This window comes from Ailuropoda melanoleuca, chromosome 12 (genome assembly GCF_002007445.2).
Source record: "Ailuropoda melanoleuca isolate Jingjing chromosome 12, ASM200744v2, whole genome shotgun sequence".
Lineage (NCBI taxonomy): Eukaryota > Metazoa > Chordata > Mammalia > Carnivora > Ursidae > Ailuropoda > Ailuropoda melanoleuca.
Genome location: NC_048229.1, coordinates 56,076,195 through 56,220,373, shown reverse-complemented (window position 1 = coordinate 56,220,373; position 144,179 = coordinate 56,076,195). Strand labels below are relative to the sequence as shown.

Here is a 144,179-nt window from a genome sequence, read left to right as displayed (position 1 = left end):
GCACCTGAAAATAATATACAATTAACCCTTAAGCAACACAAGTTTGAACTGCATGAATCCACTTAAATGTGGATTTTTTTCCAATAAATATAGTATAGCACTGTAAAAAAAAAATGCAGGAGGGTTGTTTAAAAGTGAATTTCGGATAAATTAGAAAAAATGTTTCAGTATAACTAGGCCCAAAATATTGCCTGGGACATACGCACACTAAAAAATTACCTGTTGTTTCTCTGAAATTCAAAGTTAACTGAGTATCCTATCTTTCACCTGACAACCCTGCTTCATATCCCACCTTGGTCATTTGATGGGAGAAATACGCTGAGGTCATGGTGATGGTGATGATGGTGATAGCATCTGATTTTTCTAAAAGGTTTATTAGAGGCCAAAAATAGTGAGCTCCTCTGATTGTATAATTTGGTACGATTTGCTTGAATTAATCAAAGTGAAACATTAATCTATTTTGTGTTTAAGTGTCTGAAAATTCATGTATTCATTATTAATTTGAGGTCCTACATTTGCCAAACTCTTATCAAGCACTGGGGAAATGGTAGAGAAGGAAACAGAGTGAAGTCTTCCTCCAGGAGCCCAAGCTAGTAGGAAAAAGACATCCAATACTACTCTCACAAATGCATAACAAATGGAGAGGAGATTCAATGCAGAAAAATAACGTGTCATGCGAGAGTAATCAAGGGGATCCTCTATCTAGGAGTGTAGTTTGGTGCAGAGAAGCCAGAGAAGGCCTCTCTGATTCTGAAACATAGAGTCTCAAAAGGCAATGGAGGAAGAGTAGAGAAACCTGACACGTTCAACAGACTGGAGAAGGCCAGTGTGTGTAGGACATGCGAGCAGGGTGACAGGGCAGGGAATGGCTCTGTAGAAAGAGACAGAGGCCAGACCATGCGGGGTCTTCTGAATCATGTTAAAGATCCGGGATTTTGTTTTAATGGTGTGAAGAAACCCTTGGAGGCTTTTCAGGAGTGTGGCGACATGATCAAAACTGCCCATTAAAATGCTCTATCCAGCTGCTGTGCGGAAAATGATACAGAAGGGAGAAATAGCACAGTTGAGAAGAACAGGCCATTGAAGCAGAGGAGGCATGAAATGAGTCTTTAACAGGGTGGTGACAGGGCGGTGCAGGAATAGTTTGGAACTAGAAATGCCAGCATTTGTCACTGGATAGACATAAGGGATGAAAAAAACAGTTGTCAAGGATGACTTGTTAGAGTAGGCCAGTGGGGAGGGGGGGAGGAGCAGTCTTTGTTTGGCCCTGTTGAATTTGAAATGCTTACATCGCATTTACCCCCATACCTAGGCCCAGCCCCCTGTATCACCATCAATATGAATCTGAAATAAGGAGACTAGAGTCATGAAAACTTGCCTGTGGATAAAGAGCTTCTGCACAGCCAAGGAAACAGTCAAAAAAACTAAGAGACAGCCCACGGAATGGGAGAATATATTTGCAAAGGACACCACAGATAAAGGACTGGTATCCAAGATCTACAAAGAACTTCTCAAACTCAATACACGAGAAACAAATAAACAAATCATAAAATGGGCAGAAGATATGAACAGACACTTTTCCAATGAAGACATACAAATGGCTAACAGACACATGAAAAAATGTTCAAAATCATTAGCCATCAGGGAAATTCAAATCAAAACCACACTGAGATACCACCTTACGCCAGTTAGAATGGCAAAGATAGACAAGGCAAGAAACAACAATTGTTGGAGAGGATGTGGAGAAAGGGGATCCCTCCTACATTGTTGGTGGGAATGCAAGTTGGTACAGCCACTCTGGAAAACAGTGTGGAGGTCCCTTAAAAAGTTAAAAATTGAACTACCCTATGACCCAGCCATTGCACTACTGGGTGTTTACCCCAAAGATACAGACGTAGTAAAGAGAAGGGCCATATGCACCCCAATGTTCATAGCTGCATTGTCCACAATAGCCAAATCATGGAAGGAGCCGAGATGCCCTTCAACAGATGACTGGATTAAGAAGCTGTGGTCCATATATACAATGGAATATTACTCAGCTATCAGAAAGAACGAATTCTCAACATTTGCTGCAACATGGACGGCACTGGAGGAGATAATGCTAAGTGAAATAAGTCAAGCAGAGAAAGACAATTATCATATGATTTCTCTCATCTATGGAACATAAGAACTAGGAGGATCGGTAGGGGAAGAAAGGGATAAAGAAAAGGGGGGTAATCAGAAGGGGGAATGAAACATGAGAGACTATGGACTATGAGAAACAAACTGAAGACTTCAGAGGGGAGGGGGTGGGGGAATGGGATAGACTGGTGATGGGTAGTAAGGAGGGCACGTATTGCATGGTGCACTGGGTGTTATACGCAACTAATGAAGCATCAAACTTTACATCGGAATCTGGGGATGTACTGTATGGTGATTAACATAATATAATAAAATAAAATTTAAAAAAAAAAAAAGAAAACTTGCCTGTGGGACTGAAGTATTCCACATTCAGAAATGTTTTACTTCATAGTCCAAACACAAGAGAAGAGGAAATGTTACTTATCCAGGACAGAACGTAAAGAGTTTGGAACTCTTAGGAACCGGTGAAGCACTGAGATTTGAAAGAAGGTACAGCAGCAGTGCTCATAAAATGCCAACAAACTATCATTGAAGAGATGTGTCTCCACTAAATGGAGACAAAGATTCAGTTAAAGGAATTCTTCATAGTTATGGACTTTCTTCTTGACAATTTGACAAGACAAGACACAAAGAGTTTGCTTTCATAGCTAACTCCATTTTAAGAACAGCAACCAACAATCTGGCCGACTGACTAAAACTACTAGTTAAACATCCTCATTGAGTTTTCCACCTCATCCTCAGCACTTCCTGTCAAATTAACTGTGTGAACATTCACGTATCTTGTTCAGTATTTGTGACCTCGTTTTAGTCTACGTCGGAAAGTTTGAGAAAGAAAAGTGAGTTAAATTCTCCTATATTTTTCCCTTCACATATATCCTGAGACAGAATGATAACCCCATCTAGAGTTCATCACGGGAAATTTTTCAACAAGGAGAGGAGTATATGAAAATGAGCTTTAGAGAGAAATGGTTGAAAAACAGGACTAGGATACATTTACGGGATTTCCACACGTGTTGTTGGTGCTATGCAGTGTGGTATAAAAAGACCTTACTGATAGATACTTATGTGCTTGAATATACATGTGGTTATCTGGGCAGAGCTTGGTGAAAATGTGTCCATTATGAAATGAACAAAATGTATCTCTCTTCTTAGTATTCTTAAACAGCCCATTAAGGCATGCAGTGCTTTTTTTAACATAACTGTCCCACATGGAAACATGTAAAAACCCTAATAGTACATCTGTTAATGTCTTCGTAGACAGCAGCATGTTCAGTCTATTCTTTGAAATGAAAAGTGTCAACCATCACTCCAATTCTTAGAACTCAGATTTTAAAAGTCTATAATGTCAAGGATGGGCTCATTGTGGGCTGCTGATAGGACAGACTCCTACAAATGTTCCATTGTACTTCTGAGCCATGCTAATAATCCGTGCCTAATGGATCATGAAGAGCATTTTGAAGCCACCTTTTCCCTGAACATCAACTCACAATACCTTGTCAAAAAGCACCAGTGGTTGTCACAATGATATCCCCCAAATGTGCCTTTCCCAATGCAACCATCAAATGCATTTGAAGGCTTTGAGAAACAGGCAGCAAAATTCCAGGGGAGTTCAACAGTGCATATCTGAGCTTTAAAAAAAATTAAACCTAAAATAATATTTGAGAAATGGGCTTTTCACACTGGAAAAACTTAGCTATTATGATGTGGGAATTCTATTTTTATACAGTTGGGATAAAAATAATAGCAACTACTTACAGAGCACTTTTTAAGTTATATGTTTCACATGTGTCCCCTTATTTACTATTACAACTTTCCTATAAGTACCATTATCATTCTCATTAATAGATAACCCTCACTAATTCTCTAGAGACATTCTTCATTCAATAAATGGTAAAACGGTGATTCAAACCCAGGCCTCTCTGTTCCAGAGTATGAACTTGTAAGCACCCTCCAAGGTCCCCAGTCCTGTGCCTGATATGGAAATCTTAGAACTCAGCAAATTTTCCAAAAGCCCAGTAGAAATCATACATTTATTCATAAGGAGACTCCCAGGTTTACTCAACTTTCTCAGGGAGAGGAGCCTTTAAGGTAGAATTAAGAGAAGAGAAAGCTTGAAGTTGAAAAAATCGGGTTCATATCCCAGCTCTGTCATCTGTGCCCCACATGACATTGAACAAGTTATTAAACATGACAGTGTTTCTATGAGAAACTCAGTGGGCGGTGAATATATGATGTCATACCCATTTTTCAGATGAACATACTGACTATATTCAACCATGAATATGACTATACCTAAAGATTGTTGAAATGTCTTTAGAGAGAGTGAAAAAAAAGTGTGGTATCAAATTGCATTCAGTCTGATTTAGATCACAAAGTTGAATAAGCCAGACTCTGGAGACTATACTGATAGGAGTTTATTATATAATTGCCTTGGGAGGATCTCAGGTCCAGATCACACCCCCATAGGTGAGAGTAGGGTTTTTGTAAAGGGAAATGATATCAGCCATCCTGGAAAGAGATCTTTTGGGGGCAATAAAAAAGACCCAGGAAAGGCCCATGAGAGAGGGCAAACTATTTCTCTTTCATTCCGTCTTAAGGCCCCAGGTGAGTTCATCTGGTGTTTGGCCACACTGACACAGTTCTAGAAAAAAGCAAGCCAATCTGATGATCTGGGGCTGTGTAATTGCTGTAAATTACTGCATGTTGTACTTCTCTTTCCTTATTATCAAACTTCAGTAAAATATCTGCTATGATTAAGACAAAGGTCCACAAACATTTTCTGTAAAGGGCCAGCGAGTAAACATTTTAGGCTTTGTGGGCCATGCTGTCTCGTCGCGACCACTTAACTCGGATATTCTAGCACACGAGCAGCCACAGCCACAAATACGTAAACAAATAAGCATGGCCGTGTTCCAATAAAGCTTTATTTATGTGCACCAAAATTCTAATTTAATAGAATTTTCACATGTAAGGAAATATTCTTCTTTTTTTCAACCATGTAAATATCCATTCTTAGCTCACGGTCCATACAAAATAACAGGCAGCTGCCCAGATGTGAACCATGGGTCGGAGTTTGCCCTCTGCTCTAAAAAATTAAAGAGGATGGCCCTTCCTTCTGGGAAGTAAGGCAGTCAAAAAGAAAGAAGTGTGCTGGAAGCTAGCGCAACAGTCATTGTTAGAAGACAGCCATACTCCATGGAAAGCTGAAGTTCCTCCCACTTAACTAAGCCCACAGTCACTGAATTTTAGGATGTCAATAGAAAGGCAACACTGTCCTCTAAACTGCTGGAAATTGGTTATTATAGATAAAAATCACCAATGATGTGGCTGGTGCACAGAACATACTTTGACAATACTTGATTCCTTCCCTCCTTCCTTCCTTTCTTTTGCTAATATTAACTTTGGTGTAAACATATGTTTAATTCATACCTAAACTGTTGAGGTTTTTTTTTTTCTAATTATGATAGAAAAATACGAAAGTCACATCCTTATTATTTAAAACATACAGTTATTATTAAATTTGGTGTTATTTTTTGAGAGATTAAATTGTTCAAGACCTGTAGACAAGGGACAAAAATTAAATATGACCATATACAAAAGATTCTTTGATGGTGGTCCCTGCCATTTCCCACCGTATAAAAATCGCATCATGTGTGTCTTTTTCTCCACATTCCACCTATGTCTCTGTGTGTGCATTCACACACTCACATATATTTGTGCCCTTCTCCAAACTTCACATGTATGCATACTTTCAAATAAAAATTTTAATTAAAACCATTCATGTTTTGGATAGAAGAGCCTTGTAGACATTAATCTAGCATAGAAAATCAACACATCACAATTAGCAAAAGGCAATTGGAAAGCCTCCTGGCATTTTTTTTTTTTTACCTCACACACATTCAGTTTGTTTGAACATAGAATAGTTTTGCTATTCATTCCATCAGCCAGAATTCTTGAAACAATGAAGCCAATGGATACTAATGAAAAGGCATATTTCATGTCCATTACATTTGACTCAACACCAGCTTGCTTAATGAATTACATTTGGGTTTCACCTTAGAGTTAATTAAATATTTAACATTTGGAGCAAAAATATAGCTACATTTGGTAGGTTAAGGGTGAGCCACAAAATGGCTTCTAACAACCATTCTACAAGAAGCGTGTTATAGGAAAACACTACTAAAAATTATCTAACCTAATAAACCAATATTTTAGGCTAGAAAAGTGAGGCCCAAGAGATCAAGTGGCATGCCTAAGATCATCCAGCTAGACTGTGATCTGGCACTCCTTTTAACTGAACATTAGGCTCATTTGGAAAAGTGGAAAATGGGACTATTTCCATTTAGGATGGTCAAATTCTAGTTTTCACACGTTGGCCCTCTTCTTGAACAGGTGTAGACTGCACCTGACTTCAGGGGACACGTGATTCTGACAATCCCAATGAAGTTTCTGCTCTACGGGAAAGATCTGGATTTTAGCTGCCACCCGCAGGTGGTGCAGGGTTAAGTGCCAATATGTTTGAGTGCAGGATTTATTCTTGAAGTTGCCAGCTTCAGCTAATTGCAGATGTAAAAGATAAGACACCAATTTCGAAAAGGACAATTCATTGCAACAAGACCATAAAATGTATTTATTGTGTGCCTTTCCTATCTAAAGACAATGACCACACTAGAAAAAGCCGACTGATAAAATTTAATGGCCTTTTCAAAAAAAAAAAAAAAGGTTCTAATTTAAATGTAATTTAGGAAAATTAATACTTGGTTCTGATTTAGAAGTTGTTTGGGGTAGCTAAATTGTAAAGCTCCTGTCGGAGAAAGAGCTATTTCAATTCAATGAATAAACTAATTTTTATAGTATTATGAGGTATAACTGATACAATAAACTGCACATATATATTTAACAGGTACAACTTGACCAGTGTTGACATATGCATACATTCATGCAACCATCATCACAATCAATATAATAAACACCTCCATATTGCCCAATTCCTAGGCATGCTTGTAATCCATTCTCCAAGTCTGTTCCTAGCCAATCACTATTTTTTTTGCATGCTTTTGTTTGGGTGGCAGGGGAATTTGTTGGGGGGAGGATTTTTTTTTTACTGATGTTCAAATGATCCTTTATTGAAATATTTTCCTTTGTGATTCTTTTTTTTTCTATTTTTGCAAGAGAGAGTGGGGGAAGGGCAGAGGGAGAGGAAAAGAGAGAATCTCAAGCAGACTCTGCGCTGACCGTGGAGCCCCACAGGGGGCTCAATCCAACGACCCTGAGATCATGACCTAAGCCAAAACCAAGAGTTGGAGGCCCAATGAACTGAGCCACCCAGGCACCCCTCCTTTGTGGTTCCTAATAGCTGGGCATTCCCCTGCAGCACTGCTGATGTTATCTATGACATCATGATGTTGGCAGCCATCAACGTTTGCAGCCCACAGACTGGGCAGTCCCCACAACTTCTCTAATGGCTCCAGAAAGTTCTCTGGCTAAAGATCATCTCCACATCTTGGGCGATGATGATCATCTCATTGACGGTGTTATTTCCACTGTGCTGATGTTTTTCTCATTCTTTTCTGTCTCTGGGTGGTTCCTTGAAAGCTTGGATGTTCCAGGCAAAGGCATAAGTTACCACCTCAGTCTGGGACTGACTGTTTTGAATGGTCAGGTCATCTGCAATCTTTAGATCTGTGCAATTACCCACTGCCTTGGCAATGTCCCCACCAAACTTTTTTTGGACACATTTTGGTGGTTAGGGCAGATGTGGCACCAATTTCCCCTCTGAGGCACCTCAGGTACACAACTCTGATCTTGTTGGGTTTGAACTCGAACAATATATTAAAAGCAGCTGGTATCATATGAACCTAGATACCAGAAGACCAAAGAAAGTTGCAACTTGGCCTCCTCTGAAACAGAAACTGAGCACTGCTATTTTAGTATTTTATATTGTTACTATAGATTTGTTTGCATTTTCTAGAATCTTCTAGAAATGAGATCATAGAGTAGGTACTCTTTTTTGTCTGAGTTACATAATTCAACATAGATGATTCTGAGATTCAACCATGTTGTTGCACGTATCAGTAGTTTGTTCCTTTTTTCCTGAGTTTAAGAATATAGAAAATTTAACTTGAATTGGACCATAGGCCTAAATATTAACCTGTAAAACTTTTTTTTTTAAGATTTTATTTATTTATTTGACAGAGATAGAGGCAGCCAGTGAGAGAGGGAACACAAGCAGGGGCAGTGGGAGAGGAAGAAGCAGGCTCATAGTGGAGGAGCCTGATGTGGGGCTCGATCCCACAATGCTGGGATCACTCCCTGAGCCGAAGGCAGATGCTTAACCGCTGTGCCACCCAGGCGCCCCTAACCTATAAAACTTCTAAAAGCAAATAGAAAAAAAATCGTAGTGGCCTTGGGTTTTAATATCTAATATAGGACAACAAAAGTATGAACCATTTTTAAAAATCAATAAATTAAACTTGCATTGGATTTTCCTGTCCCCTATGTCTTTTTCCACAGTCCCTCATTCCTGCTTCCTCATGTCACATCTCAAGTAAACTAGTCACCCAAGTGCATGTCTGAGCCTCTGTTGGGAGAATTTGAGCTAAAGCATGGCCCCTGCCAAATGCCAGGCTCGGTTCCAAGAAACAACATGTATTTTCAAAAGACAATGTCATGTGTGTCACCCATATTAATTCAGTTGAAATGCTGATTAGGTCAAAAAGGGATTCATGGCTTTATACGATGGCTCTGGAGAAGAATTTAAAGGAGAAAGCATGAACAGGGAGAACTAGGATTTTTATTTCTGTATTTAATAAACTTTACTAGACACCATCTCAGTTCTTGAAAAGTTGGCTCTTACCTCTTGATTCAGCACTCATAAAAAGTTTTAGTTCTTGTCCTGGAAGACGGGGTTGCTGTGTTCCAACTGTAATAACAGTGTGCCTTTATGACCCTCTGGCATTTAAACTTGAGAATTTCCTGGGAAAACAGTCCTTGTAAACCCTGTAGGGCCTACTATTTGGGAGTGTTGATTTATTCAATTTGCTGATTTATGCTGTATCCAGAATTAGAATGAGATATTCACAGATATTCTGCATTTTGTTTTTATTTTGTTTTATTTCTAACACATTTATGCCTTTGCTCATTTCAGGATTTGTAGAAAATTAAATGCCCTTCTTTCTTCTTTCTGCAGCAGGAGCTCAGAAGAAAACAGAACATCACGAAGGTCTTAATACCCTGGATTCCTGAGGACATGTTACCTCCTTTTCATTCACATTTTAGCAAGATGGGGAAAGGTCTTTGAAGGGGTAGGAGACACAGATCTAGACATAGAAATCTATCCACTTTCCAAGGTTCCACGCAGACACTGCCCCCATGTACAAACCTTCTTAGATCTCCCCTTGACAATCTCAGCACTCTTTTCTCACTTTTAGAACCAGCTCTTTCACTACCAAAAAAAGAGCAAGGCCAAGCCTGGTAGAAGAGAGTTTTGATTTCACTGCTTCCTGCAATCTCAGCTTATAATAACCTTTTCCATGAGCTTGGGAGATATTTTTAAGCAGAAATCTTACTTTCTGAGATTCAGGCACCTGAGTTCCAGATCTGTCTCTGGCATTAACTTAAAGTGTGACTTTTCCTCCTCTGGGTGTGTTTTCCAGATGTTTTAGTCCATGTCCACGATTCTGAGGGTAACATGGCCTTTCACCACACTAGCACATCACAGGGCATATATTCAAATAACGGGTTTGAGATTCATAATCAGTACACTTTAACAAAATATTTGCTAAGTAGTCCCTGGAGCAAGACACCAACAGTCTCTCTGTCTCAGTGTCTCTCTATAAAGCAGACATAACAGAACATGATGAAGTTGAAATGTGAACAGCATTTCTCCGAATGAACCAGCTACCCAGTGATGTCAAATTATCTTCACCAACAGTTTGAAGAAATTTCTAAGAAGTCAATTAAGGCAATGTTCAGAGACAGAAATACTAAAAATAGTGACATTTTTGCTAGAGAGGATATCTTTAGCAAAAAAAAAAAAAATGGGGAACGCTTGTCACATCTGTGAATGTTGGTGTGTATTTTAAACTGTTGCATATTTAGTCATTTTTTAGGGTTACTGCAGTTGTAGATTATTAGAAGGACTGTAAGCGCTTAAGCAAGGGGCAAAACGATGTCAGCATTATATTCTACAATTGCTAAAAGTTGTAGTATTTTGGAGGACCTTTAAAAGGAGCACTGGAGAGTTACTTATGACTGCCCCTAGGCCTGTTCTATTTTTCAACAACACTCCTAAATGGAAGACACTCTCTCACTTATTATAATCCAAGGAGTCACAGTGAGTACAGAGATAAAGCCGAAATTTACGTCTCAGACTTTGATCACTAACTAAATTTTTCATCATTCAATTCTCTGTTAAATATTGTACCACTAATTACATTCTGAAGTGTCACAGCTCACTGGGTTTTTGGGGGGGTTTTTTGTTTTGTTTTGTTTTGTTTTTTGAGGGGCAGGAGAAACTCCTATATTTGAAAAGAAGAAAAGGAAAGAAATCTTTATGCGTGTATGAGTATGAATCTGAATTTTATTCTTTGTACTCTAAATGCCTGGGATCACCTGAGAATATTCCAGATGCTGTTATAAGTCCAGAAGAGTTAAAACGATCCAGGTTCAATCACAGAAACACACACACACACACACACATACACACGTGCGTGCCCTTAATATATCTAAACCAATGAGGCAAATGGACGAAAAGGAGGGAGGATAGACTTTTAAATGGAGCAGACTGGATACCTGGGTGGCTCAGTGAGTTAAGCATATGTCTTCGGCTCAAGTCATGATCCCAGGATCCTGGGATCAAGCCCCGCGTAGGGCTCCTTTCTCAGCGGGGAGTCTGCTTCTCCCTCTGCCTGAAGCTCCCCTGCTTGTACTCTTTCTCTCACTCTCTCTCTCTCTCTCACTCTCTTTATGTATCAAATAAATAAACAAAATCTTAAAAAATAACATAATAAAATAAAATAAAATAAAATAGAGCAGAACTTAACTGGAATTCTGACCTGCCACCCACTTAGCATGGTTGAAAATCCTATTTCTAGCATTCTGCTTGCTAGGTTTAAATCCTTATTCTGCTATTAGAAACCTGTATGACTTTGGACAAATTACTCTACCTCTTTCTGCCTCCAGTACCCCATTGTAAAATGCAAGCCAAAATAGTGCCTATCTCATAAGGCTGTTCTGAAACTCAAGATAAAACACATGTAAAGAGCTTGCAAGGGAGGGAGTGTTTAGCACATAATTAGAACTCAATTAAATATTAATTCTTATTTTCATTATTATTAACTACTTACATGACCCCATGCAAGTTACTACTCTTCCTATGCCTCAGTTTTCCCCTCTCTAAAATAGGTATAATGATATTATTCTAAGACTGAAGTGAGATAGTCGATGGGGAGTCATTCATCTCAGTGCCTGGATAAGGAGGTCCTAGTTCAGTCATGGGATAGAATGTCAGCCGAGTGTCCCAAGTTTAATGGTCACTAGTCAAGAAATGCCACACACTTTGAAGCAGCCAAAGGTGGGGAGGCCTGGGGTGGTGGCCAGTTTTATTTATTGTCAAGGTCAGCACATTCATCAACTCTCCTCATTAAAATTTGCCAATTAATGAGTAGTGGCATACTCCTTAGCAAAGGTCAGCACCAACCTAAGCAAACTTATCAAAAATTCAAAGAGGTACAGAGTTTGGGAAAAGTTCATTCTTCCCTTAATTAATGGATCTAATTACAATCCTGACATAACAAAATGCAAAATGCGCTCTTCAAAAGACACTGAGTCAAAGGTTTAACAGCCCAGATAACCTTCTCCTTTGGTACAGGCTGACCCAAATGTAGAGGAGGGAGGAGGAGGGAATCTTAGCATGCAGTCAACAGGGTTGGTGAAACGGCTTTTCAAGAAATTAAAGCACATGAGAATCCCAGAGCAACAAAGGCATTGAAGGGAAATAAAAACACTCCCACATCCTGGGATGTGGGTGAACACAGAGTTAAGGTTTTCACTAATCTCTCTTCTTAGCAGACGTCAAAGCATTTATTTGGTGACCTTTCCTGACTAGTTATGAATAGCACTTCAGCATCCTAAAGAGTCTGGGTCTGTAATTGTTGCCTCATTTAGATAAAGCCTAAAGTACAATAAGTCAGAATGGATATGCTGTGCTTATTAAATTGTTTCTGAAATAGCAGATCCAGAATTTTAAACCAGCTACCATTAACCAAAGGCCTAGAGGAAAGGCAGCCTGACCTCCAGCTCACCCACTCGGAGAACCACAATCTTGAGAGGGTAAGCTCGGCTTCTCGCAAGACCTGCAATCAGCTTCACAGGAGACTTCAAAAACTCTGGCAACTTCAACTTGTGATTCTTTACATGAAAATGAACAGATAGGGACCATTAAGTCTTGGTGCTTCTCAACAGTTTCAAGGGTGTTGGAAACTTTCAGATAGCAAGAGAGTTTTCCACCCAGAGTGGCTCAAAAACTTCTTCAGGGACTCCTAAGTGACAAGCACACTCTCAGATTACAATAAACACCTCATAGAATATTATTAATCTGGAAGCAGAAACTGATGTCAAAGAGGAGAAATATGTCAGGGCGCCTGGGTGGCTCAGTCGGTTAAGCACCTGCCTTCGACTCAAGTCATGACGCCGGGGTCCTGGGATCCAGCCCATTGTTGTTGGGCTCCCTGCTCAGCGAGGTGTCTGCTTCTCCCTCTCCCTCTGCCCCTTCCCCTCCTCGTGCTCCCTCTGTCTCTCTCTCTATCTCTCTAAAATAAATAAATTAAATCTTTAAAAAAAAGAGGAGAAATGTGACTTGCCTAAGATCAAACAGAAAGATAAAAATAGAGAACTCTGCAGCCCACCCTTGACAGGGTCAAATATGGAATTTCCGCCCATGTCATCGTTTCTTTATTCAACAAATATTTATTGAGCATCTTTCATGTGCTGGGTCTTGTTTGGTCCCCAGGACGCGGTTGTGTATAAAGCAGACATGACCTTATTCCTCATGAAGCTCGTATTCTAGCGGAGGAAGATCGGCAATAAACCAACAAATAAATAAGAAAAATACTTCACTTCGCAGGAGAGTGACTGGTTGCCTGTTATGGTTGAAATGACCAGAGAGGCTCTCCCTGAGAGGTGACATTTCAGTTGAGACCTGAATGGCACGGAGGGCCATCCATGTGAAGACCAGAAGGAAGAAGATAAAAGGAGAGACTAGTGGGTACAAAGGCCCAAGGCTGCTTAAGGACATCGAGAAGACCAAGGTTTCTAGAACCAAGAGAGGGAGGAGGAGAGTGGTAGGAGCTGACACAGGGGCAACAGGCCTGGGTAGATAATACAGGTGCATGACAGGGTGTGTGAATTTTGTTACAAGTGTGATAGAATCCACCGCAGGGTCTTAAGCAGAGGAAAGCTCTAAATTCCCTTTATAAAAGATCATCCTGGTATACGTGTAGAGAATGGATTAAGGGGGGCAGGGGGCAGTCCAGAGTCCAACAAGAAGCTTGCAGCAGGGGACCAGGTAAGGGATGACAGCGGGTGTATCAGTGGAGATGGAGGTAAGATCAACAGAACTTGCATAAGAATTGGCTAAATGTGGGAAGAGGTGAGACAAGAGAGGACAGGAGAGGAGAGGAGCACTCATTGGTGCGTTTGGGACATGAGCAATTGCGTGAGTGGTGATGGCTATTATTGGCATAAGAAAAATAGGCCATGGGAAAGAAGTAAATGTGGGAATTAGAAATAGTTCTTTTTTGCCAAATTTGAAATGCCTATTAGACACTCACGTGGGATACCAGCTAGATCACTGGATACAAAAATATATAAATTTGGGATTCTGGGAAGATGTTGAGGATTGAGGCATCGTCCTTAGAGATGCTACTGAAAGTCACGAGACTGGCTGAAGTCACCCAGGCAAAAGGGAGGCGTTTGCCAAAGGAGCAGTCCACCCGGCTCCTTTCCAGGAGGAGCCCTGTGCGTTTCCTCTCACACACAGCAGCTCTTTGACAGTACTCGAAAACAACAAAGGAAGGGAGGCAACTCTCAGCGTCCTTGGACGCCCCGGGTTTGGAGTTGGTGCCTCTTCCCTGCAATCAAAAGGCCTTCAGAGGTGAGATACGAAGACGCACACTTCCTGTGATGTGCTGCAGAGTGAACCCTGGTCCCTCACTCAAGTCCTTCATAAAGAAAAAGGAAAAAAAAATCAATCTGCTTCCACAAAACTGTTGAGTTTTACTTACTGTGGCATAAGGAGGAAAAAAGCAGCAGCAGCAGCAGCAGCAGCAGCAGCGATCAAAACCACTCTTCCCTGAGAGCCTGGTGTGAGGCTGCCCCCTCGTGTCCACCAACACTAATGACCCACTCTGCAACCCAAACTCAATTTCTTAAAGCTGCAGCACACATGGCTGCTTTTATCGCCTCTTAACTTTGCTTCTTAAATAAGCACCATGTCCTAGAAATCTATCCCGTGCGTCCGCATTACAGGAACATAGATAAGGAAATGAGAAAGCTCCACGTGAATTTAACTACCGAAAGGTCAAAAGGTAGGCTTTTTAGGGGCACCTGGGGTGGCTCTGTCTGGTTAAGCATCCGACTCGATTTTGGCTCAGGTCACGATCTCAGTGTCATGCAACTGAGCCCTCCATTGGGCTGCACGCTGGGCATGGAGCCTGCTTAAGATGCTCTCTCCCTCTGCCCACCCCCCACCACCCACTCGTGCTCTCTCCCTCTCTTAAAAAATAAAATTAAATTAATAAAATTTTCAAAAGTTGGCTTTTTAAAAACACGGCTTTCCAGGAGCTCCTGGGTGGCTCAGCTGGTTGAGCGTCAGACTCTTGATCTCAACTCAGGTCTTCATCTCAGGGTCATGAGCTCATGAGTTCAAGTTCTACACTGGAGCGTGGAGCCCACTTAAAATAAATAATAATAATAATAATAATAATAATAATAATAATAACACATCTTCCCTATGGTACAAGACATAATTCTGAATCAACGATATTGATGGCTTAACAGATTCAGATACCTGGTGGTCCGTTAACATACCACTTGATGTGATTTGGGGTCTGATTAACTAGTGGCTAGATTTGGGTTCCTCTGAAAGCAGGGTGTGAGACAAAGAGTTGAGTGCAGATGATTTCAGTAGCAGGAATCTGGAAGGGTGAGAATAAAATAGGGAATGAGGGACACAGAGGGATGGGTTATTGAGCTACTTACTTCTGAGTCAACTACAGCTCAATATCACCAGGGAACTTCTCAGAGCCTCTGCAGAAAGTGCCTCAGAATTGTCCACCCAAAGGACAGAAGTCTGGTGCATATTTCAACCAACTCTCACTTCATATTGGTGAAGGACTGCTCTCTTGCATCCCTGGGCTGAGCCTATAAGAACTTGACTATCCCTCTCTGGCTTTAGAAAAAACCCCTAAGGCAGAAAACTAGAAAGAAACCGTAGCATACATGCTTGATGAGGGATGGGGACAGGGACAGGAATCGCCCACCTCAGCTGAGCTGAAAAAGATGAGTTGAGGGAAGAAAACGAAAACACGAATCTGGAAAGATATATATGCACCCCTATGTTTATCTCAACATTATTTATAATAGCTAAGATATAGAAGCAACCCAAGTGTCCACTGATAAGTGAATGGATAAAGGTGTGGTGTGTATATCTACCGTGGAATATTACACAGCCATGAAAAATGAGGTCGCGCCACTTGAGACCACATGGATAGACCTCAAGGGTATTATGCTAAGTGAAATTAAGTCAGACTGAGAAAGACAAATACCATATGATTTCATTCATGTGGAATCTAAAAAAAACAAAATGAACTAACAAAAAGCAGAAAGAGACCCATAAATACAGAGAACAAACTGGTGGTTGCCAGAGGTGAGGTGTATCGGGAGGATGGGCAAAATGGGTGAAGGGGAGTGAGAGGTGCAGGCTTCCAATTATGGAATGAATAAGTCACAGGAATAAAAGGCACAGCCTATGAAACAGTCAATGATACTTAATAGCAACACATGGTAACAGATGGTAGCTACACCTGGGAGCACAGTACAACGTACAGAGCAGTTGAATCCCTAGTTGTACACCTGAAACTAGTGTAACATTGTGTAACGACTACACTCAAATAAAAAATTTTAATGACTTGAGGGGATGTGACCTGGCCATGATAGGCATCTGTGTCGTCTAGGAAGATTCTCATCCTGAACAATTTAGAGAAGCCGTGTTCTATAGATGACAGGGTACCACATTCGCCCTTTGTTAGCTGTGTGAGTTTGGGCAAACTTCTTTTCCCTCCAAACCTTAATTTCTTCATCCATAAAGTAGTTATAATGGTAATAATTAAGTACTCTTCTAAATAATAAATGTGTTAATATATGTGAGGTGCTGGGTGCAAGGAGAAAAACGCATTAAGTGACTATAGCATCATTAATAAACTAATAATTAAAAGAGTGATATCTCATTTGCCTTCTAGGTCTCCAATTTTGGTTCACATTTATTGACCCCTTTCTGGTCTTGCTCTTACTTAGTAGCTTCTGTTTATTCAGACACGTGCTAGTTGCCTCGGCTTGTTTCCTTTCCTCCTTCTTCCTTCCTAGCAAATATTTTTTGAGCCCTAACTGTGCTTTGGACATTATGCTCACCATACCCTATAATTCTGCTTTGCGTCTCAGACTGTATTCAGCATTCTTATCTGAAGTACTGACATTCAGTTTTTATAAATACTGCCTGCAAATAACCCATGTCCCCCACCACACAAATACTCTGAAGTCTTGCCATGCCACACAGGAAACAGAACAAATAGACCAGAGCTCACATATAAATGAGCATTGTTCCTCTTAAAGTAGTTACCTTGCAAAGTCTCACAATTCACCTCTCTCCCTCCTCCACTCTGTGCATGCATTTGGGGAACAATACAGAGTTGGCATATTATTTTTAATGTAGTAGAGGATGAAAAAATAATTTTTGTTTTGTTTGTAGGCATTTGCAACAACACAGAGGAGTACGTAACACTAATGACCACATCTCATTCTGCTTTCACAACCCCACCCGCACCTAACCTAGTAACTTTCCTGTAGTAAGTATATAATAAGTATATAATATTTATTCACCCATTTATCAAATATTTTAAGTGCTCATTATAAGCTAATTGATGTATTAAGAGCCGAGGAAGGACACAAAGGTAATTAAAGTATGATTTATGATGTCCAGACCACTAAGGTCTAACAGAGAAGATAATATTAAATGCCTCTATAAAAGGATCTTAGAAGAGTTTTATGGATGAAGTTGAAACAAAAAGTGGGTAGGAGGGGGTCTAGGTGGCTCAGTCGGTTAAGCATCTGCTTCAGCTCAGGTCATGATCCCGGGGTCCTGGGATGGATCCGAGCATCAGGCTCCCTGCTCAGCGAGGAGTCTGCTTCTCCCTCTCCTTCTCCCTCTGCTCATGTGTGCTCTTTCTCTTGATCATTCTCTCTCTCTCAAATAAATAAATAAAATCTTTTTTAAAGTAGTGGGTAGGATTTCAAGAGACAAAAAATGTGAAAGAACACACTGCTTATATCAGAAAGAACACAAGCTAAGGCACAGAGTCAAGAAATACTTCTGTACATCCTAGGATAAGACTATGAAGTACAGTAAGAATTTATAGTATTTATCAGGGAACAACAGAAGAATAAGCTGGAAAAAATTTTTAGACCAACTAAATAGTTAAATATTATGGGTAAGGATCTGCTTATCATCAAGTACAACCAGTAGGGCACTGCTGGAGGAAGATTTACACTTCATTACTTACCAGAGGAAGGCTGTATTTTGCTTTGTTGTAGAAGGGACATTGTCCAGAACAGTGATTTCTACCATCTAGGTCACAAGTTCATGGAGCGAGCTTTCTAGATAGTACACATAGTATGTGAATCTCTATTCACAAAATGTAGTCCATAGATTAAATGCATAATGTTTTGCACACATTTTTAAACTAATATGAGATTTTATTTTTTTTTAAGATTATATTTATTTAAGAGAGAGAGCACACAAGCAAGGGCAGACAGAAAAGGAGAAGCAGACTCCTTGCTGAGAATGAAGCCCAACTCGGGACTCAATCCCAGGACCCCAGGGTCATGACCTGAGCTGAAGGCAGATGCTTAACTGACTGAGCCACCCAGGGGCCCCTTATATGAGATTTTAATAAACAATTCATTTAAAAGTGTTAATTTTTTCAATCAGTGGAGACATAAATCATACCACCATCTTAGCACTAAAAAGAGACATAGAGATGGCCAAACAGAAGAAAGGATCTCCCCAGACATTAAGATCAAGGGAATTTGGGACAAGGGAATAATGCATCAAAGTTCCTTTTTATTCAACTTTAACAATAACCACTGTCTGTCAGACACTGTTCTTGGAGAATGGATGGAAGGAATATGGACTGAAAGCTGAGGGATCAGTTAGGTGACTATGACAGTCATTTAGGTAAGAGATAATGAATGTCTGAGAATGATACCGGAAAGGGTAAAGAGGAAGCAGATTTGAGAGATTATGCATTAGCAAAATTTTAAAAAGAACTATATGAACAAGATCAATTGAACATTGAAATAAGTTATAAGTAGAGGATATCTCCTAAGTTTCTAATGTGGATGAGTGGGTGAATTGCAATGCCTTTTCCTCCATGTGTTTGCATGCCAGTGTGTACTGAGAGGTGAGAAGTAATGGTAAATGACAGTTCAGTTTTCTTGAATTGAGGAGAATTCAGAACATCCAGAAGAAACTATTTTAGTACAATTGGCCAACAGTATGTCCTACTGACAGCTGTGCTATTTTAGATTCAAGCAGCACTTTTCTAACACTTTTAAGAACAAAGTTTGAATTTTCAGAAAAGGGACAGTTGTTTCCACCATAAATCTGAGTAAAAAGCTCTTACTACATCAATTCATGGAGTTTTACTACTAACTAACTCTCATCTCCTTGAGAGTAGGCACTCTGTCTTACTCATCTCCGTATCTTTACAACCTAGAATTTGTACCTGGCCCGAAGAAGGCATTCAGGAAATATTTGTTGAATTAACTAATTAATTAAGTTTAGATTAAATCTCTGTCCTATTCCCAAGAGTCTACAGGACTACTGGAAAGGAATCCAAACCTATAAATCAAGATCTTGGGAATAGGAAAGAGAAAGGAAGAGCTAGAGAAACTATCTTTTCAATCTCAAAAAAAGCACGTGACTTCTCCAGAAGACAGCCAAATTTCCTCTTACACACATCACCTGCCCACTTTATTTCCCATGGGAAGTCTTAGACCAGAGATGAGCACTTGTTTAGAAAAGGCAGAAGGGGATGAAAGAAAAACCACCATAGCTTCCACTGGCTTTTTAACTTATTAGTTCCAGACATTTATGAGATCTAATTTTATATTCTTTTGCTATTCTTCCACCCTTCTTTGTTTTGATTTAACCATGCTTGAAGAGTATTCACTCCTTGAAACCAAATGGTTATTGATTTAGCACATAGTGGAAGGAAGGAAGGAAGGAAGGAAGGAAGGAAGGAAGGAAGGAAGGAAGGAAGGATGGATCTTTCACAAAGACTAGCTTTCCTGTATGAAACTCTGTAAGCCCAATGAATGTCATTTTTTTCCCCAAAGCAAGTATTCCCAAGTATTCTGTAGAGAAATTCACTTGGTTCCAAACCTGAAGACCAGAAGCAACATTCAAAAAAGTAAAGATGGCCCAAATTTTGGGTTGGTGACACCTGTTCCTAAAAGGTGACCCAGTCATCACTGGGGGATTGAATCTGATATAAGAAAATATAAAGGACATGAGCTGGCTACTCAATCCTAGCCATAGTCTATTAATATTTGGGGGAAATAGAAAAGAAAGATAGTAGCAAGGAAAAACTGAATGCTGAATTAGGTAGATAAGGATTTGAAATAAGCCTGAAGAATGAGTTGATTCTTAAAATCCGTGGAATAGATCACTTGGGACACTCAACTAAGACAACAGTATGACACCAGAGGTATCTCAACATGGGGTTAAAACTCACTTCCCATTTTTACTTCCATTAGTAAAAAAAAGGCAGCTTGAAAATTTGAAAAATATCCATCACCAAAGAAATCTCTGGAGGAGTTGGAAAATCACCTGCCTCCAGCTGGTACTTTGCTCTGTTCATGATTTGTATATATGTGAACAAAAGGTTCAGTGCTCCTATTAATTACCTGAAAAATGATTAATCTCCTTCTCAACTATGGAATTAAGGGATCAAGAGGTAGATCCCCTTAAGCCTTCTCTGTAACACAGATACCAGAAATAAGTATCATTCCTTGGGCACTCACCATGTACTTCCCCAGTTTTTTTCCTGCTACCATTCTGTACGCCCACATAGCACGAGAAGAGATGAAATTCACATTCATCTTGTTTTTGCTCAAATCCTGGAGGTAGAAATGGTGGGCCACAAACTGTCTAAGGCAGGGAACATGTGTAGGTAATCATACCTTTTACTTCACTATCACAATGACCCCTTCTCCCTACCTTGTCCATATTACTCCCTTCATTTGCACTTCATCTGTATTTGCCACAGAATGCTCAAAGTGTCCACAGCGTTTGTTTAAATCCCATCAGGCTATCTATTTTGCCTGTAGTTGGGGTCTTAACTTTCCAGTCTTGCAATTCACTCTTCTGTTTATGACCTCTACTTTAAACTGTAATTTGAATTTTCCCTATTTTCATTGCCCTGTGCAAATATCTCACCAGACAAAACATTGCTCTTGGAGCACTCTATCATAATATTTCAACTGCCAACATGAAGGGCTCTCTGGAGAGTTCACCTCACATTATGTAATGTTACTATAAAACAAATAGGACATTGAATAATATCATTTTTGTTGATCTGAAATTTGTTTATGCAAGTTATTGTGTTCACAACTTGTAACATGCAGCACTTGTAATGACTTAATTGGAGACGTAAAAGATAGGAACTCAACCTTGCAAAGAACGTAAAAATATGGAGAAAAACACTATTGAGTGAAGTACAATAAGCAACTATCTATTAACTATTATTAAGGTGCTTTGCACTTAATTCATACCATTTTATCATAAAACATACCTGTAAAGTGTCTGTGGTTATTATCATAACTGTTTCACAGAAAAACGTATTAGGCCTTTTCATCTCTAAGGCATAGGTGAAAATCCATTACAGTTGAGGGAAGGGAACAGAAAAAAATCTACTCCTGGGGAAGAGGCAGGAACATATGTTGGACAAAGACCACTAGAGATCACCTCTAGCTGTGAAGGAGGGAAGCAGAATTCCTAGAAGACTCCATGCCCAAGACCCAGGACAGAGAATTGATCTAATACTAAGGCTTAAAGAGAACAACAGAAAATACGATGCTTCCTCTGCTCCCACCACCAGCTTAACAAGCACCAGGTGTTAACAGTCATCTATTGCTGGAGAGAGGCAACAGAAAAGACCTAAAGCTGATGGTGGAGCACATATTGAGAAAAACCCTCAGGCAAATCAGCCCCTACCTTAAATGCAAAGAAAAGCTAGAGGAATGTGAAGCTTACGGTGAGGATGTTATAGGTTGAATTGTTTCACTCCCCCAACCCGCCAAAAAAAAAAAAAAAGTCAGAATCGTAAGCCTCAGTACCTCAAAATATATCTTTGTTTGGAGACAGACTTTTCATAGAGCTAGTCAAGTTAAAATCAGGTCCTTAGCATGAGCCCTAATCCAGTCCTTATAAAAGAGGAAATTTGAGCACAGAGACAGGCATTCATTTAAAAAAAAAAAAAAAAGATCATGTGAAGAGGCACACAGAGAAGATGGCCATCTATGAGCCAAGGAGAGAGTCCTGGAATGGAACCTTTCCTCACAGCCCTCAGGAGGAAACAACACTGACAGCAATAGGACTTCTAACGTCCAGAATTGTTAGACAATAAATTTCTGGTTAGAGCCATTCAGTTTGTGGTACTTCATGGTATATCTCGTGCTCACTCTCTCTCTCAAATTAATAAATAAATAAAATCTTTTTTAAGAACCAACAAAAAATTTTAAAACAGAAAATAGAGAAGTACATGAAAACAAATTCTTGTTCTTAAATATCAATAAAACTAACAAACTGTCAGACAGATAAGGAAAAAATTACTAATTACCAATATCAGAATGAGAAAGGTGACAACACAAAAAAATTCTTCATATATTAAAAGGTTAGTAAGGGTTATTAAGAGGATAATAGGGAAATATTATAAGTAACTTCATGCCAATAAATTTGACAATGCAGATGAAATGGACAAATTTCCTGACAGCTACAAACAAAGCTCACTGAAGGAAACATAGATATCCTGAGTGGTCTGGTACCTCTTAGAGAAATTCACTCAGAGTTAAAAGCCTTCACACAAAGAAAACTCCAGGTTTGAATGGCTGGTGAATTCTATCAAACATTTAAGGAAGAAATAATAACACTCTACGCAAAATTTTCCAGAAACTTGAAGAGGAAGGAATACTTAACTCATTCTATAAGTCCAACAGTACTCTGACAGAGACAGAGATGAAAGAGACATTATAAGAAAGCTACAGAACAACAGCATTCATGATCACTGAAGCAAAATCTTCATCAAATATTAGTAAAATCAACAATAAATCAAAAGGATAATACATCATGACAACTGGAATATATCTCAATTCAGAGCTGATTCAACATTTGAAAATCAATATAATTCACATCAACAGACTAAAGAAAAATCATATGATCATCTTGATAGGTGCAAAAAAGGCCTTTGACAAAATTCAAAACCTCTCATAATACAAACTCTCAGTAAACTAGGAATAGAATGGAATTTTCTTAACCTGATAGCATCTAATGTTCTAATGATGAAGGTGGAATGCCTTTCAGATTGGGAACAAGGCAAGAATCCCATTCTTACCACTCCAATTCAACATTGTACTGAAAACCCTAGCCAATGTAATAAGATAAGAAAAATAAATAATAGGAATACAGATTGGAAAGGACAAAATAAAACTCTTCACAGATGACAAAGTTGTTTACATAGGGAAGTCCAAGAATTTGTAAAAAAAAAAAAAATTAATAGAATAAATGAATTTATCAGGGTTACATGATACAAAGTCAACATAAAAATATCAATTGCATCTCTACATTTTAGCAGTATTGAAATTTTAATTTTGCAAAAAAATCATTTAAAACAGCAGAAAAAATACTTAAAGATAAAATGTATTAACTATATATATGCTGAAAAATACAAAACACTGATTAAAGAAATCAAAAAATACCTGCATAAATGGATATACATACCATGTAAATAAACTGGAAGACTCAATATTGTTAAGATGTCATCTTTCCCAAATTGATATATAGATTCAATACAATAAAAATCCAATGAGAAATCTTTATAAAAACTGATTTTTTAAAAATCGTATGTAAATGCAAAGGTACCAGAGTAGCCAAGACGAGTTTTGAAAATAAGAACAAGGTAGGACTCATACTACCTGGCTTCAAGTTCACTGTAAAGTTATCATAGGCAAGACAATGTGATACTGAAGAAAAGAATACATACATAGATCAATGGAAAAGAATAAAAAGTCCAGAAATAGTTTTTGCATATGTAGTCAATTGATTTCAGACAAAGGTGCAAAGGTAAGTCAATGGAGAAATCATACTCTTTCTGACAACTGGTGCTATAAAAAACAGGTATCAATACAAAACAACAAAAAAGAACCTAGATCCATACATTGCTCCCTATACAAAAATTAACTCCAATCGGATCATAGGGGAGCCCATGGGTGGCTCAGCTGGATGAGCATCCAACTCTTGGTTTCAGCTCAGGTCATGATATCATGGGTCATGAGATGGATCCCCGTACTGGGCTCCTCGATCATCAGGGAATCTGTTTGAAGATTCTCTCCCTCTGCCCCTCCCTCCATTCACTCTCTCTCTCTCTCAAATAAATGAATCTTTAATAAAAGAATTGGGGGGCACCCCGATGGCTCAGTTGATTAAGTGTCTGCCTTTGGCTCAGGTCATGATCCCAAGGTCCTCCCCACTCTGCTCATAATCTCAGTCTCTCTCTCTCTCAAATAAATAAAATCTTTTTCATTTTTTTAAGATTTATTTATTTGACAGAGAGAGAGAGGGAGAGAACACAAGCAGGCGGAGCAGCAGGCAGAGGGAGAGAGAGAAGCAGATTCCTATGTGGGGCTCGATTCCTGGACCCTGGGATCATGACCTGAGCCAAAGGTAGACACTTAACTGACTGAGCCATCAGGCGTCCTAAATAAAATCTTTTTTTAAAAAAATTTTTAATTGGATAATAGGCCTGAATATAAAATACAAAACTAGAAAATGTCTAGAACACATAGGAGAAAAATCTTTGTGACCTAGTGTTAGGCAAAGATTTCTTAGATATGATGCCAAACGCACTATCCACAAAAGAACAAGTCAGTACATTTTATTTCATCAAAGCTAAGAACCTCTGCTCTTCAACAATGTTAAGAGAGTGAAAAGACCCATAGGCTGGGAGAAAATATTTTCAAATCACATCTGACAGAAAACTTGTATTCAGAATTCATAAAGAGTTTTCCAAATAAGAAAACAAATAACAGAAGAAAAGAAATGGGCAAAAGATTTGGATACTTCACCAAAGAAAATGCAAAGACCAAACAAAAATCACGTGAAAAGATTCTTAACATTATTGATCATTAGGTAAATCCAAATCAAAACCATAATGAGATACTACCATATACCCATTAGAATGGCTAAAAAGAAAAAACAACTAACAATACGAAGATTTGGTAAGAATGTAGAGCAACTAGAATTCGCATATATTGCTGGCAAAGATGCAAAATGCAAAATGATATTGCCACTTTGGAAAACTGTTTGGCAATTTATTCTTTTTTTTTTAATAAAGATTTTATATATTTGATGGAGAGAGACACAGCAAGAGAAGGAACACAGGCAGGGGGAGTGAGAGAGGGAGAAGCAGGCTTCCCGCTGAGCAGGGAGCCCAATGCAGGGCTTGATCCCAGGACCCTGGGATCATGCCCTGAGCCAAAGACAGATGCTTAATGACTGAGCCACCCCGGCGCCCCGGCAGTTTCTTATAAAGTTCTGTATATACGTTATCAGACAACATAGCAATCCCACTTACAGGTATTTACCCAAGTGAAATGAAAATCTATGTTCACACAAAAACCTGTACACAAACATTTACATCGTTTCCATCATCTTTGCCAAAAACTGGAAACAACGAAATGTCCCTCAACTTGGGAATGGATCAACAAACTCTGGTACTGCACACAGTGATACACTGCTCAGCACTTTTTTTAAAAAGAACTGATACATGCAATAAGGTGGATGAATCTCAAATGCATTATGCTAAGTGAAAGAAGCCAGAGCCAGCATGTTACATACCATAAGATTCCATTTATTTAATATTGTTATAAAAACATTATAGAGGGGTGCCAGGGTGGCTCAGCTGTTTGAGTGTCTGACTCCTGGTTTCAGCTCAGGTCATGATCTCAGGGTCATGGGATCCAGCCCCGCATTGGGCTCCACACTCGGCAGGGAATCTGCTTGTTCCTCTCCGTCCCCCTCTGTCCCTCCCCCTGCTTGTGCTCGCTCTCTCTAAAAATGAATAAATAAAATACTTCTTAAAATTACAGGGGCAGAAAATTGATGGAATGGTTGCCAATAGTTAGAGAAAGGGGTGAACTAAAAAGGAGCACAGGGGAGTTTGAGGAGGGGGGATCTGTTTTATATCTTGATTGTAGTAGTGGTTACAATTATATACAACTGTCCACACAGAACTGTACACTATAAAGGGTGGATTTTACTGTATATAAATGATAACATTTTTTAGAGGGGAGGGGGCAGAGGGACAGGGAGAGAGAGAATCCCAAGCAGGCTCCATGCTGGGCTCAATCTTACAACCTGAGATCGTGACATGAGCCAAAATCAAGAGTTGGACGCTTAACCAACTGAGTCACCCAGGTGCCCCTAAATGATAACATTTTTAATGGAAAATGTTATTGTCATGTAGTAACAAATGAGGGGAACTAACCGCAGAAATTTTTAAACCCTTGAAATTATAAATAAAATATTGACAATACATAGAGCACTTACTAGCTGACAAATGCTCTACAAAATTCTCTCTAATCCTTACAGGAACCCTTCAAATATTTACCATTATCCTTACTATCAGATTAAGACACTGATCTTCAAAAAAATAGGACCTCCTAGTGAATTATGGAGCAAAACCCCAATTCCAAATCTTGGTTTAAAATCCAAAATAAGGGGCCCCCGGTTGGCTCAGTTGTTTAAGCATCTGACTCTTGATTTCGGCTCAGGTCATGATCTCAGGGTTGTGAGATCAAAACCTGAGTCAGGCTCCGGGCTGGGTGGGGAGCCTGCTTAAGATTCTCTCTCTCCCTCTTCCTCTGACCCTTCACCCATAAAAATTAAAACGAGTAAAAATAAAATCCAAAATAATTTATTGCATCCAAAATAAAAAAGTGTCTCCACTTTCACTTTCAAAAGATCGGCTCATATGAACTTGAATTAAGACCTAAAACTTTTAGTTAGCTATAGGCCCATATTGAGCCACCTTTGAGCTATTGGATAGTAAGCTAGATAAATGAAGGAGTCCTATACCAGTCAGGCATCTGGAATACGGTCTCCACATCTGGGGAAGTAGTGTATATCCAAAAATGGTACCCACTGTATAGAAAAGGGTTGAAAAACCAAAACGTTGAACTTGTTGAAATGAAGTATATCACAGATGATAGTCCCTCTGAGTCTTCCTTAGTCTTCTGTAGTTTCAGAAACTGTAATAAGGATAAATGGGAAGTGACGTCAAGATTTTGCCCTCATGTTGCAATTGCATATTTTCTCATAAGCATGCAATGTAGAATGAACTCTGAAAACAGGGTGAGAGTCCCATTTCTTAAGGCATTCAAGAAGAGACTGCATGGCCACAAACCAAGCATACTGGGGATAAGTTAGATGTCTAGGCTTCAGAAAACCGGGAGGCAGATGACCTCAAGTTTATCTTCCAATTGATTTCACTGTTCTTTGTGTGAGTCTTTCTACCAGGTTCTTTTTTTNCCTTCATTCTTCCCTTCCTTCTCCTACCGATCTTCCTGCTATTTCTTATGTTCCATAAATGAGTGAAACCATATGATAATTGTCTTTCTCTGCTTGACTTATTTCGCTTAGCATAATCTTCTCCAGTCCCGTCCACGTTGCTGCAAATGTTGGGTAATCGTTCTTTCTCATGGCTGAGTAATATTCCATTTCTATACCAGGTTCTAATGTGACTGAGTTTGTGGGAAAACATATTACCACTTTTTAGAATTCATTCTAGACATATTTTTCTTTGTAATATTAGAAGATAATTTTTTAATTCTCATTTTTAGAAAAAAAAGACTGTATCTAAACAAATTCAAGCAGGAGCCATGTGTCCATTTGTAATCAATTTCCAAGAAAAGTGAGTCCTACCTTCTCTCAATAATCCCCTCCAGCAGGTTCTAATCATGATGTTCCAAATTTCTTTCCTAAGGTAACCAAAAATTCTTCCTGATATTTCTCATGTACGTGCCTGGGCTAAAACTCAGTGGGCTAAAAGAGATTGAAATAGTAGTTCTGGTAACTAAAGCATGACCCCACAAAAGTTACCCAGGCCTTCTCATCACCAAAGCCGATCAATGTAGAATACAAGAATTGCTATCAGGTCACAGGTCAGGAATCAGACCAATCAAAACAACGTCAGAGCTCAATAAGAAAATCAGAATACTAGGAAAATCTAAGATCAGATCCAGCAGAAGTTGATGGAGAAGTAAGGTACTAGGGGTCTAGGGAGAAAGGAGAGGCAAGAAAGGAAGAGCCTTAGCAGGCACTGTGCTACTATGGGCATTGTTTCTTTAAACCTTAGAACAAGCATATGAAGTAGGTAATCACATCTCTATTTTACAGATGGAACTACTGAGGCCTAAAAGATCAATTAACTATCCTAAAGCCACAGAGCTGATAAACAGTCACATTTTACCAAGGTCTGCCTGATACTAAAGCCCAGACCTTAAGTATGTTAGTAGCTCTCAACTCAGGGTGATTTTGCTCTCCTCTCCCCAACCTGGGGGACATATAACAATATCGGAAGAAATTTTTGGTTGTCACAACTGGCGGCAGAGAAGAGGCACCTGACATCTAGTGCATGGAGGCCCAGGATGTTGCTAAACATCTTACCAGGGGCAGGGTTGCCCCCACAACAGAGAATTATCCAGCAGAGAATGTCAACAGTGCCAAGTTTAAGTAATCCTGCGTTATGCCATGGGGTCCATGGAAGAAAACTTTCAGGATAAGGCACTTCATTGGGACCTGTTTCCATAGTCTTGGTCCTGGTGCCATCCCTTTCCCAATATTACAGACACAGCCTGAGGTCACCACATGTCTGATTTCTGTCCTTTGGGAAATAGGAGGTTGGGGTGATACAGAGGAAACTTTTTAAAAACACAGGTGACTGTTGAATTGAAAGAGGGATTTTGGAAAGTCTGACCCCGGTTCAAGAAGACAATACACAGAGCCCGTACCTGCATGTATCAAGCAGCATGAAGCCCTGAGTCTCTGAGGCAGGGCCAGCATGGGGATGGGAATTATGTTCCCATTATCCACAAAGTGAACATTTTCCTAACAATAATGCAGTGATTTCAGAAGCAATTTTAAAAACAAGAATCTTTCCCCCAAACTCTACCACTTTTCTGATTTTTGTCAGCAACAAAGAATTCAGCTTCCAAAAGCAGGCTGCATCTCTGAATATTAAAACTCCCACCTTGGGAAATTTTTTAAGCCTTCAGACAACCCCTTTTAAAGTTATAAATGAAAGTCACTCAACAGACTATAGTGCTCTTGGGCCCCTTTTATCTCCTGAAGAAAGACAACACAGTGAAAACTTAGGAGCCAGAGACCAAATTACTGACCTTGAATCACCTTCCACACCACATCTGGCCCAACCAAGATAGGGGATTAAAAGCTTTAACTAGGAGCAACAGCAAATGATGTAATTTGATGATATAAAGAAATCCATCAAGGGAGAATAAATGGCTAGATTGTATTATTCACAGAACTCTTAGAGTTTAAAAAGAGGCTAAATTTGCCTTCAGCTAAGTCCTTTCATGCTAAAAATCAACCATTCCACTTTCCCCTCCTGCCCAGAGTACAAGCAATTCCAGGACCAAAGAACTGGTCCACTGGAGCTTGGACTGCCTTAATGGGTTTATTATTTATCTGCTGAGACCTGCATGGGTGAACCCCTACATCACTCCCCCCAACTTTTTTGCTCTGATTTCCCTTTTTTATGATGGTTATTATTATGGCACACTGATATCTATTCATCCACATCTTCAATACGAGTTTCCGTGTTCCTCCACCCCAGCTGCACTTCCTGTGCCTGCCAACTATGAAACTTTCAGAATTGTCATCAAATCCAAGCATCAAGGGTCTAATGCCCAAAACTTTACCATAGCAAAAAGGCACCATAGAACTTGCTTTGTAGCATTTTCCTTGGGACTCACAAATTGCTATCTTTATGCCTAAACCTGCTTCTTGTTGCCTTACTTTCTCCCTAACTCCTGACCATAAGCATGAACTATCCATTCTCAGGCACTCATTATATACCTGGCACTGTACTAGGTGTTTTATGAACACAGTTTTATACTGTCCTTACAGCAAACCTATGAGGTAAGTACCATTACCTCTTTGTTATGGGTGAAAAAACTAAGGCTGGAGAGTTTCAGTAACTTATAAAAGGTAACACAAAAAGTAAGTGGCAGGTTTACTCTTAAGTCTGTCTGACTCCGAAAACCATTTTTACTACACAGCATACAAGATTTAAGGGTGAAAACACTAAAAAAAGTTAATGGTAGTTAAGGTGATGGCTAATTTTATGTCTTTCTTCATTATTGTCTATATTTTTTCAATATTTAAAATTGGGCATACAAAATAGAGTAACAGAGACTGGATTCACTCTTACATCTAAAACAACAAAAAACAGGTGAAATATGTGAAATAAAAGTTTTCAAGACACTGGACATTGGGCAACAAAGGCAGTGATCCCTGACAGATGGGAAACAATTAAGGTTTGCCTCAGTGCACTCTCTTAAGAGAGTGTCCAGACCTCTGCACACAGAGAAGAAACCAGGCAGGACATGGCAGACTCCCTGAGTTGAAAATCTAAGAGTCCAGGGAAACCAAAGTGCCTGGAGTTCATAGCACACAGCACCAGTGAGGAAGGAAGTATACAGAGAAAGAATTCCAGACATCTACAGAGGGTACTCTTCAAGTGTTTAATGAATTCTGATTAATACATGCATGTGAAGAAACAGCCTGGATCAGGGAAAAAACTACCTAAAAAGATAAAATTATCCAGTGTTCAAAGAGGGCTGGGAATAGTACCTATTCCCACCAACCAGACTAAAAAGCCACATGACTCACAGGTCATGGAGTAGAGGACACAGTACAGTCTTATCTCAGTAATGGAAAATAATTAGCCCTGGAGAGTTCTGCTCAAGTCCCACCTAATATTTCCTAAAAGCAATATCCAAAAGCATCAAACTATTCACAAGTAACTAAGTGTGTCCCAGAACAAAACTCAAAAATATTTATAGGGATACAAAAAATATCCAGCCTTCAGTAAGGCAAAAAAAGCAATATCTAACAGCCAATCAGAAAATTAACAGACATGCAAAGAGGTGAACAGATACAATCATAATGAGGAGAAAAATCCATTGAAACTGACTCAGAAATGTTAGCAAGACATTAAAACAGTATACCTGTATTCCATATGTTTAGAATTTGAAGTACAAGCATGAAAGATATAAAAATACCCAAATCAAACTTCTAGAGATAAAAAACATATTGGATGAAAGTAATGGAAGATTAGACATTGCAGAGAAAAAAAATAGTGAAGGTGAAGATACAGCACAGAAATTACTCAAAATATACCACTGAGAGAAAAAAAAGTCCAGCAAAATTAAAAAAGCATCCATGAGATGTGGAACAACTTCAAACAGCCTAGATGAGTAGACAGAGTCCTAAAAGGAAAAGAGAAGGGGGAAAAAAATTGCAGAAAATTTTCCAAATTTGATGAAAAGTATAAACCCACGTATCAAAGATCAAATGAATCCCAAACATAAGAAACATTAAAAAAAAAAAAAAAACTACAGCAAGGTACACCGTAATCAAATTGTTCACATCAGTAGTAAAGAGAAAACCCTAAATTCAGTTGTTGAAAAAAGACATGTTATGTAGAGAAAATCAAAAATAACAATGACAGATTTTTTCGTTGGAAAGAACACAAGGGAGAAAACAGCAGAGCAACATAATAGAATTCTATACCCAGCAAAAATATCTTTCTAAATGAAAGGAAAGCAACATGGATGAAACTTGCAAACATTATGCTAAGTGACAGAAGCCAGTGACAAAAGTCCACGTATATTATTTTATTGTGTGAAAATGTCCAAAATAAGGGCGCCTGGGTGGCTCAGTCAGTTAAGCAAGTGCCTTTAGCTCAGGTCATCATCTCAGTGTCCTGAGATTGAGCCCCATGTCAGGCTCCCTGCTCAGCGGGGAGTCTGCTTCTCTCTCTCTTCCTCTCCCTCTGTCTCTCCCCCCTGCTCATGCTCTCTCTCTCTTTCAGATAAATAAATAAAACCTTTTTTAAAAAGAAAAAGAAAATGTCCAAAATAGGCAAAACTTTACAGACAGTAAATTAGTGGGTACCTAGAGCTGGGGGGTTGGGCAGAAGGGGATTATAAATAAAAGGAAAGGATTTCTTTTTGATGTGATAAAAATGTTCTAAAATTAACTATGATAATGGCTGTACAACCCTGTGAGTAAATCAAAGACCACTAAATTGTATCCTTTAATTGGTGTGTGTATGGTGAACTACATTTCAATAAAGCTGTTTATTATATGAAAGGAGGAATTTTAAATTGTTCAGAAATACAAAAGTCAAAAAAGTCATCACTAGCAGACCCATACTACATGTTAAAAGAAGTTCCTTAGACAGAAGGAAAATGATACTACATGGAAATATGGATCTACAAAAAGGAATATGAAGAACACCAGAAATGGTAACTGCAAAAGTAACTATTTTTTTCTTATTATTTATTTAAATATCTCTAAGGAGGAATTTTAAATTGTTCAGAAATACAAAAGTCAAAAAAGTCATCACTAGCAGACCCATACTACATGTTAAAAGAAGTTCCTTAGACAGAAGGAAAATGATACTACATGGAAATATGGATCTACAAAAAGGAATATGAAGAACACCAGAAATGGTAACTGCAAAAGTAACTATTTTTTTCTTATTATTTATTTAAATATCTCTAAGGAGGAATTTTAAATTGTTCAGAAATACAAAAGTCAAAAAAGTCATCACTAGCAGACCCATACTACATGTTAAAAGAAGTTCCTTAGACAGAAGGAAAATGATACTACATGGAAATATGGATCTACAAAAAGGAATATGAAGAACACCAGAAATGGTAACTGCAAAAGTAACTATTTTTTTCTTATTATTTATTTAAATATCTCTAAGGAGGAATTTTAAATTGTTCAGAAATACAAAAGTCAAAAAAGTCATCACTAGCAGACCCATACTACATGTTAAAAGAAGTTCCTTAGACAGAAGGAAAATGATACTACATGGAAATATGGATCTACAAAAAGGAATATGAAGAACACCAGAAATGGTAACTGCAAAAGTAACTATTTTTTTCTTATTATTTATTTAAATATCTCTAAAAGAGAACTGTTGAAACAAAATTGTTAACAGTGTATTTCAGGTTTATTATACTTATATAAATGTAAAGTGTATGATCATAAAAATATAAATTCTGGGAGGGGAGAATAGAATTGTACTACTGTAAATTCCTGTACTATACCTGAAGTGATAGAATATCATCTGACAGTAGATGTGTTCATTTAAGACGTATACAATAAACAATAAAGCAATCACTAAAATGGCAACACAAAGGGTGGTAGATAATTACCCCAAAAGGAGATAAAATAGAATCATAAAAATTAATCTAGGGGTGCCTGGGTGGCTCAATCGTTAAGCGTCTGCCTTCGGGTCAGGGCGTGATCCCGGCGTTCTGGAATTGAGCCCCACATCAGGCTCCTCCACTGGAAGCCTGCTTCTTCCTCTCCCATTCCCCCTGCTTGTGTTCCCTCTCTCACTGGCTGTCTCTCTCTCTGTCAAATAAATAAAATCTAAAAAAAAATGATAATAATAATAATAATCTAAAGGAAGGCAGAGAAAGAAAAAGAAAACAAAGAACAGATGAGACAAAAAATAATTAGCAAAATGGCAGGCTTAAACCCAATCAGATTGGTAATCACATTAAGTGAAAATGCTTCAAATACACCAATTCAAGGCAAATATTCCCAAATAGAAATAGACAAACAGATCTGTAGAACAGAATAGAGAGCCTTGAGGCAGACCCACAGATGAATGGAAAAATTATTTGATTCTTTTAAAAAAATATTAAGGTGATTCAATGAAGAAAATAGTCTTCCAACAAATGAAGATCAAACTATTATATAACTACATACAAACAGAACAAAAATAATTTCGATATATATCCCATACCATATATAAAAATTAACTCGTTTGGATCCAAATATAAAATTTAAACTTCTAGAAGAGTACATAGGAGAAAATCTTTGTGTGACCTTAGTTTAGACAACGATTTGTTAGATATGATACCAAAAGCACAATCCATAAAAAAACAAATTGATAAACTGAACATCATGAAAACTGAAAACTTCCATTCTTCAAAAGTCACTATTGAGAGAATTAAAAGACAACCCATGGGGCACCTGGGTGGTTCAGTTGGTTAAGCATTTGTCTTCAGATCGGGTCATGATCTTGGGGTCCTGGGATCAAGCCCCTCATTGGGCTCTGCACTCAGCTGGGAGTCTGCTTGTCCCTCACCCACTTCCCCTCCCCCTGCTCTTGCACTCCCTCTCTCTGTCTCTCAAATAAATAAAAACTTAAAAAAAAAAAAAGACAACCCACTAATTTGGGGAAAAATTGAAAAGCATATATCTGATAAAGGACTTGTTTCCAGAATATATTTTTTAAAAACTCTCAAGTGTCAAAAATAAGAGAACAAACAACCCAATTTTTTAAATGGGCAAAAGATTTAAGCAAACACTTCAGCAAAAAAGAAACATGAATGGCAAATAAGCACATGAAAAGATGTTCAACATCACTAGTCACTAAGAAAATACAAATTAAAACCACAATGATACAGCTCTATACACTTTAATTTAATGGCTTAAACTTAAAAGAGTAAACATACCAAGTATTGGCAAGGACTCAGAGGAACTGAAACTCTCAAGAACTGCTGGTGTGAATGTGAAATGGCACAATCACATTGGAAACAGTGTGTGTTATATCCACAAAAGAAAATACTACTTAGCAATAAAAAGAATGGTCTATTGATATACACAACACGAATGAAGCTCAAAGTTATCAGATCGATACAAGAAGGCAGATGAAAAAATTTTTAACTAAAAAGTTTTCTAAAACCAATTGCATACTGTGCAATTCTATCTATATGAATTCCAGATAATGTAAACCAATATAGTGCAAAAAGCAGATCATTCATTGCAGGGGCGGGAGGCAGGGGACAGGATGAAGAGGGACAAGAAGAATTATTAAGAGAAATGAGAAAAACTGGGGTTATGACTGATATGTTCACTCTCTCAATTGTGGTATTGGGTTCACAGGTATATACATATGTCAAATTTTATTAAATTACATACTTTAAACATGTGCCATATATTACTATATGCAACAACATATAATTTAACATATAATGTTAATTAATAATTTATATAATTATGCCTCAATGAAAATGGGCACATGATATTTTATAATGATAAAGCCTTAAAACATATCTTACTAAATCTAAAGAATTATCTAAAGTAGAAGGAATTTCAGGGGCACCTGGCTGGCTCAGGTGGTGGAACATGTGACTCTTGATCTCAAGGTTGCAAGTTCAAGCACCATGCGTAGAGATTATTTTTAAAAAGTAAAATCTTTTAAAAAATAAAAATAAAAAATATGGGGCTCCTGGGTGGTTCAGTCCATTAAGCGACCAACTCGATTTTGGCTCAGGTCATGATCTCAAGGTCATGAGTTCAATCCCCATGTCAGGCTCCATGTTCAAAAGGGGGTCTGCTTGAGATTCTCTCTATCTCCCTCTGCCCCTCCCCCCGAGCTCATGCACGAGCTCTCTCTCCCTAAAATAAATTAAAAATCCTTAAAAAAAAATAAAAATAGAGGGACACCTGGGGGGCTCAGTCGATTAAGCATTTGCCTTTTGCTCAGGTCATGATCCCAGGGTCCTGGGATCAAGTCCCACATTGGGCTCCTTGCTCAGCAAGGAGCCTGCTTCTCCCTCTTCCTGCCACTCCCCCTGCTTGTGCTTGCACTCTCTCCCTCTCTCTCTGGAAAATAAATAAATAAAATCTTCAAAATAAAAATAGAGTAGGGGCCCCTGGGTGGCTCAGTTGTTAAGCGTTTGCCTTCGGCTCAGGTGATGATCCCAGGGTCCTGAGATCAAGCCCCACATGGGGCTCCCTGCTCGGCAGGAAGCCTGCTTCTCCCTCTCCCACTCCCCCTGCTTGTGTTCTCTCACTCGCTGTCTCTCTCTGTCAAATAATTAAATAAAATCTTAAAAATAAATAAATGAATAAATAAATAAATAAAGTAGAAGGAATTTCAGTTGCTATATTAGAGGGAGATATTTTAGGGGAAGTGGAATCTTCAGTTCCTATAAGTCCTAAAAGTCTGGCATGGCTAAAATACCTTATAGGCCAGACCACATCTTGAGGTAATCACTTATTTATCTATCTTATGAGTACTAACAGGAGTAAAACCTAAAATGAAAATCTACAGAATTTCAAGAGGTTTATTTCAAGCATCCACACAAGGACTCTTCTTCTCTTGAGACCATAAAACATAAGACAAGGCTCCTTCAACACTGGCCCACATACCTGAAACAACAACCAAAAAAAAAAAAAAAAAAACTGATTTCAATAGATAATGCCCTGTGCTAATGTTTCTTTTCAATTCCCAAGAGATTCCATCACAATCATGAGGATTCCCTTGAATCATTTCAGTAGTATTGGGGGTCTAATTAAAAGCTGCCATCCCGGGGAAGTCTCCTGTAATCAATTTCATTCACCTTTGAGCACTTCAAAACTGTCTTAGCTCTCTTGTAAGCAAAACCATAACAATTACCAGAGATTTCCATGACTGAATCCCTCTCTGTGGTCAACTAATTGCGCATGCTTGCAAGAGAAACTGTGTGGGATAGTGGGCGTGGATCCATGCAAACCCTCCCCAAGGGCATAGAAAAGAAGCAGACATTTAGAAATTCTATATTCTTGTTTCAAAAGTTGATATTCTCTTTTTTGGGGGGGTAACCAGGGGGGAGAATGGAAGAGAAACAGAAGTAACTGGCTATATTATTGAAATCCCTTGGGAAAAGGGACCAGGTGTGGAGATCAGAAAGGGGGCTTTTACTTTTTACTGTATACCTTATAGCATTTTTTACATTTTCTAACTCTTTATGTTTGTACCTCTTTTCCATCAGCAGGGGTATCTGTGGGATTTAAGATCCTTTCCTATTCATTTTTATAATCCTTTGTATCGTATCTTTTAGTAAGTGTAATTTTTAATAACGTTCATCTTCCATTGTTCCTGGGTCGACCCAGAACCAGAAGAGATCATAGAGATCTCTTAATCCAAGACCAACCATTTTACAGATGGAAATCCTGATGCTCAGAATAGGGAACCAGTCTCCTCCAGTCTCCACCCAGTATCTGTTATGACCAGTTCAGGATCTAAGGCCACCTGACTTACAATACATTCTACCAAATGTCCCTTCTGCACTTACATATTAATATTCCATAATAAACTTCTTAAAACTCGAAGTGCACCAATTTTCTGGAAGCTGCACCTTGAAAGAAAATGTACCAAAGTGGAAAACTCAAAAGAGAAGTAATTGCAGGAATTTAAGAAGGTTAGTTAGGGGAAGTTTTCTTGTGACCCCCGATTTTCTTTAAAGCGACCTTATGAGGAAGGGGTGCGGAACATGTTCTGTGTGGCTCTAGAAGGAAAAGCTAGGTCCCATGAAAGGAAGTCCAAGAGGGCAAATGCCTGTGGTCCAACTATCTGCAACGGAGCATATGTGTGCATGTGTGTGTGCTCGCACACAGTGATTTGGGGACTAACATGCCAGCTATGTTGGAGAAAGAACTAGACATGAGAAGAGGGATAACCTGGATGTACTTCAAAGTCTTTTCCCCTAAGGGCCCAGGCCGGAGTTCTACGCACTGTGGTTGCACCTAGGCAAAGGCCACCTTATTAGATCATTCCTTTCCCTTGCCTCCTTTCATCTGGAAGACACTGCCTCATCCCCTACAGGTCTCCCCATGAAATAAATGAGTTACAGTTGGCTTCAAAGAAATAGAACCTTAAATCGACAGCAACGATTACTGGGCAGGTAAAGCAAAATTAAACAACTGGGACCCTCAAATAGCCAAGGATCAGAAAATTCCCAAAGAGAACTAGGCAATGCTCAGAAAATGGCACGGCCTATTTGGTACATCCCAATCTTTCCATTTCATTACACTATCAGTCTCACTGGGATTTTGTTGTTTTTATTTTTTGTCTGTTTTCGTGGGGGTTTTGCCCTCACTTTAAAGCATCTTGTCAGTTCAAAGAACAGCAAAGCAGCTGAAATGATCTTAGCCAAAGGGCGGTGGGTCTTCAATGCAATGTTAAACAAATACAGCTTCTAAACTTCCTTAGGGCAAGATTCACCCTTCTGTGAGGAATAAAGTAAGAGGTGAGAGTGACCAGAATGACAATTGGGCTGAACACTGAGTATGATCAAAAAAAAATTATTTTAACTCATGGGTAAGTTTTCTTATTAACTTATTTACATATATAATGGTTTTATACACACACACACACACACACACACACACAAACACTCTGTGTGAAAAACGTGAGATTCAGCCAGACAGACAAGGCCTTTGAACTTTGGTAAAGTGACCCTGCCTTCGGAGTCTCAAGTTCACCAAGTGTAAAATGGGAAAAATAATACATTTCTGCTGGTCACCTTCATATTAAGCTGGTTGCAGGTATCCTTACTTAAATAATACAAAAGACCCTCAAGCTCGGCATGTCTAAACCATATTCTCCCTTCTGGGAGCCTATGCAATATTCCGAAGTTCTCTGTTCCTACTGCATCACCACACACATAGCCATAAATCTGAGTCATACGAAATCTGTCACTTTCCTTCTTCCTTACCCACCCACATTGGTCCAGCTACCAAGCCTTGCATTTTAAAAATTTGTATTATAGGGGCACCTGGGTGGCTCCAACAGTTAAGCGTCTGGCTCGTGGTTTCAGCTCAGGTCATGTTTTCAGGGTCATGAGATCAAGCCCCATGTCAGGCTCCGCACTCAGTGTGGAGTCTGCTTGAGATTCTCTCCCTCTCCCTCTGCCCCTCCTCAGGCTCATGCTCTCACACACACCCTCTCTCTCTCTCTCCCCCTCTCTCTTCAATAAATAAATAAAATCTTTTTTAATTAAATAAAAAATAAATAAAAATGAGTATTACAAGGGGTGACAGGCTGGCTCCATCGGTGAAGTGTGTGATTCTTGATCTTAGAGTTGTGGGTTCAAGCCCCATGTTGGGTGTAGAGATCACTTAAAAATAATGTCCTTAAATAAATAAATATTATGCAGTTACTAAAAAATAAGATTGAAAAATATCTAATTCCTTAGGATGATGCTCCAAAAGCATGCATACACACACACACACACACACACACACACACACACACACACACACAAGGAGCAGAAGGGAGGAGAGAGGACAGGAGGGAGGGAGATAGAAACAAACTACAAGCTGTTTTTAGTTATTACCCAAAAAGTGTTGGGAGTTGTTTTTATTTTCCTCTTTTTGCTTATTGGTACCATGTAAATGTTCTATGACTATCAATCAAAGGAGAAAGTTCTGTTTTTAATTATGAGAATTAGCTAAGGAGGAGATCCCTTTGATGGAAATAACAACGACAAATGCTGTTGTTGTTTCAAGACCAAAAGAAGCCCCAGTGGTTAGGACACAGACTCAGAACCACACCTCCTGGCCGGCACTCAGGCCCTGCCACCTCTCATTATGGAATCTCGATGAACAACTTACCCTCTGACTCTCAGTTTCCTCACCTGTAAATGGGGGCAAAATCAATACCAACTGTATAGGGTCAGTGTGACAATTCAATGGATTAGCACGGGGTGCCTGGGTGGCTCAGTTGGTTGAGCGTCTGCTTTCGGCTCAGGTCATGATCCTAGCGTCCTGAGATCAAGCCTTGCGACAGCTCCCTAGACAGCAGGGAGTCTGCCTCTTCCTCTCCCTCTTCCCCTCCCCCCTGCTTGTGCTCTCTCTCTCTAATAAACAAAATCTTTAAAAAAACAATAATAAATGGATTGACACCTGTAAATCCTTTAAACAGAACCTATAATACAGCAAGGATTATTAAAATGTTGCTGCTATCGGTAGCAATAGTAGCACAACTGTCTTCATCACCATCATCCTCCTCCTCCCTATCCGAATTTAGGCCCTTAATTTCTCTCATTTAGACTGTTGCAACAACTTTCAAATTACTCCCCTGCTTCTAATATCGCAACATCATAAATTCATCCCCAATTAGCAGCCAGATTGATCTTGCTAAGGACAACTCTAACCATGTCATATTTTTTTTTAAAGATTCATTCATTTACACCAGAGAGGGAAAGAGAGAGAGCATGAGTGGAAGGGCCAGAGGGAGAGGGAGAGAATCTCAAGCAGACTCCACCCTGAGCGTGGAGCCCAAAACGGGGCTCGATCTCAAGACCCCCGAGATCATTACGTGAGCTGAAATCAAGAGTCGGATGCTTAACTAAATGAGCCACCCAGGAGCCCCTAACCATGTCATATTATTTATAGATTTCATCTTTACCTTAGTGTGATACAGAGTTACTTACTGGTTCTGATCTGGCCCCTATCCACTCTCCTTTCCTCACCTCCAAAATATTATACTTTCTACTCTATGGTGTGATCACTCCAAACTGCTTCCCACAAGCTCTGGTGAATCACCAAATTTCCCACATACCTTCTGGCTTTGCTGATGCTATTTTCTTTATTTGAATTGTGCCATCCTTTTTTTCCCCTTAGATGGTTTTTATTCATTCATTCAGGTTCAACATAGGTGCCATGTCCAAAAGCTTTCCCTAAACCCCAGATATTACTCCCCTTCTTTTTTTTGCATAATATCCAGGGCTTTACTATGAAGTGTTCTGATTGTATGATTATTTTGCACACCAAACTATGGGAATCTCAAGGGCAAGGACTATGCTTATTTCCAATAAATCTTTGTACACTCAAATTCTACCTTTACACAGATACTCAAGTATTTGTTTAACTGAACATATCTGTATAACAACCTTGTAAAATATCACAGAATTAATTGAAATGGCAATACCCCTCTTCTTTTGATTTCCTCCTTCAAAAGAAACCAACAACAAAAACAAAAACACTAAGCACCCACAATGGGCCAACTCTCAACTAGGTGCTGTAGAATTGGTAATGACATCATAATATGAACACTGTGATAAGATCCTTAGAAAATAATTATAGCATGAGGTTACATTTGATAAAGTCCAAAGACAAGACACAAATAGATGGTTGAGGGAATTAGCAAAGGGATAAACTTTGTTAAATGCAGTACACCAAGATCTGTGAGATTGGACCCTTGAGGGCTTAAAGCTCCAAACAGTTTTCTCCCAGAGAGAAGAGCAGCCGCATGAACCATGCTCTGGGTTCTGCCTTCTGCTTGGATTCTTTTATTCCATGAGAGCATCCAGGAGTCTCCTGCTTGCTAAGAATATCACAACAACCACAAGACATGTCCTCTTTGTCTTGAGTAGAGCAGGGATAGGCCAGTAGGTTCAAAATCAATGTCAATAGCCAGTAAAATGGGGAAAAGGTGAAGGAAAGTATAGCAGCAGAAATAGATGGGCAGATACCCAAAGTAAGTACTTGTAAGTATCCAAACATTATCAAAAGCATAAACACACACATAGAGTGTACTTAGAACAGTTATCACAGTGCCTCAGAAAGAGGAAACCTTGGCAATGAGTAGTTATAGCTTCTTCAGAACAAGCCCAGGAGATAGGTGCATTCTACAGACAAGGAAACTGAGGCTCAGAATGTTCAAGAGAACTGCTCAAGGTCACAAGGTCAGTTGTGGAGACAACACTCAAACCTGTGTCTATTAGACTGCAGAGTGTGTGTTCTTTCCATGACACTAAGCTCTCTGCTCAGCCTGCCGAATTCCCCTACACATGCAATAGATTTCTCTCCTGATCAATACTACCTGTTATCTCAAGCTATGCCTGGTCATTATTGATTCAAGTGTAGCTTTAAAATGTTCACCGCCCCCCCACTGGCAGAGGCCTGCCATGCTTCAGAGGGAAAGATGATCTAAAATAAATCCATATGTTCTGTGTTTTGGTCTATTTTGTGTCTCACCCAATTTCCTGCTGCCCAAGCCTGAATTAGTCCCACGAGCATCCTCCCCTGGCTGCTCCAGGACGGTAGTGAAGAAACACAACTGGGAATTGTATAGACAGGTTGCCCACATTCACCAAAATAACCAAAAGAGGGTATGGAAATCGGGAAATTATATTCCGAGGCCTATCCTAGCATTCTCTGTCCCCACCGTATAAGACAGAAAACTGCAATTTCAATGCCCATCACAGAAAACCAAACATCAATGCTGGTGTCTGAACCAGGATTCAAAGCTTTGGAATGGAGAAATCCATGCTCTGATCTGTAAAAGGGGTTGTCACAAGGATTCAAAATAATAAGCATTACTTGCCCAGCCCATTGTAAGGTAGGTCGGAAACTGTTACTATGCTGAATATTACGAGTATGGAGTGGTATTGTTTTAGCACGTGAAAACAGGTGGTAACAGTGATCTGGGAAGTCCTTACTGAGTCGTTTGGGCTCTTGGAAACCAGCTCCTACATGGGTCCTTGCCCTTCAGCACGGGATGTGTGCAGACAACTTAAACAAATAACCAGGGTCTTGACAAAGCACCTGTGGAGAGACGAGGGGCAATCTCCCACTCCTCCTTGAAGGGCTGCCAGTCTTTTGATGAATGATGAGGGTGGGCCTCGGTAATGAGGCAGAGCAGTAGGAGGCGCTCCACATTAAATATTCCAATCCCAGCTGCCGTCCCCAAGGCCCCAGAAACCACACACCCAGATCTGAAGCAAATGAAAAACAAGAGAGCAAGTAATAAGTTAACAACCCACTTCAGAAATGACTGCATTCGTTCCGTTGAGCAGCTACTTAAATCTGGATGGTTCCCGCTCATTTGCCACTGTGTGTAATTCTAATCAGGAAAAGGTCCTTAATCATCACAACGTTACAGAAGCTTCTATCCTGAACCTGTTAGGACTCTTACAAAAGTAAGTATCATGTGTTTGCTGGCCTCTGCAAAGGGGAACTGACTTATCAGCTCACAGCTCTACCGCAGACCTATTCCTGATGCTGCCAGGCCACAGAGCAGTCCACCCATCTCTTCCCTATGCATCTGGTCTACCTGACCATAACTTGACCTTCCACCTACCTGTGCCCTGTGCATAAAGGTCATCAATGTCCTCCCTCCTGCTCTGACTCAGGTCAGCACACAATCCTGACTCTCTGCTGTGCTGGTCATTTAACTGTTCTCCACTTCATTTTTCTTATATGTAAAGAAGTTGGACAAGGCAACTGCCCCATCAGGCACTTAATGCCCTGATACAGGGCAGAGCCTTTTATGAGGTTAACGAGAGAATGTCAGGGGGAAATACATGGACAGGAGATCTACACAGTGAATGGAGCAGGCTATAAAAGGGACTAGTCTCTGTTTGGGTTTGATTGAAAGTAACAAAGAGAAGAGGAGAAAATCATGTTACTGGTTCATGTTACTGATATACAGTATCTTGAAAAATTAATTAAAAATATCATCTTTAATCATTATATTTACTTTTGGGGGCGCCTGGGTGGCTCAGTCGTTAAGCATCTGCCTTCGGCTCAGTGCGTGATCCCAGAGTCCTGGGATCGAGTCCCACATCAGGTTCCTCCACTAGGAGCCTGCTTCTTCTTCTCCCATGCCCCCTGCCTGTGTTCCCTCTCTTGATGGCTGTCTCTCTCTCTGTCAAATAAATAGTCTTTTTTTAAAAAATCATTATATTTATTTTTGTTATTTTTTTTTACATTTTTATTTATTTATTTGAAAGAGTGAGAGAAAGAGCACGAGTTGGGCGAGGGGCAGAGGGAGAAGCAGACTCCCCTCCAAGAAGGGAGCCCGACCCCAGAACTCCAGGATCATGACCTGAGCCAAAGGCAGATGCTTAACGGACTGAGCCACCCAGGTGCCCCTCATGTTTCTCCATTATAAACAACAACTCTCCCCTTTGGATCAATTCATGCAAGTCCACGTTGGCCCGTCATCAGGTCTATAGCACTGTTAGAAGTCAATTCAGTAGCCTAATGTTTAAACAACTATATATTTCCTGAGTCTGCCCCATTTCTGTTCTTGAAGTTACTCTGGCTGGATATTCTATACCATCTTTGACTCCTTCCTCAACCACCAAGACCTTCGATAGCTCTCCTATCCCATACCCCTGCTCCATGCCAACGGTCAGTAAAAAGCTCCAGGCCTACGTCCCCTCTGTGCTAGCTCACTGAGAAAGCACTCAAAGCTTTGTTCATCTTGGTTTCGATATATCAAGTCTACCTCTGTGATTTTTAACCTTTTCAAAATAAAATTTTTATTCCAAAACACTAAGTTTCCCCAGTTTCCACAAAATAAAAGCCCAAATATCTCAGGCAGGTGTTCAAGTATTTTCACAGTCAGACACCAAATGTCCTGCCTCCATCAACTCTTGCTGTCTCCTTCCCTGAATTTCTGGAGTCCACTCAAGCTAAACCGAATGTTGCTGCCAGTGTACGCTCCTGCTTCCACTCCTTGAACATATATGCTCAGAAGATTCCCACCAGGGAGAAATCCTCAATCCACCAATCTGTTCATGTCTAAATCATCCTCAAGCATCCAGGTCCAGTGATCCCTTTCCTGAAGACTTCCCTGAACTCTCAGACAGAAGGGATCTTTCCCCTCTTTCAACCCCACTGTCCTCTCTCATAGCATTTATTACAGTGTGACGACTCCGCACATAGAGCTCTTCACCATTTCACTCAACTTCCTCTCCTAGCACAACAATAAATCAGTCTCTGAATCCTGACTTGGCCATTTATTAGATCTTTGACCTGGAGCTACTTATTTAACCTCTACCAGCTCCATTTGCTTGCTTATAAAATGTGGGAGAGAAAGATTCCTACTTCGCTGGGTTAGTATGAGGATTCAGTGAGGTAATACATGTTAGGTACCTAGCCTATGGTCTGACATGAAAGGGCTCACTACATTTTAGCTATTGTTCTTGTTTATGTGTATGTGTGGAAGATACTCTCCAAACAGGGTTGCCATCAAGTCCTTCCCTCTCTGGAAGGCTGTGCTACTTCACAAACCAAATCCACTACCCCTCCTCCTGGGTCACGGCCGGCAGTGTGACCTCCCTTATCAATGAAACGTAGCAGAAGTGATGCCTTTCCGGTCCTCTCCTTTAAGAAGCCTGGCAGCTTCTGCTTTCTCCCTGGCGAAGTCAGCCACCTTGCTATAAAGAAACTTGGGCTAGACTACTCAATGACGAGACACCATGAAAAAAGAGAAAGGCCACATGAAAGACCACTGGGCCACAAGACATAGGAGTCAGGCAATATTGGACCTCCCAGCCAAGCCCAACAGGCAGCTAAATGCATCTGCCTGAAACACCCTCCACGCAAGACAAGCAGATGAACTTTCCAACTGAGTCCCGGCAAATCCACAGCCCACCCATGTATTTGTGGGAAATTATTATGTAGATAATTAAAACAATACCCATTCATTTTCTCTTCTACTAGACAATGAGCTCCTTAAGGGCAAGGACCATATCAAATTTGTATCTGTATCGCCAGTTCCTAGACAGAAATCTGAATAAATTTGTTTGTCAATATACCAGTAGAGTAGGTATGTAAGCAGCTAAGGCAGGGTGTTTGAACAGAAAGCTGTTGAATGCTTTCCTATCTCTTTATGAGGATACTGTACATGCAGAATCAAAGCCCAGGGTAGGAAAATATTAATACAATCTGACACCGAAGTGACGAAGTGAGGGGGTCCCATCTTTGGAAACCCTACGCTCAACATCTTGGTTAAACAGGACTCTTCCAAAACAGCCTGGCTGCCTATCAACTTCTAAGACAGAGGCAACCTGAGTAAGTAGAAGAGAGGAAGTGGGAAATTTGGATTTATAGCACCAAGTTGAAATTACAGAAGGAAACAGATGGGAGATAAAATGTTCCGTGAAGTTTACATTTTTCTACCCATTCATTCAGTGACTGCTGCTCACCATCTGTCTTCACTTGGGCAAGTTGGGTCTTTAAGCACTGAAAGGGCCTCCTTCTGTGACTACTTTAGAATGACACCAAATGTACCTCTAAAGGATGTACCTAGTCTAGCAGAGCCTGGCTCTGTCCCTTTAAGCCTGGAGGCCCATCCCCACATCAGAAGGCCTAAAATGAATTTATCTCTTTAAAAAAGGAGGGCACAGTTGGTAGAGCATATGACTCTTGGTCTCAAGGTCCTGAGTTCAACCCCATGTTGAAGAGAGAACTCACTTAAAAAAAAAAAGTCATCTCTGGGACCTTTTTCTCTTTCTCAAACTTTGTCCTGAACCATCACCCTCTTGCTTTGTTTTTACACCTTTTTTCTGATACAAAATTTTGCATATGTCTTATGACTCTAAACTATGTATCTGGTTCAGACCCCAGGCTCTCCTCACTAATCATGATATCTTACACTCTCATGAATTTTCCTACTTCTGGGTACTGTGGACAAAGTGAAAATTCTCATTTATGTGGCCCTGCCACAACATCCTGTGTAAGCCTTTGTAATCTCTGTAATCCTTACGCATCCACATGAGCTATCAAATGATGCCCATATACCATCTCTTGGTCAACATTTTACACGGCTCCTTTGGAAATGGGGTCGGAAGGGGGGAGAAAAGATCAAGGATATGCCCATCCTAATTTGAGTCGATGCTAATGAAACCCAGTGTCAGATGTTCTCATCAGCTTTCATTCTTCATTTTTCATTACATAAAAAGTCATGTCTTGGGACACCTGGGTAGCACAGTCATTAGGCGTCTGCCTTCGGCTCAGGGCGTGATCCCGGCATTCCAGGATCGAGTCCCACATCAGGCTCCTCCACTATGAGCCTGCTTCTTCCTCTCCCACTCCCCCTGCTTGTGTTCCCTCTCTCGCTGGCTGTCTATCTCTGTCAAATAAATAAATAAATAATCTTTAAAAAAAAAAGTCATGTCTTCCTCAATAATTTTTATTAATTCCCAAGGTACTCACATTCCCACTGTCATTCCTCCCTGCCATTCCCTGAACCCACTAAATTCTTTTCCTGTTCTCAATTATGCCACATGTTCATTTACTGATCCTCAAATATCTTTTTTACATCATCAAATATTTCTTGAGCACTTTGTATGAGAATGTAACAAAACCCAGTTACTGTTGTCAAGACATAAAGATCAAGTAGGGGTGACAGAAAAATCAATTGGCAATTAAATCCTGTGGTAAGTGCTCCTACAGAAAAAGTAAAATGTGTTCTTTAAGCACCTCATTCTGAGAGTGAGCCAAGAGGTCAGAAAAAGCATCCCAAGCAGGTGAGACCTAGAAGCAAGCGATAACTAAATACTTGCAGTCAAAGTGTAGCCCCTGAAAATAGATAAACCCACAGTTATAGTTAGAGATTTCAGTATCTCCCTCAACAATTGATAGAATGAGTATATAAGAAATCAGCAAGGGTATTTTAGACTTGACCAATTATCATCCAACTTGTAAGACACTTGATCACACAACATCAGAACACACATTTTTCTCAAATGTATAAAGAACAATTACTAAATAAAAAAATAAATAAATACCAACCTTATCCTGGGCCACAAATCAAGCCTCAATTATTTCAAAAGGACTCAATTCATATAAAGTAGGTTCTCTAACCACAAAAAAAAAAATTAGATTGGAAATCAATAACACAAAGTTCTCTGGAAAATCCCAATTTTGGAAACTAAATAATACACATCTAAATAACCCTTGGGTCAGAAAGAAAATCAAAAAGGAAATTGGAAAGTATTTGAACAGGATGAAAATGAAAACACAACATATCAGAATTCATGGGATGCCACTGAGACAGTACTAATAAACAGTACTAATAAAGACATTTATAAAACTAAATGCCTGGATGGTTCAGTCAGTTAAGTGTCCAACTCTCAATATCAGCTCAGGCCATGATCTCAGGGTTGTGAAATTAAGCTGGACATGGAGTCTGCTTAAAATTCTCTCTCTCTCCATCGGTACCTCCCCCCTTTTCAAAAAAAAAAAAAAGCCTAAATGCCTATATTAGAAAAGAAGTCTCAAATCAATAACTTCAGCTTTCACCTTAAAAACTAGAATAAGAAGTAAAACCAAAGTAAGCAGAAAATAAAGGCAATAATAAACACTAAAGTGGAATAAATAAAACGGAAAAGAAAAAGGCAATGGAGAAAAACAATGAAACTAAAAGTGGTTTCAGGAATATTAGTAAAATTAGTAAAACTCTAGCCAGAATGATTAAAAGAGAAAAAACACAAATTACCAATACCATGAATCAAAGAGTTACATCATTTAAGCATCTATAGATATTAAAGGATAAAAAGCAAATATTGAGGTGCCTGGGTAGCTCAGCCAGTTAAGCATCCTATTCTTGATCTCAGCTCACGTCTTGATCTCAAGGTCATGAGTTCAAGCCCCATGTTAGGCTCCATGGGTATAGAGCCTACTTAAAAAAAAAGCAAGTATAATGAACAACTTTATGACAATATATTCAAAAACTTAGCTAAAATAGATAAATTTCTTATGAGACACAAATTAACAAAACTCTTTAAAGAAAACTTAGGTAACCTGAAAAGTACCATCTATGAAAGAAATTTAAATTGTAATTTAAAACACCCCACAAAGAAAACTTCAGGGCCAGATGGCTTCACTGGTGCTTTCTACCAAATATTTAAGGAAGAAATCATGTCGGGACACCTGGGTGGCTCAGTCAATTAAGCATCTGCCTTTGGCTCAGGTCATGATCCCAGCATCCTGGGATCAAGTCCCGCATTGGGCTCCTCGCTCAGCAAGGAGCCTGATTCTCCCTCTGCCTGCTCTGCCTGCCCCTCCCCCTGCTTGTGCTCTGTCTCTCTCTGACAAATAAATAAATAAAAATCTTAAGAAAGAAAGGAAAGAAACCCTTTAAAAAAAGAAGAAGAAGAAGAAGAAGAAGAAGAAGAATTAGAAGAAGAAGAAGAAGAAATCATGTCTATTCCATACAAATTTCTTCAAAAACTAAAGAGAAGAGAAGACTTCCCAACATATTCCAAGGGCCAGCAGTACCCTGACACCAAAATCAGAAAACAACATTACCAGGTAAGTAATAGACAAATATTCCTCTTGAACATAGATGCAAAAATTCAAAACAAATTTCAGCAAATCAAACCAATGGTATGTTAAAAGGATAACATATCAGGACCAAGTGGGATTTGTTCAAGGAATGCAGGGTTAGTTTAACAATTCAAAATTCAATCAATGTAATTTATTAGATTAAGCAACTATGAAAAAAAATGATAATCTTAACAGATGCAGAAAAAGCATTTGCCAAAATCCAACATCCATTTCTGATTTAAAAAAAAAACAAAACTTTCTAGCAAACAAGGAATACAATAGAATTTCTTCAACCTGAAAAAAGCTCCCCACAAAAAAAACCCAAAGTTAATATTATCCATAACAATGAAAGACTTGAATGTTTCCCCCACAGATCAAAGGATGTCCATTCTTATCACTTCTATTCAACATTGTACTAGAAGTTCTGGACAGTGAAGTCAAGCAAGAAAAAGAAATAAAGTTTCCAGATTGCAGAGGAAGAAGAAAATGGTCTTTATGCACAGATAACATAATAACCTATGCAAAAAGAGATGAAATCAACCGAAAAAAATACTAAAATAAGTGAGCATGGCAAGGTTGTAAGATGCAAGATCAATATGCAAAAAATCAGTTATGTTTCTATATACTAGCAAATACTGAAATTGAAATTTTTTAAATATGACTTAAAACAGCACTTAAAATATTAAATACTTAAGGATAAACCAGAAAAAGCTGGTAAAAGATCCATACACTGAAAATAATGAAATATTGCTGAGATAAATGAAAGAAAAATTAAATAAATAAAGAGCTATACCTTGGTCATTGGTCAGAACACTGAAGGTTGTTGAGTTGTAAATTCTCTCCCAAACTCATTTATGTATACAAAGCAATCTCATTCAAAATCCTGGCAGGTTTTTTCTTAGAAATTGATAAGCATTTTCTAGAATTCATATAGAAATGTAAAGAACCTAGAATAACCAAAACAACTTTTAAAAAGAAGAAAAAAGTTGGAGGACTAAGCTACCTGATTTCAAGAATTTTTTTAACATTAGAGTAATCAGAACAGTATGGCATTGCCGTAATAATATACAAATACAATAGAGTCCAGGGGGAATAATTACGCACATAGGAACAGCTGACATTTTACAAAGGTACATAGACAATGTAATAACCTTATCAACAAATAGTGCTATAATGTTGGATATTTATATGCAAAACAAAAAAAAGAGAGAATAGAAAAATAGCTTGGATCCATACCACATACTATACACAAAAATTAACTCAAAATAGATCATAAACCTAAACATAACACCTAAAACTGAAAATCTTTCAGAAGAAACATAAACTCTTTGTGATCATGGATTAGGCAAATATTTTTTTAATATTTTTATTTTTTTAATTAATCTCTACACCCAATGTGGGGCTCAAACTCATGACCCCACAATCAACACTCTACCAACTGAGCCAGCCAGGCAGTCCACATGTACGCATCTTATATAGTAATATACATAGCATGGGCATATATATATAGTAATGTAACCATGTGAGTGACATTCCATAACCTTTAGGCAAAGATTTTTTAGAAATGGCACTAAAAACACAATCCATTAAAATAGCGAATAATAAAATAAACCTCATCAAAATTTAAACCTTTTAGTCCAAAAGACTGGTAAGAAAATAAAAAGAGGTGAAAAAGGGAAAGACGTTTTTGCAAAATACATCACTGAGAAAAGATTATATCTAGAACATATTTTTAAGACTGTCAAAACTCAACAATAAAGCAAACAATTCAGTTTTTTATTGGACAAGTCACTTTCATTTCTGATATAAAAGCTAAAAGACAAAATGTATTTAAAAATAGCTAAAATAACTATAAATAGATACACAATATATAAAATATGTAAATTAAGATCAGTAACATAAAATGTGGGAGGAGAGAAGTTAAAGTGTAGTTTTGGTTAAGTTGATATCAACTTAAAATGGACTGTTATAAGGGTGCCTGGCTGGATCAGTCAGTAGAGCATGTAACTCTTGATTTCAGGATTGTAAGTTCAAGTACCACATTGGGTACAGAGATTACCTAAAAATAAAATCTTTAGGGGCCCCTGGGTGGTTCAGTCAGTTAAGCATCCAACTCTTGATCTCAGCTCAGGTCTTGATCTCAGGGTCATGAGTTCAAGCCCTTCGTTGGGCTCCACCCTGGGCATGGACCCCACTTTTGAAAAATGATTGATTAATTAATTTAAATAAATAAATCATTTTTTAAATTTAAAAAAATTTAATAAGTTAAAATAAAATATATATGTGTGTATATATATATTTTTTTATGTAAGCCTCATGGTAAACACAAATAAAAAACCTGTAATATATACACCAAAGATAAAATGGAAGGAATCAAAATATATTACTACAAAAAAATCATCAGAGCACATCCTGGCCTTCATCTGTCTGTGTCTGGAGGAAAAAAAAAAAATTAAATCACAAAGAAAAAAAGAAACAAAAGTACTACAAGACAGTCAGAAAACAATTAACAAAATGGCAATAGTAAGTCCTTACCTATCAATAATTACTTCAAGTGTAAATGGCTTAAATTCTCCAATCAAAAGACACAGAGTGGCTAAATAAATAAAAAATAAAAGTAAAAAAAATAAGATTCCATAAAATGTTATCTATAAAAGACTCACTTTAGTTTTAAGGACACACATGGGCTGAAAGTGAAGGGATGGGAAAAGATGTAAATGTTAACCAAAAGACAGCAGAGACGGCTATACTTATATCAGACAAAACAGACTTGAAGTTAAAAACTGTCACAAGAGACAAAGGTCACCATGTAACGACAAAGAGGTCAATTCTTCAAGAAGATATAACAATTTTAAATACATATGCACCCAACATTAAGGCACCTAAATATATAAAATAAATATTAACAGACATGAAGGGATAAGTAGACAAAAATACAATGATAGTAGGGGACATGAGTATCCCATTTTCAACAATGGATAGATCATCCAGACAGAAAAGCAGTAAGGAAATAGCAAACTAAAACAACACTAGAGATAAAATGGACCTGGGGTGGGGCGGGGGGAGTATAAAATGGACCTAACAAACATATACAGAACTTTCCATCCAACAGCAACAGAATACATACACATTCTTTTCAAGTACACGTGGAACATTCTCTGGTATAGGTCATACATTAGGTCACAAAACAAGTCTTAACACATTTAAGGAAACTGAAACCATACCGAGTATCTTTTCTAACCACAATGGTATGAAACCGGAAATCAGTAACAGAAGGAAAAGAGGAAAATCCATAAATATATGGAAATTAACACACTCCTGAACAACCAATGGGTCAAAGAAGAAATCGAAAGGGAAATAAAAAAGAAATCTTGAAATAAATGAAAATGGAAACACACCACCAAAACTTATGGGATGCAGCAAAGCAGCTCTAAGAAGGAAGTTTATAACAATAAATGCCTACATTAAGAAAAAAGAAAGATTTCAAATAAACAACCTAAATTTACACCTCAAGGAACTAGAAAAAGAAGAGCAAACTAAACCTAAAGTTAGGAGGAAAGGAAATAATAAAGATCAGAGCAGAAATAAGTCAAATAGAGGCTAGAAAAATAATAGAAAATATTCATGAAACTAAGATCTGGTTTTCTGAAATGAAACAAAACTGAAAAACCATTAGCTAAACTAAGAAAGAGAAGGAAGACTCAAATAAATAAAATTATAAATGAAAGAGGAGACATTACAACTAATATTACAGAAATGCAAAAAATCAGAAGAGACTATTATGAACATGTATACACCAACAAATTGGACAACCTAGAAGAAATTAAATTCCTAGGAACATATAACCTACCAAAACTGAATCATGAAGAAATAGAAAACCTGAATGCACCGATAACAAATGAGATTGAATCAGTAATCAAAAAACCTCTCAACAAAGAAAAGCCCAGGACCTGATGGCTTCACTAGTCAATTCTACCAAACATTTAAAGGAGAATTAACGTCAGGGGTGCCTGGGTGGCTCAGTTGTTAAGCGTCTGCCTTCGGCTCAGGGCGTGGTCCCAGAGTTCTGGGATCAAGCCCCACATGGGGCTCCTCTGCTGGGAGCCTGCTTCTTCCTCTCCCACTCCCCCTGCCTGTGTTCCCTCTCTCCCTGGCTATCTCTCTCTGTCAAATAAATAAATAAAATCTTTAAAAAAAAAAAAAAAAGAATTAACGTCAAGCCGTCTCAAACTCTTCCAAAAAATTGACAGAGGAAACACTTTCAAACTCATATCACAAGGCCAGCACTACCCTGTTACCAAAACTAGACAAGGATACTACAAGAAAAGAAAATTACAAGCCAATATCGCTAATGAACATAGATGCAGAAATCCTCAATAGCACATTAGAAGGATCATACACCATGTCCAAATGGGATTTGTCCCTGGACAGAAGAATGGTTCAATACATGCAAATAAGGAAGTATGATACACCACGTTAACACAAGAAGGATAAAAATCAGGATCATCTCAATAGATGTAGAAAAAGCATTAGACAAAATTCAACATACATACATGATAAAAAGTCAACAAAATGAATACAAAGGGAACATACTTCAACATAATAAAGGCTATGTATGACAAGTCTGCAGCTAACAACACACTTAATATTGAAAAGATAAAAGCTTTTCCTCTATGATCAGGAACAAGACAAGGGTGCTCACTCCCACCACTTGTATTCAAAATAGTACTGGGGGAAAAAAATAGTACTGGATGTCCCAGCCAGAGCAATTGGGCAAGAAAAAAAATAAATAAATAGAAGGTATCCAAATCAGAAAGCAAGAAGAAAAATTGTCTCTATTGGCGGATGACATGGTATTATATGTAGTTGTCCCTTGAACAACATGGGAGTTGGGGGCACCAAGCCCTCACAGAGCCAAAAATCCAAGTATAACTCTTGATTCTCCCAAAACTTAATTACTAATAGCCTACTGTTAATCAGAAGCATTACTGATAACATAAACAGCTGATTAACGCATACTTTGTATATTTTGTATGATACATATATTATATACTGTATTTTTACAATAAAGTAAGCTAGAGAAAAGAAAAGTTAAGAAAATCATAAGGAAGAGAAAATACATTTATGTATTTATTAAAGAAATCCACATATAAAGGGACCCACACAGTCAAAACCTATGTTGTTCAAGGGTCAGCTGTTTAGGAAACCCTAAGGACTGCGCACACACACACACACACACACACACACACACACTGCTAAAACAAATAAACAAATTCAGTAAAGTTGCAGGATACAAAATCATATTCAAAAATCATTGCATTTCTACCCAATGTCTTAAAACCTTTGGGCCACATTTGGGTTGTCAGCAGAAAGAAGGAGAAGAGAGCAAATGAAGCCCAGTAAAATAGGATGGAGAAGATTCGATCCTCTAAAATTCCCAGAAGACCTAGAAGGGGGAGGGGGATTCTAAAGTTGTCTTTAAAGCTCTTGTGTCACGCCCAGCATTTCTAAAATAACTAAATATCTTCCTAGGGAAGTGAAGGGTGATTCCAGCCAGGTGGTAGGACCTGAACACCGGGGGTAAATAGGCCTTGTCACTTTACAGTCGTTTTGGAAGGCAGATGGAGAGAGGGTAGGTTTTGAGAATTTCCTTCCACAGGCTCTCTGTGTGGGCAGCCACGGCAAAAAGACCCCAGTATCCTCAATTCCAGGGTTCTCTAGTTCCCAGTCTCTCATAAACCCAAAAGGAACCAAATTATGTGCCTGAACCATCTAATTGTGACAGAACCCAACTGCCCTCCCCACTGGACACACACACACACACACGTACACACACATCCCTACCTTCCAGTGCTCACCTGCTTTTCTGACCCATCAGCTGCCCTGCTCTGGAAAAGTAATAGTGGTTATTTTGGAATTTTGATCAGAAGTTAAGGTAAACGTACATTCAGGCCACCATCGTTGCCACAAAGATTTACCAGACGGTGAAACGCAACAGAATAATATTTTGAGGTATTTTATCTCTGTGGTATGCTTTCCCAATTTCACTTCCTAGGACACAAGCAAGTAATTGATCATATCACCATTGCCTCCGGAGAAAAACAACCCAAAGCAGAAACCAGAGAGATAGTGCAAATCCTCTCGATATTTTTATCTAAATTCTAAGCCACAGGAAGAAGAGAAATCAGAAGTATGAGCACATTAGGAATACGTAATGGGTAATTTTATGTGTTGATTTCACTGGACTTCAGGATGGCCAGAGAGCTGGTAAAACATTTCTGGGTGTGTCTGTGAGGGGTTTTGGAGGAGACTGGCATTTGAATCGGTAGACTGAGTAAAGCAGATTGTAATCCCCGACGGGGATGGGCATCATCCCATCCACTGAGGTCCTGAAAAGAATAAAAAGGTAGAGGAAGGGCAAATTTGCTTTCTGCTTAGACTGAAGCATTCATCTTCTCCTGCCCTCAGACCCTGGCAATCCTGGTTCCTGGGCCTCTAGTCTTAGGTCAGAGTTTACACAATCAGTCCCCCAGTTCTCACACTAGCTCCCCTCAGACTAGGACTGGGACTTACACCATCGGCTCCCCTGGTCTTCACGCTCGGGCTTGGACTGGATCACCTGCCTTCCTGGGCCTCCAGCTTGCAGATACCAAATTATGGGACTTTTCTGCCTCCCTAATAGTGTGAGCCAATCCCCCATAATAAATCTCTATAGATAGATCCTACTGATTCTGTTTCTCTTAAGAACCCTAATACAGGCTACTTGGTTAGAAGAAGAACAGAAGAGATGCTTCCTCCTAGACTAGAAAAGCTTCCTCTGGACTGGGAAGCAAAGGAAAAAGGGAAAGGAGATAGTCAGTGAGGCTAGACGGAGAGGACAAGGGAGTCGTCCTCTGTTCCGGCAGCGATGCCCCAGAAGTTGGTCCTGGGGGGGAGAGCAGTCTGACACTTCCACCACGAGATGGCAGCATCCGCCCACGGATGCTACAACCAGCCAAGCCCATCTCCACAGTACTCTGGAATATGCTTACAGAACACTAGAGGGAAAGAACCGAGATGCCCTTCAACAGATGACTGGATTAAGAAGTTGTGGTCCATATATACAATGGAATATTACTCAGCTATCAGAAAGAACGAGTTCTCAACATTTGCTGCAACATGGACGGCACTGGAGGAGATAATGCTAAGTGAAATGAGTCAAGCAGAGAAAGTCAATTATCATATGATTTCTCTCATCTATGGAACATAAGAACTAGGAAGATCGGTAGGGGAAGAAAGGGATAAAGAAAGGGGGGTAATCAGAAGGGGGAATGAAGTATGAGAGACTATGGACTCTGAGAAACAAACTGAGGGCTTCAGAGGGGAGGGGGGTGGGGGCATGGGATGGACTGGTGATGGGTAGTAAGGAGGGCACGTGTTGCATGGTGCACTGGGTGTTATACGCAACTAATGAATCATGGAACTTTACATCAGAAACCAGGGATGTACTGTATGGTGACTAACATAATAAAAAAAATTAAAATTAAAAAAAAAAGAACACTAGAGGGTCCTGATCCCTTGCCTCCTGTTAAAAAGTCAGGAGGCTGATTCAGAAAGCATCTCCTGATAGAGGGCAGTCCTCTCCACACTTCCACAGGTGCGCACTGACCCCTGCACTCCTGCACTGTTACCTACACACCGGTGTTGCTATGTTAAACACACACCCACTGCAAAAAATGTCCAAGCTGATAAAAGGCCTTTTAACCACCAAATCTCAAGGTTCAGAGGGAGCTTGCATCTGTTCCTTACTTCCTATTTTAAATATAGAAGTCACTGAAGAGGGACACCTGGGTGGCTCAGTGAGTTAAGCATCTGCCTTTGGCTCAGGTCATGATCCCAGGGTCCTGGGAGCAAGTTCCCCATTGGGCTCCTGCATTTGTCTCCCTGACAAATAAACAAATAAATAAAATTCTTACAAAAATATTTTTTTAAAAAGGAAGTTTATGGGGCACCTGGGTGGCTCAGATGGTAGAGCATGTGACTCTTGATCTCAGGGTTGTGAGTTCAAGCCCCACACTGGGCATAAAGCTCAGTTTTTAAAAATTAAATAAAAAAATAAGAAAAAAAAAGTTTACACGGAAATGAGGCCTTGCAGGTGCTACTGTCATTACAGAGAACTACATTCTATGCAATACCTGTGAGAATTCACGCTGACTGGAATTTCACGTTCCATTCCATTTAAATATGGTTTGTCTTTGCCAAGAAAAATCTGCTTAGTATTTGGCAAGTTTCCTTGTTTAATTCGACTGGATCTTATTTGTAAAAGGGGAAAAAATTGCGAGTGACACTAAATTCTTCTCAGAGAACTGGATATTCTCGTTCTCCCCCCGCCCCCACAGTAGGAAAAGCTGTGACAGTAGAAAGAATGCGGTTTGGAATCAGACAAATTCGGTTTGAATTTCTTTTCTACCACTAGGTAGTGTAGGGCAATGGAGAAGTGGCTAAACTGCACTGAGGATCAGTTTCCTGAAGTAACAAAAGGGAATAAAGTTACCTCACAGTACTTGGCACGGGGAAGTGCTCAATAAACATGAGTGAATCATTTGTTTGTGGGTTTCCTGCAGTCCCTGCATGTGCAAAGTACAATCTCCTGGTTGACCTTGGGGGCTAATGAATCCTGACGCCGAAGCTGTTATTTAATACACTCTATCTCCAGTGACGACTTCTTTTTTTTTTAAAGACTTTATATATTTATTTATTTATTTGTCAGAGAGAAAGCGCGTGCACAAGCAGGGGGAGTGGCAGGCAGAGGGAGAAGCAGGCTCCCTGATGAGCAGGGAGCCGGTTGTGGGACTCCAGCCCAGGACCCTGGGATAATGACCTGAGCCAAAGGCAGACGGCTGAACCGACTGAGCCACCCTGGCGTCCCTAAGCTTTCTTAAGTTATATGAAAACTGCCACATTTGTTCTAAAAAAATGTTAATATATAAAATAAAATAAACTGCATTCTTAGTTTTAGGTGAGATGTTACATAAATCTGGCCCAGAAGTCTTTTTTTATGTACTACTGCTGGCTACAGGACCATTTTAGTCAACAAATCAATATGGGCTTAGATTGCATTAATAAAAGAGTAAAGTTCTAAACAACAGAAATGGTCATCACACTCTGTCTTAGTCAGACCTCTCCTGATGGGGCTACGGTCTTGTTATATTTAGGATGGGTTTTGTTTAACTGAAGAACGGATATTGATGCCAAGTTCTTATTATGCCATAAGATGAGTTTGATTAACCAGAGAAGAAACATCAGGATGGCTGGAGGCTCCAGGCCAGACACCTCCAGGGTCCTCAGCTGTTTCTCCTGCCAGGAGCTGAAGAAGAGAAGATTTAATAAGGGGAACATAGCACCTGTCGTCAAATACGCACAGCATTTCTTTTCTGGCTCCGGTGATGAGATGCACACCTATGAACTGAAGGTACACAGAGCCTGTCTCATTAAAAGGAAGAGCACTGTCACACCAAGTGCTGTCCCACAAATGGAACAGCTGGCCTGATCAGGGCACCAGTAAATATTTGATGAATCAATGAGATCCATTAGCAGAAAATTCTTCCCTATATGTCAAATGCTATGCCAAATTCTAGGTGCACAGTAGTGTTGGAGGTAGGCTCTGGCTCTGCCCTCATGGGGCCCTTGCAGTGAATACAGAGCAGAAAAAAAAAAACACGGAAATGTAACTATAAAGCATGAAATATACTATAATAAAAACATAGTGCAAAGGAACCCCATCCAAGGGGCGCCTGACCCTGACTCTGTAGTCAGAAAAGGATCCTCAGAGAATGGTTACCAAGAAGATGGAAGAGAGGATTTTCCACTGAGAACAATGTTCCTTCCCAAACATAGTTTCTACGACCTTCTTTTCATATGTGACCTTTATAAACACCAAGAAAAATTGTCTATTGTTATCAGTTATCTACTGCTATATAACAAGCCATTCTAATCTTTTGTGGCTTAAAATCACAATCATTTATCTGCTCATGACTGCATCTTGGCTGGGCCATCCACGTGGCTGTAGTCACTGGATAGCTCAGCTAGAAGACACTGACCACACGGCATAGGTCAGGCCACCTAGGCTTTCCTGCTCTAGCCTCCCACCCTCTGGAAGGCGAGAAGGAGCTTCTCCACACTGTGGTGTCCGGGCTGCATTCCAAGAGGGCAAAGGAGGAAACACTCTTCCTTTCCATGAGAGGAGCTGCAAAACACTGTGGCTCTCTGTTTCAGTCTACCACAAGTATGCTGAGAAAACACAAAGTGGGAGAAATTAGGGGAGACTCCAGAGAGGGGCCGGAGCTTGAGTTCATTCTAAAGGATGAGGAAGAGCTTGCTGAGGAAAACAGGAGTGCACAGCCTTACAGTGGCATGGAGGTGTTAGGGAGCACCAGTGACCTGCGTGGGGAAAGACGCAGCAGGAAAAGAACTGTCCCAACGTGCGTTTGGCTGCTTCGGACATGACTGATATATATTGACTGTATCCAGTCAAGGACAAAATCATGAAGGCCTCTATGACAAATGTAGCAGTTCGCCAAGAGAACATTCTTGATCAGGGAAGTTAGGCAAAGACACTTGCCCTTCTCTATCTGAAATACCATTTCACAGACACTGCATGAAATAACATCCAAACTATTTATTCCTGTGGATCCGGTCAAGACTTTAATTATCTGTACTTTCTGTGCCCCTTACATCATCTGTGTGGATTCTGAGTCCTTGTTTTGAGCACATCGATTCACTCAGGTTAGAGGAGAGAGAATATTCTCAGCAAGTACCATGACCCCATCTGACATGATAACAGACACTGAAGCCAGAGGACCAGTATGAAAGCAGATATGAAGGGAAATAGCTAACATCTAAGCCAACACATGGGATCTCCCTCCAGCTGGATTTATACAGTACTTTTTTTCCGTTTGTCCTCAATCAGTTGGAAGAAGACATTTTACTGCTAACAGGCTTGAGAAGGAAGTGAGACAGCAATCCTAGAACTAATCAACTTTGGCAAAGTCAGGATAGAGGTGACTGAGATTGCCCAGGGTCACGTGAACCAAATGATTTAAGCCACTAAGAACACACAAACACTAAAGCCACTAAGAACAGAGTAGACCTTTCCTCATATTTATGGTTGCTTTGTGAGCAGGAACTAATGTGACTCACGATGAAAATGTAGTCACCAAAGATCACATATTATTATTGTATGACTCCATTTATATGGAAGGCCCAGAATAGGCAAATCTGTACAGACAGAAAGCAGATTAGTGGCTGCCTAGTCAGGGTGAGGGAGGGGAGAAATGGAGGGAAGCTGATAAAGCATACAAAATTTCTTTGAGGGGTGATGAAAATGTTCAAAAATTGTAATGACGGTTATACAACTCTGTGAATATATTAAAAACCACTAAATTGTACATTTTGTGTTTTTTTAAGTTTTGGGGTTTTTTTTTTTTTGTAATCTCTACTCCCAATGTAGGGCTCAAACTGCCAACCCCAAAATCAAGAGTCATGCGCTCTTCCAACTGAGCCAGCTAGGCACCCTGAACTGTACACTTGAAAGGGTTAATTATATAGTATGTGAATGATACCTCAATAACGTTGTTCCAAAAAATCAAAGTTGAAAGTTTTCATGCAAATCCTGTCATTTGGAAGCTGTGAACCATTCTCTGATCTAAACTTTGTGCTCAAAAGTCTTTTCAAAATCAAGAGGAGACATAGTCTCAAGGCAAAAACAAGTATAATAAATGCCTTCTGCCTCCTAATTGTGCCCTTTGTTTGTTTAACTCAAAGGAAGCATCTACAGAAATGCAGGCCAAGAATCCAATAACTTTTGATAACTATCAGCTGGAATTTACACTATCCAATTAACCTCAATGCTGCCAAAAACCATCCCTTTGTTCTGTTTTGTGGGGAGAAGTGGAGTCTCTTGGAAGTGGGGAAAATAAAGACCTGTTGATTAGATGTATTTTGCATTAGACTAGCAAGACTGTGAAGACATGTCCCCTGGTCTCAGGTTGACTATGTTTTGCTAAGGTAGGAAGGAATCCCGCAGGGACACACAGGTCTGGGGCTACTTATGCTGCAGAGTGGATTTATCTCTAAGTCATCCTTCTAACAAAGACAAATTACTTCCTATGTTGTATAAGGCCCTAAGGAAATTAGAAAAGTTAGGGGTGCCTGAGCGGGCTCAGTGGGTTAAGCCTCCAACTCTTGATCTCAGCTCAGGTCTTTGATCTTAGGGTCATGAGTTCAAGCCCCACATGGGCTCCATGCTGGGCATGGAGAAAGAAAGAAAAGAAAGAGAAGAAAGAGAAGAAAGAAAGAAAGAAAGAAAGAAAGAAAGAAAGATTAAACAAGTGAATCTAATGTCCAACCAATACTTAACCCAAAAGTTAGCAAGATGGCACCTCCCAGGGGAGACTTGTCTTGAATGACTTGCACAAAAATGAGCAGAGGTAATCATGATGACACATAACGCTTTTGAGGGCTTTCACATACTACAGTCTCACATGATACTCCTCTTAGTCATGGCTAGGAAACAGTTTTAATTACATTTATTTGCACATGAGGAAACAGAGGTTCAGAAACATCAGGATCATATAGTAGACAGGGCTTAGCTTTTGCAGACATGGAGCTCTTAGTTCAAATGACATTAATACAATTTATTAGCCTTCTGACTTTTCGCAACTTTTGAAACTTTTCTGAGGTTCGGTCTCCTCTACTCAGTGACAATGATATCACATCTCTCACAGGCTTGTGTGAAACAGGAGAATTTATTCACAAACACGTGCACATGCACACACACACACAGAACGCCTGGCACTTCAACAGAGTTTAGCAATTGTTTACTAAACTGTGCCCTCTGGAATCAGACTCCTTCAGTTAAAATTGCAGGCCTGCCATGTGTCAAAGCTCACAAATATAAGAAGTATGGCTTCTTATACCGCATTTCCTTACCTACAAAATGGGGACAATAGTAGCAGCTGCCCATAGGTTTGTTGTGAAATTTAAAGACAATAAAGGCATATAAAGTTCATAATAAATAGTCAATAAATTATGGAGATAAAAAGGATAGTGATAATAAAGGCAATGATTGTCTTAATTCTCAAACAATTTGTTCAGGGTCACATAATGGGTAAGGTAAAAGCAGATGACAATTCTAGGTCTTCTTTTTTTTTTTTTTTAAGATTCTATTTATTTATTTGACAGAGAGACAGCCAGCGAGAGAGTGAACACAAGCAGGGGGAGTGGGAGAGGAAGAAGCAGGCTCCCAGTGGAGGAGCCTGATGTGGGGCTGGATCCCAGGACTCCGGGATCACGCCCTGAGCCAAAGGCAGATGCTTAAGGACTAAGCCACCCAGGCACCCCCAATTCTAGGTCTTATGACTTTAAATACTGATGTGTTTCTATTATTAGACAAGATCACAAGGTCAAGAGCAAGGATATGATATTTTCAGATTCCAAGAAGACTTTGGTGGCCAAAAATACTTCAACAACATTGAGGAAACAATAGATACTTATAAAAAAAAAGAGAAAGAGAGAGAAGAGAACACTACCTAACTCATTGAGTAAGACCCATATTGTTGCCCTGATTCCAAAACTAGGTAAAGACATGACAAAAAAAGAAAACTAAAGATCAATCTCTTTTAGGAATATAGACGTAAAAATCCTCAACTAAATACTAGCAAAGTGAACCCAGCAGCACATAAAAATAATTATACACTATGACCAAGTGAGATTTATCCCAGGAATATAAGATCAGTTCAATACAAAAACCAATCAATATAATATACCATATCCACAGAATAAAAACAAAACCACATAACCATCTTAATAGATTCAGAAAAAGCATTTGACAAAATCCAATACCCTTCCATGATAATAAAAAAAAAAAACAAAACACTCAGCAAACCAGGAATAGAAGGAAACTTCCTCAACCTCATTAACAGCATATTTGAAAAATCTGCTTATTGGTGAAAGACTGAAAACTTTCCCCCTAAGATCAAGAACAAGACAAGAATGTCTACTCTTGTCCCTTCTATTCAACACTGTACAAAATAGTACCAGAGAAATTAGGCAAGGAGAAGAAATAAAGACATCCAAATCAGAAAGACATGGCAGGATCTTATACTTTAGAAAACACCAAAGAATCCACTAAAACACTGTAAGAGCTAATAAGCAAACTCAGCAAGTTGCAGGATACAAGATCAATATTAAAAAGTAGCTGTATTTCCAGGGGCGCCTGGGTGGCACAGCGGTTAAGCGTCTGCCTTTGGCTCAGGGCGTGATCCTGGCCTCATGGGATCGAGCCCCACATCAGGCTCTTCTGCTATGAGCCTGCTTCTTCCTCTCCCCCTCCCCCTGCTTGTGTTCCCTCTGTCGCTGGCTGTCTCTCTCTCTGTCGAATAAATAAATAAAATCTTTAAAAAAAAAAAAAGTAGCTGTATTTCTGTACACTAGCAATGAACAACCTAAAGATGAAATTAAGAGAATAATTTTACCTGTAATAGATCAAAAAGAATAAAATACTTAGGAATAAATCTAATCAAACAAGAACAAGGCTTGCATACCAAAAACTACAAAACATTGCTAAAATTAAAGAAGATCTAATAAGTGGGAAGAAATCCCATCTTTGTGAATCAGAAAACTTAATATTGGGGTTTTTTTGGATTTTATTTATTTATTTGACAGAGAGAGAGAGTGAGCGCACAAGCAGGGGAATCAGGAGAGGGAGAAGCAGGCTGAGTAGGAAGCCCGATGCAGGACTCGATCCCAGGACCCTGGGATCAGGATCTGAGGGGAAGGCAGACACTTAACCAACTGAGCCACCAAGGCGCCCCTTTAATCTTTTCAGATGGCAAATCCCACCCCCCAACCTGAATTAACAGAACAGGTTCAATGCAATCCCTACCAAAATCTCAGCTGGCTTCCTTGCAGCAATTAATAAGCTGGTCCTAAAACTCATAAGGAAATTTAAGGGACCTAAAATATCCAAAACGTCATGAAAAAGAAGGTTTGGAGGACTCACATGTCTTATTTTCAAAGCTTACTACAAAGCTACAGAAATAAAGACTGTGTGGTACTGGCACAAAAGCAGACATAGAGATCAAAGGAAGAACATTAAGAGCCCTGAGAGAAGGCCAGACACCTATGAACAACTGTTTTCCCACAACCATGCCAAGACCATTTCATGGGAAAAGAATAGTCTTTTCAACAAACAATGCTGGGACATCTGGAGAGCCACATGCAAAGGAGTGCATTTGGACCCCTACTACACACCTTACACAAAAATTATCTCAAAATGGATCGAACGTAGGGCACCTGGATGGCTCAGTCTGGTGAAGCGTCAGTTTCTTGATTTTGGCTCAGGTCACGATCACAGAGTTGTGGGACAAAGCCCCACGTCGGGCTCCATGCTCAATGTGGAGCCTACTTGTGTGTATGTCTCTCTCTCTTAATAAATAAATAAATAAATAAATAAATAAATAAATAAATAAATAAATAAATAATCTTTTTAAAAATGCGGCACCTCAGTGGCTCAGTCGGTTAAGCATCTGACTTTGGCTCATGTCATAATCTCGGTTGCTCCCTCTGCCTCTCCCCACTGCTCGTGCACGAGCTCTCTCTCTCTCAAATGAATAAACAAAATCTTAAAAGAAAAAAGAATACTTTATATGCTGTGGATACTTGACCTTATCGGATATATGATTTGCAAATATTCTGTGAGTCATCCTTGCACTATCTTGATGGTGTCCTTTGAAGCACAGAAGTTTTAAATTTTGATAAAGTCCAATTTATCTTTTTCTTTTGTTTCTTGTACTTTTGGTGCTGTATTTAAGAAACCATTTTCTAATCCAAGGTCACAGCAATTTATCCCTGTTTTAAGAGTTTTGTGATTTGAGCTCTTACATTTAGGCCTTTGATCCATTTATTTTATTTTATTTATTTATTTGAGAGAGAGATAGAGAGAGCATGAGCTGGGGGAGATGCAGAAGGACAGGGAGAGAGAGAAGCAGACACCCCACTGAGCAGGGAGCCAGACATGGGGCTCAATCCCAGGACCTGGAGATCATGACCTCAGCTGAAGGCAAACGCTCAACTGACTGAGCCACCTAGGCACCCCATGGATTCTTATACTTCAACAATAAAAAGAGAAATAATCAACTTTTTAAGTGGGTAAAATATACTTCCAAAGAAAATACACAAATGGCCAATAAGCACACAAAAACATACTCAACATCATTACCCAGAAAATGCACATCTAAACCGCAATAAGACGCCTCTTTATACCCGCTAAGATGGCCTTCATTTTCTGAAAAAAGAAGTGGGGAGGATGTGGAAAAATTCAAACCTTCACACATTGCTGGTGGGAATATAAATGGCAGGGCCACTGTGGAACACAGCCTGGCAGTTCCTCAAAAAATTAAACATAGAGTAGTCATATGACCCAGCAATTCCACTCCGGGTGTACAACCAGGAGAAATGAGACATGATCATACAAAAACTTAGCTGAATATTTGTAACAGCATTTATTCATAATAGCCAAAAAGTGGAAACAATCCAATGTCCATCAACTGACAGATGGACAAACAAAATGTGGTCTATCCACATAATGGAATATTATTTGGACCCAAAAAGAAATGTGCAGATGTATGCTGCACCATGAATTAATTTCAGAAACATCAGTAAAAGAAGCCAGACACAAAAGACAAGCATCGTATGAGGGGGTGAGGGGGAAGGGAATGGAGATGACTGGTAATGGTTGGGAGTTTCTATCTGGGGTGATGAAAATGTTCTAGAATTAGATACTGGTGACAGTTGTACCATCTTGTGAATATGCTAAAACCAACTGAATTGTACACTTTCAAAAAGTGGCTCATCTAGAGTATGTGAATGGCATGTGAATTATATCTCAATTTTAAAAAGAGAGACAAATGGAAGCTGACATTAAGGCCAGCATGGGAGGGCTTCATCATGGATAGCATGGGACCTCCCAGGCTTTAACCAGGTTTCCAGGGAAGCTATATTGCAAGGCCAGTGTGGTCTATTTTGTGCAAAATAGTCATGCAAAAACTGTGCTGGCCATATGACTGAGTTACAGAGCTCTTGCAACTGGCTGTGAATGTCAGGGAACATCTTGAACTCAGTTCAGATAGGAGGGTTTCTGCCATGATCGCAAGGCACTCGTACACTTTTACACCTCCCTTGTCCCCTATCATTAGGTGGTCATTCACATCTCCAGTGGAAAGTGCGTTGCCTAGGTCATTCACTCATTAATTTATTTATTTTCTTAGTACTTTCACTTGTACACGTCAAAAGTTTATACATTAGGCTTCGATATCCATATCATTGTTGAGAGACAAGTCTCCCTGGAATTCTCACTTTCTGCACGGTCTGGGCCTTTTGAGCTAAAGATGTGTTTGAATAGCAAAGGGCCTTAGAAGCTAGAGGTATGTTCCCTCCTGAGAGATTTGGATTTTACCTCCCCAGAGATGTCCCAGAGTAGTAAAGAGAAGACTTCTCTCTCCCTGGGAGATCTGCTTACATTCCAGGGTAATGAGTAATCTCTCTCTCCAAAAGGGAAGGCGGACAGGTCATCTCTCTCTCTCTCAGACCTTTGTGTTCTCATCACAAAAGCACAATACTGGAAAAGTCAACATTTAAAAGATGCTTTCCTAGAAGCATTAGACTCATGACATTATTCTGTGGGAAAAAAGTGTTCTGTGGACACAGATGTCTGGGAGACTTTGCATCTTTAAGTCTCCCCTGAAAATCTATCACACATAGAGTAAAAAGTCAGAGAGCCCTGCAGAAAAGAAATGTTTGATTTCAATCAAGCCAAAGTTTCCAAAATGTCCTTTGACCACAGGACCCTTTCCTCCTCATGACTGCAAACTATCAGCCCATGGATTGTATTGTAGAAAATGCTGGACCAGGTGATCAAAGAGTCTTTCGAAGGTCAACAACCTTTTTCCTCTCTATCATCATTTGTCCATGTCTGATGTTTCTTTCTGTAGTTTCAAGCTCAGGTGTGAGTGGCAATGATCTTCTTGTGGACAGGAACCACGCCTGTCACTCCTAAATCACACGGCGTAGGCAGCAAACAGGTCCATATTGACATACAGCCACACCAGTCAAACACACACCCATCAGTGAGCGCACAAAGACAGTCATACTGGAAGTTTATAAATGAACTGTTCAACATTCTTACTGTCACCAAACACCCTTTGGTTTTCCACCGTTCTTGGGAAGCCATTTCTTTAGTTATCAGATGGGGGGAAAAAGCATGTGACCATGAAGCTTTTTCCTGCCTTCCAAATAGTTAAATCCAATAAGAATGATGGTCTGGAATCCAGAAGCTTCAGATTCTAATTCTGCCTACACCATAAACGCACTCCTGATTTGAAACGAGTCATCTTCCTTACCAAACCATGCGTTTTTTCCATCTTGGAAGTGAGGGAGTTGAGCTGGGGGTCTCTGTGCTCTCATGCAGTTTGAGATTGTTGCTTCATTCTGAAGATATGGCATTTCTTCTTTTTCCAAGATTTTATTTATTTATTTGTCAGAAAGAGAGCAAGCACAAGTAGGCAGAGCAGCAGGCAGAGGGAGAAGGAGAGAAGCAGGCTCCCCACTGAGCAGAGAGCTCAACGCAGGGCTCAGTCCCAGGACTCTGGGATCATGACCTGAGCTGAAGGCAGACACTTAACTGACTGATCCCGCCAGGGGCCCCGAAATGGCATTTCTTTTGATCCAGTAATTCCACAGTCAGTGCAGCCTTCTGCAGCAGCCTTCTGGTCCCCTGCATATGCATTAGCCTCGGAGCCTCGAACAGGCAAAGCTGGAGATGGGAACAGCTCAAGCCCCTCTGGGCCTTTTCAAAAGGCTGCATCACACCTCTCGTGGTCATTGACCACACTGATGTCACTCTTACTCCATGGGTAATGCTCTCTCCAGTTTGGGAGACAGCCTGTGTCCACTGAATCAATGGCCTGGACTGCTATGATCCTGACATTTTCCTTTCTTTAATATTTTTTTTAAGTGACAAAAACACTCATTTCAGTTGTGTGAAGGAGTTGATTTCAACCTCCAAAAGCAATGAGAGCTACACCTGGGCCTGGAAGTAGGGGCCAGACACATGGTTTAGATTAAGGCAAAAGAACAGTTTCAAGTTTGAAGTTCAAGTCTGTTCTTTTGTGTGGGGGGGGCTCTGTCAGGGCCTTAGCATGATTAAAGCATAGCTTAGTTGGGGGAACTAAATGCTATGAATGTGTACATTGGCTTCCACTTCTCTGAACTGTGCTGAGGACTTCAAATCCCCTTAACCACTGAGCGCGGAGAATCTCTCCCCAGGGTAGCCTCTAGCCTTAGCCTTGAGGTCACTGACTGCACCCTTTCTCTGCCCTCCCTACTGTCAGCTGAGTGAGGCCTGGGGCTTGTCTGAATCCCCTCAGTCGCCCTCTCAGGGCCACAACACTTGCAGAGAGAGGAACGAGGAAGACCTGGTTGGCTCTGACTTCACTGATGCATGACCTCGAACCAGACTTGTGCCCTCTCTGGGACTCAGCCACTTTCTTTCCCTATAAAACGGGCTGATAATCCCGCCATGAAAACCTCATCAGCCTGCTCGTGGGACATCTCTTGCCCCTCTCCAGCTCATGCTGTGATATCTGAGAGCATCTTGACTTTGTCCATCCACCTAGTCCCTGGTATCTTCCAGGCTTGACAAGGGCTGCACCATCATCCTGGTAATGTCCTTCCATTTTTTTTCCTTAATAAACTTTTACTCATTCTTCTAGAATCAGGTCAAGTGTTTCCTCCTCCAAGTGATTTTTCTTCACATCCCAGGCTGATTGTCTCTGCTCTGCATTCCTCCAGCAGTAGCAGCACCTATGTTTACCTTTGCTACTGCACTTAGACAACCCAAAATCAGTTTCCACCTGTAAGATGCTCATAGACAGATGCACTGTATTCTTTTATAATTGGCCTTTTTTGCAATGTCCCCTCGGATGGCTAATACGAGTCTTGGCACATACTGGCTGACTGTTGAGAGTGAAGGCATGTGGCATCGTCTTCAACATGGGAAGAGGCCAGCACCTGCTTCTCTCCATGGTCAGCAGATCCTGCAAGGCCTCTCAAGGGTGATATGGAAGAGACTGGGCTCTATCTCGAGGAGACTCCGAAGAGTTTTAAGCAAGGGAGAGATAGGATTGGCCATATGTTTTAGAAGGATCACACTGGCTACTATACGGAGAATATATAGAAGGAGCAAGACTAGAGTCCCACAGTCCAGTGACTGGCTTTTGATGTGACTCAAGACAGGGCCGATGGTGCTGGTCATGTGGATGGCAAGAGGCAGGTGGCTTTCATTTCCTATAATAAGGAGAAAGCTGGGGCTGAATCCCAGCTCTGCCCTTCCTTGGCTGTGGACTTCAAGTGCCAACTTCACAGCATCGTTGTGAAGAATATGTGAGGGAATAAATATTTTTGTAGTAGTAATAAGTATGCCAGGCGTGCTCTGGAGGTCAACATGTTCTGGAGGTCACCTCTGGGGAATATGGGAGGTGAGGGAGAGCCAGATCAAGGATGACTCTTGGATTTCTGGCTTAAGGAAATAGGCAGAGAAGTCAGAAATGACTCAACTATCAGCATGTCGGGTCTTGGGACAGGTAGGAGCAGGACATACTTGGGATCTGTAGGTGGAATGTTAGGCCCTCCTATCTCAGCCCTGGCTCTGACGCCTGGTCCCCACTCCCATGGGCAGGGCAGGGTGGATGCAGCATAGGCAGCTGGAGAGGTGAAACTGATTGGAAAGAACAATAGGGCAATTATCTGAAAGACTAGGCCCTATCAGAGGTGCTCTGTATGGTCCTGGGTAGGTCACTTCACCGTCTGGGAACTGAGCTCACATGCATGTGAATGGGGGAGACATCTGTGTCCCGCCCTGGTTTCCTAGACACTGAGAGCTGGAAAGGACATATGATGACATTGAAACATCTCTTCATTCGAGGTCCCGCTCATGTGCTACCTGTCCCGGTTCCCCAGCCAGCAGCAACCACTCTTCACTCTGGGCTCCTAAAACCTGCACCCCCTGAGCACTTACAAGGCTCTTTCTGACCCCTGCCAGCCCCACAGTGCTCCTTGCCACATGAGCAGCTCTGCTCCCCCTTGCTGCAAGCGGCCAGCACCAGCCCAGGGAGAGTCTAGAACCCACAGCTCCTGCTGTCATGATCCCAGCAAACAGGGGGCCTGGCTGGTTTTCCTTCTAGTGAAAAGTCTGAATGTGAAGCAGAACCGAGGGAAATCAAGACATACCCATACAAGAGGGCTGTACAATGGGGGAGCCACAGATGGACACCATTAATAAAGTATTTTTAAGTCATTTATTAAAATCCTTAAAGTTATCAGGTGGAGAAGGGTGGATGTACTTTTCCAGAGTAATTTCACATATGCAGAAAAGTGTTTGCAGACACACTGTGAGGCAGCGGGAGAGGTTTCCGGGGGGCCCACGAGTCAGAGACCAGGATACTCTGGGGGGGCTTAGGAAATGCTCTTCCACCCTGAGGAGGGCCACAATCACCAGAAACTACCCCCTCCCGCCTTCTGCTAGAAGGAGGCTGATGGCGGCAGCATGGTCCCTTCCCCCAGACATTCCCAAGCTATTCTCCTGAGGCTTTGCATTTCTCCTGGGACAGGCTGGGCAGAGAGGGCAAGGGTCGTGAGGATACAAAAGACTGTGGTCAGTCCAAAGACAGGGCTACCACTTCAAATGAAAGGGGCCCTCGCAAACAGCACTATCCCTTCTCCACCCAAGACCACCAACGCAGCCCAGCATCCCCTACCCGGGCCCAGCTGGCCTCCTCCATCCTCTTCAGGAACAGGGGGCCACAGAACTTCTTGCCTGATGGGTTTGAAAACTGGCACACAACTACTCCCCACCACTCCCACATACTGAATCCTCGCACGCAAACAGGCACACACGTAGACATCCACAGACACACACCACTCACTTCCACATATGCACACAAATGCCAAACACAAGGTCACACTCAAACACAAACACCCCAAGTGCACATGCGTGCCCTCCATAAACACCAAAGACAGGCATGTGCATATACAGCTACACACACACACACACATACACACACACACACACACGGGCACTTCGAGTATTCTCTCCTTACAGGTTTTATATACACAGTTATGTACCAGATGTTGTAGGGTGCCTCTCAGGTCCCCCAGCCCCTCTTCCCACTGCAGCATTCACTTGCCCAGGCAAGGTCACTCAGCAGGGTGGGTGACAGGGAGTCTGGGAGGGGGAGTCGACACAGAGGTATAAAAGCCAGGTCCCATTGCCCCAGTTCAGGCAACTCTTTGGGGCCGTTAACAGTTTCAGAGCCTTGTTACTGCTGTTGGCACAGCTTCTCCTTCTGCTCAATCCTGCTTCCTTCAACCCCCCAGGTGTTGATCATCACAGGGCTCCCCAAAAGAGCCATGTGTCTGTGCAAAACTCTACCTTTCTTTCAGGGTCTTCAGTCCTCCCGACTGGGGGAGACCAGCTCTTTTCTGCCTGCAGCCTGAAGGCTGACCCACAGCATTTATCCTCCAGCCTGGGCCTGGAGAAGGCCTGAGAGGATTCCTGGACAGGCTACCAGAGGGCTGAGAACAGATCGAGGATCCTCCCAAGTATCTGTAATTGATGCTGAAGCTGGTAAAAGGAATCCACCCTTCACCTGTGCTTTTGACTCTAGTCTCAAACCCCAGCTGACTACGTGACCTTAGGTAATTCTTCCCTCTTCTGGCCTCAGATTTTCCATATATACAGTGGGAAGGAAGCCTGGAGTTGGGGACACAGCTTCCTGGGACATCTATAGAGGGCTGGCAAGGTACGGTTTAGATCTGTGCTACTCCAAATGCGGCCCATTGGCCTCACCTGGGAGCTTATCAGAATAGCGGGACTGCAGGCCCCTCCCACGACCCGCTGCATCAGAACCTGTGTTTGAACAAGATCCCCGGGTGGTGCTGATGAACACTACAGAGTGAGAAGCACTGTCCTAAATGAGCTCAGAAAAGTTTTCAGTTTCTAGAGTTCTATAAGATACAACTTCAACAGGATTGGAGTGGAGAACGTGGGGCTTTTGGTTGAGAGGAGTTACTGATTTGCCAGTGAAGCTTTTTCTTTGTCAATCCCTGGTGACGCAAGATAGCTCCCTGATTTCCACAGCTAGAGCTGAGTCCTCCATCCTGGGCCCTCCCCTGGCTCCCTCTCCTCCATCTGATCTTTACCACGTTCTGTCTCCTCCTCTTAGCTCCTTTAAAAGAGAGAGAGTGTGGGGCACCTGGGTGGCTCCCTCGGTTAAGCTCTGCCTTTAGCTCAGGTCATGATCTCAGGGTCCTGGGATCGAACCCCACATGGGGCTCCTTGCTTAGCAGAGAGCCTGCTTCTCCCTGTCCCTTTCCCTCTTCTCCCTTCCCCCCTTCCCCCGCTCATACTCTTTCTCCCTCTCTCTCTCTCACTTTCGCTCTCTCTCAAATAAACAAAATATTTTTAAAATAAAATAAAATTAATAAATAAAAGATATGAAGTATGAACCCTTTGCACTGTTATCTTTGCACCTTCCTTGAGACTCCTGCCTGGAGTGGAGACATGTCGCTGAAGTTGTTGCTACAACCTAGGAATACTGGGTGAGGGCCACACCTAGGGAGAACCGAGTCACAAGCTGGAAGGACCTGGGTCCCTGAGGACTTTGTGGGCAGAAATGCCGTGCCAGCCCTGGACTACCTATCTCTGGATTTCTATGTCAGAGAAGTAAATTTTATCTCATTCAAGCCAATTGTTTGGGGTCTCTATTACTTGTAGACAACCCCGATTTTAACCGATATACTGGCAATTATTTCAAACCCCTTTTCCACCTCTTCCTGCATCTACTCACCAAACTCTTTTTATCTATGTCCTTGATATATCCCAGATCTGTAATCTTTTTTCCAGCACTGCTACTTCCACCTGAGCTCAGGCAATCAGAATTTCTTGCCTGGATTACTGCATCAGCCTTCTCTCTACCTGCTCTCCGGACCTCATAAGGGTTGTCCCTTCCCATCTCTCTTTCCTACCAGTAACTCAAATTAGCTGTCGTATGAGAAAGTTCAAAATATATTTTACAGAGACCAATATAACAAATACACCCAAAATGATGACCATTGTTAATATTATCTGTAATTTTTTATGAAGCAAATATGACAAAGTTGTGTCATTCCCTCCACAAGGGCAAACACCCTCTTATACCCTCCAGATCCTGTACTGAACGTATCGTTGGTGTATTTTTTCAAACTTATACATATGTTTACGAATGAATATATGAAACGATTTTGCATATGTTAAAATTTTATCTAGGGGCGCCTGGGTGGCTTAGTTGTTAAGTGTCTGCCTTCGGCTCAGGGCGTGATCCTGGCGTTCTGGGATCGAGCCCCACATCGGGCTCCTCCGCTGGGGCCTGCTTCTTCCTCTCTCATTCCTCATGCTTGTGTTCCCTCTCTCGCTGGCTGTCTCTCTCTTTCAAATAAATAAATAAAATCTTTTAAAAAAAAATTTTATCTAAATAGTTCTGCAACTTGCTTTTTTATGTTTTTTGAGGTTTGTCTATGTTGATACCTATAAATTGAGTTCATTTAGGGGCTCCTGGGTGGCTCAGTTGGTTAAGCATCTGCCTTCTGCTCAGGTCATGATCCCAGGGTCCCTGCTCGGCGGGGAGCCTGCTTCTCCCTCTCCCTCTGCTGCTCCCCCTGCTTGTGTGCTCTCTCTCTGTCAAATAAATAAATAAAATCTTTTAAAAAAATGAGCTCCTTTTCATCAGTAGTTCTATAGTGCTCCATTTTGTGACTACAACAGCACATCTATTTAACTATTGATGAGCAACTCAGTTGTTTCCTGTGTTTTTCTTTTTTAAACAATGCTTCACTAACATTGTTTACATTGTGAGGTCTCTAAGGTCTATACTGGGAAGTATAATTGCTGGGTCTTAAAGATAGTGATTGTTATGGGTTGAAATGCATCCCCCCAAAATATAGGTTTAAGTTCCAATCCCAGGTATCTGTGAATGTGACTAATTTGCAATTTGGGTCTTTGCAGATGTAATCAACCTAAGATGAAACCATTAAGGTAGGCCCTGATCCAATATGATTCATGTCCTACAAGTAGAGACCCAGCCATACCCACAGGGAGAGAATACCATGTGAAGACAGAGGCAGAGATTGAGTGATGTATCTACAAGCCAAGTAACTGCTTGGAGCAAGGATTGCTGGCAACTGCCAGAAGCTGGAAGACAGGCAGGGAACAAATTCCCAGCTCAAAGACTCCCGAAGGAATGAAACCCGTTGACACCTCGAATTTGGGCTGCTAGCCTCCACAACTGTAAAAGAATAAGTTTCTGTTGTTGTAAACCATCCAGTTTGTGGTATTTTGTGAGAGCAGCTGTAAGAAGCTAATCCAGTGGTGGAATCAAAAGTCGTAGCCTGTGGGTGCATAGGTTGAGGTCAGGGAGAGAGCAGGTGAGTCTAAGACAGTCAACTGGGGCTGGACTGGGAAGGGCCTTGAATATGACCTTGGATAGGTGTTTGGATTTATTCTTTCAGGCAGTGAGATGCCACTGGAGACAAATTAAATCGGCAAGGGACACAGTACTATTTGGGGTTTAGAGAAGCGTCAGAGAAACAGCCATTCTTTAGAGAGGACTTGTTTGAATCATTCAATTTCTGATATCTCGAATTTGTTCGGTTTTTCCTTTAAAAGTGATTCATTCCTTTCTACACACAACTACAAGGATTTGACAAACACAAGTTTGTCCTTAATAACCACGGGTTATCTTGTGCTACTAAACCAGGCCGTTTTTAGACATAATCGGCTAATCTCCCTTAATCCTCACAAATACCCCCACGAGACGGGCCCGTTATCCACTACAAACAGGGAGGGATAAAGAAACTCAGGAGGAAGGTGAGTGGTTTGCACCTAGGGAAATACCCAGCTAAAGATTGAGGATTGGCTGATGCTTGGTTACTGGCTGTAAAGCAGGAGGCAAATTACTTCGCCTAATCAGCCTACATTTTCCCAGCTTTCAAACTGGCACGATAGCAGCCCTACTGTCCGGTCCGTCGCGATTAAACGAAAGCTTTTCAGGCGCTGCGAACCGCAATGAAAGGCGCCGTCACCATTCTCCGGGACCACGTGCCTGGCGGTGCAGGCTCCCCCGCGAGCCCATACCGCTCCGTGGAGGAGGCCTCGCCGCTGCGCTCCGGCCGCCAGGGTGCGCTGTGACGACGCTCGGGCCAGGGGACGGCCGCTCTAGCCGCCCCGGGGAAGTCGTTGTCCTTACCTTCAGGAGCCCGCGCCTTCCTGTCTGCTCCCGCTGGCCCTACGCTCCGTCCTGCAGCTACCCACTGCCTTCTTGCCGCCCGCCATGGCCCTGCTGCACTCAGGCCGCGTCCTGTCCGGGGCCGCTGCCGCTTTCCACCCGGGCCTCGCTTCTGCGGCTTCCGCCAGAGCCAGGTAAGCAGGGGAGACGGAGACAGAACTGGGGACGACAGGCCTGCCCAGCCCGGCTGCGGACGCCCCAGGACATCGACCCCCGCCCCCCAAGCACAAGCGCCAGCACCACACACACACTTTCTCTCACACTCCCTAGGCCTCACTGGGGGCTGATAATTGAGCGTCGGCGCCTCAAAGTGACCGTCGGGGTCCTACCTCCCTCCCTTCCCTTGCCCCCAGGACCATAGGAGAGCGTGCCAACGCGTTCCCTCGGGGTTAGGAAGTGTGGCCCTCTTCNCTTGCCAGGGGGGCCGTGCTCCACAGGGTTGGGGTCTGCTGGTGGGACAGACAGAAGGCGAGGAGCCCGTGGGGGTGGGGGTGGGGGCGGGGTGGCGAGGGGAGAGCACGCGGGGCTGTGGTGCCGGCCGGCCTGGCGCCGATTGGCTGCGCCGCCAAGACTGCCTCGCGCCGATTGGCTGCAGCGCGGAGGGGCGCGGGTGCCCTTGATGGGTTGCCCTGGGGCGCGGCTGGGCTCACCTGTCATGGCCTCTCTCGGGCATGAGCGGGGTTGGCAGGGCCGCGGCGTGCTGCCGGTCGTGGGCTGGGGGGTAGTAAGTACACGGCAGGAAGGCTCCGGGGCTCTGGCTTTCAGGCCCAGCTTTCGTTTCTGCATCCCCTGACCTTGGTGTATGGCATCCTCCCTCCCTCCCCTCTCCCCCGCCCCCCGTGTTGCTGCCTGAGTCGCGGGTGACCCCTGAGCCGTGTGGCCTTGGCATGGCAAAGGGTCAAGGTGTGGTTCACCTACGTTTTATTTGACTGTAGGGAAGTCGCCGTTCTTCCTCTCCACCTCTCTGCACTCATTTAGTAAATAGCTCGTCACCTCAGTTTCTCAGAGCCAGGTGCCAGACCAAATGTTAAATCTGAGGGAGAGACAGGTGTCACTCAAAAAAATTACAAATATGTAATTTCACACTGTGTGCTAAGTGTTGCAACAAAAAGGTGTGGAGTTTAAAATGAATTAGCCATTCCTGCCTAGTGGAGACCTGAGCCAGGAGATTAATTCACTCAAGAAGGCGATTTGGGACGGTATCCTTTAGTATTGCCTAATGAGGAACCTAGTCTCCAGCCCACCTCCATCCAGATATCGACTACAAGGAGCAAAGCCTTGGCCTGTTTCGCGTGCCTTGATTGTTTGCATGTCCTCTTCAAGCCAGCAGAACAGTTTGTCCTTTACACAGCCTCACACTGTTGGCAGTACAGTTTTGCTTGGGCTTTCACACTTTCTCTTTCCCTGATTTAGCTCCTCCTTGGCCCCCTGTCAAGGTGTGCTCTTTAAACCGGCCTATCTAGTGGACCAGAATTAGGGAGGGGTTATCATTTATGCCGCAAATCTGGAGAAGAGAAAGGAGTGCCTAACATGATGGGCAAGAGAAAGTCTTTCAACATTGTAGTGGCCTTACTACTGTTTTGTAGATTCGGCTAGGTGGCCTAAAGAGTTTAAAGTGCTTGGTGAAAATCCCTATGAGTGTGACCTTTTAGTCATTCTTCGAGTTTGAGTGGCTGACTCATTTTTCTTTTCCGTCTTTTCACAATAAGAATATAAGTTCCGTGAGAGCAGAAACCTTACCGACTTTGTTCACTGATGTGAAGAGTTAAAATATTTGAGCATCTGCAGCAAGAAAGGTGTTGTTCAGGTTTAAACAATGATACATGACTGGGTGATAGACCCAGATGCCATATCTGGCTGTGACTGGTAACTGTTGAGACAACAAGGAAGTGAGGACCTTCGCTGCTGCCGCTGTAGAAGTGATCTTTACCAAAATCCATTTAAAATAAACTCAACTAATTGAAGTTTCTTTGCTTTTCTTTCTTTTCTTTTTCTTTTTTTTTGAACAGCTCATCTTAATACCATTCAGCCTTGGCAGTCAGTATTCTGAAAAACTGAGGATTTATCCTATGAAATACTTAATTGGTATTGGATCATTTAAGTGGCACAATAAGTTCAAATGTTTCATTTAGCTGCATTTTTTAAACAGAAAGCACTCAACATTTAACCTTTTCTTGTTGACTGTGCTGTGAAAACATAGCGACATGAAATCATGCTTCGTCCCAGGTCAATGAAGAAAGGAAAATATGCTAATGTATTTTGATTTATAAGGATCTGTTCTTAATTATTCTGATTATCTAATTTTAGTGAAATAACTGAAGGAGAATCATGAGACCTTTTAGAAAGGCAGTGTGCATGTGCTCTCAAATAAATAAAAATCTTAAAAAGGGGGGGTACCCCTGGGTGGTTCAGTTGGTTGACTCTTGGTTTCAGCTCCGGTCATGATCTCAGGGTCATGGGATTAAGCCCCAAGACAGGCTCTGTGCTCAGTTTAGGGTCTGCTTAAGGATCCTCTGCCCCTCCCTCCGCTCCTGCTTACTTGTGCACACTCCCTTGCTCACTCACTCCCTCGCCCTGTCTCTCAAATAAATAAATAAAAATCTTTAAAACTCCAAAGCACCAGAGAGGTTCCCAGAAAAATTGCAAGGTACTTGAATTAGAAATACTTATCTGAATAGTTTGTACCTAACATCTTTTGGTTTGCTAGTCAACATTGCTCAATGGCTGGGTCTTTGCACCTTACCTCCAAAGTACTTTGGTAGGAACCAGTTTGTAGGCCATAGGTTATCAGCCTCAGTTTTGACCCTAGAGTGCTCTTGTTTGCATTTATTACTATCCCTTGAAAACATCATGGTTCTTACATTGTGGTCATAGAGTCTTTATCCTTTTAAGGAATGGAGGAGTAGTGAAGAGCACGGAGGTTCTGAACATGATTACTAATGTAGAACTAATCTAATTGAGTATCCCTGCTCCTATATTTAGATTGTTCGAGATTCAATATTGTGACTTGCGTTTGGAATTCTTAAAAGATACCACTCTTGATCAGATCCCTGCCAGAAGACTCAAGACAGTGGTTTCTGAGAGAATCTCTGTGCTCCGTAAACTTTTCAAAGAACATGATGAATAAGTGTTTTTCACACCATTTAATGAGAATGGTGCCTTCTGTCCTTGTGGCTTGAGGCAGCAGTCCTGTCATTGTTGATTAAAGGCTGTAGAGACAGATATCTTTTTAAAAATGAAAATTGCTTACTGGAAGTTTTCTATAGTGTGTCCTTGACATCCAGAGTATCCCTTTCACTCATCAGTTAATGACAGTGATGTATAAAGGCAGGTGGCTACATGTCTTCAGGGTCTGAATTGTGGATAGGAAATAAAGGAAGCTTTCTTCAGGCCCAAGTCAGAAGTTGCTTCAAGGTATCTGTTTCTTACTGTTGCTTAGACACTGGAACAACTAAGCAGCCTACAATGAAAAAGAAGAGAGGGATTTTGAGTCCTGGCAATAGAGCTATTGAGGGGAGGGGATGGTAATAATGTCACCCAAGACTGTAGAAAAACTAAGTAGAAATAATGAAAAGCAAGAAGGACCTGTATTTGGTCACAAAGTTAGGACCATATGCTGCTTGAATTATTTACATACTTGCCTCACCAGACACCATACTGGTGGCATGGTAGTTACAAATGAAAGCGTAGAAGTAATGATTCAGTACAATGATACCAGCTAACAGCAAGCACTAAGTTCCGGTCTCTGAGTGTTTTATATGTAATAACTCCTTTCATCCTTATGACAGTCTTATAGCCTAGGGTCTGTTATGCCCTCATTTTACAGATAAAGAAAGCTGAGACTTAGAGCTTAATTGGCTTGCCTGTGAGCACTCCAGCTGGTAGGCAGCTGAGCTGTTATTTGAATCCATGCACTTTGCCCAGTACTGACATTATCTAAGGCAAGCTAATAAAAGAAATAAAAGCCTGGGAAATCCAAAAATGGAATAATCTACCCTTTGATAATAAAATTGTATGTAACAATTACAGCTACTAATACTAAGGCAGTTTTCAACGTGTCAGAAAAACATAAGTTTAACTCTGTAATGCTGTGCTGAGCCATCCAGTGTGCCTCACGGAGTGAGGTGTATGAGTGCTGACTGGCCACTGATGAGTTCGACAAGAGAACCATTTTCAAGAAAGATTCTCGCTGAGCTTTTCAGCATGGTGAGCACAGAGGACTCTCACTGTGCTGTGCTGAAACTTCTGACTGGTTGAGATTGGATGAATGATTAAGAGAATTTGAGCTATTTCACCTGGGTAATTTGGAACCTTGCTTCCCTAGCATCTGCCTGTCACTGCAACACACCCCCCCACACACACTCTTTTTCACCTTTAGCCTTTATTCTTATTCCTCTGCTGGGAATGTCTTTTTCCTCCTGTCATCCTTAGCACTCACCTCATATGTCACCTCCTCCTGGAAGCCTCCCTAAGCCTGTTCTTTCTCCCCCTTCACCAGGTTATTAGGTCCTGTCCTCAAGGCTCTGAAAAATAATATTCTGTGCTCTGAGCCTGTCTTTATCACAGTACATCATCCCCCCACCCCACCTGCATTGTTATAACTCCCAACGGGCCACCCCACTGGGCATATGAGGGGTTGTTTTACTCTTCTTTACATTCCCAGCTCTTAGCACGTAGCACATTCTCAGTGACTGATTTAGGAGATCATACTTTGTATTCTATAATATGGAACTGTAAAAAGCTTTTTGCTTATTTCCCCCAAAGAAAAGGGATAGAATAATCTTTTCCTCAGAAGGTAATTTACCATGAGGTAAAACCTCAGTTTTCATACATTAATGCATCCTGCTGCCAAGAGAGTGTTTATTGGAAACATGGATGATGCTTCTTGGGTGCCCTCTTAGAAATCTCAAGGTAGTTGTAGGTGAAAGATAGCCTGAAAGTTTTATGTTTTCTGTAGTTAGGATTCAATTTGGGAAGGTCAAATCAAAAAAATTGTTAGATATTTGATCAAGATAAGATTGTGAGTGCCTGGAAATTAATCACTGTTTACCTATTTAAAATGACAGAACATTAAAATTAAACATATAACATGACTGTAAAGCCATTTCATGAAGTGTGAAGTGTGTTTTGTGTTTTGTTTTTTCCTTAAATAAGGGCATAGGAGAGTCAACATAAAGCATAGAGAAGTATTCTGCTAAAACAAAGAATCTCCACTATCTAGGCAAGTTACACAGAAGGTAAAAAATACCTTTTGTGTTATAGGTAAAGTCATTAATCATTAAACCAAGGAAGACTGAGCAAGCTTTTTTTTTGTAATTCTTCTCTGTTGGTTGGTTCATCTTGAGTCTACAGGGAGCAAGCTGGCCCCAGACGGAGAATTCTCCAAGTTCACATTTCTTTGCCGCCAATTCTTACGTGTCTAAAGACAGGGAACTACAGACACACCCTTTTAGGAGGGAAGACTGAGCAAACTTTTAAAAATGGTAACACATTTCATAGCTTCTTTTCAAACTCAGTTCTAATGAATCAAGACAAAATTCACTTTCCAAGTTGTGTCCTTATATGCTCTTTCATATTTCGAACAAGCTGATATTTTAACACGGTATAACAGATTTCTCAGTTTTATTTTCTGATACAGTAAATATTGGTAGCTAAACTCCACATAAATAAAAGCTATTTCAGGCCTTCAACAAGTTTTTAAGAATAAAAAGGGATCCAAAGACCGAAATGTTTGAGAACCACTGCTTTAGGACAACACAACTTTTTTTCCTTGAAAAACAAAAGCATATGCAAAGTTGCATTTCTCTGTCACAGTTGATCCTGCTATATTCTCAACCACTCAGTAACTTTAACCAAGTAACTTCCATTTCATAGACAAAACTGAGGGGAGGGCATTGATGTCAGCCCTACTTAAGCATCTTAGCAGACTAGTGGACGCACATAGTTCAGCTTCTATAGCCACACATATATCCCTTATATACTTTCTTTATATATATATATATATTTTTTTTTCTCTTAAAATGCCAACAAAGAACATATTCACTAAAATGACCCAAAGCTCTGGGCTTCTAGTTTCCAGAGCTGTGAGAAAATAAATTTCTGTTGTTTAACCCTCCTCCCCCCCAAAAAATAAAATGACCCAAAGCTTTAGCCTCTCTAGCACATATAAAAATAAATAGGAAATAAAAGTATATAAAAATTATGCTTTATAATCAATGTGTCTGTATCCTGTCTTAGAAATTATCTAGGTATCCAGTAATTAAGTAACCTATTAATTAACTCATCATTATATTAGTCCAAGATTTTAAGTTACTTAAAGATCTTAGAAATTATCTTCAAGCGGACATAATACAAAATAAAATTACTATTCTCCTAACCACCCATCCAGTCTAATGAGAAAAATATCAAAGTCCAGTAGAGGGATATCCTGCAGTATGCCTGACCAGTACTCCCTAAAACTGTCAAAGTGATCAAAAACAAGGATGTCAGAAACTGCTGCCCCCAAGAGCAGCCCAAGGAGACCTGACAAACACAATATGATAGCCTGGGTGGACCTTTAGAATGGAAATAGGACATTGAATGAAAACTAAAGAAATCTGAATAAATTGTGGGTTTAATAATGTGTCAGTATTGGTTCATTAACTGTAACAAGTATTCTCTACTAACATAAAACGTTAGTAATAAGGGGAAACTCTTGGAGGGGCAACTGTTGGGAACTCTGTACTAGCTGCTCAATTTTCTGTAAATCCAAAACTATTCTATGGGATGCCTGGATGGCTCAGTTGGTTAAGCATCTGACTTCAGCTCAGGTCATGATCCCAGGGTCCTGTTATCAAGCCCCACATTGGGCTTTCATCTCAGCAGGGAGTCTGCTTCTCCCTCTCTCTCTTTCTCACTCTGAAATAAATAAAATCTTTTAAAAAATAAAACTTTTAAAAAATGTAACCCACTGGGGTGCCTGATTGACTCAGTCTAAAGTTAAGCCTCCAACTCTTGGTGTCAGCTTGAGATCTCAGGGTCATGAGTTAAGGCCCAGGTTGGGCTCCATGCTGGGGGTGGAGTCTGTGAGTGAATGAATGAATGAATGAATCTACTAAAAGAGAAGAAACAGGGGCACCTGGGTGGCATCTGTCTTTGGCTCAGGTTATGATCTCAGGGTCCTGAGAGTCGGCTTCTCCCTCTCCCTCTGCCCCTCCCCCTACTTGTGCACTCCCTTTCCCTCTCTCTCTCCTCAAATAAAATCTTTTGAGAAAGAGGCGCCTAGGTGGCTCAGTCGGTTAAGTGTCTGCCTTCAGCTCAGGTCATGATCTCAGGGTCTTGGGATGGAGCCCTACATCAGGCTCCCTGCCCATCGAGGAGTCTGTTTCTCTCTCTCTCCCTTTGCTCCTCTCCCCACTCTTGGGTACTCTCTCCCCCTCTCTCTTTCTCTCTCTCAAATAAATAAAATCTTAAAAATAAATACATCTTTTACAAAAGAGAAAAAATATGTAATTACTTTTCATTTTAATTTATTTTCTTAATTCAAGTGTAAATAACAATATTATATTTCAGGTGTACAGTATAGCAATTCATCAATTCTGTACATTACTCAGTGCTCATCAAGATGTGTTGCTCTTATTCCCCTTCACCTGTTTCACTCATCTCCTCCACCACCACCACCCCGGAAACCACCAATTCTCTATATTTAAAGGTCTGGTTTGGGGGGCGCCTGGGTGGCTCAGTTGTTAAGCGTCTGCCTTGGGCTCAGGGCATGATCCCAGAGTTCTGGGATCAAGCCCCGCATCGGGCTCCCTGCTCTGCTGGGAAACCTGCTTCTTCCTCTCCCATTCCCCCTGCTTGTGTTCCCTCTCTCCCTGGCTGTCTCTCTCTCAAATAAATAAATTAAATCTTTAAAAAAATAAAAAATGAAGGTCTGGTTTGTTTGTCTCTTTTCTTCTTTGCTCATTTGTTTCATTTATTTTGCCACATGTGAGTGAGATCTTAATGGTACTTGTCTTTCTCTGATTGACTTATTTCACTTAGTATTATACCTTCTAGATCCATCCATCTTGCAAATGGCAAGATGTCATTTTTTGTGGCTGACTAATATTCCATTGTACCATATTTTTTCTCTGTCTGTTCATCTATGGATGGATACTTGGGCTGTTTCCTTCCATATCTTAGCTATTATAAAGCTGCAGTTCGCATGTGGCATCATATATCTTTTCGAATTTTGTTTTGTTTTGTTTTGTTTTGAGTACATACCCAGTAGTGGAGTTACTGGATCATATGGTGATTCTATTTTTAATCTTTCTTAACTTTCTTTTCTTTTTATTTCTTTTATTTTCTTTTTATTTTATTTTATTTTTAAGTTTTTTTTGTTTTGTTTTGTTTTGTTTTTTTTGACAGAGACAGCTAGCGAGAAAGAAAACACAAGCAGGGGGAATGGGAGAGGAAGAAGCAGGCTTCCCAGCAGAGCAGGGAGCCCGATGCCGGGCTTGATCCCAGGACCCTGGGATCACGCCCTGAGCCAAAGGCAGACGCTTAACGACTGAGCCACCCAGGCACCCCTCTTTTTCTTTTTTAAGTAATCCTGACACCCAATGTGGGGCTCAGGCTCACAACCCTGAAATCAAGAGTTGCAAGCTCTACTGACTGAGCCAGCCATGTGCCCATACTCTTACACAGTGGCTGCTATACCTTGCATTCCGAAACCAGCGGTGCATGAGGGTTCCTTTTTCTCCACATCCTAGCCAATGCTTGTTTCTTGTGTCTTTGATTTTAGCCATTCTGACAAGTGTGAGGTGAAAATATGTCACAATAATGATTAGTTGAACACAAATTTACATTTTTCATAGTTTTAAATGTTAGATAGGAATGTTAGTAAACCAATATAAGTTTAGGAAAAACAAAGCCACAGCATAAAATGTATGTTTGGATCATACTTAACATAAATAAATAAAAGACATAACTATTTTTATTAAATCAGTTAAACTAGTCTCAAAGGTTTTATCACTGATGTGAACTCAAATTTTTTTAAACATTTGAGTTAGTTTCTTCAAGAAAAAATTTTTGTCTAGCAGATTTGAAGTACTAGAAATTCAGTCTCTGTAACACAATCAGAACAGAGCCGCCTTTGAGACTTCATTTTATTTATTTTTTTTTTAAGATTTTATTTATTTATTTGACAGAGATAGAGACAGCCAGCGAGAGAGGGAACACAAGCAGGGGGAGTGGGAGAGGAAGAAGCAGGCTCATAGCAGAGGAGCCTGATGTGGGGCTCGATCCCAGAACGCTGGGATCACGCCCTGAGCCGAAGGCAGACGCTTAACCGCTGTGCCACCCAGGCGCCCCGAGACTTTATTTTAAATAGAGCCCAACATGGGGCTTGAACTCACAACCCTGAGATCAAGACCTGAGCTGAGATCAAAAGTCGGGCGCTTAATGGACTGAGCCACCCAGGTGCCCCAAGATGTTTATAATCTCAATGTATCAGTACCCTACAGAGATGGAAAACATTTCACATTCAGACATTCAAAGGTAAATCAAAAAAGCCTTTTGAATTACTGACACATAGAGATCTTTTTTTTTTTTTAAGATTTTATTTATTTTTTTGACAGAGATAGAGCCAGCCAGCGAGAGAGGGAACACAGGCAGGGGGAGTGGGAGAGGAAGAATCAGGCTCATAGTGGAGGAGCCTGACGTGGCACTCGATCCCATAACGCCGGGATCACGCCCTGAGCCGAAGGCAGACGCCCACCCGCTATGCCACCCAGGCGCCCCCTGACACGTAGAGATCTTAAAGCTCTTCAGGTCTACAACTTCAGCCACAGGCCAAGAATAAACACAGAAACCTCACAGTTCTGATTTTAAAAAAAGAAAAGCTGCAAAATTCTTTTTTTTTTTTTTTTAAGATTTTATTAAGTAATCTCTGTACCCAGCATGAGGCTCGAACCCACAACTCCAAGATCGAGAGTCACATGCTCCACCAACTGAGCCAGCCAGGTGCCCCAGAGCTGCAAAATTCTTGATTTAAGCTTCAAATAAACAAAGTCAAACAAACAACAAACCAGATTATCATCTCTCATCCGACAGAGAATAGATCTCTGCTCTGCATTTTCAGAGATCACTGAATGGTCATATCATAAAACCAGATTCACATCATTGCTGCCAGTGAGGACTAGCTTATTGGCCATAGGTGAACGAGAAACAAAGCCCCAAATCAGTAGCAGGTGGGGAACAAGCCAGAGAAACAGTTTTTCCTCGGGCTGCTTCATGGAGACCACAGTTATGGAAGGGAGTTCCCCACCTCCAGCTGGAGGGGCTTCTGAAGCCAGCAGGATGAATGTGAGGGTGGCACACAGCAAAGTTACCCCCAACACTCAAGTGATGAATAGTCAGGGCATCTGGCTGGCCTATATCGTCTTGGTAGGACCGTCACATGTTCTACTCAGCATCCCCTTCTACAGAATACCTGGTATCTGGACCCTGACCAACGTCATCCATAACTTGGCTATGTATGTCATCTTCTATACAGTGAAAGGGACACCCTTTGAGACCCCTGACCAAGGAAAGGCTTGGCTACTGACACACTGGAACAAATGGACTATAGGCTCCAATTTACCTCTTCCTGCAAATTCCTCAGCATTTCTCCCATTGTACTCTTCCTCCTGGCCAGCTTCTACACCGAGTATGATGCTGCTCACTTCCTCATCAACACAGCCTCACTGCTCAGCATACTGCTGCCTAAGTTACCCCAATTCCATGGGGTTCATGTCTTTGGCCTCAACAAATACTGAGGGGTGGGGCTGGGGATAACACTGGACCAAAGGGCCGTAACATCCTTTCCTTCTCCAAATTGCCTTCTGTATCTTGAAAGCCTGAGAACTCTACAACTTTTCCCAACCTTTCTGTTCCCAAGGAAGAGAACAGATTGAAAAATGCAGCTCCCTGGGCCCAGCCCCGCTAGGAGCTGGTTTCCTTGAATCAGGAAAAGCAGGAACAATAAGGGCCAAATCACTCTACCCCCATAGTAGGAAGCCATATTTGGGCAGCTGATCAAGTTTTTCCCGATCTTTCACCCCACCACCTCTTTGAGAGCAGGATAAAACCCAAGTGCCTTTTGGGAGGGGGGGTCACTTAATACTCTTGCAATGATCCTTGCTTGCTTCTCTTTGTCATCTTTTACCACTCTCCATTTCTCACAGCCAAATTACATGAAATAGTCTTTGCCTGGGAATTCAGGTCAGGTTTGTACTGTGAAAGCTTAAATATGCACCCCGTCCTCCCCAGGATGAATGAGGTATCCCCCTTCTTCTCCTCATTGCATTTACACTGAAATCTTTGGTTTTCTGCCCTCCTCTCTGAAGTGCTTTGGCAGATTTGAGATGTGTCTGGCCATGGAAATCTAGCTACTGTGACTGATTTTGTTTATTTCCCATTTCAGCTCTTGGTGGACCCATGTGGAAATGGGGCCCCCAGATCCCATCCTGGGAGTCACAGAAGCCTTTAAGAGAGACACCAACAGCAAAAAGATGAATCTAGGAGTTGGTGCCTACCGGGATGATAATGGAAAGCCTTATGTGCTCCCTAGTGTCCGAAAGGTGAGTTTGCCATCTGTCTCCTGCCTTCTTGGGATGGATAAACTGAAGAGTGCTCCTGGAGAGTAGCAGAAGGAGTGCTGGTCTGGGAGTCCTGAGACCTGGCTTCTAGCTCTGGCACTGACTGCTGGAGTCACTCGGGTTGTCTGGGCTCTGGTCTCCTTGGCTGTAAAAGTGACAGGTTAGAGCTACCTGGTCTTTTTCAAGATTGAACTTATATGATTATCTATAAAGTAGGCATAGGGTCATGTTTAATTCTGAGAGTGCACAAAAGGACCAAGAATTTAAACATTGCCTCTCTGTAGCAAGAATAGCCCTTTTAAAGAAAGGGGGGGTAATCAGAAGGGGGAGTGAAGCATGAGAGACAATGGACTCTGAGAAACAAACTGAGGGCTTCAGAGGGGAATGGGATAGGCTGTGATGGGTAGTAAGGAGGGCATGTATTGCATGGTGCACTGGGTGTTATACGCAACTAATGAATCATCGAACTTTACATCCAGAAAAAAATTTCTTTAATTAAAAAAAAAAAGAATAACCCTTTGTGGATGAGGGTTACTGCCATTATTTTCCATTTCTCTCATGTTGATTGCCTTAATAAGCCCTCCTGCACAGGCATGGCCTGTCCTTTCTTTGTACTGAACTATAGAATAATTCACTTTATTTTTGTTGTATTTTTATCACTAGTCTTTATATTGGTTATCACTATAATTTTAAATAATTAATCCACTTAGAACAGTTTTTTAAAAGAAAAGTATGTTTCCTTTCCATCTATACCTCCTCTGTTGATGTATGAATGCTTTTTTGTCATTTCCAAAAGTGAGGTGGGGATGCGTCATTCCTCCTTACAGCAAAACTGGGCACAGTGAGTGAAAGTTACCAAGGAATACTTCTGGGTGAGGGTACAGCCCTCGGTAATCATCTGAGCCGCACTGCCCTGCAGCAGGCTGGCTCAGGCCCTCCTGAGCCACAGAAGTAAGAATATGGGCTGAGTGAACCCATGAAAGAAGAAATGTCTAAGCATGTGGGAGTGTGGGTTCAGGGTCATCTCTAGAACTCTCTGAGTAGAAAAGAAGGGCTCAAGAAACCATTGTGATGAGAAGACCTATTGAAAACTGCTAGCTGCTGGGTCTCAGGTCATGCAGGAATTGCTTTGGTCTCAGGTTAAAGTATTCAGCAAGTATTAGCTATTTTGCAAGCTGGAATACCACCACATGCTTCTGTATATTCCTTCATCACGTCTTCAGCCAGTTGTAAGAGTTGCAGCAACAGTTGTTCCCCCGTTCAACAGATGAAGAAACTGAGGCTCAGGAAGGTTACTAATTTGCTCAGGGGCATACAGCTAATAAGGGACAGTCTCACCTCTGTCTCCAAAGCACAAAGAGGTGTGGCTATTACTATTAACCTTTGAAGTTCTTAGACTGCCATTTTACCTTGAAATACTTCTTTTTTATATATTTAGTTTGATTTTATCATCATATATCTCTTTTAAGTGTTGCTCGTAAACCTTGTTCTTATGCATTCCAAGAATGTCGTATGTTAAATACTAACCGAGAGAACATTGTGTACCCATCCATATAAAACCTAACTAAAAAAATAATAAAGTATAATTTTAAAAATTACAAATACTTCTGTTCTACAGTATAAAATACCAAGTATTCTACATTTTTTCTGTAGGGCTGGTTTTTTGGTGTTTTGTTTTGTTTTGGTGTATAATTTCAAGTTTTTATTTAAAGTCCAAGTAGTTTACATACAGTGTCATATTAGTTTCAGGTGTAGTACTTACTGTTTTTCTTGGACAGTATTTCCAAGTAAAAACAAGGCTTTATTTACTTCCTTTATATTTAATATATAAACTGAATTTATAAAACATTAAATATTAATCATACTAATTCCAGGTAAGGAGAAGAAACTAAACAGATAGCTCTTCTCTTGTCTAGGCAGAGGCCCAGATTGCTGCAAAAAATTTGGACAAAGAATATCTGCCCATCGCGGGGCTTGCTGAATTTTGTAAGGCGTCTGCAGAGCTAGCCCTGGGTGAGAACAACGAAGTGTTGAAGAGTAGTCGGGTAAGCAGAACAGACTCTGGCATCATACAGAGTCTTTCTTTAAATTTAACAGTTTGGGGGCGCCTGGGTGGCACAGCGGTTAAGCGTCTGCCTTCGGCTCAGGGCGTGATCCTGGCGTTATGGGATCGAGCCCCACATCAGGCTCCTCTGCTATGAGCCTGCTTCTTCCTCTCCCACTCCCCCTGCTTGTGTTCCCTCTCTCGCTGGCTGTCTCTATCTCTGTCAAATAAATAAAATCTTTTAAAAAATAAATAAATAAATAAATTTAACAGTTTGAACAAATTTGAAATAATTTAAATAAATCAAGATACATCACTTTGTGCGTGATCATTGTTTTGAGGTGACCGCACCATTGCTAATATCTCTTCTTTAGAAAGTAGGTTGGCACTTACTAAGTAAAAGATTTCATGTAACACACATTCCGAAAATGTAGCAGTAATCCTGAAAACGGAATGGTAATTTGAAGAGTTGACACTGCTGTGTGTACGCTTATGTTCCGTTTGTACTGAATATGCTTTAGAAATGCCAAACGAGGCCCAGTTTTAGGCCTATAATTAGCCACTGCCCTCATGTTCTCAGCTTCCAGCTGAGATGGAGGAAGCACACAGGCAGGGCTCTTGGGGCCAGGACCAGTCTGGCACTCCTCTGCTGCCCCTTCACGGCAAGTGTGGACATTGTGCTCTCTTCTTGCTGCCTCCCTCCTCTCTCAGGTCCAGAGAGCATCGTGCAGCTGGGTCTCCTCCTCCCGTCTCCCTGGGGGCCGTCCTGTTGTAGAAGAAAGATGTCTCTAAAGGGCACTGGACACAGACTTTGCAGAAGCAGATGGCCGTGCACCCACAGAGTATGCGCAGGCCCAGCACTTAGAGCAGGAGAGGGGTGGCGTTGGGCAGGCGGCATGCCTCCAGGCCAAGGAGCAGCCCAGGACATGTGGCCTTGGGCCCTGTAGTTTACTTTCCTTTAAAACAAATATGTTCATTAATGGATACATGTGTATATTTAAATATTTATTCTTCTGGGTAAGTCTGGAGAAAAACATACAAAGTAGCAGAACTAAGCCAACATTTCTCCTCTTCCACCCCCAAAACCAGAATAAATAGTTTATTCACAAGGCTGGTCTAAGTCCACATGTTAGTTCGTTAACTCAAGAGCAAAGCATACAACCTCCTCCCCAGGGAGAGACAGTAATGATCCTAATGCATGGTTTGATTGATATCCGTGCAGTCAACCACCTGTTAACCCCTCATGAAAGCTTCCATATTTTTCTGTAATTTTTACTTAATCTCTATCTAGCGTAACATCAGCTTGCCTCATAAAGTGCTGTGCCTCTGTGAATTATTAGTATTCTCAGAGCCACAGTTAGGTTTATTTGTTGATGTTGTTGTTGTTTTAATTTTATTTTTAAGTAATCTCTTCATCCAACATGGGCCTTGAATTCATAACCCCAAAATCAAGAGTCCTGTGCTCTCCCAACTGAGCCAGCCAGTTGCCCCCACAGTTAAGTTTTTATTTCTGTCATGGCAAAGTTTGCAGGGACAAACTTTGTGTGGTAAAAAGTTTATTAAGGTCCCCCATTTCTTCTACTGCTGGCCAGAAAATAGGTTTATGTTTCAGAGAACCTTAAATGTCTATGGTGCCTTAAAAAAAAAAAAAATTATCTGTGGTTTCTTATTCCTTAAAGTTGACTGATTCAAAGAAACAGATTTACCTCAGGCACCTTCCTATTACTCAAAAGGTACTGTTTTCAGATTATGAAAACTGAATGGAACTTCTGAGCCTTTGAAATGTAGTGATACTTATTATTCTAATAATAAGTTGACTTGCTTTTCAAGAAACTTTGATGTTCGGAGACTCATTCAATTTTGTATAATTCTGGAATAATGTTTTAATGTAGTGACTGTTCCTGGTGTCTTTCTTCTCTGTATAAATCAGCCCTTTCTCATGTGGGGGGAGAGGTTGTATCCTGAGCATTCTTCATATAATACACTATGATACTGATAACAGGACATGAAGGGTTAGCGTCTCTGTCAGCAAAGGTTTTGTAAACTGAAGAGATGGCTCTTTTGAGAACTCACAAAGAGAGTCAGTCTGTCTCTTAGCAAATGAGGAAATGAAATAATAGCACTGTTCTCTCGTTTCCGAATACCATTTGGAACATTGTCTTCAGCTTCTGAAGAAGGAAGGGGACTGACTGTACAGAGCAGTGCCTCTGTGGGCTTGGCCTCAGTTCTGCTGATTTTGGGCCTCTAGAGAGAGTCGCACCTACTGACCATGCTGTCTCTTCTTCAGTATGCCACCGTGCAGACCATTTCTGGAACTGGGGCCTTGAGGATTGGAGCCAGTTTTCTGGTGAGTTGGAAACTCCTTCAGGAAAGAGCTGTAAGACAGTCTGTAAGTTGAGGATGGTGGGGTTTCCTATTGCATGTGTGTTTGCTGACTTCTTTCCACAAAGTCGGAAGAGTTCCTGTTCTCTGGTAAATGGAATCAGGGGTAAGAAAAATGAAAATACTTAGAAGAAATTACAAGGAAGATAGAATAATCATAATAATAAATCTAATTTATTGAGCACGTACCTGTTTCTACCAGCTTTTGTTTTAACTCATTTAATCTTTATGAAGGAGGTTCACTTGCTGCCATTTTACAAATGAAGCAAGTGAGGCCTAGACAGGTCCTTGGCTCCACAGTGGATTTACTTGTCAGAGCTTAGATTCCAATTCACAGTCTTGCTGCGGAGCCATTACTGTCTCTCACTCATAAAGATGCTGAGTTTCAAGAGAGAAAAATGTCTTCCTCAGTAAAATATATTGACTCTTTTTTATTTTTCCTCTTCCTTCTTCACTTTTCCATTCCCTTTCATCCCATTTTTTAGCAAAGATTTTTTAAGTTCAGCCGAGATGTCTTTCTGCCCAAACCGTCCTGGGGAAATCACACTCCAATCTTCAGGGACGCTGGCATGCAGCTGCACGGTTACCGATACTATGACCCCAAGACATGCGGCTTCGATTTCACCGGCGCCATAGAGGACATTTCGGTACGTGTGACTCTCAGGGCAAGAGGGCTGAAGGAACAAGAAACAAACCTCCATGTGGAGATGTGATGTCTCACAGCTGGGTCTCCACATCTGACGTAGAATACTAAGGATGAACTCATTCCCAGATCTCAGATTATCCTTGTTACTGATCCAAAACAGTGACCCCATGGCATTTCAGGTAAGTTATCTCCTTCAGAGCTGCAAAGTCATCTGTTGGTTGTCTCTTTAGAAAATGCCACAGCAAAGTGTTCTTCTCCTGCATGCCTGTGCCCACAACCCCACGGGAGTGGACCCCCGCCCTGAGCAGTGGAAGGAGATGGCAACAGTGGTGAAGGTAAGGAGAATGAGCTGACTGGCCACAGTTCTGTGTTCAGTAACTGGCCGTAGATGCTTAACTGGGCAAAGTCTTAACAATGAGAATTAATTACCCTTAAGCCCACATGGTTAAGTTGTCAGGAAAGAGCTTCTTATTTGCATAATTAGCAGTTTGGGTTTGTTTTTTGGTTTTTTGGGGTTTTTTAAGCCTTTTATTTATTAGAGAGGGAGCGCCTGCCCGTGCATGCATGCAAGTGGGGGGAGGGGCAGACGAAGGGCGAGAATCTCAAGCAGACTCTGCTGAGCACAGAACCTAATATGGGGCTCGATCCCACAACCCTGAATCACAACCGGAGCCGCAGTCAAGAGTCAGCCGCTTAACCAACTGAGCCACCCAGACGCCCTGCATAATTAGCAGTTCTTAATTGATGGTACATGAGCAGCTTGAAATAGTTTCTGTTCCTCTGCCTGGATGTAGGGAATTCTGAGGAATCTTGTCATCGGCTAGCTTGTCCAGTGGACATCCACTGGCCCCAGAATGTCTGTTATTGGCACCTGCATTTGCCCTGGCCAAGATGACTTGTTCGTTCTTTATATGCTTTGTCATGTCTCCTATCCTGGCCTATTTCCTCAGCATAGCCATTATCATTCACAGGGTCAGCTGTCAGAGAAGGCACTAGTCACAGTTTCAAGGGAGGAGGGGCCCCTGGCTGGCTTAGTCAGTAGAGTGTGCAGCTCATGATCTCAGGGTTATGAGTTCAAGCCCCACATTGGAGGCAGTGTTTACTTTAAAAAAAAAAAATTTCCAAGGGAGGAAAATATTCCTGTTGCCTTGTGTCCCCATTTTCACTTCTTTTGGTTTCCCTTTCTTTGGCATCAAACAGAGGAAAAAAAGAGAGAAAGAGCATTCACAGAGCACTTTGAAGATGAGATGGTTCTCATGAGGCCATCCCATGAGTCATGGGTGTAAGACGAGGCTGCCAGAGTTAACATTAGCCCCAGAAAAGATGGGTGTTGGTCCAGAGTAATTACCCAGACTCCTGTGGGCCTGGAAGGAGCTTCCTGTTTGATCAAGCAGCTTTCTGGGAAGATTGAAATTAAGAGTATCTCTTCCTAATGTCTTCTTGAGGGACCATATCCACCAAAGTAAAAAAAAAAAAAAAAATATGATGATGTCTTAAGGAAAATTAAATATCTCCAAATTGCCACTGGGGGAGAAAACTGTTAACTCTGTGTGAGGCAGACGTGGTCCCCATAAGCACAGGCAAGCGTGTGGGGCATCTTGAGAGGGACTGCCTAAAGCTTTGCTCTTCTCTTTTCCTTCCCAGAAAAACAATCTCTTTGCATTCTTTGACATGGCCTACCAAGGCTTTGCCAGTGGTGATGGTAACAAGGATGCCTGGGCTGTGCGCCACTTCATCGAACAGGGCATTAATGTCTGTCTCTGCCAATCCTATGCCAAGAACATGGGCTTATACGGTGAGCTAAAGGACCCAGGGCGTGATGTGTGTGTCCTGATACAATTGAAGAAGTGCTGAAAGAGGATGCCCCAGAGATACCAGTGTGGGGGGTGGGGTGTCTGCTGGATTTCCTGTTGCGGTTTAGGTTGGAAAACTAGAAGACAAGACCCATGTGTGTCTTTTCAGGGGAGCGTGTGGGAGCCTTCACTGTGGTCTGCAAAGATGCTGATGAAGCCAAGAGGGTGGAGTCACAGTTGAAGATCTTGATCCGTCCCATGTATTCCAACCCTCCAGTCAATGGGGCCCGGATTGCCTCGACCATCCTGACCAGTCCCGACCTGCGAAAACAATGGTAAAAGCTCATTGCCGCTCCTAGCCAGCTGCCTTTCCTGCCACCCGTCTTTGAGAGCTCGTTTATAATCGGCAAGTAGTTACATAGAATATCACAGCGCTTCTGTATGTAGAAGGGGAGGAGGGGAGAGAGGAGTGTGCATTTTGTTAGCCCTTTCAGATACATGGGAGGCAAAGGTGATTCAGAAACACCAGGGGGTTTTTATTCCATTATCTCCATGTTAAGTAAAACCTGCCCTCTCCTCGAAGCCATCAAAAAAAAGTGAAATCTTGCCATTTGCAATGATGTGGATGGAACTAGAGGGTATTATGCTAAGTGAAATAAGTCAATCAGAGAAAGACAATTATCACATGATGTCACTGATATATGGAATTTGGGAAATAAGGCAGGGGATCATAGGGGAATAGTTGAAAAAAAATGGAACAAAACAAAACCAGAGACGGAAACAAACCATGAGAGACTCTTAATCTCAGGAAACAAACTGAGGGTTGCTGGAGTGGAGAGGAGTGGGAGGATGGGGTGGCTGGGTGATGAACATTGGGGAGGTTATGTGTTGTGGTGAACACTGTGTATTGTGTAAGACTGATGAATCACAGACACCTGAAACAAATAATATGTCATATGTTAATTTTAAAAAAAAACCTGCCCCCCCAACTTAAGTTCAAATTGAAGTACCTTACATAGGAAAACTTTTTTAAGAATATATTTTTGGTTCTCTTCCTAATAATAGCTACCACTGAATCAGTATTTCTGCTTATGTTTGGTTTTTATTAGCCTTACCATCTGAATCTCTTGGCATCTGTGCTCTAACTTAGTGTTACTCAGTCTCTTTGACTGTAGTCCACATAAGATAGATATTTTATATAATGACTCTGAACACACATTACCTATAAACATATACGTAACTGAAACAGTTGTCAAAAACTCAATACTTAGGCTTCATGTGTTCTGATATTTTCTAAATGCCAGTTGCATCCAACTCCCTTGAATATATGAGCTACTAACAGGTCATGCCATACAATTCAGAAAACTTTGCTCTAGATCAGAGGTTGGCAAACTGTTCTGTGGGTCAAATCTAGTGTGCCCCCTATTCCTGTAAAGTGTTAATTGGGACACAGCCACACCCATTTTTGATGAATTGTGTGTGGCTGCTTTTGTGCCATTCAGCAGTTTAGTAGTTGTGACAGAGAGCAAATGCCCCGCAAAACCTAACACAGTTATAATTTACCCCTTTATAACAAGTTTGCCATGTTAACTGTACCGGAGCTTTAAAAAAAATTTTTTTTTAATTAAAAATTTAAAAATGAAAAGTTTGCCAACCCTTGCTCTATATAATTCAAAGTTAATAAAAAGCCAAGATGGCCATGAACAGTGTGATTTGTCAGACAAGAGTTTATCTTTGTAGCTGTTTAATTGAGATCTACGTGAGCAGCTTGTTGGGGAGAAAAGTGAAATCTGTTGTCCGCTGTCTGCAGGGATCTTTATCTGTAGCCCCCCCAACTTATCACATGACAGCTGTTCTTTTTACGTTAAATTATTCCTATGGAACATTGAAGTAGGTCTGGTTCAGGGTGGTTCTTTTTAGTTAAATATATCGATGCAAGGCTTACCAAAAAACTGACTACTTTTTAATTTATACTTTTTTCCCATTATAAAATTAACGTGTGAGTACATTTCAGAAAGTTTGGGAGAGGGAAAAAATTAATTATAAATCCAGTCATTATAACCCACCTTTTGTCTCTGTTCACTATTTTCCGTCATGCTAACTATATACCTTACTCCTATATATGTATGTTGTAGGTTTGGTTTTGTTTTTGTCTCTTAGAATTATACTAAGCTCTTTTTTTAACTTACTATTTTTAAGTGGTTTTTTATATTTCCTAATGGTTGTCAAGATGTCGGTTTTTTTACTGTGTGCACTTCAGTACAGCTTTGAAGTCTGTCGCGTACAAAGATAACAAAGGCGCTGTGCTAGACGAGTGAGGCATCTCTGCCTGTGGGGAGTTTATGATCTGGTGAGAAAGGTGCGGGTACAGTGTCGCTACAAGAGACAAAGAATAAAGGCGGGCCAAAGGAAGGGCTGTCGATTCTAGTGGGGAATAAAGGAGGCTCTAATGAAGACAGCAGCATGTGAGCTATGCCTTAAAGAGAGAAGAAGGCTTTTTCCCTCAAGGGAATGAAGGGTAAAGGAAAACCAGACAGAGCTGTGCATGAGGAAAGGCACAGAAGCAGGATGTGCGTCCTGTAGGACGTGCTTCGAAAGTCCCAGGTAGTTTCTGTGGCCTCGACGCTGAGTGGGAGGAGGATGGAGAAGGCAGCAAAGCTGGGAAGTTGGGAGCAGATAGTGAAGCACCTTCACCCATACCTTGAGAAGTCAGAACTTCATTCCATGGGCACCAAAGAGGGAGGAAGGGCTTTGCTGGCGTTGCCCTGGATCTGGCTGTGGGCGTAGCCTCCATGCTTTTAGGACCTTAGCCTGAAAGTAAATGGAGCTGGACAGATGGGACCATAGGAAATTTAAAATCAAATGTCATCCCCAGAGGGGTCAGGAGCTCCAGCTCCAGCCAGTAATTACACTGCTAGGGAAGCGTTGCCCACTTTTTCCAGAGAGGATAAATCCATGTTTTTATCTGCAAGTGCCCAATTTTAAATGTTTACCTGAGTCAAATAAAAATGACTAAGACTAATCTTGTTTGACTTCTGATTGGCAATTGTGACCCGTTACAACTGTGTTATGACATCATCATAGATGGTTTAAGAACATGAACACATTAGAACAGGGAGGTAAACTATAAATGTTTTTACTGTCATCATCTACTTGGGCAGGAATTTCCCCTAGAGCCATAGGAGTAGAATGAGAAGAGGAGATTCTAAGGAAGGCAATGATTATGTCCAGAATTGAGTGAGCCATGTGTATCAGAGGACTGCCTTCAGCCACCAGATAGAACTGACCCTCTCTTCCTGGGGCTTTCAATACAGCACTGTTCTGTTCCTTCCTACCTTGTCCTGACGTGTCTTGACGTGTTCCAGTTGGTGGTTCACAGGTTTGTTCCCAGTGTCAGTTTTAAGATTTAAAGGCAAGGACGATGTCTGAACCCTCCCTTTGCCTCACGCCTAGCACATGGCTTGGCACATCATAGGTTCCCAGTGCACTCACTGTCTTAACTGCAAAAGCAGGAGTGTGTATTCCATCCGTGTTAAAAATAAGGTCGTAGTCTATTATTTAAAACACAATTTTTGAGGCGCCTGGGTGGCTCAGTCGGTTGAGCGTCTGCCTTTGGCTCAGGTCACGATCCTGGACTCCCTGCTCAGCAGGAGGTCTGCTTCTCCCTCTTCCACTGATCTGCCCCGCACTCATGCTCGCTCACTCTGTCTCTTACTCCCTCAAATACATAAATAAAATAAAATCTTTAAAAAAAAAAAACAAAACACAACTTTTGCCCCTGCATAAAGGGTGGAGATCCTTAGCCTTCCTAGATTTGAGTCATTCATTCATCTTTTTTTTCTTTTAAGATTTATTCATTTATTTGAGAGAGAGAACATGGGATTGAGTGGGGGGCAGAGGGAGAGAGAGAATGCCAGGCAGTCTCCATGCTGAGCACAGAACCCGACATAGGGCTCAATCCCACAACCCCAAGATCATGACCTGAGCTGAAATGAAGTTGGATGCTTAACCAACTGAGCCACCCAGGCGCCCCTCATCTTTCTCAGTAACTCCATCATGTTAGTCATTAGGTACCTGATCAAAATAGTGGTTCTGATAGAAAACAGTGCTATAAAATACCTTTTCATTTCCTGAACCAGTGACAGCATCTAACATGGGTTAGGACGAAGAATTAAGGCACACCAGGGTAATACTCAAGGAAGGTAAAATTGCTGTGAGCTGTGGCTTATCTGTCGGTGCTTGTCCAGAATTGAGCTGCATCCCGGGGTTTTGGGTTTTTGTTTTTTGTTTTTTGTTTTTTTTTACAGGTTGCAGGAAGTAAAAGGCATGGCTGACCGCATCATTAGCATGCGGACTCAGCTGGTCTCCAACCTCAAGAAGGAGGGCTCCTCCCACAACTGGCAGCACATCACTGACCAGATTGGCATGTTCTGTTTCACAGGACTAAAGCCTGAACAGGTGAGTGGGCGCTGATTTCTCCCCAGCTGACCAATTGATCAGTCCTCGAATACTAGAATTCCTCAAAGATCCCCTACCTATTCAGATTACCCTTAAAACAGTCATTTTGGAGTCCTTTTAGGTAAAGGAAGAGTATAGCATTCATTTTGTTCTTACTAGTCGTTTCCCTGTCTGTACCCCCCATGAGGTTGCAAACTGCTGAAAAGCAGAGCGTGTTTTGGTCATTTTTATATGACCACTACTGCTTCTCTGAAGAGATAAGCAGAACAAGCAGGAGCCTGAATTGATAGGAGATGTAGCTGAGCTGTTCCATAGCTGGATTCTGGATCTTTTTTTTCTACAAATGCTGGATCTAAGATTTGTTTTCACCTGTTCACACCTCAGTATTCCTCATCTGACTTTAAGATGGTTTTTTATCCTTCTCTCTATGCTAGCCCACCAAATTCTGAGAATAGGGTTTAAGCGAGAAAATAGAGTTTCTGTTATTTTCGTGTCTTAACACCTGGGCTGGGCAAATCCCCCTGCCTAGAAGGCTCCTATGCTCTCCTCTCTGCAGGTGGAGAGGCTGACCAAGGAGTTCTCCATCTACATGACAAAGGACGGCCGCATCTCTGTGGCAGGGGTCACCTCCGGCAACGTGGGCTACCTTGCCCATGCCATTCACCAGGTCACCAAGTAATTTCCCTGGTGAGAGGAACCAGAGACAACCTTCCTGCCCACGGCCCCTGCTGTTGTGAGATTCACACGGAGAGAGAAGGAGGGTGGATGGTGGCGAGCAGGTCCCTTCTTTCAACCACAGTAGTTAACACTCAACCACTGAATGTGTTTCGCAGAAGAGAACCTGTAGTGAAATAGGGCAGAGGCATCTGTGGCAGGTGTCTGAAACTTTGTGGCTCAAAACCAAACTCCTGCTCATCCTTTAACCTCAGCTGTTCCAAAAGAGTTTACGTGTACAAGAAAGACGTAGCCCAAAAACCCTGTCAGTCATGCCATTGCAATATTTCAGAAGCTTTAACGGCAGCACCTTATGGTGTTGGGGCACCTCTGCAGATCCAGCATAAGAACAGCAGCTACAGGCGGTGTCGTGGGAAGAGCTCGTTCTAACATTCGCAGGCAGCTCATGTTTGTCCTCCCGCGATCGAGCAAGCTTATCAACAGACCTCGTTACAGGAACCATGTTTCGTGAAAACCAGCAAGCCTGCTGCCACTGCAGTGAGGAAGATAGAACGATGCTGTCTCCTGTCTTATTTAAGGGGAAAAAAGCTGCTTTTCAATACTTCCAGGCATTTTAATGTTCCTCTCTTTTCCCTTATCATCGCTGTTCTTTTCCTTGAGCACAGAGATCTATAACTAGCCTAGATTTTCATCCTGTGCTATTGCTTCATTGACCACCTGCCGCATCCTGTAGGCTTTCCTTGTTTGAAGAGCGAAAAAGATAACTTCCTGCTCCTCCCATACCCTCACCTTTCTCATCAGAGAATAGCCGAGAGTAAGTAACAGCTCTTGAGTTCAGCATCGTCTTAAGTGATTGATTGTCTGCTGTCGGGATGTCACCTCTGCCCTATTGGACCTCTTCATTCAGTACGGTTGTGCGGTCTCTCATCTCACATCGTGAGCCGGAGATGCGGGGCAGAACCACGAAAGCGGATCTCTGCGCTTCGGTTTTAATCTCTGTGTGCTGCCAGCTGGGCTCAGGCTTCGCCCTTTCGGAACGATAACCACCATCTGCTCCAATCATGTAGACTTCTCACAGCCTGGTTTCTCTGTTAAAATAAAGTTACTGTAGATCCCACCACTGTCTCCTATGTTATGTTTTTCTTTAATGGGAAGAAAGGGTAGGAGTGGCCCCGAAGTCTGCAGGCCTGTTCAGCCACCCGTAAGCCAGTGGGTGTGTGAGCTGTTCCGAATGTAAACAGAAGCCACATCTTTGTCTTTGTCTTGCCATTCAGCTTGTCCAGTCCAGCAATGTTGAAAATGTGGGTATAATCCTTTGGACTTTGGGGGACAAGTGGAATACCTTGAAGGAAACGCTAGATAGAGCAGGGATGAAGAAATGGAGGGGCAACGGCGACTTTAGGTGTCTATAGGAGCCAAGTAGGTAATAGAAGCAAACAGTGAACATAAAGTAAAAAAGGATGCGAAATAGATAGGAGATCATAACTGGTGAGCAGCCTTCATCCTCAGTGTTGAGAAGTGGGTGGGAAGTGACAGCACGGAGAGAATCAAAGTTTAGGGTTGCAGGTCTTAAGTTGTGGTTTTTTTGTTTTTTTAAGATTTTATTTATTTGACAGGGAAGCTGCAGGCAGAGGTAGAGGGAGAAGTGACACCCCACTGAGCAGGAAGCCCGATGCAGGACTCGATCCCAGGACCCTGGGATCATGACCTGAGCTGAAGGCAGACGCTTAACCGACTGAGCCACCCAGGCACCCCAGGTCTTAAGTTTGTTTGTTTTTTTAATCAAATGGAAATCCTGATTTTTATGGAAGGTCTGTTGATGTTTAAAAGTTGGCAACTAATTTCGTTGTTTTAAAATGATTTGCAAGCAAGATGCAAACAGTAGTTCACCAGTGTGCAACCTTTAGCATGAAGTCATGTACTCTGTCAGCAGACATCTAGCAGCGGCACCTGCTTCGCATGAGTCCTCCCCGAGGTTATTCTGTCCTTTCTGCTTGGTGCTAGGAACCATTTGGGATGGGCCGGCTACTGACCAGACAGACAGTGGAACCAGACTCAGCCCCAGAGCCCATCCACAGTGCTTTGACAGTTCAGGTGGAGAGGAAAGTGAGCTCTTGTTTCTCTTCATTCCCTGAGGGACACAGTGCTCAGGATGGGGGGCAGAGGGTGGTCATTCCTGACCCTTGGCTCTTCTGTGTTCCTGTTGCTATTGGAAATACCAAGGTGGTAAAAGGAAGTGAATGGACCAGATCACTGGGTGTCTTTGGAAATCTCTTAAAAGGAGAAGCAATAAATAATGTTAACTGATCCACACAGGGACTGACTGCTAGGTCTCCTTGTCTGGAGCCAAAAGGTTGAAAGTTGCCTGCCAAGACCTCAACCAAAAAAGGAACTTAAACCACCCTGCTGACTTGTTATTTTTAAACACATGTATTACCAGCACACCCTGGACTAAGTCCCACTCCTCACTGAAAACAGACCTGGTGGGTGTGAACCTGATGCTTCTCTCCACTGTTCAGACTGTCTGCTTCACCCCTTCCTAATTTCTTAGTCAGGCTCTAAGGTGTTAACGTTCTTGCACATGATGGAGGAGGTGGTTTGCCTACTCAGAAGAGTCATGCCTTTGTTCTGTTATAATTTAAGGTATAATAGTTCCCAAATGTGGGTTGATTTTTTAAATATTGGTTGCCTGTTCTTACTTTTGGGCATTCTGACTCAGTATTTCTAAAATAAGGCTTGGGAATCTATTTTTTTAAATAAGAAAAAGAAAACTTCCTTGGGGCGCCTGGGTGACTTGGTTAAGCAGCTGCCTTCTGCTCAGGTCATGATCCTGGGGTCCTGGGATCGTGCCCCACATCAGGCTCCTTGCTCAGCGGGGAGCCTGTTTCTCCCGTCTGCCACTCCCCCTGCTTGTTCTTTCTCTCTCTTCCTCTCTCTCTCTCTGTCAAATAAATAAATAAAATCTTTAAAAAAAAAAAAAAACTTCCTAGGTGATTCATATATAGCTGACACATGGGCAGCCATTGGGCACTATTAGACTAGACTGCTTCAGGCTTTCATCTAAACAACCAAAGCCCAGCTCATTCAACCTCCTTGGAAAAAAAAAAAAAATCTTTTTTAAGATTTTCTTTGTCAGAGAGCACGCCCAAGCAGGGGGAGCTGTAGGCAGAGGGAGAAGCAGGCACCCCACTGAGCAAAGAGCCAGACATGGTACACGATCCCAGGACCCCTGGGATCATGACCTGAGCTGAAGGCAGACACTTAACCGACTGAGCCACCCAGCCATCCCTCCTTGAAAAAATTTTTCTAAACTCCTTACTTCCAGGCTTGGGAATTTGGGGTTTTTTTTTAATTTTTGTTTTTCATTTTTTAGGGTTTTTTTTAGAAATTACTAGTTTACTTTTTTTATTTTATTTATTTGTCAGAGAGCACAAGCAGGGGGAGCAGCAGGCAGAGGGAGAAGCAAGCTCCCTGCTGAGCAAGGAGCCCGATGCAGGACTCAATCCCAGGCAGGACCCTGGGATCATGACCTGAGTTGAAGGCAGAGGCTTAACCAACTGAGACACCCTGGTGTCCCGCTAGTTTACTTTTATATCCAGTAACTGAAAGACCAACTTTTCCAAAACAACAATTTTGTAAAAAATGTTGAGATTAGTACTGCCAATCACACACCTGATAGGGGATTTGTATACAGAATATATAAAGAACCGGTACAAATCAATAATACAAAGACGACCTGATTAATAACTGGGAAAAGGGTCTGAATAGGCATTTCTCCAGAAAAGACATACGAATGGCCAATAAGCACTTGAAAAGTTGCTAACGGGGGCGCCTGGGTGGCACAGCGGTTGGGCGTCTGCCTTCGGCTCAGGGCGTGATCCCGGCATTATGGGATCGAGCCCCACATCAGGCTCCTCCGCTATGAGCCTGCTTCTTCCTCTCCCACTCCCCCTGCTTGTGTTCCCTCTCTCGCTGGCTGTCTCTATCTCTGTCGAATAAATAAATAAAATCTTTAAAAAAAAAAAAAAGAAAAGAAAAGTTGCTAACAGCAGGGAAATGCAAATCAAAACCACAATGAGAATCCTTTCATACCCACTAGGACGGGTATGAGCAAAAAGAGAAGATAACCAGGATTATCAAGGATGTGGAGAAACTGGGAACTCATATACTGCTCATAGGAATGTAAAATGGTGCAGCTGTTTTGGAAAGCAGTCTGGCAATTCCTCAAAAGTTTGAACAGTTACTATTTGACCCAGCAATTCTACTCCTATGTAAATACTGAAGATAAAACATACATCCACACAATAGTATGTGAGTGTTTATAGCACTGCTATTCACAATAGCCAAAATCTGGAAACAACACAAATGTCCAGTCAACCGGTGAATGAATAAACGAAATGGGGACTAGCCCAAAATGGAATATTAACCAGCAATAAAAAAGAATGAAGTACTAATATACGCTCCAACATGGATGAACCTTGAAAACAGTAGAAGACAAAATATTATATGTGATGAGAATGTCACATATATCAATCTGAGCTGGATGTTCTTGTGACACGAAGTCACATGTGATTCTATTTTTATGAAATGTCAAGAACAAGCAACTCCATAGAAGCACCGAGTAGATTAGTAGTTCCCAGGGGCTTAGAGAAAGCAGGAGTGGAGAGTGACTGCTCATGGTTATAGAGATTTGGGAAGAGTGATAGCAGTGTTCTGAAATTAGGTAGGCTGCAAAACTCTGAATATACTAAAAACCACTGTACTGGACACTTTAAAAAGAGTGAATTTGGGGGTACCTGGGTGGCTGAGTTGGTTAAGCATCCAACTCTTGATTTTGGCTCAGGTTATGATCTCAGGGTCTTAGGATGGAGCCCCACATGGGGTGCCTCCCTTAGCCCTTCCCCCCAGCTCACTTTTTCTGTTTCTCTCCCTCTAAAATAAATAAATCTTTTTTATTTTTTTTAAAGATTTTATTTATTATTAGAGAGAGAAAGAACAAGTGGGAGGAGGGGCAGAGGGAGAAGTAGTTTCCCCATGGAGTAGGGAGCCCGGACACAGGACCTTGGGATCATGACCTGAGTCGAAAGCAGATGCTTAACCGACTGAGCCACTCAGGTGCCCCAATAAATCTTTTTTTAAAAAATAAAAAGGGTGAATTTTATGGTAAAATGCATAAAGCCCAAAAAAATTACTTATGTTTCAAAAATTTGCAAATAGCTCAGCTATCCTTCAACGAGTGATTGGTTACACAAACTGGTATACACATACTGTGGAGTGGAATGCTACTCAGTAATAAAACATACGTGTTGATACACAACAACTTGGATGTGTCTCTAGGCTGAGACACAGAAAGCCAATCCTGAGTACAGACTGTTCCATTCCATTTATATAACTTTTTAAAAAAATTTTTTTAAAGATTTTATTTATTTATCTGACAAGAGAGAAAGACAGCCAGCAAGAGAGGGAACACAAGCAGGGGGAGTGGGAGAGGAAGAAGCAGGCTCCCAGTGGAGGAGCCCGATGCGGGGCTCGATCCCAGGACCCTGGGATCATGCCCTGAGCCAAAGGCAGACGCTTAATGACCGAGCCACCCAGGCGCCCCTATATAACTTTTTTTTTAGATTTTTATTTATTTGAGAGAGCACAAGCAGGGGAGAGGGGCAGAAGGAGAAGGAGAAGCAGACTCCCTGCTGAGCAGGGAACCTGATGCAGGGCTTGATCCCAGGACCCTGAGATCAGGACCTGAGCCAACGGCAGACACTTGACCAACTGAGCCACCCAGGCACCCCTTATGTAACATTTTTGAAACGACAAACTTTTAGAAATGGAGAACAGATTAGTGGTTGCTGGTGTTATGGAAGAGGTGGCCTTGCTGGAGGGAGGAGAGTATGGTTAAAAAGAGCAACAGGAGGGAACCTTGTGATGGAAATGTTCACTACCTTGAATGTGCTGTGGATGTATATAAACCCTACACATGTGATTAAATTGCATAGAACTAAATACACGCCTAAACATGACTACATATAACTGAGGAAATCTGAATATGATCGGTGGATTGTGTCAATGTCAACATTCTGGTTGTTATATTGTACTGCAGTTTTGCAAATTGTCACCATTGAGGGAAACGGTAAAGGGTACACAGGAGCTCCTCATAGTATTTCTTATAACTGCACATGAATCTACAGTGATCTCAATAAAAATCTCAGTTAAAAAAGATGACAGGTTTCTATGGCATTCCCTGTGTTCCCTCATCAGTGAGGACCTTTGATGCATGGACAGGTAGGTGTAGTGGAGAGCATCTTGGAGACACAGACCGAGGACATTGGAATGCCAAAGATTATGGGACAGCTTGCAAGTGTCACAGAGCCAGGAACAGAAGCCAGGGCTCTGGACATCCATTCCTCCATTCAGCTGTTTATTTACATGAGTAACTAAATGCCCCAGAAACTTTTAGAATCTAGGCCCTGGGCCCCTGGGTGGCTCAGTCGTTCAGCATCTCCCTTCCATCGGGGTCATGATCCCCATGTCCTCGGATCAATCCCTGAGACGGGCTCCCTGCTCAGCGGAAAGCCTGTTTCTCCCTCTTCCACTCCCCCTGCTTGTGTTCCCTCTCTCACACTCTCTCTGTGTCAAATAAATAAATAAAATCTTAAAAAAAAAAAAAATCTAGGCCCTGGGGTTATGGCCGTCAACAATACTCAGACCAGTCCTCTGGTAGGAAAGACCGCATAGCACAAGGAGGTAAAAGTGTCCCTCACTGTCCTGGGTGAAAGAAACCACGGGGTCACTAGTCGCGGACCTGAACGCAAGGAGGGAGACAAAGGAGGATAAGGAGGCCAAAGAGGCTTGCTTGCTTCATGGGACTGGCAAAGACACCAAAGACACCTTGCTCTTCCTAGGAGGAAGGAGGAGTGTTTGGCTTGGCCGAGAGACCAGGATTAAAACTAACAGGATAAGCATGGTGAGCTGAGCGCCGAGAGGGTCAATGTTGTGGGGCTGAGGATTCAGGGAGCTGCTGCCATCCAAGACTAAAGCCTGCGGAAAACTACAACTCCCAGCGTCTCCCGCGGCCCGCTGGAGCCCAGGCGGTCATATGACCGCGGCTCACGTGTCCCTGCAGCCGGCTTCGGAGTGAAGCACCATAGGTAGGTGGCAGGAGGTGGGGGCTGTGGAGGGTGGAAGCGTTAAGTCCCGGGGGCCCCCGGGGCCCCCCCGCTGCGGCCCGCTGCGGCAGAGTCCTGCCCACTCCTTGCAGAGCTCCGAAGCCCGGCATCCTCGGCCCCCCGCCCGGCCTCAGTTGGGTCGGCTTTGCCGCGTCGTAGCCCCGACTGTCTCCACCTGGTGCTAGGCCCGGATCGAGTCCCGGAGCGCCTCCCTAGCTTACCTCACAGCAGCCCTCTCGCCTTGCTTCGGGCCTGGGAATCCTCCCCTCTGCTCCGGGTGCGCCCTGGCCCATTTCCCAGTGCAGCCCACCCTGCGCATTTCTGGGATCCAGCTCCAGGCTGGACTGGGAACCCCCTCCGATTGGAATGGGAGGGGGCCCACGGCAGTGGTTACAGCTCTGGCCTGAGCCGGTGGACATCAGGCTTCTAGTTCTGGTTCTGCCAACTACCTACTGTGACATTGCTCTAGCCTTTTCTCTTCCCTGGGCCTGTTCCCCTGACTGATCTGGTGCTCCGTTCTGTGAGTTAGCGTCAGAGCTGCTCACTTCCCCTCACTCTGCTGACCAGCACAGAACCACCTCAAACTCTTCTCTCTGCTGACAGCCGATTTTAGGTGAAGTTTTGAGAAAGAAGAAATTGGGGACGGAGAGGAAAGTGAGGAAAATCAGATCCCAGCTCTTCAGGGAGAAAGAGCTATAAGGAGCAACACATCCTCCACCTGCAACCGTCAGGTGGAAATAGCAGGTAAGCTGGGGGTTGTGGAGCTGAGGACCTGTGAGGGAAGGAGAGCTGAGAGATCTTGGACTGTGTCCGAGACCTCTGTGTCTGAGACGTAAGCAGGGTGGAAGAGGAGGTCTCACAGCTCTGGGAGTGCTGACTTCGCATGGCTCTCTCTCGAGCTATGCCGGAAAGCTGGGAGCCCCAAACTCTGCCTCCACTCCTCACAGCTTTGATTCTTTGCTGAGTTACCGGTTGGCTAACAGTTGCATAAGAGGAAGCCCTGTGGTATCTGACTGATCTTTCTGGACTTGGAGCCGGCAAACAGATTTCCTCTGGAGCTGGGTCCCTTGGTTGCATGCTTGGTGACGGTTGCCTGAGAGCATCCACATTCTTCCTTTAACCTCTCAGGAGTGTACAATTCCTACCTTTGTTCAGCCAGCACCAGAAGGAGAAATGAGAAGCATCCGACTACCTAGGGGGTCTCATGAGCCATTCTAATGCCCCCCCCACCAGTGTACTGAGTGCATCAGAGGGATGCCTCTCTGATGGGCAATGGTTAGGTCAGTCTCTCAGGAGAAGAGTGAGAATTAGCCTTGAATTTTGAAGGGTTTGAAAGCTACGAAGAATTTAGACTCAGGGCCAGAGGGAGGTATGTGGGACTGTAATACATTGAAATATCCCCAGTTCTAGGTGAGGGCTGCTCTTGCAACCCTGTGGTGTAGAAATAGGCTGGGAAGCCAAGTAGATTTAGATCCAAATCCTGTTCTCCTTCTTGCTAATGTATAATCTTGGGTCGGTGATAGGATCTCTCTGAACTTTATGACCACTGTGGTAAGGACTGAATGAGATAAGGTATGTCCGTGATACTCCTGCCCAACGTGGAGCCTCTCTGTAGTGCTGATGTGTTAGTACTCTTCTGTTTTATGTTTGTCTTATTGATCCTGAGGGTCTGTAAGCCTGAAGCAAGCAAGATCTGCGTCGGATGTATTTCTGTCTCTGCCACCCTATGCTGTGGTACCCAAGTCAGTATTCTGTACAGAGGCTCACCTGGGTTTGAATCTCAGCCCTCTGACCTTCAGAATGTTGTTTCAGCTTTCTGTGCCCATGTCAGGATAACAGTAGTACGTGTCTCTCCCATCTAGGTTGAGAGGAGCCGGAGCTCACAGGCCTCCTGGGATAATAGTCCGAAACAGGCTGGTGCTCCCCTCCAGCTGAAGGTGTTCGTCAGCTGCCCAGGGGATGTGATTGTGAGGCTGAATCTGCAGACCCCACAGGAAGAGGGCTCCCGGGGCCATGGCCCAGGTCAGCATCAACAGTGACCTTGGCGAGTGGGGCTCCAGCACGGACTCCGGGGAGCGGGCCCGTCTGCTGCAGAGTCCCTGTGTGGACACAGCCCCCAAGAGTGAAGGGGAAGCCTCTCCTGAGGGTCTGGGCACAGGCACCACTTCCACCATCGGGGCCATCTTCATCGTCGTCAATGCCTGCCTAGGAGCGGGGCTGCTCAACTTCCCTGCAGCCTTCAGCACTGCGGGGGGCGTGGCAGCCGGCGTGGCCCTGCAGATGGTGAGTGTGTGGCCACTAGGGCGGAGATGCAGTTCAGGTGCTGGGTCTGGGCTCTTTACCTCAGAAGAGATGTTTTGCGTTCGGGATAGTACGTGACACATGCGACCACTGTCCCCACCCTCACACTTGGCAGACATTACTAATCTATTCCAGCATTCTTTCCTCGGAGCCCAGAGGAGGCTTCAGAAGGCTTCCCAGCAATCAGGGAAGTTTGTACATCAACTGCATAATTAATAATTTTGTAGTTTATGTCTGAAAAATGGGCCCTTATCTTTTAGAACTACATGCTGAATTATTTACTGGTGAAATAACTTGATAGCCTGTATTTCCTTCCAAATAATCCAGAGTGGGAGGGAGAATATCGGAAACAAGATGGACCATGAATTATTTTTTGAAGCCAAGTGATGGGTGAATGGGGGTTCATGATACCATTCTGTCTACTCTTGTGTATGTTTGAAATTTTCCACAAAACATCTTCTGTTTTGAGAGAAAAACCTCAACTCGACAGCCTCCAGCAATCTGGTAAAGCTGCCACCAAGATGAGACTCATTTACCAGACTGGCTTCGGGCATTGGCCTAGTAAATGCTGAGCAAGACCAGGCTGCCCTTTGGTGCCAGGCCTTCCCCACACTGTCTGGCTCTGTCCTGCCTGCAGGGCATGCTGGTCTTCATCATCAGCGGCCTCGTCATCCTGGCCTACTGCTCCCAGGCCAGCAATGAGAGGACCTACCAGGAGGTGGTGTGGGCCGTGTGTGGCAAGCTGACGGGAGTGCTTTGTGAGGTGACCATTGCCATTTACACCTTCGGCACCTGCATCGCCTTCCTCATCATCATCGGGGACCAGCAAGACAAGAGTGAGGCTCCCCTTCAAGACCTACTGCATCCCTCCCCCTCACCCCTGGGGATCTCCGGGGGGAGGGAATGGGCATGAACACCTGCCCAGGGCCTAGCCTGGGACCGGCATTCTTCTGCGAATCCTCCCCACTCAGTTACACTGATGGAGGCCCTGAGGCTCACCAGAGAAGGAGGGCTGCAGCCTGCAGGAGCCTCGCGTGACATTCCCTCCTTCCTTCCTGTGCAGTTATAGCTGTGATGGCCAAGGAGCCTGAGGGGGCCAGCGGCAGCCCCTGGTACACAGACCGAAAGTTCACCATCAGCCTCACTGCCTTCCTCTTCATCCTGCCCCTATCCATCCCCAGAGAGATCGGCTTCCAGAAGTATGCCAGGTTCGGAGGCCCCACCCCAGCCCAGGCCAGATGGAATCACAGGCAGCTAGAGACCCAGGCACTGCTGGAGAAGCCCTCTCCTTCTGGGGCAGCAAGAGTGGGCAAAGCAGGGTGGACAGGGCTTTCAAGGCTTCCAGCCTAAGGATTCCTTTGGTGTCAGCAACAAGGAAGACAGTGGCCCTTTGCATCAATGAGAGACTCAGCTCCAAATGTCCTTGTCAAAGAAGGGACAGGTGATAATCAGGAATGTAAAGGCAGGGGCGCCTGGGTAGCGCAGTCGTTGAGCATCTGCCTTCGGCTCAGGGCGTGATCCTGGCGTTCCGGGATCGAGTCCCACATCGGGCTTCTCCGCTGGGAGCCTGATTCTTCCTCTCCCACTCCCCTTCTATGTTCCCTCTCTCGCTGGCTCTCTCTCTGTTACGTAAATAAATAAATTTAAAAAAAAAAAAAAAGGAATGTGAAGGCAGCTTCCTGGCCAGGGCTGTGGTTTTCCTGGGGAGAGTGGATTTTGGATCATTTTGGAATTGTCAAGCCTGGCCCCGTGTTCCTTGCAGCTTGGTATGAAGGGAGCGGACTGGCTTCCTGACTCAGGGTCTGAATAGCTGTATGATTCTGAGCTCTTTCCCGCAACCCGTAATTGAGAGGGTCACACTCAGCTGTCTCCAAGGTCCATTTTCATGTTGACATCCCAGTATTTGAATCTTCAGCCCTTTTACCTTCAGCATCCCCTGGTTCTCAAGGGCTCTGCTCGCAGCTGTCAGCGAGCAGGGGCTGCATTGATGGAAATAACAGATGTGCTTTGAAGCCCAGACCTCTGAGCCATGGAGCTGAACCAGTGCATTTCCTAATGATCAGAAATGTCAGTTTGGCCCCCTCTTGGGGTCCAGCTCCCTCCAAGCTGTGACCAGTTTCTCTAAAACTTACTTGTTTTTTAAGTTTATTTAATTTCTACACCCAGTGTGAGGCTCAAATTCATGACTCCAGGATCCAGAGTCGTGCGCTCTTCTGACTGAGCCAGCCAGGCACCCCTCTAAAACTTATTTCTTGTGCATTTTTTTTAATCTTTGTGTGGAATAGTCTCCCAATTCATTCAGTAGACACTGTGGTCACTAGAGCTGAGGGTGGATCCTCCCTGGGGTGGAATCAGAGGAGGGCAGCTGGGGCTGGGGAAGAGTAAGTCCAATCTTTTCTTTCTGGCAGCTTCTTGAGCGTCGTGGGCACCTGGTACGTCACTGCCATCATTATCATCAAATATATCTGGCCAGATAAAGAGATGACCCCAGGGGACATCCTGACCAGGTTGGTAAGAACCCCTGGGGGAAGCCAACACTTAGGCCCCAGCAGGTGCTGGGTCAGACATTAAAGGCCACACAGGCGCCCTTCTCGAGGCTTATTAGCTCACCAGAGCTTGACCTATCAGTCATTGTAGGAAGGAGGCAGGAAGTCCTTATCTCTTCTTATTGGAGGGAAGAGTGAGAACCAGAGACGGGGAGACTTTGCCACCAGTACCCCACAAATGAGCCATCATGAGACGAGGCCTCTGGTTATGGAGACTACCAGTGTGGATTTGCACATTTTTGCCACTTGTGCTCATCTGTAATTTCTGTATCTGTTTTTGTCATTAAAAAAAAAAAAAAGTTTCCTGTTTTTGAAAGAGAAAGAAAAGAAAGCAAAAGCTCCAGTGCAGGAGCCAGAAAGTCGGGATTTTGGTCCCAGGAGGGTCTTCCAGAGCCTCGGTTTACTGACCTGTGAAATGGAGACGTGCCCTCTCCCTGTCTCCAGAGTTAGGGGGTTGAATGTGCAGAATAGTGGTGGGAGAGGGTCATGGTGGGCTGAGTGAAGAGGAAGGGCTTGGGGGTGGTCGGTGGCTCTGTGGGGTACACGGGCAGCAGATTCTTGTGTGTTTGTCCACAGGCCAGCTTCCTGGGTGGCCGTGTTCAATGCTATGCCCACCATCTGCTTCGGATTTCAGGTGCCGGTTGCAAGGTTCCTGTCGTCCTCTCAGCTCGCTCCCCACCCCGGGCTGGAACCCACGTACAGGGAGGATGGGGACATCCTGGGAGGAAAGACAGAGCCGGGGCCCTAGGACTTGTCCCTTGTCCCCATGTCTTTTGTCCCCAAAGTACCACCCTCTGGAAACGGGGGAAGGGGTCACTTCTCCCCATAACTGTGACCTTCACCCTAACAGTGCCACGTGAGCAGCGTGCCCGTCTTCAACAGCATGCGGCGGCCCAAGGTGAAGACGTGGGGTGGGGTGGTGACAGCCGCCATGGTCATTGCCCTCGCTGTCTACATGGGCACGGGTGAGTGCTCCCCGCCGAGGGCTGGCCTTGGAGTGCTCCCAATTTCCCTCTTCATCTCCAAGTCCTCTGGCCCAGCTCTCCTGGGGACAGCCCTGCACTCCCAGCATATCAAACACTTCTGTAGGCATTGGCTTGAACCTGGGCTGCCTTGGGCTTCCTCCCGTCCAAATGAGAGAGCTGTATTTATCCATTCGTTCAGCAGGTCTCAGTCAGTGCCTAGTAAGTGCCAGGAACTGTTCCCAGCATGGGGGATGCCATGAAGACTGACAGCCATGGTCCTGCTCTCGTGGAATTGACAGTCTAGCCAGAGAGAGTCACAGAGTAAATCAGGAATCAGTAAGGCATTCCAGACAGTGACGGGTGCCACCATGACAGTCAAACAGGGGAGATGTGAATGGGACTGGGAGAGGTGAGGACACCCGCCATGGTTCACAGAAAGGGGGTGGTTCACAGAAGGCTCCTCTCTGAGGGGGTGGCATCTGGGGGGACCCCAGTGATGAGAAGGAGCCAGAATCTGAAGGGCTGGGAGAAGAGCTCTCCAGACAGAGAGGCAGAAAATGCCAGGCCCCTGAGGCAGGGACAGAAAGGTCTGGAGTGGAATGAGTTGGAGACAGGTGGCAGGCAATGAAGCCAAACAGGGAACAGATAGGGCCCGTTGGGCCTGTGGACGGTTGGGAGCCAGAGAGGAAGCATTTCAAGCAGGGGCATGTCTGGGCAAAAAATGGTTATGGGCACCCTGTGGGGAATGGATGACGGAGTCGGACTGGAAGACCAGGAAGACCAGGCCCTTTGATTCCTTCCACAGGTGTTATGGGGACAGCACTATTCTCCCCCTGAAGACAAAGCAAGGAACAAGAGAGCCAAATAGGCAGAGTCCCTGTCCTCCTGGGGTTGGTGTTCTGGCTGGGGAGACACACAGTGAACAAGTGTTCGAAAAAAAGTAGAGAGGAGTGCTCTGAGGAGAATAGAGCAGGGTGACGTGAGCGAGCGCCTGGGGGGTAGTGGTTATTGTGGGTGGGCAGGGTGGACGTGTTCTCTGAGGAGCGGACATCTGAGCTGTGACCTGAATGGTGAGGGGATGGGGATGTGAAGGGCTGGGCAGACAGAAAGTTCGTGCAGACGCTCTGACACAGGAATGTGCTGGGTGAGCTGAAGATGACAAAGGTGGCAGTGGGGATAGGATGGGAGAAGTCAGGGGGAAGGCCTCGGGTCCCAGCCCAACACCCTCTTAGCCTCCAGAGCTGCTCCAGCGCCCTCCCTGTCTGATGTTTCCCCCAGGAATAAACGTTCCATCCCCTTACCCTCCCAGGATCGCCCCTGCCCAGCCCTCTTGTCCCTGTCCTCAGGCATCTGTGGCTTCCTGACCTTTGGAGCTGCCGTGGACCCCGACGTGCTCCTGTCCTACCCTTCCGAGGACATGGCTGTGGCCATTGCCCGCGCCTTCATCATCCTGAGCGTGCTCACCTCCTACCCCATCCTGCACTTCTGTGGGCGGTGAGCCCCCTCCCTATCCCATGGGAGTGCTCCCTCCCGGCCCCAGGCTCCTCCCTTTTTGAAAGCCCTTTGAATATGGTCTTTTGACCTTCTGTGAGTCCTCTAAGAAGCTGTGGTCCGGATTCTTTCCTGAACACCTAGCCTTGTAGGTACCCAAGGAGAATAACAGTATCAGTTCCCAGGGGGTGAGCACAGCCTGGGCCAGGCCAAGCTAAGCGTGTCACATCCACCATCCCGTCCAGTCCCCATGGCAACCACAAGAGGAGTACTGCTAGGCCCATTTCCCAGAATGGGAGACAGGTTCAGAGCTTAGGGCCATCCCCCCCGTCTACCTACTCAGAGGTCTGGCTCCGGGAACTGGAGCAGGGGCCTCTGAGCCACCGTCTGTGGGCAGGGCGGTGGTCGAAGGCCTGTGGCTGCGCTACCAGGGGATGCCGGTGGAGGAGGACGTGGGGCGGGAGCGGCGGCGGCGTGTGCTGCAGACCCTCGTCTGGTTCCTGCTCACCCTGCTGCTGGCACTCTTCATCCCTGACATCGGCAAGGTCATCTCGGTCATTGGAGGCCTGGCCGCCTGCTTCATCTTTGTCTTCCCAGGTGGGGACCCTCAGCACCCCCCGCAGCAGTGGCTCCCAGGGTCTTCCGGGCTCAGCTCCTCCCTTGCTCTCCTGCCGGTGTTTCTCAACCATCCACCTCAGGCTCTGTGCTAACCCCTGCCCCTCCTGAAAAGAAGGTACAGATGGTATCTCCACTTTGATGAGGAGATGGGAGGAAGTTAACAGACTCAGCTATTTTGTAGCAGCTTTTCTGACCCAGGTCTGCCTGGGTGCACAGCCTGCACTCTTAACTTCGTTCACACATCTATTGTTGCCTGGTGAGGGGTCGGGCCTGTTCTGCCCATGATAGCGCGGAGGGTGATGGGGTCTGGTGGCAGCACCCCGATGCAGAGGTCGGGACTTCAGACACAAGTCTGCTGCCAGATCCCCGGGGAAATGGTCCCATGTGCCCACGAGTTCTGCCTGTACCCAGCTTATTCCTCCCCGGGAGACCAGCTTAAAAGCCCTTGCCACGCTGCTTGGAGCAGTGGCGGCTCACACCGACTCAGAAGGACACTGGGAAGGGTCCTGGGTGAGGTGGGGGCTGCTGCTGAATCACCTTCCGTTGCCACCTCGTGAGCTCTGAGGCTCACGTGCAGCTCGGGGGGGGTGCCTGTCACCAGGGGGGTGCCTGTCAAGTGCTGGAGTAGGGGCAGAGACACAGTATCTGGAAGAGTACACACAGGCCTTTCTCCACTCACCGCCACAACCTCTTGGTAAAGGGGGAGGGTGGGCCTGAGTGAAGGAGCCCACCTGAGCTCTGGGGGCCACCTCTTCTCTTCCAGGGCTGTGCCTCATTCAAGCCAAACTCTCTGAGATGGAAGAAGTCAAGCCGGCCAGGTAAAGCAGGGCAGAGGGGTCGTGTCAGGGAAGTGCTGGATGAGGGATGGTCTGGCGGGGGCATGAGGGGCTGAAAACAGGGATCAAGAGACTTGTGTACTTGAAAAACATAGGAGTTGTCTGACTCCCTTTTTAAATGGGTGGTACATGCTGGTTGTAACAGCTCCAATGCTACTGAAGGACTTCACAGAAAAACGTGGAAGGCCCTCTTGCCCCTGCAGCCCACTCCCCACCAGTCCCTCCTCCTGAGAGAGCTCTGTGTGCATGAAGCATGTATATGTATGCACTATGTGTATGCACAAGCCTGTGAGGCTCTGTGTCTAGTTTGGGTTTTCCAAAAATGGCTTCATGCCAGACGTTTTTACAGCTTGCTTGCTTTCACTTAACCATGTGTCTTAGAGATCTCTGTGTCAGCACAAGAAGATCTGTTCACTTCTTCCCTTTTTTGAGGGCTGCAGAGTGTTCTGTCTTATGAATGCATGAATACTCTTATACATGGACATCTTGGCACACCTGTTTTGAGAATCTTGATAGGATCAATTCTTAGAAGGAAATTGCTGGATCCTGGGACATGCTCGTTTTTACTTTTGCACATGGGTTCAAATTTCCCTCTAGAAAGGCAGTACCAGTCAGAGTCCTAGTAACAGAGAGTGACAGTGTCCTCCTCTCCACAGCTCTGCCAGTATTGTATGGAACAGCCTTTTAAATTTCTGTTAGTTTGATAGATGAAAAACACGACATTGTTTTAATATCCACGTTTCTTTGAATAGTACAGAGGTTGAAAACAGGTTGCAAGCTTTTTTTAAAAAAATTGAGTAATATTCATTATAGAAAACTTTAAAAATATAAGTCTAAAGAAGAAAATTAAAATCACCCTTAATCTCAGTACCCTGTTGTACTCTCTTAATGCCCTGTTGCTATTTTTGATACGTAGATTTGCAGGTGTCTGCTTTTTTGTGTGTATGAATGGAGTGGATCACACTCCATGTGAACTGCTTTTTCTTGAACATATTTCCATCAGGACACATGCATTCTAATCCTGGTTCTGCCCTTGGCTTGTTGTGACCAGTCAGTGAATCCCATTAGGTCTTGATCTCCTGGCCCATGGTCTAGGGATCATACACCTGGCCCCACATACCTTTGTTTGAAAAGTCATTTAGAAGTAGGACGTGCTCTGGGGCACCTGGGTGGCACAGCGGTTAAGCGTCTGCCTTTGGCTCAGGGCGTGATCCCGGCGTTATGGGATCGAGCCCCACATCAGGCTCCTCCGCTCTGAGCCTGCTTCTTCCTCTCCCACTCCCCCTGCTTCTGTTCCCTCTCTCGCTGGCTGTCTCTCTCTCTGTCAAATATCTTTAAAAAAAAAAAAAGAAGAAGAAGTAGGACGTGCTCCTCACGGGCAAAGTGGTATAAGTAATTACAGTAATTAAGTGATATATATATTTATATAAAGTCTGCAAACTCAAGGGTGGGTTGACTGACTAGGCCCCTCTCTCCCTCTGCCCTACAGCTGGTGGGCGCTGGTCAGTTATGGTGTCCTCTTGGTCACCCTGGGAGCCTTCATCTTCGGCCAGACCACAGCCAATGCCATCTTTGTGGATCTCTTGGCATAACCACTGCCTCCCAGGTAACACATGGCCTTTGCCACTGGACCCAGGAACCCATCCCTTCGAGCTGCGGGGCCACCCTGAGTCCAGCATCATTCCCCTTTACTGATGGGATGACGTCAGGACATCCTTTTGCAGGGACAGTTGTGGAGTGAAATCAGGCCTCACACCTCTGGACAGCTCAAACCCGGCTCCCCTCCTGCTCTCCAGTCCCAGCAGTGCGAGGATGGGGGGAGGAGGTCTTGTGTCACGGAAGAACCGTCCCCGTCCTCCAACTTTCCCCTTCTCCATGCCTGAAGAACATGGGTGAAGAGGGTCGGAACACCTCCAAAAAAAAGAACCCAGCCTGACTCTCCTTTGGAGAAAGAGTGCGGGCAAAGGGCCACCGCCATCCTCCACAGAGCAGCCTGTCCCGAGCAAGAGCTGCGCTCACTACCCCGGGACTCAGCCCCTGCTCCAGATTGTCAGCTGCTTGGCCCGCAGTGGCTTCTCTGGGATCTGGCGACTTCCAAAGGTAGCACAAAAGTCATACAGATGCACAGAGGTAGATAGAGTCATGCCTTGTCCACCCCATCCTGGGGCCTCTTTCCCCAAACCTGAGGGTCCAGGCATCCCTGTCTTCCTCCATCGCCAGACATCATCAAGTCTAATGTTTACAAATGGTGCCAGCCTGGCTCCGAACCAGAGGCCGGGGCCGCGCCGTGCCGCCACGGTGCTGTGAGTACCCCTCAGTTAGCTTTTCCCCTGGCAGGATGTCTGCTTTTCTCTCTCTGATTTCAGGTGGGCCCCTCGTTTCAGAGGCACAGGGCGGGTGATAGAGAAGGCTGGGAACCTTCCAAACCCATTCAGGCTGGGCTAGTCAGGGTCAAGGCGAGCCTCTCTGATAGCTTCTCTTTCAATGACTGCTTCTCTTCTGCCTGCCCTCCAGTCACTTCTCCCCTGTCAGCCCTAGCGGGGTAGCCCACAGAGAAGAGCAGCTGAGTTGTCACTGACTAGGCAACATTTGAGTGTAGTCGCGCCAGTCTGGAAGTTTCCCTTCCAGTCCAGATCTTGTCTGCTCCCTCCCTGCGTGGTTTCTTCACCCCCTACCCCATTTTTCTAGCTCAGTCTCTCCTGCTTACATAAGCCTGGGGGTAGTAGGGGGTGTGCCAAACCTCTTGTCAGTTTCCGCCACTCCAGGGGTCCACCAGGCGTGGCCTCAGTGGCCTATCAGTCACACTGAGGTCACACATGGATTGTGTCCCAGGTAGGATGAGGAGGGACACTGTCCTGGTCTGCATTCCCATTTTTCCCTCTTTGGCTCTTCACTTTGACCAGTCCCAGGCATTGAATCGAGCTTCCTCCACCTGGAACTCCCAGCATTTCCTCGGCCCCTCCTGCCCTAAACCTCTGTAGCAAAGGTGAGCGGGGGACCCCCACACAGCAGCCCACCACTCAGGGCGATGAGATCACAGAAGCAGAGGCTGGCTGGCAGCCAGATAGGCTTCTGCTCAGTTCCCAGACGGGATGACCGCCTTTCCTCACATCCCCCCACCCTGAGCCCCTAGGGCCAGACCCACACTGCTGTTTCCTCTCAGCCCCTGCACGGCCCCAGGCCCTTCCAGCACCCATCCCTGCCAAGGTTAGGACGGTCCAGTCAGCAGGGCTACATAGCCTCCTGATGTTGGATTTCAGCCGAGGGATGGGGGATGTGAGGGGAGTCATCGCACAGAAGGAAAAGGAGCTGGAATCTGGCCACCTGGCCTAACCTCAGGAGCCCCCTGCGCTGCCCTCCCCACCAGGGTATTTTACTGTTTCTTTTCTACTTGTGCACATTCGTACCAGGGAGGGTGGTTAATAAAAAGAGGCTGTGCTGCTGAGCTGTGTGGCTTCCGTCTGGTGCTGGGGACAGAGTCCAGGCCCCTGACAGAGGGAGATAGGCTGGGAGGGGAGGGGTCGGGGCCTTATCGACTTTGACCCCTTTCTCAGGCGGGAGTACTACCATGCTCCCTTTACCGAGATGAGAACATACAAGTGGTTCTTGATGCCTCCCCTTTGTTCCTCATCCCATCAGCCCTTCCCTGCCAACCTGGGGATTTGCCCTGGTCTCCTGTCTCGCTGCCTCTGCCTTTGCTCAAGTCCACCTCGTGTCTTCCCCACACCCTATGGCTTCAGACCGGCCTGTCTGCCGCATGTCTCGTTGACCTCACGTTCTGGGATGAACTTCAAACTCCTGAACGACCACGCTCATCCCTTCAGAGACTTGTGTTGAGCAGGCCTCGGTTGTCCTGGTTGTGGAGCTAAGCACCACTCAGGGCTGGCAGGAAGATACTCAACAAAACAGACAGTAGCTCCACTCTCGGGCTACTGGGTAAGACTGATCCTGAGCAAGTGGTCACACAAGTACACACTTGCAAGTTGTGGTATGTACCAAGAAGAGAATATATAGAATGTTCTGTTGGGGGGGGGTCCTCAAGCATGTCGGGGGAGTCAGGGAAGTCTTCCTGGAGGAAGTGACATTTAAGCTGACCCCTGAATGATGAGTAGGAATAAACAAAATGAAGAGAGGTGGGGAAACCTTTCCAGGCCATGGGAACTGCATGCGCAGAAGCCCTGTGGGGAAGAATTTGGTGTTTGGTACTTGGTATTTGAAGAACTGAAAAGTGGCTATTGTCTGTGGAGTATCACCCAGGTGTGGGAGAGCAGCAGGGATGAGACTTGCCGGGAGGGTAAAGTCTAACCAGCTCATCTTCCGCCACACTCCCTTTCCCTCCTGGTGGGAGTGGGGACTCTCCAGGGAGAGAATACTTCTGAAGTGTCCTAGAACTTTTGAAGGGCTTGGAGGGGTGAGACAGCTTTGGGCCATGCTTCCCACGGGACTATGGAGACCAGAGCTTGAAGTTTGTTCCCACTTTCTCTGAGTGAACAGAAAGAAGGAAGGGTTACACCTGTGCTAAGGCAAACAGCCGTATTCATCCATTCATTCATTATACTTAAAGACATTCCCTGTTTTGTTCATCGTGCTTGTAAGCACTTGGTCATATATCCCCTGTTACACTGTAATCTCCATGGGGGCAAGGGCATATCTCCCATTCAAAAAACAAAATTCAGGGGCGCCTGGGTGGCTCAGTCAGTTAAGTGTCCCACTTGATTTCAGCTCAGGTCATGATCTCAGGGCTGTGAGATGGAGCCCCGTGTCCTAGCTCTGTGTTCAGCACAGAGCCTGCTTAAGATGCTCTCCCTCTCCATCTGCACCTCCCCATTCCCCCTCTCTCTCAAAAAAAAAAAAAAAATTCAACTGGGTAAATTTGAAGATCAAATAGGCTTTACTAGGCAGATCGTGATCGGGCAGTATCCTATCTAGCAAGTACAGAGATGCTCCAAGGAGTGGTGCAAAATGGAAGGTTTTTAAGGGAAGGGGAGCGGGACAATGTGGTTTTATTAGCAAAAGAAAAGAAAGGATTGCTTCAGGCAAAGTCACCTTCCCTTAAAGGGAAGGGCAGGAGATCTTAAGTGGATTACTTCGCCTTCCTTTGGGGGATGGAGAGGGCCCAGGTGACAGATTGCCTCCTTGGTGCTGACCAGAAAATTCCTGGCTAATCAGTTAAGACATTTCTGGGGGAGGCTGAAACTGCATTGAAGTCTCATATTGCTATCCCCGGGGCAAATGACTCCATCTTGGGCCTGTGGTTTTCTTTTTAGCACTTTTATCCATCTGGTATCTTAGCCCAGAGCCTGGCACATAGTAAGCACTGCCCTGCAGTTGTAGAGCAAATGAGTGAATAGCAAAGACCATTTGTTCAGTTCTGACCGTGTGCTAGCACTTCGCCTGCATCATCCTCTTTTACTTTTTTTTTTTATTTAAGATTTTATTTATTTGAGAGAGAGAGGCAGAGACAGTGACAGAAAGGAGAGGCAGAGGGAGAAGCAGACTCCCTGCTGAGTGGGGAGCCCGACCCAGGCTCAATTCCAGGACTTTGGGATCATGACCTGAGCTGAAGGCAGAAGCTTAACCGACTGAGCCAACCAGGTGCCCCCGCATCATCCTCTTCTGATCCTCATAATAGCTCTGAAGAGAAGGCTAAGAGAGATTATCCTGTAGTTTGCTCAGGGACACACAAGTTGTAAAGTTGGAGTCAGACCGCACTCATCGTGCATGGATAAACAAGTGGCAGAAGGCTCTCTCATAGCCAGCCTCATGCTTTCTGACCCCTGAAGGCAAGCTCAGGAACCTACATTCCCCCCTTTGCTGGTGCCAACACCAGATCTTGGAACCCTTGGATCGTCCTCCCAACCAATCCATGTCAAGAGCTGGGAATGCCTGCTGACCAGTAGCTCCAGGCAGATTGCTTCCCCCCTCCGGGCTTCTCTAAAGTCAGAAGGATAACCACTGACCTTATTTGCCTCCTAGGGGCAAAGGGGGACAAGGTAAAGACAGTAGTGAAAAATGAACAGAAGTGCGTTGTAGCCAGAAACCACATTCACAGAATAAGTAAGAGAACTCAGCGTCTCCTCAAGAAGACAAACTGGGATTCCCTACTGCTTCCTGGGAGTCAGGGTGCTCCTCAAGCTTTAAGGCGCAGGCAAAATGTTTATCTCCTTAGGATACAAATTCTGATTCAGTAGATGGGGCCTGAAGTCTGTATTAATGGGCTTTTTTTTTAAGATTTATTTATTTATTTATTTGGGGGAGGGACGACAGGAGAGGGGGGAGAGAGAATCCCAAGCAGACTCCCTGCTGAACACAGAGCCTTACGTGGGCTTCGTCTCACAACCCTGAGATCATGACGTGAGCCAAAACCAGGAGTTGGACACCTACCCAACTGAGCCACCCAGACATCCCGAAAAGTCTGTATTGCTAATACTCCCCGTATTACCCATGCTCTGGTCCTTGGACCACACTTTGAGTAGCAGGGAACTGGTGGACAGAGCAAGCGTTGGCCTCCAATGGACCTGGGGAGGGTTTTAGCAGTGCTTTTACACTGCAGAAACTGAGGGAATCAGTTCACGTCTCAACCCTGCTTTTCTCAGCTCTAAAGTGGGAGTGATGGTGCCCACCTTGTAGACGTCAGTATTGTAAATCCCAGGACAAGTGGCGTGATCACATACATGATCACATCCCTGGAAACTAGCTGGGATTATATTGTTGATCGTTGCCCTGTACTGGAGGGAGAGTTACTGCAGTTTCTTCTTTTGGTCAATAGAGGTCATCTTTGCGTGTTTCTTCTCACGAAAGCTGAGCCTCCTGTTGTCTGAGTCCCTTAGGCTCCCGGTGATTTGCCTGCTGCCTAGAACCCTGAGTGATGCCCAGATGTTGGGGGCAGGACCATCTCTAGATTCTGCCCTCCAGTCTGGTGGGGGAATCAGGCCAATCAAATAACCACAGAAACCAATTGTGTAGGTACCCGTGCTAGATGTAGACTAGCTGTTCCAAATCCAGACTTGGTAATTCATTGCTGCGATACAATGAAAAAAATTTCAGTAGGTATGGAAGAAGGCCAGAGACATTGTAGCCCGGAAGAAGGCAGACACACTGTCCTGAGAAGGAACACTTTGTGTTTCCTGGGAGGGAACAGGCACAAGAGTCTTTCAGTCATTCTCCCATTAAAAATGAAATTGATGTGTTTCCAGTCCATCAGGTAAGAAGCTTGGGAGAGGCCACTCCATCCTAACAAGTAAAAAGCTGAACAAAATCCAAAGCCGACAACTCTTCTTAGATCTGTAAGATCATATTACAGGGCACACACCTGCCCCCCACCAAAAAAAAATGGAGAGTGACAGGCAAGTAAAAGGCAGAAGCCCACAGGCAGAAAGCTCTCCAGGAACCAGTTGCAGGGTAGGGACCCCAGAGCTGTAACTGATGAATTACCGGAGGCTCAATGGGCACACATCTGAGCGAGAAAAACAGGGGGACCCAGTCGTGGGAGGGGGCCCACCTTGGTGCATTTTGCCTCCTGGAGCTCTATAGGTTCTCATAGTAAACATCAGAGAAAAATCACCTCAAGTTTCCAGGAGGCGAGAGAAGAAACCATTTTGAAACGCCCCAGAGCATTCTGTTCTTTAAGATCTGCCCTCAGGGGAGACTCAAAATTTAACCACCAGTGCCTAAGCTGCTGGGATTTTTATCAGAGCCTCACTGACTAAGGAAGGGGAATACCCAACTCCAGCCAGCTCTAGCTTTCCATGTGCAGGAAAGGAAATACAGGGGTCTGGCCCACTCTACTTGCCCTGTCCCATCTAGAGAAGACTGGAGGGAGAAATGAGAAGCATGTGCGAGGTTCACGGTCCAGGGACACATAGAATCACTGACGACTGCGGTTAAGTCATAGCACCACAGAATGCTTCCCTTCCTCCAACACCTTGCCACTCTTTTATGAAAAAGGCTGTTTATAGCAGTTCCTTTTACCCAGTCTGTTATGTCCAGTTATCAAGAAAAAATTATGAGACATACTAGAGGCCAAAAATACAGTCAGATATGGCAAGGATGACAGAATTAACAGACAAGGAATTTATTTTTTTAAGATTTTATTTATTTATTTGAGAGAGAGAGAGCAAGAGCGAGCACCAGTGGGGTGAGGGGCAGAGAGAGAAGCAGACTCCCCACCTAGCCAGGAGCCCGATGTAGGGCTCCATCCCAGGACTCTGGGGTCATGACCTGAGCCGAAGACGTGCTTAACTGACTGAGCCACCCAGGCGCCCCAGACAAGGAATTTAAAACAATGATGATCAATAGGCTAAAAGAGCTCTGGTGGATAAAGTAAACAGCATGCAAGAATACATGGACAATGCACACAGAAAGATGGAAATTCTAAGAAACAATAAGAAATTAAAAATTAAAAGCAGGGGCGCCTGGGTGGCTCAGTCGTTAAGTGTCTGCCTTTGGCTTAGGGCGTGATCCCAGAGTCCTGGGATCTAGCCCCTCGTTGGGCTCCCTGCCCTGCTGGGAGCCTGCTTCTTCCTCTCCCACTCCCCCTGCTTGTGTTCCCTCTCTCGCTGGCTGTCTCTCTGTCAAATAAATAAATAAAATCTTAAAAAAAAGAAAAGAAAAAGAAAATACGTATATTGGTCTCTGCCCTCAATTCCTGGGAGAAAGCTCCTAAAATCTTTGTAATTACCTAAGTGATAAGGACGCTAGAAACATCTTTTGTTCTAATATTTGTTCTTTTACCCCAATTCTTGACACAGAGCTCCTGAATCACTTGGAGTTTCCTGGGTAATAGGAATGTCTTTTGTTTTTTGTGTTTTTTGACACAGAGAGTGCACCCAAGCTGGGGGAGTAGCAGAGGGAGATGGAGAAGCAGGCTCCCTGCTGAGCAAGGAGCCAGTCATGGGGCTTGATCCCAGGACCCTGGGATCATGACCTGAGCCGAAGGCAAATGCTTAACTGACTGAGCCAGCCAGGTGTCCCCCCTCCAAAATTTTTTAAATAAAAGGTTTTGCTTCAAGGGGCGCCTGGCTGGCTCAGTCAATAGAGAATGGGATGCTTGATCTCAGAGTCAGGAGTTCAAGCCCCACATTCAGCATAGAGCTTAGTTTAAACAAAAACAGGGTTTACCTCAAAGGTTGGCCTGTTGCAGTGGTCCAGACAGAGGTGACAGTGACATATGGACTAAAACGAGAGCACTGAGATGGAGATCAATGGAGAGATGGAAAGATTGGGATATACTCAGAGGATAAAGCTTAATCTCAGACCTTCATCCTTACCCCCCCCCACCCTTTGTTAACCTTAATGATAAAACTGTCAGTTATTTTGCCAGCAAGATGGATTCATTTGGGAAGAGCAGAGAATTTCTATTCAGAACAAGGAAGCTAATGGCAAAACCAGAGGCAAGTAGGGAAAACGAGGGAGAGGAATGGCCTTTTCCAGAGGAAGGTGGAGAGCTGGGAAGGGCTGTTGTAAACTGAAAGTCCATTGGAGTAAACTGGGAGTTATGAAGTGTCTTGGCTTTTCATTGGCTGTGTTGTGACAGTCTCTCATTGGAAGGACTGTTGCTAGAGGAGAAGAAAATCTTTCTTCTTCCTGCCGGGGTTCTCAAGTGTAGACTTCCTCCTGTTGAGAATGTGGGGTGCTTGTCTTCCTGTGCGGGGTCTACAATTGAGGAGGGTATGAGAGCTCCCCTTTCTGGCCTTCTGACTGCATTTTATCCAATTTCTTTTTTAGTTTTTTGTTTTGTTTTTAGAGAGAGAGAGGTGGGGGAGGGGCAGAGGGGGAGAGAATCTTAAGGAGGCTCCACGCCCAGCATGGAGCCTGACACAGGGATCAATCTCAAGACTCTGAGATTATGACCTGAGCTGAGACAAGAGCCAGACTCTTAACCAACTGAGCCACCCAGATGCTCCCTCTTGACTCCATTTTATTTTATTTTATTTTTTTTAAAGATTTTATTTATTTATTCAACAGAGATAGAGACAGCCAGCGAGAGAGGGAACACAAGCAGGGGGAGTGGGAGAGGAAGAGGCAGGCTCATAGCAGAGGAGCCTGACGTGGGGCTCGATCCCATAACGCCGGGATCACGCCCTGAGCCGAAGGCAGACGCTTAACCGCTGTGCCACCCAGGCGCCCCTCTTGACTCCCATTTTAAATGAAGTTTCCTTCTTTCAGTTTCGCACAGGTTTCCCCATCTGTAAATAAAGCTAATCTGAAAAGTGTCAGCGGCTCTGAGATTCTGAAGGTAGTTCAGTGTTAATCCTTCGGGAGGCAGTATAGTCAGGTGGCTAATCGTGTAGGCCTGGACATGGCACGGACCTGGGTTTGAATTCCGACTCTGCCACTGACTGGCTGTGCGGCCTTGAGCAAGCTCTTTAGTCTCTCAGTGTCTCAGTTTCCCCATCTGTACAAGGGGAGTGCACACAGTAGTCCCTGCTACCCAGGGTCGTGGTGAATAAAGGAGACAACAAGAGTAAAGGGCTTAGAGCAGGCCCGGCACACAGGGGGTGCTCCACTGAGGCCAGCCATGTCAGGAGGACGCTTGTCAGCATTTATTTGCTCTTCTGCTTTCAGGGCTTTGCAGTGGGAAACAGAATGAGCAACTACCAGCTGAACATGATTCTCTGTGAGAGTTTGGTTACTACCACTACCGCACTGGCCACAGTAAGTCCTGTCTCCTTCCAGGCCTTGGCACGTGTACCCCTGAGGCAGGTGGCTCTCTGCCATCCTTAGGCCAGAGGTAAGCAGTGCCACCAGGCAGGCCAGTTTAGACTGATCGGGGATAATTGAGGGGAGCACTGCGGGCTCCTGTCCTCACAGCCAGACTCTCCAGCTCTCTGCTCATAGTCTCTGCCCATACCTCCCCCCAACACCAACTGCTGCCTGGAGGACACCAGTGACATCTCCTACACCACAGAGGACAAGTGCTTCAGTCAGGCAAGTGACCCCTCTCCTCCTCAGCTGGCAGAGAGCCAGGGAGAAAGAGGCGCTCAGAACCCCAGTGCACAGTACTGTCCCTACACACACACACACACACGCGCTCACAGTTTATTTACAGCAACCCTGGTGAGGCCACATTGTTGTTCAAAAAAGTCTTATTTTGGGGGATGCCTGGGTGGCTCAGTCAGTTAAGCATCTGACTTCGGCTCAGGTTGTGATCCCGGGGTCCTGGGATTGAGCCCCACATGGGGCTCCCTGCTCAGGGGGGAGCCTGCATCTCTCTCTGCCTGCCAGTCCCCCTGCTTGTTCTCTCTCTCTTTCTCTCTCTCTGACAAAATAAATACATAAAATCTTTAAAATAAATAAATAATCTTATTTTGGGGGAGTGGGGAAAATGGATGAAGGTGGTCAAAAGGTAAAAACTTTCCATTATAAGACAGGTAGGTTCTGAGTATATAATAAACAGCATGGTGACTACAGTTAACAATACTGTATTGTGTATTTGAAAGTTGCTGGTGGAGTAAACCTTAAAAGTTCTCATCGTAAGAAAAAAATGTTTGTAACTATGTGAGGTGATGGATGTTAACTAACGTGGGTAATCATTTCACAAAATATAATAATTTTCTTAAGTTTTATTTTTTTCCTTTTTTTGTTTGTTTGTTTGTTAAGTAATCTCTATGCCCAATGTGGGGCTCGAACTTAATGACCCTGAGATCAAGAGTCTCATGTTCCACCAACTGAGTCAGCCAGGCACCCCTTTCTTTTTGCTTTTTAAATTGCAAATGCAGAGATTTGTCCTTTCTCTTGCCACACCACACTTGGTTGGAGTTTGGGTTTTTCTCGCTCTTTCTGGGCTACAAAGTTCTTTCCAGGCTACTTCCCAGCAAGTTGAGCCTTGAGCATCACCTTCCACTGGAACCCCAAGATCTAGGAGGAGTTTCAGTCTGTCACTAGGCTTTCAATGGATTCGCCAAAGCAGCTTTACCCAACCTGGGCCCTGGGATCATCTCAGAGGCCCAGTGAAGAGAATTCCCAAGAAGGCTCAGGTGCCTCTCGAACTATCCGAAGGATGAACAAAAAACCTTGGTAAACTGACTCTCGACCCTAGTATCAAACTCCCTTCCCCTCTACCAGAATATCCAACCCAACAGCAGGACAGAGAGAAGAAGCCACAGGGGCTCCTTGACCGCATTCTCGGCAGCAGCGGGAGGAGGGCTGGAGAAAGGACTTTGTTAACTGCTCAGAAAGAAAGGATGGCAAGGATGATTGGATTGATTCAGCACCACCTCAACCCGGGGTCCCAGAAAGCTTCAAAAAGATCTACAGCGGAAGGAAACTGAGGAGGGTGAATCAAGAGTGGGGAGATTTAGATGTCTCTGTCATTATTGCCTGTATCACAAAGATCTTTCCGAAGATACCAGCATGGAGAATAATTATGATGTGAAGCCAATGTAAACATAAACTTTATTCTTGTACTGTTTTTTTTTTCTTTTTCTTTTTTTATTTGACAGAGAGAGAGACAGCCAGGAGAGAGGGAACACAAGCAGGGGGAGTGGGAGAGGAAGAAGCAGGCTCCCAGTGGAGCAGGGAGCCCGATGTGGGCTCGATCCAGGACTCTGGGATCATGCCCTGAGCTGAAGGCAGACGCTTAACGACTGAGCCACCCAGGCGCCCCAGTCTTGTACTGTTTCTTGTTGCTAGTGGTTTTAGGATCACTTTGCAGCAGTTTGGGAAAGCTTCTCTATGTTAGGGCAAACTGTATAATATTTTGGTACTCTATGATATTATAAGGTCTTTTTTTTGGTATCTTTTCTACTGGATACCAGCAATTTGTGATGAATCCCGTAGTTTGCATTCGAATGACTTCATTATACTTCCATCTTCTGGTTTGACCTAAGGAAGCGCTAATAGGTTTTGAGTGTTGCCTGTGTGTTTGAGAGGCCTGAAGTCATTAAGATAAAACCTAACATCGAAAATTGAAAAGTAACATGCAGAAGGAATACACAGAAAACTTTGGGTGGTTTGGTTAGGGCATAATTAGGGCAGGTGCGTACAATAGATTTTCTGGTTTTCAAAAATTGTAAGAAAATTATTTTGATGTGCTATAAATAAATAGGAAATGCAATATATTGTCTTATTAAGAATTCAAACAATACATGGATGCCTGAGTGGCTCAATTGGTTAAGCATCCGCCTTGGGCTCAGATCATGATCCCAGCATCTTGGGATAGAGCCCCACATCAGGCTCCCTGCTCAGTGGGGACTCCATTTCTCCCTCTCCCTCTGCCTGTGGCCCTCCCCTGCTTTGTGTTCTCTCTCTGACAAATAAATAAATAAAATCTTAAAAAAAAAAACTACACTGAAATTAACGTTAAAAATATTTTTTTAAAAAAAGGAAGCAGGAATAGGTGGGATGAGAGGACCTGAAAGCCTTTGCCCCTGTCTGAATGAGCCAAATTGTAAACCACGAACTGTGAACTCTGGCCCCTAGATCAGAATGGAGCTCACTGGCTTGTCAGAGCTGGCTGGCGCTTGGTAACTCTCTTCCCGGGGGAGGGTTGTCGCAGTGCTTTCAGCTCTCCACGGAATGGACGGAGGTGGTCCCGGGGTCAGCTCCGAGAGGCCAGATGGCGCAAGCTCGGGTCTCACGTGCTCTACTGTAGTTTTCAGCGTTTAGCTGTCAAAGTAATTGGACCCTGTGGCCAGAAGTGCAGCATATTGTATTTTTACCCTTAACCCTGGAAAGACCGTGGACTGACTCCTCTCTGCAGGTACCTAGAGGCTTCTGGCATGCTTCGTGGCATTGCCTCACCACCCTCCACCTTTACTCACCCTGCAGGAGGGCACATGGCTCCTAGGGACGTGACTGCTGCCAACGCGAGCAACCTCAGCTGAAGATACCAGTGCCACATGGCCACCCCGGTAAGTGCTTGGTCAGGTGGGTGTCAGACAGTGAGGGCCGTGCCTTCTGGTCTGGAGATAATTATTATCCCAATCGCTTCTCTTAACCTTTACAACTAGTCCAGTCCACCATCATCTGTTGCCTGGACTACAATATCCTTCTAATTTGGTGATTCTTTTTTTTTAAGACTTTATTTGGGAGAGAAAGAAAGAGCACTAGCAGGGCTGGGGAGACGGGGGAGCAGCGCGAGAGGGAGAAGCAGACTCCCTACTGAGCAGAGAGCCCTTTGGATCCTGGGATCATGACCTGAGCCAAAGGCAGACACTTAACCAACTGAACCACCCAGGCGCCCTTAATATGGTGATTCTGAAGCCTCTGTCTTGGCCTCTCCAGGCGATTCACTAGTCTTTTTTTTTTTTTTTTGAAGGTTTATGTGTTTATTTGAGAGAGAGAGAGAGAGCACCGGAGCAGGAGCAGGAAGGGCAGAGGGAGAGGAAGAGAGGACGCTGACTCCGTGCAGAGCTCCAGCTGGACTCTGGGCTCAATCCCACGACCTGTGAGCTCATGACCTGAGCCAAAACCAAGAGCTGGACACCCAGCTGTCTGTGTCACCCAGGCTCTCCCTTCATGGTCTTTTTTAGTAAGCACCTTTAGCTTGTGTGATTGATGAACTAAACCTTTCTTTGTACATCTATAGCTCATGCATTGTTTCCTAGAAAGACTCAGAACTAAACCCTCTGACACAACCACCCCCCCCATCCCCAGGCACCAACATACAACCTCTGAACACCGAGATAACTTATGTAGCTGGCACCATTGAGTGTGCACGTGTGCGCACAATCAAGAAGTGTCACAGACCACTGTGCTCCCCTTTAACAGATTAACTGCCCTAAGATTTCTTTCTTTTTTTTTTTAAAGATTTTATTTATTTATTCGACAGAGATAGAGACAGCCAGCGAGAGAGGGAACACAAGCAGGGGGAGTGGGAGAGGAAGAAGCAGGCTCACAGCGGAAGAGCCTGATGCGGGGCTCGATCCCATAACGCCGGGACCACGCCCTGAGCCGAAGGCAGACGCTTAACTGCTGTGCCACCCAGGCACCCCTGCCCTAAGATTTCTTTAAAAATCTTTGGGCCAGGCAGAAACCTCAGAATTGGTTTTTGGACAAGAGTCTGTCTTCTCCCCAGGTGAATAAAGCTCATATTCCCTTCCAATCAAAGCTTGTCTCTTAGACAAAACAGAACTGAACAAAGTGAAAACCTTGTCTCTTGAGTATTGGCTTTTCAAACGACAGGCAGCTGAACTTGGGTTTTCCATAACAAATTTCTGCTGCCACCCTTGTTTTCCTATAGTCTACTGTCCTTGCAATAGTCCTTCAAAACTCATATCAGCCTCAGCTCAAGAGCCTCTATGGCTTCTCTTCTTACTAGGAGGAAAGTCAGGGTCCTCACCGTGGCTGACAGGTCCCCACAGTTCTGGCTCCTCTGTGACCTTCCTCTCTACCCCTTTCCTCCTCCTTCGCCACCACCACCGCTACAGTCACCACCATCACCACCACCATCACCACCACCATCACCACCACTACCACCACCACTACCACTGCTACAACCACCACCACCACCACAACCATCACCACCACCACAACCCTCACCACCACCACAACCACCACTAACACCACCACCATCACAACAACCACCACCGCCACAACCACCACCACCACTACTGCCACAACCACCACCACCACCACCACAAACACCACCATAACCACAACAACCACCACCACCACCACAACCACCACCACCACCACAACCACCACTACCATCACAACCATCACCACAACTGCCACCACCACTACAGCTACCACTACAACCTCCACCACCACCATTACAACCACCACTACAACCACCACCACTATCACCACCACTATAACCCCCACTACAACCACCACCACCACATCACCACCGCAACCGCCATCACAACCACCACCAGCACCACAACCACCACCACCACTACAGCTACCACCACAACCACCACCACAACAATGACCACCACAACCACCACCACTGCTACAACCACCAGCACCACTATAGGTACCACTACCACCACCATCACCACCACCACCACCACCACAACCACCACCACCAACAACATCACAACAACCACAACCACCACCATCACCACCACCATCCCCACCACTATAACCTCCACTACAGCCCCCACTACAACCACCACTATCACCACCACCACGGACCTGCTTCAGCCTCACCTGCAGACTCACCAGATGTCAGCCTTGGGGTCTTTGCACTTTCTGGTCCCCTGCCTGGAACTGTGTGCCACTAGAGGCCTGCCTGCCTTCCTCCCTCAGATCATTCGGGTCTCTGCTCAGAGCCTCCCCAGAGAGATCTCCCCAAACAAAAACAGCCACTCACCTCTTTGTCACTCCAGCAACTTGCTGTGCTTCACCGCTTCTCGCGGTGCTTTGACGGCCCAGCTTGCTTTGTTTATTTATTTATTACTGTTTATGCGTGTCCACCCCCCGTTTTAGTGCAAGATCAATGAATGCAGGAACTTGCTTTTTTGCTGCTACGTTCCCACTACCTAGCACACGGGAGGCATCTAATGACTACTCGTTGAGTACGTGAACCCCCCTATGCCCGGCACTGAGTATTTTTCATACTGCAGTTCATTTCACACTTCAAAGAACCTCCACGGTAGGTACTATCATTATCCTCATTTTACACATGAAGGAACCGAAGCTTAGCGAGGTGGCATCCTAGTGCAAGGTCACCGAGGGTATAGAGGCCACTTTTAGGCAATAGGCTCAAGCAATGGAAAGCCGAGTGAGGCAAAGGGCCACGGTGGTGGTGGTGGCGAGCTGAATACAAACAGGATCAACAAGGCAACCCTCCTCAAAATACCCACAGGCCGTAGCTGACCGATGGGCTACTTACAACCAGGCACAGGGACCAAAAAAGGGAATTTCCACACATTCCCACACCTCCTCATTCCCCCCTGAACTACAGCCCCCACCCCTGCCTCCCGGCACAGTCTCTCCCTGACCGTCCTGCCCACTGCTCCCTTGCCACGCACTAGATAAACTTCTGTCTCCTTTGTTCTGCCTTGGGGGAATTCTCTCACCACCCGTGCCACCTGCCTCCACCTGACTGGGTCGCCCCACATTTGGTGGGCCTTATGGGGCCCCTCTGCCGATGCCAGGACTCTCCTCAGAATCTCCAGGAATTTCTGGAGACTTTCCCTCAGTGGACTGACTCTAGTACACCTTGGGGAACTAACAAACTCCGGCTGAGGCTAATCCTCGGTGAAGCCCAAGGAGGAACCTGCCAGACCAACCTTGCCCGAAAGGGTGCGGGATTTCCTCTCCTGCCCTTCAGAGGGATCCTTCCCTCCCTCTTCATTCTTTTTGGTCCTTGGGGGTCTAACCCTAGGATTCCTCAGACAACCGAAGATCTCTGGCCAGGGAGGCTCCCAAATGTGGTCTGGAGGTCTAATAGTAAACAGGGTGGAGTGTCCCTGCCTATAAGGGTGAAGGACCCCCTTCTTCCCCTCTCCCACTCCGTCCCTCCAGAGGCCTCTGTTCCCAATATGCAGCTCCACTGGCGGCAGCAGCTTGTCCAGGGCAAAACTACACACATTCTGGACTCAGTTGGGACCCTTTCCTGATGCGGGCTGCCTCTCAGCCGCCTTGCTTCTTTAGGGCCCCACTTTTCTTCCTTTGTTCCCGCAGGGCCAGCCTCTATCCTGATCTATGGGCAAAATATGTTCCCAAGTGTGAGTGGTGAGTCCTCCCCTCCTTCTTCCGACCCAGTTTGCTCACCCAGTGTCCAGCTTTCCCTGTTGCAGGGGACACCCCAACAGGGATTCCAATTACCATTTGCCACGACCTTCTTCTTGCTGGGTTGCCCCACTAGAGTCAGTCACCCTGCAAAAGGTCCTTTCTCAGGTCAGTGGAGCTGAAATTGTGACCACTGGTTGCCGATCCATTCCCTTGAGTGGGACACTCCTTTGAGAATGGGCAGCTGATCTTTCCCACAATGGAACAAACTCTTCTATTCCTTTGGACTCCCCCTGGGGCTGTATTCTTAAAAACTGGAACAAATTTGACCCCCTCAAAGGCCTAAGGAAAAATGTCTCATCTTTTTATGTAATGTTTCCTGGCCCCAGTGCAAGCTCCCAGATCAAAAGGTATGGCCCCCTCCATGGAACCATTTTTTATAATACAAATACAAGAAAATGTCCATAATTTAATTTCAACGGGCTTCCTCCCTTTGGGACCTTGCAACACAAAAGATGGTTTTCCTGGCAAGAAGCCTGGTTGTGGCTATCCTGGCTTCTTACCTTAGGACTCCTGGCCTCAATACCTGTGCATCTAGTTACTGGTCCCCCCTCTTTGATCTCTTTGTTAAATGTGTCTCTTCTAGAATCCAACATTCCACATATGAATGATGATGATTCAGCAAAGATTCCAGCCCGTACCATTGGAGGATCCCGTGGACCTGGGCACCAAGGAGTTTCAATCAAATCACCTATTAGCACGTTAATGTAATACCATGCTCTGGTCTCTAACTGCACAGAATCCCTGATGGACCAACAAATTTAGGTAAGGACAGCATGCTCCCCTCTTCCCCCCCCCACCCCGTCCAGCATGAAGCAGCTGCTGAAAGTGAGACCTCTGCCCAAAGGCCAAAGATTTGTCATTGTCCATCTGTCAGAGGGGAACAAAGAGGCCACTTTTAGGCAATAGGCTCAAGCAATGGAAAGCTGAATGAGGTCCAGGCCCCACAGTGACAACCGAGCTGAATGCAAACATCAGGCTACCAACCTCAACATATCCTTAGGCCCTAGCTGACCAGTGGGCTACTTACAGCCAGGCACAGGGACCAAAAAAGGAAAAATCTCTATGTTCCTATACACCCCCACTCCTCCCCTTAGCTATAGACCCCACCAGTCTCTCTCTCCCTCCTGGCAGACAGTCTCTCCTTGGCTGCCCACTGCTCCCTTGCCGTGCACTAGATAAACTTCTGTCTCCTTTGTTCTGCCTTGGGGGAATTCTTTCACCACCCGTGCCACCTGCCTCTGCCCCACGGCACTGCCCCATTGAGGGCAGAGCTGGCCTATGACTCTAAGGAGGCTGACTTGGGCGCTTCCATGCCAGGGCCGCAGAGGACTGAAAGGAGTCAGGAGGCTGTGGTGCTCAGGGTGGTGGGAATAGGGGACAGGCAGCACTTCCCCAGGCCCCACTCCTCCCCCGTCTAGAGCTGGTGTGTGTCCCTGAGTCCTTATTTCTTGGGATTATCATATGGTGATGGTAAGGCAGAGTGGAAGACAGGCAGGAATGATCTAGCCACCCCTCCTCTCCATCCTGCCTTCCCAGGTAACTCTTCCTGAGAACCTCTTCCCTCCCTGCAGGTGAACCTGAGATCTGGCAGCCACTGGTAAAGGCATGACAGCGAGGCTGGGACCTCACAGGATTGAGGCGTCTTCTTGGGGAGAGGCAGAGCAGAGATAGCAGGTATTAATTGCAGGGCAGGGGGCACCTGGGTGGCTCAGCTGGTTAAGCCTCCGACTCTGGATTTTTAGCTCAGGTCATGATCTCAAAGTTGTGAGATTGAGCCCCATATAGGGCTCCATGCTGGGCGTGGAGCCAGCTTAACATTCTCTCCCTCTCCCTCTGCTCCTCCCCAACTCTCTCTCCCTCTCTAAAAATCATGAATGAATGAATGAATGAATGAATGAATGAATGAATGAATATATAAGTGGAAGACAGGATGTTCGTTCACGGTTACAATCCAGCACCTGTACACTGTCTGGAACATAGTAAGTGCTCAGATATTTGTTGGAAGAAGAAATGGTTGAGGGAGAGGCACCTGTTGTAATTGGAAGCAGAGGGCATAGAGGTGGGGGCCTTAGGGTCAGGAAGAGGGTGTGGGAGAGGGCTGTAATCCTCAGGGAGTGGGTAGGCCCATATCTAGGAGCAAATTCTTGTGGATTGAAGAGGTACCCTGGGAATCCCAGTTCCCAGCTGCTTCTCCCTACAGCTCCCAGGTTAGCTCTCAGGACCAGAGGCAGCATGTGACATGGCCCCTTTCTGCTGGGAGCTGCTGCAGCATGAACTTTGTGCCCTTTTGTCTATAAAGGAGACACTGACCTGGCCTGCAACTTCCCGGGTGGGGAGAGGTGTGTGGAGGACCTGAAGCAGCAGGTGGGGACATGGGGCCCCAGAGGAAACTGGGTGGCGGTGGAGGGCTGCAGCTCTTCATTCTTCCAGAAGTCAGCAGCCTGGGGAAGAGTGGCTTCAGTGCCCCTCCAAATGGGGGCTCTCCTGGATACTTCTGCCTTGGAGAAGAACTGTTGGGAAGAGGAGAGCTGGAGAGATCAAAGGCCAAGTATTTCTTCCTAACTTTCAGAAGACAAAGGAGACTTTGTCCCTCCAGCTATCTAAAACCAGAGGAGAGATAACTTCTTTCCAAAACAAGTTCATTGGCATTTAAATGTGCGCCAATCTCTCCATTTAAAAAAAAAAAACCCAAAATTTCCTTTCCCTTCCAGTTACAGCTCCCACTCCAATCTGGTTTCTGCCCCCTCATTCCACAGAAATGACAGTCTCCAAGGTCACCACTGGCCTTGTCACACAGCCCAAGGCCTTGTCAATCCCCTCCTTGCGGGGCTGCACAAAAACACTGAATTCCTCAGTGCTCTTGGCTTCTGTGACCTCACTTAGCTTCTACTAGTCCTCATCCTCTGCTATTCTGAGGCTCTATAACCTCCTTTAAAAAAAAAAAGATTTTGGGGTGCCTGGGTGGTGTAGTCGGTTAAGCATCTGCCTTCGGCTTGGGTCATAATCCCAGGGTCCTGGGATGGAGCCCTGTGTTGGGCTCCCTCTGTTGCTCCCACCCTGCTTGTGCTCACTCTCAAATAAATAAATAAAATGTTTAAAAAAAAAAAAAAAGATTTCAGGGGCACCTCAGTGGTGCAGTTGGTTAGGTGTCTGACTCTTGGTTTCAGCTCAGGTCATGATCTCAGGGTCCTGGGATGGACCCCCACACTCAGAGAGTCCAACGTGGGCCTCGAGATCAAGCCTTGGATGGTGAGCCCGCCAGGCGCCCCTCCGCGCACCCTTAGGCTCAAGGGCTGACCCAGGCTGCCCTAGCAGGCCTCCAGCTGGCTACCTGTCTAGCTCCATCTCTCCTGGCCTTTCAATTCCTCAAAGATGTTCAGAGATGCCAGGATCACCTCTGTAAGGCCCAGCCCTTCGCTGTGATGCACCCTCTCTCTGTCACTGTATCCCAAGAACTACTCCTTCCACATCCTTAAACAGTCCTTGAGTCCCTGGATTGGGTTGGAGACTCCCCAAAGCTCCCCGTGCTTCCCCGTTTCTTAACCTTTGTCACGCTTGTAATTCTTTGTTTGACAGTTGGCTTGTCTGCTAGTCTGTGAGCAGAGCAAGCAGCACCTGAAGGGTCTGTACTATTCTGAGCTACATTCTAGGACATAGTGGATGTCTAATCAGTGATTATTTGTGGAAGAAATGAGAGTTCTGCCCCGGTGCTGGGGTGGGGGGTGGCTCAAAAGTCCCCGAGCCTCCAGCTCCAGATCCCCTCAGAGCCAGTAGCTGTGACAGAAAGCCGAAATAGGAGTCGGGTCTCCCAGATGGTAGCCCCTACCATCTCTGGTTCTAGAACAAACAGGCTGCTTTCTTCTTCTTCTCCTCCTTTTTCTTTTTCTTCTCCTTCTCCCTCTCCCTCTTCCCCTTCCCCTTCTCCTCCCCTCCTCCTCCTTCTCCTCCTTCTCCTTCTTCTTCTTCTTCTTCTTTCTTCTTTTTAAGATTTTATTTATTTATTTGACAGAGAAAGAGACCGCGAGAGAGGGAACACAAGCAGGGGGGAGTGGGAGAGGGAGAAGCGGGCTTCCCGCTGAGCAAGGCAAGGGCCCCCCCCCCCCCCATGCAGGGCTTGACCCCAGGACCCTGGCACCATGATCTGAGCTGAAGGCAGATGCCTAATGACTGAGCCACCCAGGCGCCCCAGGCTGCTGGCTTCTTTAAATAATAGGGGAAGATCTCATTCCTCATGACCAAACTAGGGCTACCCAACTCCTAACCAGTGCTTCACCAGAACTGCACAGGGGAGATGACTCAGGTCTCAATCTGGGCGAGGTCCTCCTGGAGGTTGGGAGGGACGCTCTTCCAGAGTCCTGGCTTGAGACCCCAGGACTGGTTCTGGACCTAAAGACAGTGGCGGTTTGGGGAACTGAGGAAAGTAGGTGCAGTTAGAGGCCCCACTGCTTGGAGAATACAATTAAGGAAAACTGAAGTTAGGGTCATAAAGTCCCCATTCAAACACCACCTTCCCTGAGAAGCCCCCAAACTTCTCTGGTGTTCTCCCCTATCTCTCTACCCAGACCTCTGTAGAATAAGAAAAAAAATGTTACTACTTTTTCTGCTAAAAAAAGAAAGTTTCTATAAAATGTTAACTCTAGAGCAGTGGTTTTCGAAGGTGAAAACGTTTCAGAATCACTAGGAGGGTTGTGGGCCACTGGGCCCAGGGTTTTCGATTCTATAGGGGTGAGCTGGAGCGGAGAGGAATGTGCATTTCTAACAAGTCCCCAGAGAGTGCTGCTGGTGCTGCTGAGGGAACTCCACTGTGAGAAACGCTGCCCTACAGAAACATACACTAGCCAGGTAACTGGTCCTAGCTCTTTGGCCTTGCTTCTGCACAGGGCGCACGTGTCCTAGTGTTCCACCATCAACCTGTTCAGGCTCTGGAGACATTCAAGAGCTTCCTGAAGAGCACCTCCTTCTTGTGATCTTCCTCAGCTGTGGGTAAGGCTCCTCCCTGTACCCCCGGTCTGCTTCTTTTAGGGGGCATCCCCTTCTGGGCACTCTCACTCTCCTTCTCCGAAGCTCCCCCCTGCTATTGCCAATAACGTGAAATCTGGGAAGAGGGAAAGGGGAAGACAAAAAAGGTCTGTGCAAGGAGGATAGACCGTAGTCTGCTCCTGGATGTCTCCAGAAGCCGCTGGGTTCCAGGGAAGGTCCTGCCCCTAATTTGCTCTGTGACCTTAATAGAGTCACTAGCCTCTTCTAAGTCTCTCTTTTCCCACCTGCAGAGTGACAGGAAACCTTTCCTGGCTCATATCCTGCCTCCCGGAGCTGATGGGAGGGATCCAATTCTTGACATCGCTTTGGAAAGAGTACACCTCAACACAGGTTGCACTTGGAGAGGCTTTCTCACATAAAGATAACTTTGAAAGCTACTTCCCCACACCTCTAACTATCCCCCCTTCTGTTTTTGTCTATTGTCTGCATCAAGATGGCAGGACTAGATATTGTGTGTGATCAACAGCCTAATAAATAAGAAATGATTTGGGGCGCCTGGGTGGCTCAGTTGGTGAAGCATCTGACTTCGGCTCCGGTAACGATCTCTTGGGGTCCTGGAATGGAACCCCCGCATCAAGCCAGCCCAGGTTGGGCTCCATGCCCAGCGGGGAGTCTGCTTCCCATCTCCCTCTGCCCCTCCCCCAACTCGTACACACTCTCTCTCTTTCTGTCTCTCAAATAAGTAAATAAAATCTTTTTTTAAAAAAGATTTTATTTATTTATTTGATAGAGTGAGAGAGAGAGCACAAGCAGGAGGAGCAACAGAGAGAGAAGGAGAAGCAGGCTCCCCACTGAGGAGAAGCCCTATGTGGGGCCGATCCCAGGACGCTGGGATCATGACCTGAGCCACCCAGGTGCCCCAAATAAAGAAAATCTTAAAAAAAAAAGAAATGGGGGTGCCTGGTTGGCTCAGTTGATTGAGCATTTGACTTCGGCTCGGGTCATGATCTCAGGATGCTCGAATCAAGCCCTGCATTGGGCTCTCTGCTCAGCAGGGAGTCTGCTTCTTCCTCTCCCTCTGTTCTCTCTCTCTCTCTCTCTCTTAAATACATAAGTAAAATCTTTAAGAAAAAAAAAAGGAAATGATTCCCTGGAGTTGATTCTCTTCAAGAGTCATTCATTCATTCATTTATTTATTCCCTATTTATAGAACACCTACTATGAGCTAATTACCATCCTGAGGCCAATGGCTAAACATCCTGAAACACAAGTAAACTTATTGCTACAGACTTGAATTTCTGTCTCCCCTCAAAATTCGTGTATGTTAATCCCAGCCCCCAATGTGATGATATTAGGAGGTGGGGGCCTTTGGGAAATGATTAGGTCATGAAGGTGGAGCACTTGTGAATGAGATTCATGCCCTTATGAAGAAGATCCCAGAGAGTTCCCTTGCCCCTGCCACCATGTAAGTTTACATCAAGAAGATGACCATCTGGGTGGCCTGGCTGGCTCAGTCGGTGGAGCATGTGAGTCTTCGTCTCAGGGCTGTGGGTTTGAGGTCCATGTTGGGTGTAGAGATTACTTAAAAATAAAATCTTAAAAAAAAAAAAAAGGAGAAGAAGATGGTTATCTTCTACCGGACACCAAACCTGCTGGTACCTTGACCTTGGACTTGGACTCTGAAATTGTGAGAAATACATTTCGGTTATTTAGCAGCCACTTGGTTTTGGTATATCGTGATAACAGCTTGAATGGACTAAGGCCCTTCTCAAAGTGCTTTCCTCTTTGTTTGAACCTGGAGATTGTCGTGTGCATGCTTTCATCTTTCCCTACTCTAAAACAAACGTAGAACCACAGGGTGACAAAGACAAACATCTTCAGGTGAGCCAAGGAGGCTACCTAAGCTCAGAGTTTAGAGCTAGAATGGGCCTCAAAACAGAGATGCCCATGTTTTATTCTAAAGATCTTTGATTATTATTTTCCCTGTGGATTCTGAATTTGGGAGTTTTTACCTACCCAAAATAATGAACTTAGTAGAAGAGTGGGGAAGGATATGCATTTTGAAATACTGAAAGCTGTTCATAGGGTCCAAGTAGTATATTTGAGTTCAAGGATTCCTGGGCATGAAAAGTCTTTTCAAGTCAGTGTGGTTGGCTGTTCAGCCCACCTTTTTTGGGTGCGGGGACAGGTGATTAGTTTAATGTACATATCCTAGAAGAAGTTTAGCAAAATTATTTCTCCTGGACCATTTTCCAGTGTTGAGATTTTTTTAAAAAGATTTTATTTATTTATTTTAGAGAGAGAGAGGGAGAAGTGCGAGGGGAGAGGGGAAGGAGCAGAGAGAGAGGGACAAGCGGATTCCACACAGACTGCAAACCCAACGCAGGGCTCCATCTCTTGGCCCTGAGATCATGACCCAAGCCAAACTCAGGAGTCAGATGCTTAACAGACAGAGCTATCCAGGTGCCCCCAGCATTGAGATGTTGGACCCATTCATTCTGTAGATAACACACAGGCTTCAATTGTTCACTGCTTATTACCTGGTTTGTCTTTTGCTCCTCCAAAGAGTGAACATAAATAGCTGTAAAAGGCAGGGGCTTTCTTCCTCAGATTCCTAAGACTCTATGCTGTATTTGGAAGAGATTAAATGTCTGATGGACTTATACCTTAAAGAGGGAAATATGGAGTGTTGAAGAAGAGTTTGGAGGCCCCAGCTCAGTTCAAGATATGGTGTAAGTTTAGGTCTCTAAGGTCCCTAAGGTGATAGTAGAGATGAATGTTAGGTTAAAAATGTCAAGTCCAGAGAAAGGAGCAAAAAAAGAAAAAAATATTAAGTCTAAGTTGAGGCTGAGATTGTTCTCCGGGAAGTCTTTTATAATAAATGAACTATCTGCAAAGGCAGGGGCCCAAATGGGTGAAGGATGAAGAGTTTGGGCTCATGGTACAGCTTCCAGGCAATCACTTCAAACAGCAGGGCCGTAATCAAGGATGACACAGAAAATTAGAGCAGAGTCAGACTCTGTCCAGCTTAGAATTCTGTCAGGTGTCCTAAGTTGCACTCATCTGCCTAGAGCCCAGGCGGGCTTCTTAGTCTCGCCCCAGTTTGCTTGCAAGCATCCACTTAGATAATTCTAAGGTATCTATGAACCAGAGGAGATGACATGTGGCCTTTCCTTTTACTGCCTAGCTTCTTCCTTGTTTTTTCATGAAAAGAGGCAGAGGCATAAATAAATTAAGTCCGAAGCTCCTATACGGTTCCTAGGACATATCTCCTGTTAGGAGAGGATCTAATAATTTAAACATAAACTCAACTGGAAAATGCCAAACATGCAGCAGTATTTTCAGAACCCGTATCACTAGTTCATAACACTCTGGCAGATGACACATCGCATTTTTGGTTTGGAAAATACCTGGTTGCTAATGGGCCATTGAATGTTACAGCTAGGAGGTTACCTGGGCAGGGGTTTTTCCAAACTACAGCTGAGAGTGTGGTGCCTGAGAATGTGAGCCCTGAAGTCTGACAGTTTGGGTTCCAACATTTGTTCTGCCATTGACTTGGTATTTGACCTCGAGTGAGTGACTCAACCTCTCTAAGCCTCCATTTTATGATCTGTAAAATGGGGTAAATAACTCAGTTCCTCCCTCACTGGGTCCTGATGTGTAGATGAGATAAAGCGTGTAAAACTGTTAGAATGTAGGGGTTGATTAAAGAAATCTACGTGTGCATAAGAATCTAGCACCCCACTGCAAGTCCTTGGCTTCCTAGGAGCCAACAGCCCACAATTTGGGAGCCATGTAATGCTTGTCTAATATCCTCAGAGTAGAGAAGAACGGGGAAAAAAGGTCCAGGGAGGGGAAGTGACCTTCCCAAAATTATGCAGAAAGTTAGGGGTGCGGCCTGGTTTACGACTTGGGTTTCAGAATTTCTCTGTGAGCTTTTTGCAGTGTGCCTCCCTGGACATCCTCCCCTCAGGATAGAGCCACCCTAGTAATACCAAAGCATGTGTGCCTGGAGAGTCAGGAGCTTTGTTGCTAGGCAGTGGTGATGGGCTGGAAGAAGATCAGAATTTAGGGTTAGGCTGTCAGAGAGTTGCTTTAGGTAGGACAGAGAATTGTAAGGTAGTCAAAACTACTGTGAATTGTATTTACTGAATCACCTGATAAATGGGACTGAAAAACAGGAGCATGAAGTAATAAGGCTTGTATGTCTACTTACCCTTCTTCCAAGCACCTCAAAATCAATACAGTTCATACAGATCTTAAAGTCTTAAAGTCCTTTGTCTTCTGGGTAAATTTGCCTCCACCAACCAACCCAATTCAATAAGGGTTTTGTTTCCTAACAGATAGGTTTCCTCCTCCAGGCTATTTTGGGAAACAATTAAAAGAGTTTGTAAAGTTCTTCCAGAGCTCGGATGCGCAAATAATTGGAGGGTGAAGAACTGGAAGAAGGCTGAGGAAAGAGGCCAGGTGAGTAATTAACAGCTGGCTGAAGTATACTGTTTCTAAATACGTTTGAACCCCAGGACACATAATTGCTGAGTTATATAAGGTAATTCAGTGAATCCTTTGTGAAGGTCTCTAGTAAAATAGTTTGTCTGGGCATGATTTCCTACTACGTCTTTCAATAAAATGAAAAAGGTACACCAGGGTGATCTCCATTACCTCTTACAGTTTGTGACCATTCTATAAGTCTCTTTACTTTCTACTAGGGACAGAAGCCCCCAGAATTCTTGACAACACACAGTTGAAGGACTTTGATTTCCAGGCTGTTTTGTGAATCCTTCAGGTACCTGGCTAAGTCCCCATGACAGGTCAAATTCTAGGAGTGGTATTGATGTAAGTTTTAGGGGGAGGGACTGGCAGGAGGCTTAAGAATGTCCCGGAACAGCCTCAGTATAAAGTAACAAACCATTTTTTCTGGCAAAGATAGACCAAAGTGGGGAAAGGCAACTCAGTTTTATTTCAACTTATTTTAGGAGATCTATGTTTGAGGCCTGAACTAGTTGTAGAATTACCGAGTTAACCTTAGGTAGTTGACCTTTATGGTTCTCAATTTGTCTCTTTTTTAAAAATTTAAAAAAGAAAAATTTTAGGGGTGCCTGCATGGCTCAGTTGGTTGGGTGACTGTCTTTGGCTCGGGTCATGATCCCAAGATCCTGGCATGAAGCCCCACATCGGGCTCCCTGCTCAGCGGGGAGTCTGCTTCTCTCTCCCACTCTCCCTGCTTGTGCTCTCTCCCTCTCTCTCTGTCATACAAATAAACAAAGATCTTTTTTAAAAAAAGAAAAATTTTAAATTATACAAATAAAACATCAATACATCCTTTCTGTAAACAGTTCAAACAGTGGGGTAATATATAGAATGAAAAGCAAAAGTTCCCTTTGCCCTTCCCCATTCCACTTCCCTCCCCAGGGATAACCAGATAACCTTTGGTGTCAGTTTGGTAGGGAGATGTATCTTGCCAAGCCTTTTTTAAAAAAAATTTTATTTGTAAGTAATCTCTACATCCAATGTGAGACTCAAACTCATGGCTCCAAGATCAACAGTCCCAGGCTCTACTGACTGAGACAGCCAGGTGCTCCTTCCTAAAATTTTGTATGCATTCAGTTATATGTAAATAGGGACAAAGTTATTTTTTCCTACACAAATGGTAACGTACTGATTATGCTATTTTTTTCTATTCTACACCTTTTTTTACTTAACAATAAATCTTGGAATCATTCCATATCAGTACACATAAATTTGCCTCATTCTTTTTAAAAACTTCATAGTATTCTGTTGTATGAATGTAGCATACATTTATTTAACCTGATCCCTATTGTTTCCAATTTTGGCAGGCCCCATAAACAATTAAACAATGTGTCAGTGAATTTTTATACATTCATATCAGTACAAATCTGCAATTTTCACCTGTGGAATAAATCCTAGACATGGAATTACTGGATCATCGGGTCTATGCACTTTCAGTTTTGATAAACGTGGCCCAAATGCTGCTACCCACAGAGGTTTTAGCAATTTTATATGGCAACATGGTATACAAAGGTGTATTCCTTATCTTTGGTCTGTTTAAGGGGCCTTTCACCACTAACATTATAATGTAAGTCTATTTATCTGTTTCCTGATTTTTCAACATTCGTTTGTGTGTCTACCACATGCTAGGCATTGTCTTAGGTGCTGAGAATACAGCTATAAACAAGACCAAAACAATCCTTGCCTTTGTTGTATGTGGGCTCCCTGGGTCTCGTAGTTGCTTGAAAACAGAAGACACTGAGTAAATGTGTGCTGAAAGAGTTGGCCTCCAACCAAGGAAAGGCAGACGTCAAAAAAGTATTTTTAGGACATTATGCTAAGTGAAATAAGCCTGTTACAAAAAGACAAATACAGCATGATTCCACCTATATAAGGTATCTAAAGTAGTCAAACTCTTAGAAATAGAAAGTAGAATGGCAGTTGTCAGGCAGTGGAGGGAGGAAACTGGGAGTTGTTCAATGGGTATAGAGTTTCTGTTTTGCAAAATGAAAAAGTTTTAGAGATTAGTTGTACAATGTGCATATAGTTAACCTTACAGTACAGTACATTTAAATATGGTTAAGATAAATTTTATGTTAAGTGTTTGACCACAATTTTTTGAAAAAGTATTTCTAGACACAAAAGGTAGTGAGACAGATATCTGGGAGACAA

General features: G+C 43.6%; 2 protein-coding genes, 1 long non-coding RNA gene, 1 other non-coding gene and 1 pseudogene across 9 annotated transcripts; 4 read left to right on the top strand and 1 right to left on the bottom strand.

The window, feature by feature from the left end:
- The first annotated feature begins 75,255 nt into the window (after positions 1 to 75,255).
- GOT2 (glutamic-oxaloacetic transaminase 2) lies at positions 75,256 to 100,027 on the top strand. Its single transcript, XM_002912279.4, has 10 exons — positions 75,256 to 75,446; positions 86,738 to 86,894; positions 88,829 to 88,957; positions 91,244 to 91,303; positions 91,824 to 91,985; positions 92,215 to 92,319; positions 93,629 to 93,779; positions 93,947 to 94,112; positions 98,085 to 98,235; positions 98,792 to 100,027. The coding sequence occupies exons 1-10, from the start codon at positions 75,358 to 75,360 to the stop codon at positions 98,912 to 98,914; spliced, it is 1,293 nt and encodes a 430-aa protein (XP_002912325.1). The 5' UTR covers positions 75,256 to 75,357; the 3' UTR covers positions 98,915 to 100,027.
- LOC117795325 lies at positions 80,634 to 80,770 on the bottom strand. The gene has a single exon (XR_004619298.1). It is a non-coding gene; the product is annotated as a small nucleolar RNA SNORA38 (small nucleolar RNA).
- LOC100474933 lies at positions 84,685 to 86,698 on the top strand (annotated as a pseudogene).
- A 5,980-nt stretch (positions 100,028 to 106,007) lies between the features above and the next one.
- On the top strand, positions 106,008 to 118,275 carry SLC38A7 (solute carrier family 38 member 7). 6 transcript variants are annotated; one of them, XM_019796572.2, is made up of 13 exons: positions 106,008 to 106,055; positions 106,677 to 106,817; positions 107,936 to 108,356; positions 109,012 to 109,210; positions 109,438 to 109,582; positions 110,783 to 110,881; positions 111,497 to 111,554; positions 111,771 to 111,885; positions 113,232 to 113,379; positions 113,974 to 114,109; positions 114,758 to 114,812; positions 116,320 to 116,436; positions 116,555 to 118,275. In XM_019796572.2, the coding sequence occupies exons 3-13, from the start codon at positions 108,087 to 108,089 to the stop codon at positions 116,569 to 116,571; spliced, it is 1,359 nt and encodes a 452-aa protein (XP_019652131.1). In that variant the 5' UTR covers positions 106,008 to 106,055; positions 106,677 to 106,817; positions 107,936 to 108,086; the 3' UTR covers positions 116,572 to 118,275. The 6 variants fall into 6 exon arrangements, 4 of the variants coding, with proteins under 4 accessions (XP_019652131.1, XP_002912324.1, XP_034493951.1 ...); XM_002912278.4 differs by lacking the exon at positions 113,974 to 114,109 and adding an exon at positions 113,774 to 113,973; XM_034638058.1 differs by lacking the exons at positions 106,008 to 106,055; positions 113,974 to 114,109 and adding exons at positions 106,068 to 106,350; positions 113,774 to 113,973.
- Positions 118,276 to 128,194: 9,919 nt separating this feature from the next.
- Positions 128,195 to 138,047, top strand: LOC105236466. The gene is made up of 7 exons (XR_002142153.2): positions 128,195 to 128,683; positions 129,091 to 129,303; positions 132,408 to 132,458; positions 133,102 to 133,280; positions 134,090 to 134,192; positions 137,399 to 137,501; positions 137,789 to 138,047. It is a non-coding gene; the product is annotated as an uncharacterized LOC105236466 (long non-coding RNA).
- The last annotated feature ends 6,132 nt before the right edge of the window (positions 138,048 to 144,179 follow it).

Bases quoted from the DNA above. Each gene is read 5' to 3' on its own strand.
- GOT2 (XM_002912279.4), top strand. From the start codon at position 75,358: ATGGCCCTGCTGCACTCAGGCCGCGTCCTGTCCGGGGCCGCTGCCGCT. The intron at 91,304-91,823 runs GTGAGTTGGAAA...CCCATTTTTTAG, and splicing joins GGATTGGAGCCAGTTTTCTG to CAAAGATTTTTTAAGTTCAG. The intron at 98,236-98,791 runs GTGAGTGGGCGC...TCCTCTCTGCAG, and splicing joins CAGGACTAAAGCCTGAACAG to GTGGAGAGGCTGACCAAGGA.
- SLC38A7 (XM_002912278.4), top strand. From the start codon at position 108,087: ATGGCCCAGGTCAGCATCAACAGTGACCTTGGCGAGTGGGGCTCCAGC. The intron at 111,555-111,770 runs GTGCCGGTTGCA...TCACCCTAACAG, and splicing joins CCATCTGCTTCGGATTTCAG to TGCCACGTGAGCAGCGTGCC. The intron at 111,886-113,231 runs GTGAGTGCTCCC...CCCTGTCCTCAG, and splicing joins CGCTGTCTACATGGGCACGG to GCATCTGTGGCTTCCTGACC.